Raw genomic sequence first — 144,179 nt, forward strand, 5'->3', positions numbered from 1 at the left:
TAAGAGACAGTGACTGTAACAGATGGTTGTTGAAGAGGGAAGTTACATAGCTTTATTAAATGTATTTGCCAGCTCAGTTATGCTTGAGATATTGTATGAGTTTCTAAGAGCCGCACATATTTCTTTTTTAAATATACAGAAGGCCTCCTCGAACTTTGTAAAAGCCAATTGCCTCATGCTGTAGATATTTTAGAAATTACTACTTTTTTAAAACTACCAAACACATAACCTTCATCGTAATCAGTGTGCAAGATTTAGTAGAATACTTAGGACTTAAAATGGTTGGAAACACACTTCCATCCATTTTCTAACCACTTCTTCCAATTTAGGGTTGTGTGGGAGCTAGAGTCTATCTTAGCAAGCAACAGGCGCAATGCAGGGTACACTCTGGATAGTACGCTAGTCCATAGCAGGGCAGATACACAGACACAGACATACACTAACGCACACCAGGGCCATTTTCCCAGAAGCCAATGGAAGTTCCAGTATGTTTTTGGACTGTGGGAGGAAACTGGAGAACATGCAAACATGGGGAGATCATACAAACTCCACCCAGATAGATTCAGGCCTACTTTTTTCATGTACGTTTTCCAGTTTATGAATATTCCTGGCATATTTTTGTTTTCAAAACAATTTGATGCCTAATACTAACAGAAACTTCTAAAATAAAAAAAAGTTTTTTCTAAAATACAATAAAAAATATATTCAAGTTTAATCACTAATTCAAATTTAACAGTTCTAATGCTTTTTGAATAGCTTTGTTGTAATCACCTCCAGTTTAGTTGCGTTTTATGCAAATAGCCTATGAAATGAAACATTAGGAAACTGGAGGAGCACTAGTATTGTGGAAAACTGCAAAACAAAAGTATTCTTAATATTTCATAACGTATCACATAATTTATCACAGCAAGTCATTTCATCTATTCACGCAGATCCTGCTACAAAAATTGGACATTACCAGCAGTGAGAAGCAGAGACAGTGTTACACTGGTCAGAGCTTAGACAAACATTTGTCCGTAAAATAACAAACAGAATCCCGAAGTTTCACACCCGCCAGAATCAGAACAGCTGTCAATCCTGACGGGGAAGTGGGGCAAAAAATAGAGCTGGAAGCTCATTATGTGTTTTCCCGTCTCTGTTCTGGAGGAGAGAGTGAGCATCCCAATAATACTGTTATTGTTCCAATTGTAAATGTGTCAGAAAAAACAACTGTTTGAAAATTGGCAACACTGTCATTCACAAGACATGCCAATAAAGCTCTTTAAAATTGAATTTGACCTTACAAATTAGTGTGGGGTTCCATCTTGTGGTAATAGATAGAATTACACCTGTTTATTTCCAACCGTCAGTCCTTCAGTACAAATAGCACAGCACCTATATATACAAGCATCCATGTAGTAGGCTTAGTAGTGGCTATTGCCGTATTTTTGCAGAATTAGACAATAGCATTAACACCTTCTATACTGATCTTGCCAGATCCAATGAGGTGTGGTCCTCGTTAGTATTGGGATAGGAGATTACCAGGGAGATTTAAGTATCTGTTGAAAATGGTGTTAGTGGACCAGTAGGTGGTACAGTTTTCTCTGGAATAGAATTTCCAAACCAATTCCACAGTATGGTAACCAGATACACTGTGCTGTAAGATGCGCCATCCTTTGGATAAGACATTAAACCAAGATTCTTGGCTAATTCCCACAAAAGTGGAAAAAAAGATTATGACAGACATCATCAATAAGCAAGGTTATGCAACAGCCATTTGTCACAAGAGCTAAGTGCTAATGTCTTCTAGGCGGGTTGTGGGCCTTGGAGAAAATGCAGTCCAGTCCTGCTCAACCCTGTGATGCTGGGTTTAAGTCCCCAGGTCCCACAAAGGACAGTAAGTACCCCAATTTCCCCCCAAACTAGCAGAGCTCATTGAACTCTGTTTGGGCTTCTCCCTGTAATTGCATCTGCAGCTATTGCCTCCTAAGAGAGTCTCTGATCCTCAGACATCATTCAGAGTCTCTGCTTACCATTCCTGAACAGCAGCTTGTCTCAATAAGGGTAAGAATGCAAAAGAGAGTTAGAATAATGAAGAGGGATGAGCCTTACCTTTGTCACATCAAAACTTTAAATGCATACCACTTAATGAAGGCATAGTTAAAATGTCAAGACCAGCATCATTTCTGATTGTGGTTTATGGTCCTAGCTGTGTACTCCAGCACTTTGCTTATTGTGGGTAAAATATCAACAGTGCAGACAATGGTCGAATTGAAATCGTCAAGGTAATCAAAACCTGAAGGAATGCCTGGAATCAAAAGGCATTTGTTCTATTAAGAATATGGCTACCAAAGAGTGGACTGGGCAGGACATATTTTCTTTTTGATTTCAGGATCTTATCTGAAGATCCTATGAACAAGCTTAGTGATTTAATTATGATTATTATTATGATTATTATTATGATTATTATTATTATTATTATTATTATTATTGTTGTTGTTGTTGTTGTTGTTGTTGTTATTATTATTGGAACTAATCAATGTGAAAACATAAAACTGGTAATAAACGGAACTAAAAAAGGAAATTTGATGCTTAATGTGTAAAGGATCAATGCTACAGTAATGGAAACACCACAGGAGGTAAATATTTTTATTTAACAATAAAGATACATATTATCTTAGCTGTAGGGCAGAAAAGGTCAATAATAGACATCACATGTTAAAATGTTATACTGTTAAATCAGGAAAAAATCTAATAAAAAATCCAATTGTCAGTAAAACTTATAAACTAATAAACCAATAAAATTGAAAGCGTTTCCTAAATTGTCCTGACAGGAGACCTGCTAGTACAAATCTTAATGAATTTATTTTCTTCACTCATTGACCCAACACATTTTTCATTAAATGATTATTTTTAATCTCTGTCTCACATAATGACCATAAACTGTTGCTGGTCAGTCTTTGTTCTCATTTGTGCAGAATTTCTATACATTTGTGAAGAATTTCTTACTTACAGTCTCTCCGTATGATTACCTATTTTTTGCAACTTTAAATACAACTTTGTTGTTCTATTTTCACTATGGTTAAACTGAAGGCAAAGTCTGGGCTAACTGTCCATTCAATTCAATTAGCTATGGAGCAGGAGTTTTTCAATCATTATCATAATCAAAGTTATTGAATTGATTCATTTGGGAGTATTATAATTAATAATTAAACAGAAAAAATATTTTAGAAACTCAAGCACTTCTGATCAAGCACATCAATCCAGTAGCTAAGAAGAAGACCATTTCTCTGTATGCACAATAATCATAATTAAAATGATACTTTTCCTGAAAACACCAACAGATAAAGCACATAGAAATAAAATAATGTGTTTTACTGATTAATTAGCTTAAAAATAAATTGTATTGTACTAACAAAGTTCAGTCCAACTTCCAATTGTGAAATCTGCTTCAGTAACTTTGTGCAAACATTTGACAAACATAGTAGTACATGCTATGAAATTGTGTAATCCCAGTCTGTTGAACCATTCTCTCCTTCATTCTATTATCAATGGCTTTTTTTTTCTCTTTGCTGATGTTCTGTGATTTGTAAAGTAAAAACAGTGTTTAACCTTTGTTCTGAACTTTGTTCTAGCAAAGATACTGGTTCATCCACTTTGATAAAATAGGAATACAAAGGAGTTCATTATGTATGAAAGCTTTCTGTTTTATAAAATGCTGCCAAACATTGTTAGGCCTGAAAGTTATTTCCATAAAGGTATGGTTTATGTTGTTTGAAAATAATGATCCACAAAGGTTTTGTGAAGTGATCTGGTTGATCTTGGCTTTTCTAAGTACTCCTGGGGAAAAAAGCAACCCCTAGTGGCCATCCTTGGGTTTATAATACTTAAAGGGGAACTTCCAGGGTAAGAAAGAATCAGCATTAATGTGTGCATTTTAAACCACAATAAAAGTAAATGTGCACAGAAACCTTCTATTTACATCACAAAATATACTAAATTTCCAGGTATGTGCAGCACCATGTTCTGCGATTCAGAACATGGCAAACAAAACTTCCAGTGATGTGTTGCAGCTTTATTACATTGTAAATAAACAGGATTGTGAATTAATCTCTTTTAATACAATCAAAATGTTGCTCTTGACTTCAAGACGGTTTTGCCAACAAATACTACGTGTTAACTCTGCATGCAGATCAAATTGGAACATTTCTAAGGTGAAACGTCAGCTGCACAACCTGTACTTATTTCCTCATACATTGAATTAGATTAGTTATTACGGAGACTAGTGAGCAAGAAGGGCCACATCACTTTGCAATTCGTAGGAACTCGAATGCGATTTTTTGACAAACACTTTCACAAAGTTCACAATTTTGTGCTTACTTCGAAATTGGTAAAATTGTTCTATAATGTCAATGATTTTGTTTTTTGTTAATGAGATTTAATTACCAGTCAGAGAAATTGGGACTGCAGCTCCCCTTTAATACCACGGCCAATGAAGGCAACCTGCAGCAGCCTGATCAGTGGACCTGTAGGAAGAGAATGTTAAGCATGTGTACCTGTGTGGTCTGTTACTGTGGGCAGCAGAAGATCTATAGAAAAACAGTCTTACTGAATAGGTGCAGCAGTAGCATCATTGGAGGAGAAGTGATAGAGCTTTGGTTAAGAGTGACTGCAAGGAATCACGTAACCAATATAGCATCTGAAGCTTTGCTGTAAGCTGACAGTGAGCACAGTTGTCACTTCTTCTCCTCAGAGCTAAGGAGCAGAAATCTCTGCAGCTGGCTGCTACGCTTGGGGTAAGTCAGCATGCTGAAATGGCAATGCCCGTGTACCAGCGTCATTCGGCATGAGGCTGTTACAGTGACATAACTCACTGGAACTTCTAAGCCTGTTGGATCACATGACGAGTCTTTGGCCCAATGGATTTGTTTACTTGCCTGTGCTGTGCAGCTTTGGGGGCTCAGAGGTGTGAGAAAGACCACAGATAAAATCTCAACCTGGGAAAAACTGCAAATACCACATTGGTGCCATGACTCAGGACACCGAGAACAATGTGTCTCGTTTCTTGTGGTTGCTCCAGAATTTGGAGAAGGAGATTTTTTACCCAGAATAAGGGTAAAAGATTCACGCTCGCAATACATTAATTTTATAGCCATTGATAAACCATTCAAAAACGATTAAGAAGTTTTCCATGTTTATTGCAAGGTTTTGGTCAGTGACTTCAGTCATTCAGTTGAACTGAATAAGGCAGTGGTGAACAGTCCTAGCAGAACTTCAGTCCTTTATGGTTCATATGTGACTTAGGTTCTACAATAAATCTCACTAAGCCAGTAGCAACTAAGCAAGATGATCTGTAGATCCACAGACCTGCATTAGAAAATCATTCAATATGGCCCGAGAGCTGCAACACTGCAAACATAAATCTACAACCAAAATTCCATTGGTATTCATATTTTGGGAAATTCTAGGCTAAAACAGAGGAATGTTTTGTCTTTTTGGTGGTATTTTAAGAGCAAATGTGTAAAACATTAATATATAAAGACACCTTGTATACATCATTAAGTCTATAATTATACTGAAACAATTTTATCATTTAAAAATAAATTAACTTATTGAAAATTAAAGTATTAAACTTATACACTGTGTTACAACTGCAATTGAGCGGGGTTTACAAGAAGTTGTATTATCGACGTCTTTTCTCTTTTCTCTAACTTTATGAGACTCTGATACAATTAGTCATTAATTTAGGTTATGTTAGGATAGGTTATTTTTAGATGAAAACGCTTTGGGAAAAATGTAATTTTAATTCTTAAGCGGTTTAACTTAAACTTTAAGTAGCTGTACAAGTGTTGGGTAGCAAACACACATTTTCCGATAAGAAAGAGTTAAGATTAAGGCAATGTTTTACTGTTTAATTCAGTCACTGATCGTTCCGCCTCTGTGTTTTTCAGTCAGTCAGAAAGAAGACCGCATCACTGAACTTTGCCCCTAATGATTTTGCAAAACCAGATGTTTGTTTCTGACACTCCTCCCCGGTGCTACGACGTCACTTCGGATTGGTTGAACTAATCGCACACCCCATTTTCTTTCAAAAGTTCCTTGTTGTAAACCTTTTTAAAGTTTGAGAGAACGTAGGTCTCACACCTTTTCCCAACTGAAACAGCATACTGCAGGCAGGATCTCCTTTGGCTTTCAAGATGTCAGACAAAGCTGCTTTCGATACAAATGTCATCACCCTGACAAGATTCGTGCTGGAGGAAGGGAGGAAAGCCAAAGGAACAGGAGAACTGACAACGCTGCTCAATTCGATGTGTACTGCCATCAAGGCTATTTCAACTGCGGTCAGGAAAGCGGGCATTGCTAACCTGTAGGTATTACGTGGCGGCGTGTTTTTACGTCATTAAGTTGTTTTTGAGCTGCTATATCGAAAAGCTATATCGAAAGCTTTGCAGTTTTTGAAGTGCTTCAACTTGATTTTCAGAAAACAGTTTGTCAACTAACACGATAAAAAACTGAATATAAAAACCATCAACATGAATTGCAGACACAGGTGTGCGTACTTCTGCAATTGAGTGCATTGATTGTAGCTGACTTTATGCTTGTAACAATGTTTAAAATCAATTTTTTGTTTTTGCATCGCCACCTTTCTTGAAAGAAAAAGCTTAATAAATCATGCACTCCACAACACCCTACAAATATATGATGAAATGTTATTTTTAGCTTGTAGTTTTCACTTGGGGGAAAAAAATCCTTGAAACGTTTAATTAGACATTACACACTAAAGACATCTCTTCTCTTCTTACTCGTCTATGAAAGGGAAGATTGAGCGTGCTAATGTAGCCATGGCGTGTTAAATATTTACCCAGAGGTAACTCAAGAGAGTAAAGTGCAAGCCCTTCACATCTTCTGCATATTTAACGTTGTTAACCACAAATGTAAAAAGTAATGTTTACAGTTAACAATTATTAATCATTAAGAGGAAGAACAGAAAGCTCTCTGAAGAAGTCTTGGACAGACCCTGAAGAAACCTTTGAAGATTTTGGCTTCCATATTCTTTCAAGCTTTATGTATTAAAAGATCGGGATTTATTTATCTTTTATCTGATCGACAAGTAACACGATTGTGCTTAAATTCATCTGCGATAATCTTAAAATTATATAAAGATACTGTATATTGTTTGTATTACACAACCTGAAATACGAGATTTCCTTTTTCATTAGCACAATGTAGTACGACGGTGTGTGTCAAAGTAATTTAATGTTTGGCTAGGGTAAATGAGGATCAATAAACACTGCAACACAAATAGCTGCATCGTGGAAACGTACTTCTAATCGAAGAACTGCAGTGTCATGCTTAAACAGCTGGACAGAACAAGACTCTTATTGTTTACTGTTAAATGGTTTCTATAGTTTTAGAGATTCCAGACCATGTAGGTTGATATTTTGTATTCAATTGTATGTGCAATGATAATATTTAAACTACTGCCTCAGTATTATCACTTCTATTGAAACTGAAAAAGATGTGGTTAGCCTGTCAGTATGTCTTTGGAGGAAACCAGAGCACTCAAACAAATCCCTTGTGAACACGGGGGGAACATACAAACTCCACAAGGATAGCACCCCAAGTCCAGAATTGAATCGGGGGCCCCAGCACTGTGAGGCAGCAATGCTATACACTGCACCACTGTGCCACCCCTTATTATGTATTTTATTATTAATTAGGACAATGTATTACCTGGAGCTCTGATGGAAAGAAACAGGTGCTGCAGGAGCTGAGTTTGAAGCCACTGCTCTGTTTGCTCAAGAGGCGATAACAGTCACTTGTTATTGTCCAGGAGTATCTCAGTCTCTTCTGTTTTTTTATTCTAGCTGAGCTTTGGTCATTAAGCTTATTGAGATTTTAACTGAGCATTTCTTAAATAGTTTTAGCGCTTCTACAGTATGGCAGGACAGGGTCAGAAGGGTTAAATTGAACAGATCGTATGTACACTAAAGAGTCTGCACTTCACTAAGAAGGCTTATTATGGGTGTGTCGTGTTGTTATTCCCATTTCTCTTTGTAGGTCATGAACTGATAACTAATTAGCTGTTGGTTAAAAAGTAATGTGAATAACAAGTTTAAACTGTGTTTCCTGGAAATATTGTGCATTGTGCAAAAAGACTTCAGTGCAGCAACAACTTAATAAAACCAAGCTATTGGTTACATTACGATTTCAGTTATGTTAGCTAATCATTAAGAACTAAAAAAAAAAAACAGAAGGAACAGCTGTCCCCAAGGACCAGGACTGGGAAGTGTTTTTCTAGATGAATTTCTGCTTGTTTGTGCTAATGTCAATGTGTCAGGAGGGGGCAGTAGTTTTAAGGGACGTGATACAGTACTTCACCTCACACAGGCCTTCCAACACAAAAATAGAAGATGAGTCATAGCAGCACAGTTAAGAAAAGGTGTGGCCAGTCTATTAATAAAACAGCCTAATATAAAAAAAAGCTATTTTTAGATTTAAATGATTCTAGGTTCACTGAGAAAAAGAGATAAAATGATGATGATTAGTAATGACACAATCACTGCACCCTTTTAAGGACAGAACAGTGGTGTGGTGGTGAGCACAGCTGCTTCAAAACTCCAGGCTCCTGGGTTCAGTTCTGTCAATGGGTCTGTGCAGACTTTGCATTCTCCCAGTGTTCACATGGGATTTATTCAGGTATTCTTGATTCTTGTCTCTGAAAACCATGCTAGGTAGGTTGCTTGACTGACTTGTTTCATCCATAAAGAAGATGTCTTTCTGCCTTCCTCTTGAATTTGTGTATGACATATTCTTATATAAAATTAACATATTACAATATAAGTAATTTGCACAAATTACAAGAGAACAATGCCAGTTTTTCATTTTTCAACAATTTAAAGGCTATTCATTAATGACCATTTTAATGCCCCCTTCTCTGTCAAACTCTGTTCTCTGCTTTGCTGCTTTATCAGTAGAATTTGATGGACTTACCAGGACTTATTCAAACAATGATTACTGTATTTTTTTAATGAGATGTTTAAGAGCGAATTAATAATGAAAAATACAAGAACTCTGCTCTCAACCTATAATTCAACTTCTCAACTTCCACTCTAGTGCAAGTGATCACATTACTCCTATCCTGGAGTCCTTGCACTGGCTTCCTGTCAAATTCCGTGCGGACTTTAAAATCCTCATGCTCACCTATAAGGCTCTGCATGACTTGGCAACTCGGTACCTGTCTGAACTATTATCACCCTACTCCCCACTTCCCAACCTTTGCTCTTCTAATTCTGGTCTCCTAACTGTCCCCCAAGCCTGTCTACATTGTATGGGTGACAGGGCCTTCTCCTGTTATGCCCCCAAGCTCTGGAACTCTCTGCCCAAGCGTATCAGAGAGTCACCTTCTCTAAACTCCTTCAAATCCAGACTCAAAACTTTCTTCTTTAGAAGACCGTTTACTTAACTGGTTCCATTCTTCACCCTTCTGCTTTTCCTAGTACCACAATCCAAGGTCTCCTCTGTATATTGTAATTATGTTTTATCTTGTGTATTCTTTTTATTTATTGTTGTTCTCATTTTTTAAAGCACTTTGAGAAGCCGCCTTTAAAGGCGCTATATAAAATAGTTTATTATTATTATTATTATTATTATTATTATTATTATTATTATTATTATTATTATTGAATCTGTAATGTTCTTCCTTTCCCAGCTATGGCATTGCTGGAAGCACCAATGTAACAGGAGACCAGGTGAAGAAGCTGGACGTGCTCTCCAATGACCTGGTCATCAACATGATCAAATCCTCCTTCACCTCCTGCGTGCTGGTGTCCGAGGAGGATGAGAACGCCATCATCGTGGAGCCAGAAAAGAGGGTCAATTGAAATGCTCTTCACATTTGTAGTAAAATAATGTGAGATTTTTTTGGGATGCAAACTGGAATGTGTAAAAAAACTGCAAGTTATGGTTTTATTCTGCTAGTGCTTTTAGAAGTTGCTATCAGAATCCTTTATATTGAGTAGAACTAACTTTAATGTTTTTTTTTTGTCCTGTTTAGGGTAAATACATTGTCTGCTTTGACCCTCTGGATGGTTCTTCAAATATTGACTGCCTTGCATCAATTGGAACTATTTTTGCAATTTACAGAAAGGTTTGGCATTTATATTATTTGTAGTAATCGGTTTTGGAAAGTCAGTTGTCTTAACAGTGAGAAAATTATACTTTTGTCTTGAAATAAATTTTGTTTAAATTGTTTTTTTCATTGTGCCTTAGGAAACCTCATTTTTATTAAAAAAGAAACTGCCAGGAAAGGTGGACCATTCTGATATTTATCTTGTCATTGTATCTTTTAACAGTCTGCAAATGCAAAATATTTCATTTTAATGTGTGCATTTAATACTTGTGGCTTGTCCTCTTCAGAAAAGCAAGAATTTTAAAACTTTTTTTTTTATGTTCAGACAACTGACGGTGAACCCTGTGAGAAGGATGCTTTACAGCCGGGACGTAACATTGTGGCTGCAGGCTATGCTTTGTATGGAAGTGCCACAATGCTGGTGCTCTCCGCTGGACAAGGAGTCAATTGCTTTATGCTTGATCCAGTAAGTCTTTTCTCTGTGATGTACAGTATTTCAGAGCACTACTTACTTTATTGTCCCCAATGGGAAATTGTTTTTTACTGCCTGCTATCCATACATTACATTTAACACAACATTTTTTAAGAGAATAGAAAATAAATTAAGAGAAAGAAATGAAAAGTGAAATAAGAAGCTTTAAGTAATCTTCACAGTTTAGAAGAAAACAAACAAAGTGGGTCATCAGTGTCTGAGATGCACACATGTATGACGAAAAACTAAAATATACAATCAGTTGTCCAAATTAAGCAGGCTAAAATAAATATAGGAATAAGGGATAACCTAGTTCAATTACAAGGATTCTATTGCAACTTAAATATTGAGTTATCCTTTAGGAAAGTAACACACTGCTGTTCTATTATTGTTTCTACTCGTGGATATGTTTTTAAGTACAGCTGTATTTCTGAAAGGTGATTCCATCCTTGGGCAAATAAAGATCTAAGAGTATGATACCTTTTACCATGCTTCACTGTTCTTCTGCTTGGCTTTTTACCTGCACTGACTCCACAATCTGAGGGGAAGTACTGCTTTCACTGTTACATCCTTTAATTTACATAGGTCTTTTCTTTCCAAAGGATTATTAAGTATTGACATGTACTGTAGGAAGGGATCCAATTCACCCACAATTGAAATGCAGCACCTACCTGTGTGATTCAGTGGTTCACGATATGCTGTCAAATAAATTCTCATTGCAGGGTATCACTTTTGAAATTGCCAGCTGTTAATTAAAACAAGCTTACAGTATATTAAACCTATACTAACACATTGTGAATTCTTTCAGGCTATTGGAGAGTTTATTCTGGTGGACAGAGATGTGAAAATAAAGAAGAAAGGAAAAATCTACAGTCTTAATGAAGGCTATGCCCTGTATTTTGACTCGGCAGTGACTGAGTATTTGAAGAAGAAGAAATTCCCTGAGGTAATGCTGCCGCCGATGTAGAGGCATTTACACAACATTAGCAAAAGCAGATCCTAAATATTGAATGTTGTTTTCTTTCAAGTATTCTCTAATGATTTACCAGTCACTATCAAATGTGTTCTCTCATGTGGTAATAGTAATGTAATAGTAGTCTGAAACAACCTTTTAAAGTTGTTACTGGCAGTTGGAAAAACCTTTCAACAGGCTTGAAATATCTGGATTTCACGTGATGAAATTACAATTTCTTGCTTCTAAAAATTATTACTGTCTTCTAGTTACTAAGATTTATTGTTGGCAACCCAGTTACACCCAGCTTCCAGTGTTGTTTCATAGGAGTACTTCAGATTAATCTATAAAACATCATAATCATAGTCTCTTTCCTTGTTTACACATGAGCAAGTTGTCTTTTGGGGCTAATGACGTCTAGGTAGATTGCAACCAGTGATGTGATTACACTCTATAAGCTTTATGCAGAGACCCTGCCTCTTTTTAAAAAATCTGTAGATGCTTTAACTTTCCTACAAATAAAAAATTCTAAATTTGTTTTCTAGGATGGCAGTGCACCCTATGGTGGAAGATATGTGGGTTCGATGGTGGCTGATGTACATCGAACTTTGGTGTACGGGGGCATATTTCTGTACCCTGCCAATTCCAAGAGCCCTAAGGGAAAGGTAACAGTTTATTTTCTGCAAGATTTAACTATATAATAATAATTCATTGCTTACACTTATATAGCGCTTTTCAGGACACTCCACTCTAAGTGCTTTACAGGTAATGGGGACTCCCCTCCACCACCACCAATGTACAGCCCCACCTGGATGATGCGACGGCAGTCATAGTGCGCCAGAATACTCACCACACATCAGCTATTAGTGGGGAGGAGAGCAGAGTAATGAAGCCAATTCATAGATGGGGATTATTAGGAGGCCATGATTGGTAAGGGCCAATGGGAAATTTGGCCAGGACCCCAGGGTTACACCCCTACTCTTTTCGCGAAACGCCCTGGGATTTTTAATGACCACAGACAGTAAGGACCTCGGTTTTACGTCTCATCCGAAGGACAGCGCCTATTAACAGTATAGTGTCCCCGTCACTATACTGGGGCATTAGGACCCACATGGACTGCAGGGTGAGCGCCTCCTGCTGGCCCCACTAACACCTCTTCCTGCAGCAACCTTAGTTTTTCCCCAGGAGGTTCAGGCTTACACCTGCTTAGCTTCAGTGGGTTGCCAGTTGTGAGTTGCAGGGTTATGTGGCTGCTGGCTTATAGTATTATTTTCATAGTATATATGAGAAAAATGTCTTATTAAAAAGGAAATAAAAGGAACATGTGAGCATGTTGGAAACACCCAAAAGCCATTTCTTCTTGTAAACAATATGGAAACCTGGAGGTATATCCTACACCTGGAGAGAAAATATTCCAGATTTTATGGAATCTGGAACATTTCCTGGAGACGCAGCATGCAAGGTGGGACTACACTGTTAGCAGGACACCATTCCATTGGGGTGTACACACACAAGCACACAATTTTGAGACGGAAATTAAGCTAGCCAGCATCTGTCTGTGGAATTTGGGAGGAATCTAGAGCACCTAGAGAAAAGTCATGTAGACGCAGGCAGAACATACAAACAACACGGAAGCTGGCCCAGTGCAGATTGAAACCCAGGGCCCAAGATCTGTAAGGCAGCAGCACTGATCACCATGGCCCATTTAGAGCATTTCAAAACAATTTTCCATTGTCTCTTTTTTTCCCACCCCATTTTAGAAACCCTCCCCATTTCTTTTAGAATTGTCTTGTGACTGCACTCCTACATTGACTGAGATGTTTGGACAGCTAATTCAGATGTTTGGATGTTTGCACTTTATTCCATTCTGTCTCAGCAGTGCTAGGAGCTGTAAAACAAATCCAGTATGAGCCATAGAGTGAAAAGCTTTATATTGAATCTATTAATAGACCATTCATTTCAAACACTGAAGGTAGAGTGTTTGAAAAATAACTTGCAGTTGCAAAAAGGCAAAAATGACAGTGTAGTTCACTACTCCGTATAGATGTCATGCGGTCTTTCCAAATGAAAAAGTAGCATTTTCATTAAACCAGACATACAACTTACTTACCTGCATCATACAACTTCTGTGCGTTTCCCAATCTAAAATTAGCAGGATATGAGATCTAAACACTTGTGCTCCAGATATCTTCCTGAATAATTAATATTAGTGTGGTCACTTTAATAATTGTTTTTGATAGTTAAGTTAAGTGTGGCATTTAGAAGATAAAAAAGCATTTTACTTTTGTCATGAAATTAATTTTTTTAGCTTAGAGAACGGAAATATTTTCAAATAAAGCAGGTAGTAATTAAATGCAGCAGAGTGTGGCAAATATTTAATATGATATTTTTAGAATTCCATATGAATAAAAGATGAGAGCTTGTTATTGTCTGCTTTTGCACCGCATTAAGTGAAGCAAAATAGATTCTGGCTGAGTGGAAAATGCTGACAAAGCACAGTTGGTGTACTCTGTACTTTAACCTGAAACAGTTAAATGCTGGAAACCTTGTCTGTGTTCACTGAAGTTCTAGTGCATTTGAATAGGTATTTTCTGCAGGAACAGGTATTTTCATAACCTCCTGCTATGTTTTAAAAGAATCTAGAATGAGTTAGCCATTTTCAAATGTGTGGTGTGAATTTAGAAACATGTCTATAGTTGATGAGATCAGATCTTGTTTTTGTCCAACTTGCCAGGTGAAGCTTAAAAAAAATTAAATGCACTTCACTTTCTCGATGAAGCTTGGAAGTGTATGAATGCTGTACTATCTCATTCTCATGCAGACGTTCTGTATAGCCATGCAGTCCTGTTGGGTGTTTTGCAATGTCCTGAACATACAGTAGTGTGGGTCACTAAGGGTCTTTTAAACAGCCAAACACCTTCCATCAATGTGGGACTGGTGTGAAATTAATTCCAGTAGAATTGAGTGACGTAACCATGCTGTTTAGCAGAAGAAGTGCCAAGGCTAGCAGTCTAGCATGGGGATATCATAACAATTTCCTTCTTATCTTTTATTTTAAAGCTGAGGCTCCTGTACGAATGCAACCCTATGGCTTTCATCATGGAGCAGGCTGGTGGAATGGCCACAACTGGCAGTATGAATGTGCTGGACATCAAACCCGACTCCATTCACCAACGGGTCCCTGTAGTACTGGGCTCCCCAGACGATGTGCAAGAGTACATCAGCATTTTCAAGAAACATGCCAATAAGTGAGACCTGCAGGTACATCTGGCTGACACTAAACTTCACCAAGTAACAAGTGGACCAAAGACCAAAGAACAGAAATCCTTCTTTTAAACCTGTTAACTAGCACTGTAGTCCAAGAGCTATGCAATTTATATTGTGTTATTATTATTGGAAGGATAATAGTATACATAAAAATGTATTGTCGGGCAATTGTAATTATTATAGGTTAAGACCTAGCTTTGAATTCCTCAGAACTTTAAAAGACTGTGAACAGAACAGTCCAAGAAGGCCAAACTCAAAATAATTACCTCTGTTTGTCGATAACGGTTATCCCGACCTTGAAACATTGTGTTTTTGGATTTTGTTGTCCTCGAAAAAAAATTCTTAATAAAGAAAGATACACTGTGGATGTGTTCCAACTTTATTTCAGTTGGAGAAAATTTGTGATGTTGCCGAGCGGATTTCGTGTCAGCTGTGACCTTTCCAGAGAGCAGTGTCCTATTACTTTTCAACCTTTTTTATTGGTTCTTGGCACAATACAGTTGAATCTTTAAAATGGGGGTAACATTCAGAGTTGGCAAGATAAGAAATAGATAAACCATAGATTCTGAAAACAGCATAGAATTAAAATAAAATCATAATCCTTGTGTTTTCAAACCACATTGCTGCTAACGACATCTTTTATGATCTTATTTAAACTTTTGTTTCTCCTTGCACTACTTGTTGCCATAAAATTATATGCTTATAATATAATTTGAAACATTTTCCCTAATATTGGTTAGAACATTGCATTTCAATTTTAATAGCATAGACCTGATCTGAACTTTAACTGTTTAACACTGAACATGTTGACATTGAGAACATCAACACTGCCAAATCTGGTGAATGAGACCTTTATATAAAGGTCAAGTTGGGGAATGGAAGTGGATTTTTTCAACTTCAGAAAAGAGCGCAAAGCTCATGACGTGCTGGTTGTACTTTTCTAAAAAAAAAAAACAGTTGGGTGATTGACGTTTGAAGAATGCATATTGAAAAACAATTAAAATAGGAGTTTATTAGTTGTAAAATTCAGAATGAAACCTGAAACTGCACAGTACTACAGCAGGCCTGTTTAAGTGCCTTTAAATGTAGCCTATGGAGTAGAAGCTAGACACCAGAGGCATCTTGGTCACATGATATTGCCAGCATTCATAATATAAATATATCCTTGGCCATGTGCCTTGAACCTGCTCTTAAAAAGGGTAACTTGGTTGCAGATATTACAGTGTCTGCAATTGCCTGAGCTTTACCTTGTAGTAGTGGAGAAAGGAATAGCTTAGCAAAATGTCGGATCGATCCCCGTTTGATGTGGATGTAATAACCCTGACCCGGTTCGTCATGGAGCAGGGCAGGAAAGCGAAAGGCACTGGAGAGCTGACCCAGCTACTCAACTCCATGCTTACTGCCATCAAGGCCATCTCCTCAGCTGTGAGGAAGGCAGGCCTGGCACATATGTAAGTCCTTGGGTTTGGAACGGGACTTGGGAAAGAAAGGGATTTTGCTCTCCTGGGTATAGCAGAATTACTGCATTTAGTTCAGGGGTAAAACTCATAAAATACTATGTGAAATTAGAAACTGTACATTGTGCACTTATTTGCAAAAGCAAAACAAACTAAATATTTCTGACTTTTTTATGAAGATCATTTTGGCCACAGGTTAAGTGATTTCAGAGCAGCAGCAATGCAGTTAATGCAGTAGGTGGCATCTGTTTTACATGCAGCTCTGTATGAAGTGAACTTAACGTAAGCAAATGGTAAACTTGTAAACATTACAAGTTTGAAATGGATTCATTTTCATCTTATTGCTGTTGAAGACCAGTACCTCTTTAAAAACAGTATTTCTCCCATTTTGGATTTTTATTCTTCTGTCTGATCTGCTAATTGACTACACTGGCAAGACTACTAGCTATTTTTGTACTTCTTGTGAAGTTTACGTTTATTTTGGTGGATTTTAAGAATGCTTCTTCATGCATGCATTTTTAGAGTAATCTGGTGTGTAAAAGAACCGGCTGGCTGAAAATCCTCGCAAATTGCTGTCTCTCAAATTAATGAAGAAGTATATTTACTGATTAATGAAATTTCCATTACATGGTAGAATATTTATATTTTTCTAGGTGAGTGGAATAGAGTGAACCTAGCAAAGTTTTCCTCTTCAGTGTAAAACTCTCAACAGACCAATTAAAATCTGAGAATTTGCACATCTTGTCTTACTAATCATGTACATTCTAGTTACATGTTTGTAATTTACATATTGTTATCAGTTACTGATGAGTCAGAGCAGCAGATTGCCCTCCAGTTACTGCCTCTTGTTCTGTGTGTGATTCACTTATCTAGGAATTTGTGTGCTACTCTACAAATCTGAAAAATCATGTTTGGTACTTAAAGGATTCTGGGCTTTTTTAATGCTGTGTTTATTAGTTTAGGATATATACCTTTGGAGGAAAACGTCACTCAATTATCACCTTTGGTGCTATAAGGCAGAATGCAGATTTGCTTTTTGGCTTAATTAATTTCTCTGATTAGGATTTGTCAGCCTCCCAGGAAACATAGAGTAACTGTCATTATGGCATCTGCTCTGACTGGATCCCCTTTTTCATTATCTGTGTTAATCACCGATTTCCTACTTATGATTCCATTCCCGATTTTCTATTTAAGGCCGGGGTGCCGCTTTGACAGTGGTTCATCATTTTTCACTCCACCCTGGGTTTTCCTCACTCACATTACTGCTTTCACTCTCCACATTTCTCTGCTGAGCAAGACAGCACTTCACTCTGTGCAGAAGTTGCAGCATCAAGCCTGCCCTGCACACCTGTTTTTGTCCACTTTCTCAGGAGGCTCACCATTTGGTTTCTCCCATACTGTACCTGCGGATCCCTGTTTCCGGCTGGTGGACTGTGTTTGGCAGCAATTTTGACTTCAAGATAGCGTTTTGCTCTGCTCAGACATTTTGGCTTTAAGCCCACTCTTCACCCTGCGCAGCAGTTTTCAAACTGAAGCCTATCCTGCAAACCCGTTTGGTCCTCTTTCTCGGGAGGCTCACCTTTCAGTTTCATCTGTACCTGAGCCTCCCTGTTCCGACTGGTGGACCGTGTTTGGCAGCAATTCAGCTTCAAGACAGCACTGCACTCTGCAGAGCAGTCTCAGCGGCCTCCAGCCTGCACTGTGCTCAAGCCTGCCTTTCAAATCTGTCTGACTTCTTCTCAGGAGGCTCACCATTCAGTTTCTCCTGTACCAGCCAGCAGTTTTCAACCAGCAGTTTTTGGCAGCAATTTCGGCTTCAAGACATGCTTCGCTCTTGCAGCATTCTCAGCTCTCAGTGTTGCCCAGTGCAGCGGCTTCAGCTCCAAGCCAGCTCTCTGCGTCGACCGGGGCAGAAGTCTTAGCTCTTTGCCTGCTCTCTGCATCTCCTGACCCAACAGCCTCAGATTCTAACCAGCACTTAATCTTTACACTGGTCACCACATCGACCCTCGTGTTTGCAATCCTGCACCCCTGGCATTTCTGAGAGCAGCCCTTCAGAACCCGTTCGGTATTCTGTTCAGGGGTCTCACTATTCGGTTCCTTTCTGTACCCATGACTCCCTTTTTCCGACCAACGGGCTGTATTTAGCAGCCTGTTTCCACCAGGGATACAGTTAGCTAGCTTCTCCTGCGATCATCATGCCTCCCAATTTACTTTCTTCCCCATTACTGACCAACCTGGGCTGATTAAGCCCCGCCATCCAGTAATTCATTATTTAATCTATTTCATCTTTCACTTTTCACTCTCCGGTCTCTTGCACCTGGGTTCTGATAAATCATCACCTGGACAGCTATTCAGCCACAACATTCCAGTAACAGGATAACAATATTACATATGTTAATTATTTAGTTCAGGTGGGTAGCTTCGTCAGCATGCGTAGTCAGCAAAGGAACAAGTAATAGGTTTATTCCATGCTGAAAAGAGTAGAGAGAAAACAACGTTTCGGCTGTGAAGCCTTCTTCAGGTATGTTAATTATGTATTCCTTGTTTGCACATGCACCACCTATTACAAATAGATTCCTATCTACATTTCTATACATCTGGTGTAGACAAAAGATAAAGACTAGAAAATAAAAGAAAAAATGACACTTGTTATGCACTTAGCAATATCTACTGTATAATGACATCCGTCATCATTGCGGATTACCTGGGATCTTTCAAGAAACAGCAAGATGAAGTCATTCATTAACTGGCGTCTGGCAACCAAACAAGCAAGTTGGAATAAGTGGCCTTCACTTTTTCACCTTTTGCATGTTCCAACATGATACCTTGGTAATGGACAGATTGTCTGCTCCTTTCCCCCTATAATTATATTTATATGTATAATTTATATACAGTACATGGATTTCTAAACATCTTTTGGCCTCCTCATCAGGAGTGCAGATATGTGATCTCAAGCTCAATCTGATTTATTCTCATTTCCTTGCTCTTTCACTATCTATACTGGCCTGTCTTTGTTCTCCCTGATTCTATTACTGTAACTCCTTGTATTGTACCTTTGCCAGGTAACTTGGCACAACAGTCTCTGATATGCTACTCTTCCTTCTTTCACAACAAACTGTAATGCTCCATTCTTAGTTTTGGCCCTTGTTCTTTCTAGATTGTGATTATCATTGCGGCTCTTGCAGGCCTCTATGTTTCAGCATTCAACCCACTTCAGCTAATTTAAAACCCCACAACTTTAATGTGCCTCTCTGCTTCATTTCACTCGTATAACCCCTCTGCTTCTGATACCTTATTGGTGTCCTGTCTCCACACACAGTTCAAGATTCTCCTTTTTACTGCTCCCTATCTCCTTTATTCTACAATCTTTTGTCTTTCCTTATTATTTACTTCTTTCTGGCACTATTATCTATCTAGTGATACCCTTCCCACATCCTTACATTCTTCTTGTCTGCCCTTTATTTCTTCAGCTCCATTATGGTCAGCCACGTTACATACAGACATCTGGACTGCTTGTTCCCTGATCATTCTTCACTACTTACTTTTTTGAACATTTTTATTAAGTTTCAAACAGAAATAAAATGGGACAAAAAAACAGACTCACCCTCTTCACACTTGATCATACCCTCCTATTTGTCTCCCCTTGTGGATGCCTAAAATAAAGTTAAACAGCAGCAGCAGAAACTGTCAGAGTCTCCACGCAACCACGCACTTGCCGCCACATTCTAATGCGCACTGTTAACCACAATGAATCTATTATCCAGCCACTTTTCCCCTTTCTCTCTACTTAAACCTTTCTTTCGCACCTCTCCAGGCTCACTATTGAGTTCTACTCACTGGAGCTAAACCTTTCTCGCCGCTTGTTTGTCTCGCCTCATTGGATTACGGATTTTGCCTTCCCACTGACTACGGACCTGCCTTACGGATCGGATTTTGGTTACTGGATTCAACTCTTTGGTTTAGGGATCTGTGCCCTCCTACCAACTACGGACCTGCCTTACAGATTGGATCTTAGTTACTGGATACGATTCTTTGGATTACAGATGTTGGCCCTCCTACTGACCACGGACCTGCTTAACAATTTGGACTTTGGTTACGGGACTCTCTCTCTCTCTCTCTCTCTCTCTCTCTCTCTCTCTCTCTCTCTCTCTCCCCCCCCCCCACCAGGTTGCTCCTATCCATGGCCTGAGGGCATAGGTTTCATCGTCTGACCCCCAGAGCCTGGGCTAACCCCCGTGTTGCCCCTTTTACCCCCATGCATAGGGTCTATTGCTCTCTTTGTCATTCCACAGCTTGCCCTTCCGACATCCGTGACACTAATTTTCCACCTATAGATCTGAGCTGTAGAGAGTTACAAATCCATGATACCAAGATAATGTAGGAACCAGTGAAGCAGGAGGAGGGAATAGAGAAGCTCTCAACATAGAACCAACATCTTTTATTCTGCAGTCACTGCAGCCACCCAGGACTATTTCTCCTACTGCAAGAAATCAAGACCAGTGTCATCATCCAGCAAGACTACCAAGTGAAAAAAGAGAATATCCCTAATTTAGAATCATAGATGAAGAAAATGAAACTTACAGAACTTTTCCTCCTAAGGAAACTCCTAAAGCACATGTCCCCAACATAACCAGTGCCCAGGAAAGAAGGACTTAGCTTCATTTGATTCCATTTATGTGGAGTCAAACATATTCTGTGTATGCTCTGCCAGCAGCCATAACACTCTGCAACTCACAACTAGCAACCCACTGAAGCTAAGCAGGAGTGATGCTGTTCAGTACCTGTATAAGAGACCTCCTGGGAAAAACTAAGGTTGCTGCTGGAAGTGGTGATAGTGGGGCTAATAGGGGACACTCACCTTGCGGTCTGCGTGGGTCGTTATGCCTCAATATAGTGATGGGGAAGCTGTGCTGTAAAAAGGCGCTGTCCATCGGATGAGACGTAAAACAGAGGTCCTGACTCTCTGTGCTCATTAAAAATCCCAGGGCGTTTCTCCAAAAGAGTAGTGGTGTTTCCCTACCAAAATTTCTGGCCAAAATTCCCCCAGGCCTTTACCAATCCCCATCTATGAATTTGCTTCATCACTCTATTCTCCCCCCCACTGATAGCCAAAAAATGTGGTGAGCATACTGGTGCACTATGGCTGCCGTCACATCATCCAGGTGGATGCTGCACATTTGTGGTGGTGGAGGGGAGTCCCAATTACCTGTAAAGCTCCATTACTTCCAGAAAAGTGCTATTATGACATGTCTCTATTCTAGATAACAACCATTGATAAAGCTTTATAAAAATTCTGTATTAGACAGACATTAACAAAGAAAGGCAATCCCTTTGTGTTGCCTCTGAGATTAAATTTATGCATTAGGTGCTAACTTGCCCCCCAGGTGGCACTATAGGCATGTATAGTACTGAGATTTCAATATATAAATCAGGTCTTGAAGCAAGACCTGACTTTTTCCGAATACTTGCTTAAGCTGACCCTGATGTAAAGTGACTTACATTTGAACTTATTTATCCAGGTATTATTCTGGAACCACTTTTATCATTACTCAACCATACAATAGCTTTGTCTGATATGGGATTTGAACCAACAACCCTTATGTTATGAGTCTAGAACCCTCCACACTGCAGATACGGTGCGTGCTAAGATACAGTTAGGTTAACTCCAATAGATTTTGAACACAAAACAATGGATTAGAAATAACATAAAAAATGTAGTAAAGCCAACCTGCAGATGTGTTGTAGAATGAAGAATTTAATCCATTTAATATTACTAATATTGGTAGCACACATAAGCTGTATTGTTCAAGGGTACAGAATTGTACTGTATGTAACTAGATGGACTTTGTGTGTGTGTAGGTATGGGATTGCAGGCACAGTGAATGTCACGGGTGACGAGGTGAAGAAGTTGGACGTTCTTTCTAATGATCTGGTCATCAATATGCTGCAGTCATCTTACAGCACCTGTGTCCTGGTCACTGAAGAAAACAAAGAAGCCATTGTAATCCCGCCTGAGAAAAGGGTAGGCTTATTCTTTCACAAAATGCCACTAGGTGGCACTCAAACACAACTTGAATATGACTAAAGAATTGTTTCATTCTGTAGAAAAGTGGTGGAGTCCAACCAAAGATACTGATTTGTACAAATGCAGATTAAAATGAACAAATTATACATTTGTACTGAGCTAATGAATTTTATGATTTTGTTCCACTGTACATTGAAATATTAATGTTTGTTTCAGTATTTATCCAGGCTTGACAGTATGTATTCAAATTTATGAGTCCTACAGTACCTTATACCTTATACATTTCCTCTCATGCAGGGTAAATATATTGTGTGTTTTGACCCACTTGATGGCTCCTCCAATATAGACTGCTTGGCACCTATAGGCACAATTTTTGCAATCTATAGAAAGGTAAGTGTACTTTCAAGACAATGGGCTTTATTTCATATTCTGATAATAATAATAATAATAATAATAATAATAATAATAATAATAATAATAATAATAATAATAATAATGTAATTAATAATGTATAATCATTCTTTTTTGCATGATTATACTACAGGCCAAAATAACTAAATGGTTCTTCTTATTATTAACAACAATAAGCATATTTATTTGTGCATCAGAGGATTAGGTGGGAAATACTATTGTTGTCTTTATATAATGTCTTTATATGGTATATATCATTAGGAATGTGAAGAGTTTATAGGAAGCTGTACCCATGGTTCACTGCGATAAGGGACCATGAAGAAAAATAAAATAAAACAAACTCTTTATAAACCTTAGGAAACTATATAAAAAGGCAATGACACAAAAATACATGAAAATGTACCATTGTGAAGGAATTGGAGGCACCAAAGAACATAATAACATGCCACTGCTCCTGTGTTAAAATCTCTTTTTGGGGGATTTATACTGTATAAATATTATCTGTGCTGACTAAATGAAGTCCATGACTCTATGTACTGTAATGCCATCAACAATGCAGTTTTCTAAGTTAATAATAATTATTAAAAACTTAATTAACACTTAATTAAATACTTAAATACTTATTTAATACTTAATTAAATACTTAATTCAAAACTTGCATTAATAATAATTAGAACAATGTTTATCAAGTCAGTGCACTGCTGAATGATGAAAGTGAAGCTCACAGGTGTGTAGGTTTGGACAGAGCAGCAACATACAAGAAATAAAGTTTTTGATTAAATAATTTTAGATGTTAACACTTTTTCTACAATAAAGAGAAAATAACCTTTTCTCTTTATTGGCTGTGGTTTGAGGGAAATAATGGAAACCAAATTTGTAATGCTATTTATTCATGCAAACCAACAAACTAAAAAAGAAAATGTCATAGTTTATAATTAATTAATTAATTAATTAATTGTATTGTCTCATAATCTACTTCATATTTGGAAGTGAAAGAGATGGATATTACAACTCTAATCCGTTGTGTGCTCCACATACTGTTTAAGTAACAGTAATATTACTGTATTTTGTGTAGGTAAATCTCACACATTCAAAAACACTCAGTACTATATGTGGGCACAATGACTTAAATGGCAATGTTACTTCCTCACAGGAAGATCAGATCAATAAAGCGTTCGTATGTGCAACTGCATTGAACATCCCTCTGTTTTTAGTGTCCATTTATTAGTACAAGAATACTTTGTTGTGATAATCCTTATCACTCAGGATTCAATATTTATATATTTATGTATAGAGCAATATTATAAGTGATATATTATTATGTATAGATTATATATAAGATATGTAATATAAATGTATGTTATTACTGTAGTGTTATAATACTGTATTATTGTACTGTAAGTTATTATACTGTACTATCAACTGTATATTATGGATAAATAATTTGCATTCACGTATTTATCACATTGCACACTGCAATGTGACTTACTTGGCACTCGGGCTCTCTTCTTAGACCACAGAAGACGAGCCATCTGAGAAAGATGCCCTCCAGCCGGGCAGCAATATTGTGTCTGCGGGTTATGCCCTCTATGGCAGCGCCACTCTGGTTGCCCTCACCACTGGACAAGGGTTGAACTGCTTCATGCTGGATCCGGTGAGTACTTCCCTTCAACAGCTCAGGACAGGCTTACCGAGAATCACCCAATAATTACTGCTGCTCTTGCATTCCTGGTAAATGGTCTATATGTGAAAAGTAAAACATGTTTGTGTGATGAGCTATTGCAATACCTATTATATACTTAATATATATATAAATTATTTCAATTTAAGTGCTTAACAAATAACACAGAAATAGTCCTCAATGAATTGTAAGTATCAAATCTCTGACTTGATGAAAGAACCATGCAATCAATTATTAGTAAGGGTCATGTATTAACAACTTCTTTTCATGTATTACAGATTATTAGGGCTTTATACTTTAATTTTGTACCCCTGTCCAATATTTATTAAAATAGGCCAACTAATATCTAATTATTTAGTAAAAAAATACAACAATTTAATGGTTAAAGCTGAATAATGTTTTAAAACATATTTAAATACATCAAAGGGAGTTTTGAAAATAATCCACTGGTATATCCTGATTAACACCCTGTGTCTTGACTTGCTAGGATGAATGAATGTTCAATAATCCTATAAAACATATTGCCAAATAAGTATAATTTAATAAAAGAATGTTTATTACACCAAATAAATGAGTGGAAGACATCATTTGAGATGTGCCAATTTGGATGTCTGCAGCTGCAGTTTCATTAAACTAGAACACACCATTCATTCATTTTCATTTAACAGAAGGTATACACTATAAAGCCAATTGTCATAGAAATAGCAGGGCTAGAATGGCTATCTATTTGTAGATCTTTGGAAAAGAAACTGACAAATTGGCATAGGTTTCATGTTAGACAATTAAACACTCACATTCCAATAGCACCCATAAGGCTTTTCCATTAGCTATTTTTATGGGCAGTAGTGTTTGCCTCACAAATTTAAAACATTCAGAATGTAATCTTGTGTTTTTCTAAATGGCACAATTAGCTTTATTATAACTTATTTCATTTATTTAAAAAGGTTGATTACAATTTTATATTTTGCAAACACAAACTAAATTTTATGAGACTATTAAAGGTTTAAAGGTAAAGGTCAAAGGTAAAGGTAAAAATCCAGTTAAACTGGATAGAATTGTCATGACCTTTTTTGCCTCTATGATCTGAATTTTTAATTACTTCAATGATACATTATTAACTGTATTTTCTCTCCTTGAACTGTGCAACTGTGTATAATTGTGCAAAGATGATTACATTTGGACTGTTTTCAGGCAGTGGGAGAATTTATTCTGGTGGAGAAAGATATGAAAATAAAGAAGAAAGGAAAGATTTACAGTCTCAATGAAGGCTATGCCATGTATTTTGACTCAGCAGTGACTGAATATTTGAAGAAAAAGAAATTTCCTGAGGTACAGTATGTCTTTACAAAAAAATAAGTTTTTCAAATTCAAGCTTCATGTGAATTAACTGTTTATCTATTAATCATATTCAAAGTCTTTTTAACTTTTTTTTCTGGGCACCAATGTGACTTGTTACAAAACGTATTATTTTATTTATTGAAGTGGTTTTGGACTTTACATTGATAGATCAATGTGTGAAATAGCAACTAATTGGGCAAATCAATGTAAACTTTCAAATAATCAAAACAATTATGCAATTATTATACACAAAAACGTATATTGGACTTTGCAGTTGTTATGTTCAGTTTTTAACCTACTGAAACTGTCATTTTCTCTATCTATTTTAATGTTCTTTACGTAACCCAAATGTGTTTTAATGATAACTTTGCTGTAAAAAAAAGAATGATAATAGGAAGATACTTACTAAGAACAAGCTGAGTAAACCCCTGATCTGGACACACCAACAAAACAGCTGATTGTTGTGGGATGCAGTGACCAAGCCAAATCCATGATCTAGTCATTTAACAATTTGCTAACTTTGTTGCACAAGTCTTTTCCTGTCTCAATACACTTCTGACACCTGACTCACAATGCAAACAAGCGATAGCATCCATCACCTCTCTGCTGTATACTGCAGTGTCAGCTTCCCTTTGAGCTTTGAGGTTTGAGCTGAATTAATCTATCTTCATGGTGTAATGCAAACATGAAGCTCAGGTGATAGCATGCGACTGCCAAGTGTCAGCCTTGTTTCTTTATGCCTTGGGAAAGCTCACACAAATGAGGTACACAGAAGGAGAGAAACTTCTGCTGATTGACTTATATAAGTATGAGAGGCTGGGGTAAATAAGGTAAAATTGATCAAATTGATAATGATAAAATACTAGTCAAGTTAACAAGTAAGCAACAAAGCATACAAACTTACAAATATAGACTTTAAGGAGTAAACAAGATTTATAGAGAGCTTGGCTTGGGAAGCTCTTTTCAAAGAAAGGCTTTTCTTTGAAAATAAGCCTTTAAGCCTTTCATTCAAATGACCTTTCTGCTTTTTTTCCCCTGCACTTTGGTTGAAACTTTTCTGTCTGCAAGTTTTTGATATTCTTTCCTTGGTTTTCATTTTTTCGAATGACACACATATGCTCTGCATCTCCTGTGGCACATGAAACTCCCCTGACTCCTCTGTTAAATGTCAATGAGCTTTTAATTCATGCAAAACATTTAGTTGAAGTTAAAACCCAGCAAACTCACCATTAGAAAAAGACTTAATGGTAAATGATAGGGAAAAGCAATCACAGGACACAAATGAAATCTATGAAAAAGCGTGTTTAAAACTGAGAACAGGAAGCACTTCTTTACCCAAAGGGTTGTGGGAGTGTGGATCAAGAAATGTTGTTGATGTGAATACCCTGGCTTCTTTCAAGAAACAAATAGATGAGATTCTTCTATCAATTATTATCTACCATTTGGCTATGTGGGCCAAATGGCCTCCTCTTGTTCCTTACTGTACATATCCTTTTCCCTGCGTGTAGCTCTGTGTACCTCTCTTTCCAGTGATATCTCACATGATCAGAGGACTTCTGCTATTAATGCAACACTGAAAATAAACACACCTACAGATTTCTCAAACTTAATTGACTTATATTAGCTGTTCATCTAAAATGGACAGTCTGTTTGGCTTTGCACTGTGTCATTTTTACTGTATGTGTGCTGTTACAAAATTGGAGACACATGACCCCTCTTTCTGAGTCAGGAAAAAAAGCTCATGACTTCATGGTCTTGCCTGTTGTGATTTTAGTTTTCCTCATTTCACCCTTTAACAAAAGCCATTTTGTATCCTTAGTGATTTTAAACTAATTTGACAAAATCAGCTTGTCTACAAAACATTATAGCACTGTCTGAAGAAAATAAACAAGGAGTTATCCATGTGTTAAAATGTTATTAGATATTAACCAACACTAGTCAGGTTTTAAAACTTTGCTCTCTGTGTATTTTTCAATTTCAGTGTGGGAACTTTGAACTGATTAATGTTGTATCACGTATGTTGGCTGTTCAGCAATAACTTATCAGGACTTTGTTTGATATAACAGCGTTGGTATTGAAACAACCATCACACCATCAGCAATATTGATGAAAGGACAAATGCATGAATACATGAATTGATTTTTTATGAGGCCAACTTTTAATATCCTAATAGTTATCCATAGTGAAATCAATGCCACTTAACTTACTCTCATATTTCTTACTTCACTCAAGGGCGTTGACCTGAGAACACCCTCATAGTTGTAACAGAATATTTAATCATTCAAGTTTTGGTTACTTGATAATTACAAAAAACTAATAATGCTAATAACACTAGACAGATAAATAAATTAGTCAACTCAGTATGACAGGCTTTTCTGAATTATCTGGTGATTTTCAATATTACAGTGAGAAAGAGAAATATGAAGGGGACCTAGAAGCAATCGTGGAAGTACTGTATATGATACCTATAAAAATAGAAGCAACATTAATCAATACTAACATGCCTAAACACCAGGAATGCTGAATATGAGTAATATAAAAAATAATGGATTCATGTATATTCTTTTGTTGAACTGCAGGATGGAAGTGCACCCTATAGTTCTAGGTATGTGGGGTCTATGGTAGCTGATATTCATCGCACTCTTCTTCATGGGGGTATCTTTTTGTATCCAGCCAATGAGAAGAGTCCTAAAGGAAAGGTACAATACTTTATTATTTGCATATTATTGCATATTACATTTTAGATAATACCTAACTGTATAATTCTATATATAACTGTATACTTTCATTTTGTGAAAAAAGCCCTTGATTTTAATAACATTCTGTACAAAATCAGAGCAGTATATGTCTTTTCAATATAATGTTATCTTTGCATTACTGTTTCTTCCTTTAAGTCAAGGATTTTGTCATTTAAGTTTATCTATGGTCTATTACCATGGTTCCGTTCACCATACTGCTCTTTTTCCTTTGGATCAGCCTTATTCTCATAATAGAGTGTTACACAACAGCAACAGTTTCCTTTTACAACATGTTTGTGAAACACCTTTCTGTAAAAAAACATTTAGATAAATCTGACCCTTTTTATCTGAAATACCATTAAATAATTTTAGGTGAAATATCTTCCAAAATTACCTAGGATTAAAGCACAGAAATGCCATCCTAATTCCTACCACATTTACATTCTGCAACACTCAGCAGAAACTCATGATCCTGGCAGTGTTGCAATCAGAATTAACATCACGTCTTATGGGTAGTTAGACATTCATAAAGCATCACAGTGTTTCCTCTTGAAAACAGAACAGCCGGTTCGACTGGAATTTCAGTAACTGCCTGGGGTTCCACAAAGACAGAAATTTGTATTGTGTGATTTACACAGAGCCAGTATTTCAACGTTCTCTTATTTTTGCTACGGCTGATAGATGTAAAATCAGACTCTTAACAAAGACAAAAGCTACAATATAGATTTCACCAGTTCAGTTTGACCTTTATGCAGCTGTCAAAGGTGAACTTGCACTATCAAGCAAGCTTAGCGGTTTAGCTCTAGTGGAAAGACTAGTAAACCCCCCCCCAAAGCACCTGTAGGCTCTCCTTTGGCACTAATTTGCACCCCCCTACCCTGGAAATAAATTATGACAATTAAATGATTAATGATTACAAATGATAAAGATAAGCTTTACCCGAGCAAACTACATCGTAATGAGTAAAAATCAAAGTGAAAATCTAATTCAAAACTGAAATAAACTGAATAAATGTTTAGGTGCCCTGTGGTCCTGGTGTTGTTGCTAAGTTATTGCTGTACTTTGGCTGTATAGTATAGAGGACATTAATGATAAACTGAGATAAACAGCAGAGAAGAAGGGGAGTAAACAGAAAATATAAACAATAAAAGGTTAATTCCCAGCAGAAAAAGTAGAAAGAAGAACCATTTTGGGTGTTGAGCTTTCTTCAGATGTGAGAAAGATTCAGATTCTTCCTCAGATGTGAGGAAGGTAGCAGAGATATAAAGTATTGGAGAAAAAGGACAGAGCAAGTGTTTATGAGCACAGAGTGGGTGAGAAACAGTACCCAAACGATGGGGGGATTTCGAACAAAAAGTCGTCTCAACTTCTACTTTGAGAAGATCTCTTGTGCTCAGATTTAAAAACTTGGAAGGAAAGCAGGCAAAACACATAGAGCTGTCACAAAGTGAGGAAATGCTTTGGAAAGGTTGAGTGGAGATGGGATCAAAGGCAGATTCAATAGATTTATATGATCCTTGACCAAAGAGTGAAGTTTAGAGTTATCTAGGAGGCTAGAAACAAAGAAGAGGGCAGAAGGAGCAGTCGGGTGAAGGGTGAAGTGGCAGTCGGGAGCTGTGAGGAGGGTTCGTATAAGAGTGGGATGGGAAGATGGAGAGAGTGATGAAAACAGATCGCCAATGTCAGAAGCAGGAGGTAAACTCATGATAAGGAAGTTACTAGGGATGGCACTGAAGGATTGAGAAGGCTATGGCAAGTTGGAAAGGATAAGATCACTTTATTGGCCATATACAATTTCTTGCAATAGGAATTTGTCTTTTGGCATCCTTCAGCTTACTCTCCATGAGACACACAGGCACACAGACAGGGAGAGAGAAGCTTGGGGTCGGAGCACAGGGTCAGCCATTTATACGGCACCCTTGGAGCAGTTGGGGTTAAGGGCCTTGCTCAGGGGCCCAACAGAGTAGGATTCCTCTTTCGGCTGCAGGATTTGAACCGGCAACCTTCCAGCCACAGGCGCAGATCCTTAGCCACAGTGCCACCGCTCTGCCCAAAAGGATGGCAAGAGAGAGTGCGACTGGGAGTTGAATTGCTTATGAAGATGGGAGCTCACAAGGGAAAGATGGGAGGAGAGGATGGTACACATTCGTTGTAGAGGTCTGCTTTTGACTTTTTTCACATTCTCGTGGCAGAATGCTGATTTTCTGTAGGCTAAGAGTAGAGTTGACAAAAGTCTGCTGAGCATAAAACATAAAAGGATGGAAACAGGTTAGAGTTCAGACATGGGAAGAAATCAGGCAGCTGAGTCAACTGAAAGAGCAGACAATTTCATAATAGAGCGGAGAACTGAAAGTGGGGGCAAGGATAAGGACAGAAGAATTGAGTAGAGAATCGGAAGGGCACAGAACACGAAGTGGTTTAGGGAGACACGAGAGAAAGAAAAAAGAGAACAAGGCACAATGGCATGCAATATCTTTGGGGAAGATGAAGACAAGTTGTCAGCTGTGCTCTTGTGATTAGCTAATAACATTGACTTGTCTGACTGTTTTTTTTCCTCTTGCTCCATTTTTTTTGTTGTGCACAGCTGAGGCTACTGTATGAATGCAACCCTATCGCCTTCATCATAGAGCAGGCAGGTGGAGTAGCCACCACAGGGACGCAGAGGGTACTAGATGTGCAGCCAGAGTCCATCCACCAGCGTGTGCCCTTCATTGTTGGATCTCCAGAGGACGTGCAGGAGTACCTGACATGTGTACAGAAGCACCAAAAGAGCAGCTGATCCCTCCTGTCTCTGTTTACACAGAACACACTGTCCTTGTCCATGTGGTGCCTGAGGAGTGTGCATTCAGGGGCCACAAAAATGTTTCTCCTCAGAAGGAAGTATGTTTCTGGTGATTACCCCCTCCTTTTTGCCCAATCTCTTCCAATTATAAGAAAAAGCAAATAAAGGTGAATCTAACCATCATTACCTTGATTTAATTCTTAAAAAAATGTCAAAATAATTTAAATGTCTACATTTAAGCAAAATGTTATCTGCTTAGAATGGCCAGTTCATTTTCTTCTAAATAAAATACAGAATAATTTGTATTCTGAGGAAGACTGCATTTGTCACTTTTTTTTTCATTAATTAAAATCTGTACACCACACCAACAAGTGTCTTTCTTTCATTTTGTATTCGTTTTTGTGAGTTTTGTTTTAGATACTCATACCGTTGTTTGTATGTTGAATTATAATAAATACCAAAGCTTGTAATCAGACTGTTTAAGAATTTAGAGCAAAAAGGTTGCTTTTATGTCACTGCAATCCACATGTAAAATGTCCCCTGATCCTAGATTTAAATATTTTAAATGTGTCTATAAACAGACAAATGGTAGAAAGCACACAAAGGCAGTCATCTTCTTTTTCTTGCCACTGCTTTGGTTCAGTTTGAGTTAAGTCTCTTCTGGGCTCAGATGAACAAACAGCTTAGATTCTCACACAGCAGTTGCCGCTCTGAAAATGTGTCAGTGTTTTCACCTTTCAGAGGGCAGATCTGTTTTTTTTTCTTTCCTCTATGTAGTAAACCCCTCCTGTGCTGGACAATAAATTGCTGTGGCAGCATGGAGCTGCTAGCAGTAGATAGGAAGCTTGTAGTAAGCACAGCCCCCTCTCCCCTCTGCTACATTCCTGTCCCTCTTGGAATGCCATCACCTCTTTCACTTCAACCAGACCCTGCTTCCCGACCCCTCGGCCTTCATTTAAATATTCTAGCTCGTAAATATATCTACCCCCTCCCCCGGGCTCCAAGGACATTTCTCTCAAGTCATGATCAATTCATATTGACTGAAACTGCTACTGGAATGTGATTTGGGGCTAGGACGTGCCTGTCATTGCACTTTGAACTATTTTGTGAGAATAACCTTTGCAATGCTCCGTGAAAACTAAAAATGTTGAACAAAAACATCTACCACCCCTACTGCAATCAATTTTTGAACTGATACTTGATATCCTTGGTTCAAACTTTAAATGTGTATTACAATAACTCACATGGTTCATGAACAAAAGACGTGACAGTAATAAGAAACTGACAAACAGTTAATTATTCCAACATACCTAAACACGAATAACAAGCACCAAAATGCTTGTGAAGATTGGGGTTAATAGGTATGCTAGAACAGGGGTTCCCAGTTCTGGTCCTGGATGGCCACATACCTGTAGGTTTTCTGTTCCAGTTCAGCTCTCGGTTACATAATTGAACCTTATTGTGACCTGTATAAAAGGATTTATTTTAACACTTAAACATGTTGGGGATTGCCTTTAACCTATTGCATTTCTAAAGTAAAGTACCAAATGTGTACAGAAAGAATAAAATGCAGATATTCTAAACAGACAACTTAGTGTTAAATTAAGGCATCAATTATGCAATGAAATTCAACTGGAATGAAAACCAGCCACTGGCCAAGAGTCTCTTTATCCACGGAGATCTATCGAGTTGTTCACTTGTATACTTTACATTATTGTCAGTAATGGATGGTGCGAAAGAACTATTGGGATCAAGTAAAGGTTTACAACATTGTATTTCTTTTCTTCTCTTTTCAGCATGGAATAAACCTTTACTTGTTCCATATTGAGAAACTTGTGTTGATAGAAAAAGATGAAGAAATATGTTGACCAAGTCCAGACCATACCAGATCAAAGGAATAGTACATGAGATGAGATTTAAAATATCATAACTATTGCATATTGAACACTAAAAGACAGAGTGAGAGTCCCAAACAGCATCAGAGCATGAAACCAAACTATTAGTAGTTACTATTATCTTCCAGTAAAGGCTTTAAAGGTAAGAGTCAATTCTTGCTATGATACTGCACTAAAAAGTACATTTTAAAAAGCATGTTATCTGTAACTCTGGTCATGGAGAATTAATTTAATAGGGCATAGAACCCAAAACACATAACTGTGTTTGACTGTATTGTTTAAAAAGACAGGAATATGTTAAATAAAATTAAACAATTGAACAATAGAAGGACATGAAAAAATTAAATTGTAATGTGCTTATTGTAACATGACTACTTAAAACCTATTTAAGCCGAAATTAACTGTCCGTTAAATAATAAAATCTGGCCCCAGTGCAGTAAAGCTATGCTTTTGTAACCGAGATCCAGTAAATTATTCAATAGAAAAAATCTGATTACAAGAACTCTGGGCAAAGCATTTTCTTGCTTCAGCGTAATGCCTCTGAAACATAAACAACCAGCGTTGTCACAGAGTGGAATTTGATCTTGTGCCTAAAACAAGCAAAACGCTACAGCAACAACATTAACCAGAATATTACGGAAATCTCACCCCCACTCAAACATGTTTAGCAACGTCTTCAGCTCTGGCAAAAAATGGAGTTTCATTCTGCAAAACTGTTTAATTTTACAAGACAACACAGTACTATAAAAGAACTACCTAGTATGTTACTCACTTGCTTCTTTCCTGTTCTACATACAGTGGTTCACGGCACAAAACATGGGCTCCTATTTACTTTGTCACCTATTAACAAACAGAAAATGATATATCTAAATATTATCAGAATACTCAATAAATTAACAACAGTTGGTTTAAGTATTAGGTATTGTGAAATTATTATCTGGCTTACCATTAAGAGAAAAAACAATTTACTATAGCATTAGGAAGCTGTTACTTGTAATGTAGTGGGACCTGGATATTTTAAGGATCCATGGCTGCTTAATTATGGCTTTTCCTTCCCTTACCAAAGAAATCAAGCAGCTTAAAATGAATACTCATACTATGGTGCAAAATCACATTAGTGTTCATCACAGCCTTTTCGATCTAAGTTTCTGAAATAAAGATTGATCATAATGTGGAAGTGGCAAAGTGATTAACAACACTTAAGAAATGATTAAATCTTGCTATACATTTGCTGATTAGGTGTTGGCTTTATTTACACACAGGAGAGGCTGTTAACACCAAATACAAAACTTTAAAAATAAGATAACGAGGAAACATTTCTTGTTGGCACTTAACAGCATCACTAGAATGTTAAACTCATCATTGAAGGTTTTTATTTTGGTCTATTTCTAGCCCTGCGATTATATTTTTAGTAAATGGGCACATTGTCTGCACCTTTTGTGACTGAGCATACAACTATTTGTCAATGACTGTGTTTCACTGTATCTGAAAAAGAAAAGAAAGCATTTGTAAGTTTTAAGAGGTGAATTTATTTTAAAGAGGTTTAATATCTCCACAGTTAACAATACAACTAACACAAAAATACAAATTCCACATGTATCTGACCCTCAGTCTTACCTAATTGAAAGGCCAACACAAAACTCTGATGAAAAGAAAAAAATATGTTAATATATTTCAAATAGTTCACAGTTTTTATCCCTCCCAGCCATTACAGTGATCCTTCTCCCTGCATTCTTTCACAGGGATTTAAAGATTCCTACTCCAGAAAGACATCAGAAATGCAAATTATCCTTAAAAACTACCTTAACACCTCCCCACTGCTCTCAATAGTCGACTAAACACTTGCAAAATCTCTCCATTGACTTGGAGATTTCTGCTCTCCACACTTTCCCAAGGAGTTTGTTTTCGGAATTTCCATATCTTTGGTGGCTCGTTCTCACTCCCTTCTATTCATTCTCTGTGTTTTGCTCTCTTTACCTTTAAGTTTCTATTTTTCTTCTTTTTGTAGAATGAAATTAACCTCTGCTTTTTACCTTGAATCAATACACTGTTTCATTAAAACAAACTGTACACATTGCATAGATCCTAATATTATCATTTCAAAAGAAATGCCTAAAATTGGTTAATGTTAATCAAATGTTTAATATTTAATGTTTAAAAGGAATTTAATTTATTAATCACTTGCTGTTTGAGTCTTATTGCCTAGAGAAGGTTAAGGAAAGGAATTCGCAAGTTTCATACCAGGAATTTCCACCTCTTGCAATGAGCTAACCAGTTTCAATTAGACCCTCAGAAAATTACAGTTCACCTTCACATCTTGCTCAGATTCTGGTAGTTCATGGGGCTGAATAATACAAACTTGTAATTAGATCAAAAAAGGCTTGCCCACCAAATTTAAAGATGGCTATATCTGGGAGAAAGACATGCTCATTACACATTGACAAAAATGGATTACTGTTTCCCACAGATGTCTCTACACGGTACTACACACAATAATCCTAAAATGTCCAAGAAATCGTTCTGCTATTCACTAGTTGAAGTGACTGCGTAAACATGTCTGATGAGACACTCAGCGAAAATGTCTCATTGGACTTCCAAGTGTTCTTTGTGAAAATAACAACCACCCGTAATTATAAAGGCAGTATTTTAAGCCGGTGAGATTCATGAACTCTCACTATGATCTTTTCCAGTCATTTTTGAACTAATACATTAATCAGCAGCATTTATTATATTATTTTGGTTATATTATTTGAGATAACTCTTTTTTATATAAAGTTGGACAGCTTGGTGCTTTAGGTGTTTTTTGATTGGGAGGTGAATGGATATTTTACATTATGTGCACAACAACAATAAAATGAATAATGATTTCCTGTTTGGTAACTGAAGAATTATTTTAGTGCTGGGAAGTGACAAAATGCTGTTTTTAGATGGCACCAATTAATCAATGTCTTATTTTTTTTAGCTATATTACAACTAATTTAACTACTGCTTTAATTCTTAACTAGTACCTAAAACACTCTTTTCATAGTTAAAACAGCTTTAGAATAACTGAATTTCTTTTTTTTCTTTTATACACTGGGAAAAAAAAGTTGGTTACTAAGGGACTTATATACATTACCTGCTGTTAGATTTCCATATTCTTTAAGATAAAGAGCTGGTGCTATAAGCCTTTTCCTTCCTATCTACAGTAAAAACCCAACTGTTCTCTTGTCACGACTTAAACCAGTTCATTAAATAAGAACTTTACTGCTTCTGAACACCTCAAATTTAACTGTTCAGGAAAATCAGTTGTGTTTTTTCTTGCAATATTAGTGCAACTGAAAATTACCTTTGCAAATAAGAATTGCTTGACTTCCAGTGCTTTCTGATTCCAATTTTCCTTACTCTTACTGCTTTAACAATAGTATTAGAATGTTTCCTATGATATGGTAAAAAACATGCATTCTCACAGCACCATAGCTGTTGCAACAGGAAATTCCATGTAGCATCATGAACAATTCTAAACATGTTCTATTAATCATTTTTTTCTTCTTTTTCGCCTCAGACATTTACAAGAGTGGGCAGGTATTTCAAAGAAAAAGAAACCCAACTAAGTACCCTAGTCTAGAATTGTACCTTTTATTTATTCACAAGATTTTAAATGAAAACATTTTGATGTTAATACAAGGTTCTTAAACTTTAAAGTTGGAAGAAAGTTAAGTCAATCAACACTTGGTAAAAAACCATTTAATCTCAGAATCAATATTTCTCAGGTAACATTTACTAGATTTAAAACTTAAATTAACAGAAAAAATGGTACTTGAGAAGTTGATTTTCTTCCAAGTTCGAAATATAAGTTACCAAAGCAAGCCAGTTATTAATTGACTAGCAGTTTAATAGTCTCCAAATGTATTCAACTGGAGTTTAACAAAGTTAGTTACTAAGTAGGTAACTGCATCAGCACACACAAGATGCAAACGAACAAGTAAAGGTTTATACAATGCATAAAGATCTGAAATTAAAGGAGTCTGTCCTCAGAAGCAGAGACGGCTAAAAAAAATAAAATAAAGACACTCTAGCTTGAATGTGGTGTTCATCATTACATTCAATGCAGAGCAAACAGCTGTTACCAGGAAAAGGACAATTTACACTAGCAGGTTTTGAAAGCTAACCCACTCCCATAGATACTTGTGGGGCATACAATCTCCAGACTGCATTTAAGGCTGATCTCAATGGAGTATCTTCAGCCTGTTCCATAGCAACACAAAAGGTAAAATTGGTAAAGCAAGTAACTACTTGGCTTTGTATTCAAAATGGCACCAGGTGATGTAGGTGGACAACAATTCCAGGACCTATTTTGCATTAGGGTGCCTTTGCCCCTTCAGCTCCACTAAAGAGAGCTCAGCAGTGAACAGATTCCAAACTCCACAAATTCATGGCCCAAAACTTATTTCTTCTCTCATACACTCACATGGTGGCATACGCTTATTGTGTGGTCCAACATTTATCACAGGCTTAACACCTGCAACTATACAGGGTTAGGAATAGGACATACAATCTCTAGAGGTGCTGTATGCTCACTGAACTAAAGACCAATTTCCAGGGGATCACATTTGAACCCTAACTTTTTGGCAGATATTATGGTTAGACATGGAGTACTAAAGATCATGAAGGTCTTTAGTTGCAAAATAGACACCAGGCAATGGCAAGTCAGGTTGTGTCCGTTTTTCGGTCTTCAGTATAACGGAATTGAGGGAAGCCTGCATCAGGAAATAATTGCCAAAGTACGTATCCAAAGGGTCTCTGCAGCTGCTGTAGCACAATAATCCCTTTTCACTTCTAGCATGCAACAGGAAATACACTTAAACCTTGTGAATTTGTAAAACTGAATGAAGAACAAAAAGATACCACCAAGCAATTCATGGTAAAACTTTATTGGAACACACAAGTACAAAACATTCATTCTGTACACTGCACAGAATGGAAAAAAAAACTGACAAAAGATCTGTGCACTGTGAAAGAGACCGCCGTCATCTCCACTAGGACCTCTATAATTTACAAGACAAAAAACTGAAAGAATCAAGTTTAAAAAAAAAAAATCACTAAAACAAGCAGCATTGCAACAATGCCCTGGGATAATTTGTAAAATCACCAGAAGGTAAGATATGGTTTGTGGTTTGTCCAAGCCTCATTAAGGCTGTAAATAACACCATGATCCTTTGAATCTTGCAAAGATTGTTTAAAACTCAGCTTGCCTCACATAGATCACACCAGTGGGTAACTTGCAGCTGTAGCAATTCCACAGTGATTGTTTCGGTCTTTAGCCATGTAGATGTAGCCTTTGTTGCCCCATTTATCACTCCAGCTGTGAACAAAAAGGAAGCAGGTTAGCACTGTGCTCAATCATGTATAGGAACCAAAAAAAAAAAAACAAACAAACAACGTTTTGGCCATGGAGCCTTCTTCAGGTGCGAGGGCTTACACTTGAAGAAGGCTCCACGGCCAAAATGTTTTTTCTTCTTTTTTCAGCATGAAATAAACCTATTACTTCTTTTGCAGCCTACACATGCTGACGCAGCTACCCACCTGAACTACTCAATCATGTATATATGTCAACTGCCATTGCTTGGGGAGCTCAGGACCCTCTATTATTTTAGTTAGCATTGAAAAACACTGAAGGATTCCAATTTTGTCTGCCCTCAATGCTAAATGCAACCCCCCCCTCCAAGTAGACATACAATCTGCCATAAAGCAATGTGAAAGAATGAATCAATCAGCTCTTAACCACTGAAACAAGCCAGGTAATAGTGAAGGATACTTTCCACAGTGCTATTCACATGCAGCCAATTCCAATCCATACTTGGCTTCAGAAATACTCAACTGGGTTAAGGGGTTTGGAGTGCATCATTTACCTGTTCTTCACAATCCAGTATTTCTTTCCATCTTCATCTTTTCCTTCAAATCCATAGCCTACAGCCAGAACACCATGGTCCAGATCTTGACTGCTGCATTCTTTTTCATAATAGATACCTGAAAAGAACAATTAGGACATATTGGATGAAAAAGTACTAAGCACTCGACCAGCATAAGCTCTGTAGCATATATATATATATCTATCTATCTTTGATTTATGTTACAAAATGTGGTTCAGCCGCATTAAATATTACACTTGTGGGGGGGGGGGGGGGGGGGGGGGACGTTTCACATACTCATGCTTACTTTAATTGGATCTAATTTAGACATCGGTGACTTTTCTTACCAGACTGATAGAACTGGAAGGATTGATGGCCAGCATCAATAGCAACAGAAACTGGCCCAAAAGCAGCCACTGCCTTCATTAGAGCATGCTCTTTACCACTGGGAATGTCCACAAAGCCAGTGTCATTGACAGCGCTGTTCTGTGGATCATAACGACAGGGCTGGTCATCCTATGGAAAAAAAAGAAGTGAAGATCATGCATCATGAAGGCTGAGAATATCATTAGCACTGCATCTGCAACCTTTATTCAACAAGAGAAAATTTACAAATGTGAGCCGAGTTCCAGTGTCATAAAGCAAGAGTAAAGGTGATCAAACCTCACAAACATATCGAGAGTAAACATTTTTTCAGTAAAGCAGTAAGGTGGCCTGAACTTTACCGTTTGTAAGAATCTTTTATAAACTGCCCCTGTAACAAACCATAGTTTTACAGAAATAGGGTGATGCAAAGACTGTAGATATAATATAGTCACACTTGATGGCTTACATATTTTATGAAAGAAGGTTACAAGAACACTTACAGTTCCAATGTATGGGTAGGATTCCTCAGAATCCAAGCCACTGTTGTCCTTGACATACCGAAAGGCCTGATCCATGAGACCACCATTGCAGCCCTCGTTGCCCTCTGGACGAGAGCAGTCCACAAGGTTCTGCTCACTCAGAGAGACCAGCTTTCCAGTCTTCCTGAACTGCTGGCCTTCCAAGGCACCTGTAGCACTGAATGCCCAACAGGAACCACACTGACCCTGGAAGAAAATACATGGGGCATTTTAAAGACTACAGCTGCAACACAAACCAAATTTTTGATACGTAGGCATATGGGTCCCATCTTTACAGATCACACTCCTAAACTGATTTCCATTTCTGCTTCTTAACACAAGGATCGAGAAAATGCACAAAAGATGTGGAATTGTAACCATTAAGAAAAGACCTTGGGTATTTTCTAAATACAATTAAGTACCCTTATCTTTAGGCCATTGCATCTGGTTTTGTATACGTTTCAGATTTTAAAAAAAAGCATTGATACTGTAACCATATTACAGCAGCATTTCAAGTCTGCTTTAATAGTAAAACGGTAGCTACAGTATTTGGTCTTTAAGGAGGAAAGACATGCAAGCTCCTTACCTGATCCTTCACTGGAGTGACATACCCTTTCTCTCTCCAGTCAACCTGGCGGGGGGCTTCCAGGAAGTTGGGTTCAAGGAACATGGAGCCCTTCAGCTTTCTCTCCACAGATGGCTTGCGTTTGTATCCATTCATCAGCTGTCTGAACTCCTCAGTTGTCTGTAGAGCAACCAGAAAGATCTCTTTCAGGGTTTACCATACGAGGCGGACAAAACGTCTACATGGGCAGAAATTCAGATGTACAAGAAATATACATTCACAAAATGTTAAATACCAGCAAAACACAGAGATCCACACACACAAAATTCAAATTCCTTACCATATCACCAAAGTGGTTCATCCCCAGCCTAAACGAGTGTTTGCCCAGCGAATGTTCAAGATTATGCAACTCAATCTTTTTCAAGTTCTTTTCCCAGACCACTCGCCTCCAACCTTCTTCTTTCTATGAAAAGACAGAAAACAGTGAGGTTTAGTAGTTATTAATGCCTAACTGGGAATCATGTGAATTGTGGAGACCCAGTAAGTTCAGTAGAATACCCATTTTACACATTTGAAGTAATTCATTGTTTTGCAGCATTATTTTACACCAAGCCTGCAAATAACATCACAAGTCTAAGCAGCAGAATGAAAAGTACACACTGCAATACTGATCTGCTTAACTAAATCCTTCTCTAGGAAGGAATTAAATATTCAGATTGTAATTTAAGTTCAGGACCACTTCACCAGATTCTCCAACAGTGTGAAATGTAAGCGCTTAGCAGGAAAGATTTAACCACACTACTGAGAATAGCATAATTCACAAGCAAAATGGCTATAAAAATACTGGAGTCTACCCTAAAGAAAATGGAGCAATAAGAAGAATAATGAAAATCTGTGCTAGTGCTGTAAAAACTAGTTAGACCAAATCCCACCTTGAGAATTTAAACAAGTCTGTTTTACAAATCATATCCAATCATTGGAATTGGAACTGTAATGGAACCGAGATGGGGACAATGTAAAGCTAGGCAGAATAAAAGTTACTAAAAAAATTGAATAAAGAGTTTTTATCGCCACATTTGCAATTCCTTCACATTTCCATGCCTGAAAAATCTTACCTCATGATATTTTTTACTGTGCCAGTTCTTCCAAAGTTCCCAGTGCTCATCCAACTGAGGGTCTAGACTTGGAGCGGCAGAGACCGCGCTAAAGCACAGCAAAAGGAGACTCAGATCTAGATGCATGGTGAAATATCTGGGGAAGAGGGAGAAAAACAAATTAGCTTTCGCATAAAACGAACACGTTGGTCTTTTGAAAGACCAACCTTAAGTTACCTGAATGTTAACGATGTATTAGTGTATGCATTATGAGGCCGAAATATACGGCAGAAGTATACAGGATTTTATTTAAAAAATAATCGTGCGTTCCAGGCAAAGTTTAACTGAAGTGATCCATTTAACACGCACGCAGAATGAGAACTGGTCCCAATTGATAAACCTATCTGTAACAAACAGGAATCTACAAAGCACCTTGGGGGGGGGGGGGGGGGGGGGAATTTGGGAGGCACTCAAATAGGACGGCTTCAGGCCGAAGCAAAAATGCAACAGAACAAAATGCCAAATTTAACCAGTAAGAAATGCGCAATACCTAGGTTTGTATTTTTGTGCGTTTACTGTAAAACCACGTCGCGAGCCCATCTATTAGATGACTCAGACAGAGGCCTCTTTCCTAGGAACAGCTTGTTTTTGTTCAGCCACAGATCACGAGATCGGGCGTTCCCAAGCAGCTGGCTGAATCATTTCCCAGGGAACAAAACCTGAAGTCACTTCCAAACGCAACCCGAAAAGGAAACCGATACGAACTATCAGCTTCAATACACAACAGCGCGTGTAGCCGGTAGTTGTGAATCGTCTAAAGTCACGTATTAATTTTAATTAATGACAATGCATTGCCTTCAAGATTACAGCCACCAACGAACTGGCGTCCGAAACAACTGCATACCCAACAAAGCCATCCCGACATATACAATAAAGGAATACGTACACATTAAGAGTCCGATTCATTATCTCAGAGTAATGAATTGAACATTCTACAATACTATGTACGTGACCAAATTGTAATTATGCTTTAGCACGTTGTATAGAATCCACTGATCTAGTAATTATAAATGTTAATTCGGCTCAAGTCATTTGAAAACACCTAAACGCAACCTGAAAAAAAAACGTTTAGGCCAAATTCATACAAGGAATTACAAAAAAATAAAATAAAGCTTATTTAAAATTTGAACCACTCACCTCTCCTTTACAACGTTGAGAATGTCCTGGTTTGTACACACTGCAACTTTATACAACGAGTTTGCACACAGCTCAGCTGCTGGATTCTCTCATTGGCTGGAAGATCCTTATCCTCCAGCAGGATCCACCCCCGACCCCCTTCCCCGCACGTGATTTCACTTCACGTGACGAACTGTGTCCCACACTAAAGCTGCTATCTTTTGGGAATGTTTGATTTGGGGGGGGAGAGAGACAGGAAAAATATAACACGGGAAACGAAAACGCTTCCTCGTTTATATTATAATTGAAATAACCTCTGATTATAATTTAATGGAGGTTTCAAGTCTGTATATATACAATATGCAAATATTATTTATAATAATTAACACGATTTAAAGTAATTATAATGTATTGTTTCAAATCTTATTTTTAAAACTGTCATCGCAAGTGAAGGAAAAATGCTATCACTCCTGCAGGGTTTTCTTTTTAATACGCTGTGTGATTCAGTGAAGAAAATGTGTTCATGTATTAGTTAATAGGAAAACAATCACTTCATCCTCCATGTAATAACACCTTAAGTTTTGGGTGCGATCTCCATGTGACGACCATCACATGGTTTAGGTTGAGAAATGTAGCCACGTCGTTGATTCGGTTCAGAAAACCAAACGCCAGCAAGAACATTTTCTTCAAATCACTCTATCGTGTTATAATTACATTACTACATTTAGAAATGCAGTTAGTGGAATAACCCTTAGCTAACTATTCAGTGACTGAAAGCTGTTTAGGATTAAGTTGCTTTGAGAGTTAATCTTTGACAGGCATATTTCAAAGTTTTCTCAAAGCTACACCCTTATTTGCCCTTCTTTTTCTGAAAACTGGTGAAAATGTTCAGTAACATTCCTATGGAAGCAGTGTGGTAGACCTATAAAAAAAGATTTTGAGAAATACATCAGCCTTTCATTTTACATATCACTGTAATAAAACCTTATTTCTTCTGGATATTCTGGTAATTGAACACATATTTTAATGTTTTACATTCATAACACAATTAATAGTGGGCTTCTACTATTCGTTTATGCACAGATATTTGGACTCTCACAGACATTTAACTAAATCTCACAAATATATTTAAAAGGAGAATTTTGTGCCATACTGTACAGCACCTATTCTGATGACATGTTCTTAGATTTTGATGAAGTGGCAACAAGAACATGTTACATGTGTTGCTTTATTAGTGATTCTAGAAATAACAGAATTTTAAAGATATACACAACAGAAAACCAACTAGTCATTTTTATTATGTTTCTTTAAACTTCCAGCTATTAGGATCCTGAAACTGCTGTTTGAGAGGCATCACGTTGGCATTCCTTGCAACAAAAGCTGTTTTGCATTAAGCTAAAGTGTTTATACTGAAAGATTAACTTTTAGATGAGATACAGTACAGTATTAATGGATTGAATAGTAACATTTTCTATTTCACATTGTTAAAAAACATTAAGCAAAATCTTTATAGATCCCCTCACACAAGGTGGCATAATTTCTTGATAAATCGTTTTCATTTTGAAGAAAAACTACAGCTTTGCATTTGGTTCCCAGATGTTTGAGAATTCTGTTGGCAATGCAACTGGAAATGTGCTCATGCAACTTCTTGAGCAACTTCTGACAAGGAAATGACTTCTGTTCTTTTTAGGTCAATACCTAACAGTTCAGCATCTCCTGTAGTGTGATTATGAGTAATGGTAACACACTGTACATTACTAATACCAACACTCCTGCAAATACAATTTACATTCCCAAAAGAATGTAAGCCAAGGTTTTCAATTTAACTTGTAAAATGCCCAGACTTCATTTTCAAGTGATGTAAGCAGATGTGACAGGTACTGTATATGATTGCTCTGGTTTTCTGCACATTTAAGGTCTGCAGCCTGGTAAACAGTAAGGCTTGTCTAGGCTCATCTGCATTGTTAAACTGACACCCGTGCAAGAAGCCTTCTTGTTGGATCAACAAAATCAGTGTTTAGTAAGTAAATACATTAGGAATTGGGATACATAGTTTGAATTGAGCTTAAACCTTCAGTGGTCAGAGGGATAGCAACATTTCCTGTTCCACAACAAGATGAAATAAAGATCCAGCTTGTTATAAAATGCAAAGCGTTTTTAATCTTTTTTTATCTGTAGGCAGTGAGGCACACTGGAAGTCAACATTATAAATATAGACATTGATCTCACTAATTTCAGTGCAGTAAAATCAACACACAAGTAATATTACACAATATTTCTCATTGCACTCTAATGTGCATATCAGCCTTAAACTATTGTTAAAGAAGAACATTTGCAAATGTAATTGATGTGCACATACAGTCCCTTCAGTAGCTCAGTTTTTAGTAGCTAATTAGCTAGAACTCGTCCAGCAGGTATCTTGAAAGAACTGATGACATTGACAACAGGGATGGCCGGCTTGATCCAGACTTCCATAAATGTTTGTGTAAAAAGTGCTTCTGGTTCTTAGTTTTAAATGCATTTCCTTGACTTCATCACTGCCTTTAAGGATTCTAAATGCTTGCATCAACCATTTTTGTCTCTTCCATTTAAGAATACAAAAGTTCTTTAGTCAGTGGCTGGGCATTCCTCTTAGCTTGAAAATGTACTTTGTTTTTTGTAACATTATCAAAACTCTACAAAATATTATATATGAAGTCTTACTGGTGGTTTTTACAATTTTGACATTCCTTGATATAGAACCTATAAGTAAACTATATACTGACTTTCTGTTGACCTTTTTCATTCTTTCCTTACATTATCTGGCCATTTTCATATAGTAGGTAGCTTCTTCATGCTCAAGAGTTCCCATTTTATATTTAAAGTTAATTATTTTGCTACAATACTTTGCACTTGTCTATATTAAATGTCATTTGTCTTACGTTTACCAAGTCTTAGATTTTGTCAAACGTCTTTTAGAATTTCCTTTGCAGGTGCTACACTATTTGATAAAACACGTATTTTGGCATCATCCTAAATTTTCATAGTGTATTAACTTTACAAAATCACCGATCTAAATCAAGAAGAGCTGTGGTGATAATCCTAATGCTGATTCCTGTGCTAATTACGCTAATTTTGAGCATTCGTCCCAATTCTAATCAATTCTTAATCTACTACCTGCAATTTGTAAATTAATCGTGATACATGACACAAACCGCCTTCCTTTTAAAGAGGATGTAGGAGTTCAGTTAAATTGCAAATAAACTTACAGGTGCCCTTAACAACACTTTTTAAAAGAGAATATTGTCTCTAAAGATCAAATTAAGTGCACTTTCTTCCTCACTACGTTACTTTTGCGACTAACACCAAATGCACACCAGAAGCATCACGTCAGCGCAGTGTAAGCGACCATGCGTCCAATCCACACCAACTCCGACAGAAAACTTCCGATTTCGGGAAAACAGCCGAAGTTGGACGACCTGTAATTGCAACGCAGTGTAGTTGATTAAAACCCGACACGAGCGGTTGTACAAACGACACATCTCTGTTTATTGTGGCTAAACAACCACAATACTTTATCCGTGTCAGTGTCATCAGCTAGTTATTGTGCTTGTGACAACAAAATGAAAGGTTGCACTGTATCAACGTACTCTGTGCCAGCATGCTCATATTATTGTTGTAGATTGTGCTTATATACTTCACAGGGACGTATAGAACGTGTGAGTGTTGTTTGATTTGAATGGATTTTGGGGTTTTTGCTTGACTCACGCGCGTAATTGGGGGAAAAAATATACTCGGAGCGTAAAAAAATGCTGGAAGACGGAGGGAGAGGACGTGAGACGCACGTCTGGCGGAGCTGGTGTGGATCGAAACATTGGTTAAAATGGAAGCTTATCTGTTCCGCGAGACAGACGACTAAAAACGCTTCAGAAACGCTTTCGGTGTGAATTTGCCTTAATGGTATTGTTGAGAATCACCAACTTTTAAATAGAGCTAAAGTATGATACAAATCTTTGACAAGGCATCTGAATGTTGTGTAAAGTAAAACCTAAAAGGCAAGAGTGCCTATTATTTTAATTGAACATCTAGACGAACTCAACATTGAAAAGTAAAAAGTTTCAGCTGTGCAGTCTTCATGTTTTCTTAGCAGGACTCCACAGCCAAAACAGTCAGTGAGTTCTTGCCTTGATGCAGCCAATGCACATAAAATGCAATATATTTGAAAATGTGAAAACAAACAAGGGTTATCTCATGATGGTTTGGATTAAAAAAAGGTGGTCATTTGCTAGTCAAATTTCCAACTCAATACCCGATGAGAAGTTTCCACTGTGTTAAGTACAAAGCCTGTAGCACACAGAAAGCTGCCATTAAGCATAAGGTGTGTATATTGGGATTTCTGTGCAAATTAAAGTCTGCGCTAATCAGAGCCTGCATTTTGTATCTTTAAGATATTTTTGACTAACAGTACAAAGTCTAGGATGATATGTATATGCTAAATGGGAGGGGTTGCTGCCAACATTTAACTTTAAAACAACATAATTCTAGTTTCATAACCTTCATTGAATTTCCTTCAAGAATTTAAAAGGAGATTTTCTGTGTATCCCGTGTTTAATTGAACATTGCTAAATCAATCATGATTTCACATGACTAAAAAATATCAGCAAATGTTAAGCACAGAGATGGTTGCTTATAAGCTTCAGACTACAATCTTGAAAATTCAATGACTGTGATGTGGAACCGTGGTTTTTGTATCATCTTGGACTGAAGGTGAGGCATTCTTCTCCCATGTTGTTCACAGCAGAGCTGTAAAATGACACTTCCTCTGAAAGATGAGAACTGTAAGAGTCCACTTGATCACATGGAACATCTTTGGATGGCATCCAGAAGAACAGGAAACTACAATAGGGATTTATGAGCTATAAACATGCTTGTTATCTGAGAAATGCATGAAAAGCTATAATCAAAAACAACACACCTTTCAAATTTAGTCATCATCTGGCCAATACAGAACACCATCCAGCACAAAGAAACAAGGAACAGAATCTATGTCAGGGTAATAAGAGATTGTGATGAACTTGTAATAACTGATAAAGGATTTGAGTAGTGGTATGTCATGGTTATGATATCCATTTGATTTATCAGACAAGATCATTATACTAACATTGTTCTTAACCTGGTTTTGCAAACAATTCGAAGGAGTAAGCTGATTTCTATCTGTACACATTATAAGGCCCAGTAAATAGACGGCCACAAACTGTCCAAGAGGAATTACAATAATTACATTCTTGTTAATGGATGTAGAACTTTAACAAATGACTCGTAGATGAAGGCATCAGAGACTTTGGACTGTAAATGGTCACAACCAATTGATACACCTGGTACAAAGCCAATAAATACATTGGCATACAACAAATACTTTGTATATTGATACAAAGCCAATAAATTCAGATTTTACTCTTATCACAAATCCATACTGGCATACTTGTTTAGATTGTGACTTCAACTCATGCTTCTGCAATGGTTCTTATATTTAATAATTTTCCATTCCTATGGGAACCGTTTATTTCTGGTGGGTGATCAGTTTCTAGTTTGTCCCAATTTGAGACATTAGTAATGTTTAACCAGACTTGAGCATATATTGACTGTGCTATTATAGATATCTGTCCACCATCTTTAATTATCAATCCACCAGTAAGAGCAACTCTGTGTTAAGCACTTCTAATGTCTATCTACAATATTTGTGTAATGTTTTTACTTTGATTTTAAGCTTAGCAATATACTTTATTCAGTTTTATCATATTTTACATAGGTATAATATTTTCAGGTTGAGTTTCCAAAAGTATTTTCCAAAAGGTTTTGTAAATGATCTAAATCTGAGTTGATTCTGCACAATGAGGAAGCCAACTGTCTTTTTTTTTTACTAGCCAGATCAGCTTGTTTTTAACCTTATGAAACTATTCAGTACAGTACAAGTTCACAACATATTCAGTCCTTGAAGGATGACTGGTATCATCTCAAGCAAATTCCTCCTTACTGGGGCCCTGGATATAATTCCAGACTTGGGGTGTTCACGTGTTTGCGTGGGTTCCCTTCCACAATTCAAAGACATGCTGCTAGGTTAACTGGCTTCTGGGTAAATTGGCCCTGGTGTGAGTGTGTTCGTATAAGTGTCCGTGTCTGTGTGTACCCTGCAATGGACTGGCATCCCGCCTTGCGTGAGTTGCTTCCTGGGATTGGCTCCGGCTTTACCCTGTTGGATAAAATGGTTAGAAAATAGGAGGAAATTCCATTTATCCATCCATCCATGGGTTCAGTGAGCCCTTCACTCTGCTGGTGAAACAGATTTGACTTAAGTGCTCCCAATCTAAGAGTTGTATAACAGAGAAAGAGAGCTAGAATCAACAGTTCTTCAAACACATGACTCTGATCTGATGAATCATTACAATTTTTATGAAACATAGGCCTAACTAAATTTGCCTTCTGCACAATATAATATTCCTCATAAACACAAAACTGATTGGAATTGTAGGAGAATAATCAGGAACAAACACATTAGGTAAACAATTTATTATAAAAAGGTTTCTACGCTATAAAGTTTAAGAAAGCTTTAAGAACATGGCATTCCAAGACATGCTTAAAGAACTTAACATATAAATAGAACAAAAGTCTTGTGCAAAGAGACCACTGTACAAAGTTTTAAATAAACCTGTTCCCTTTTCTTTCAGATATACCCTCTCACTGTGTCTAAAAAAAGAGTGCAGTGAAACTTAAAAAAAAGAAACAAACTTCCATAGTGATTTTTTTTACATTGGGAAAAAGTCTTCCTCAAGCAAGTGAATTAAAGGTCTAGGGCTCCCCTAACAGGGGATGTTACCTTGTTGCAGGTTAGCCTATTGCAATAGTGGTACCCATATGAAGAACAAATGGTGGACAGAAGCACCATGCTGGAAGACACAACATTGGTGTCTGCATCAGGGATATAGAAACCTCTTTTAATGGGACCAGGGCCCTAAACACAATTCCACACTGCCCTGTTTGTTTTTCTTTATAAGGGTAAAATTGCTGTCAATTTTATTTTAAAACATGTTAAAAGGGTAATCGACCAGTACATAAAAAGGTACCATCTCCAAATAAAAGAGTAGAAACAGAGCCATCTGTTGTCTAGAGAAAAGAGTTTGGTAAGCACCCCTTTTATGATAGGCCTGTGAACATTAGACTAATAGGGAGGTAGAGGGCTTTGACTTAAAAAGATGATCAGCTATAAATAGTAAACCATCCTGTGAAAAGGCACTCAAATATTTTTAAACATGATATAGCAATAAGCGCTGCCAGGTATTTATATATAATTAATTTCATACTGCTTTTAGCATGTAATTTATTTTACATATAAAAAACATTAATACCCAATGATAAAAGATACCTCACTATAGGGTGCACACATTTCATTTTCATGGAATGGTCATATCAAAATGGCAGTATTATGCATGTGCTTTTAAGAATACAAACGATTGTTAAATTATTTTTCTACTGTTCTGGCTTGGCAAAAAAAAAACCTTTAGAATCGTTTAATAAAAAAGGAGGGTAACAATGTAGAAAAACACTAGTTTCACAAATCTGAATTACCTTTCTTTGTTGTGACTGTTTTCAAAGGTATAAATCATCTGCTTAATATTAGAAAACTGGTTATGGTAGGGCTCTGTTCAGATTGCACTTAATTTCCCAAACCCTTCTTTATTTCATCGGGATATGACTGAGCTAATCGAGTTGTAGGATGTCCCCCCATTGCAAGTTGTTCCATATGTCTCTTGACCATTAACATCCAGGTTAACTTTGAACACGGTGGATGATTTTAAGAGAAAGTCTGCTGCGTCCCTGCGCCCCAGTTCCCTCAGCTTTGCCATGAAAATCCCCACTGTGCTTTCAGGGTTGGTGCTCCACTCCTGTATGAGAACAGCTGTGGGACTGGAATGAAACACGTCCTCCTCCTGAGTCCCATTTTGTGTGCTATATTTTGCAACCAGGTCCGTCAGACCAAGGTTCATGGCTAAGAGACACCAGTCTTTGCCCATTGAGTCTGGTGGATCCAAAAGTCGACTAAGCTTCCTTCTTACCAGTAGACTTGTGTCAGACATATGTATATCCATTCCCAGGCTTCCCTGATGGTATACCTCAGCACATCCAAAACTCAGGATGCTGCTGAAACTCTCTTTGTAGCCTCCCATGGTGTTGGCAAGGGAAGCCTCCTTCTGTGTTTGTGCCCTTAAAAAGTCTCTAGGCTGATAGACCATGATAGGCTCATGATGTTCTCTAAGTTGCTGTGGACTCAGGTAGTATTTCACAGTTAGGAGTCCTGGCACTGTAGTGGCCATTAAGTTATCAATAATGCTACATATCAAATCGAGTAGCATGTAACACTTTATCTTCTCAGGATCCATTCCTCTCACCTGGACTTCAATTCCTTGCCCATGGTTCACCAGCAACACCATGACCTCAGCCCCGCCGTGTGCTATTTTGACTCCATTTGTCCACAATCGGATGTCGTCTCCTTCGGGCTTTTGCTGGTGGCTCCACCTGCACAGGTTCACCTGCAGTTTGTGGAAGATGCCACAAGGGAAAGGGGTAAGGTGCTCAACAGGAACTATCCGCACGCCTCCATAGACCAGCACTTCATCCTCCTCGTCCTCCTCTGTCCAAGACCTGTGCATGCCGTTTGTTTTAATGAGAGCGGGGATATCCACCATCGTTGGGTTAGTAAGATCCCTGGCGCAGATATCCATAGCATCGAGAATCTGGATCAGCTCGTCTACGTCGTTCTCGGACACCAGGCTCTGGACCTCCTCTATTCTGTAGCGCCCCCGGTAGTGGTGTATGGCTTTAGGAGTCTCGACAGACAGGATCTTCCCTATCACGCAGGTACACAGCCACCGTGGATCCAGGAGAACCACGTCCTGGATGGTTTCACTCTGCATGATGTTGAGCTGTTTATAATAGAAGGACAACAAAACACACAAAATAAAGTCAGCTCTGGCACGCTTAGACACTGTAGCCAAACAATCTGCAAAGGACACTCCTGAACACGACATTTTTCTGGTACAGTATAAAGAACTATATTTTTAATCCTGTTCCTTACCCACTCCTAATTGTTCCTGCAATTTCTCAATTGTGTAAGATTTTCTCTCATTTTTCTCTCTCACACAACTGAACCTCAAATACTGCATTTGTTCAAGAGAGACATTTTTCCATTCCTTATCATTGCTACCGATAAACATTTCCAGTTAACAGAATATGTAAATAAATTGAATTAAATGGGATTCCTAATGCTATAGGAATATTAATCTTATTTATATCTGACTCAAATAGTCAATATAGTCTTTCTATATTCTATAGTATTGCTTAAACTAAAATATAAACTCCTGTTGTGTGTATTACTTGCAATGTCAAGCTGAAGCTGAGATTTATATTAGTCTGAGGAACAAGCTGAATAAATCTTGTGAAATATTTAAAATATAAACTAAGGAAAATATTTCTTTTAAACAGGAGTAACTCAACAAATCAATATCTGATTTTTGTTATAACATGAAATGCACAAGAGAAATCAGCCATTTTACATCAGGGCTAGTAGAAAACAGATTTTGTAAATTCTAGTCTTCTACGACTACAATTGACATCATTATGGTCTCTACGATAAACCATGTCATTTAAATTTGTAAAAAAAATGTCTCAATGGTTTAATGATTTGTGTAACGTGTGAGAAATGTGTTTTAACTGTGTTTCAGTGTTTTGGAGTTCTGAAGATATCTAGTATCTTACTGAAAAGTGTTGCAATTTTTGGAGACCCACAAAAACAGAATTTCCATAAAAGTAGGATTGTCAGGAAAACAAATATCTGAAAAAATTCTGCATTAAGAATGTATAGTTAGTCAATAAACCCATCTGAAGAGAGAAAATGTTAACTATGTAACTAAGAGCTATGTGGTAGATTATATGAGCATCCAGTGACATCTAGTGGCCAAATGTAACCTATTCTTTAGACTTGCCTGCTATCTTTATACTTTGTTCCATAAGAAATTAAAGCAACTTGCATTTTTAACTTTAACACTGTGCCTGAATCTATAGCTCTACATATCTTATATATGTCTTATATATGTACACACAGAAAACTTCACCTAGACAGTGCACATTTACAGTGATTACAGTTTACAGATGACACAGATCTGCCAATCGCTTGTCACACTTAGCCTGAAAAAGAAAAAGTGTGTATTGGACCCCAATGTTCCTGCTACAGACTGGTCCTGTAAGCACATGACCAGCAGCTGGGGTTCAGAAACCACTAAATGACTGTACTAGAGCCCTCCAGTGACGACATGGTTGTTCCATGGTTACTGCCTGAGCCAAAGATCAATCATGGATCAATACAACACACAAGTGTGTCTGCTAAGCAAATAATAAAGAATGTATATCTAATTATACATAAATCAGTCTTGTTAATTTTGTTACATTATGTATGAGTAATAGAGAAAGTGCAATGTGCAGAGGTCTTTTTAGTTACATACACCAGTTGTGGCTTCTTCATTGCATAACTGGGCTATACTTACTTCTCCCATGCTGTGTAACTGGAGAGCCAAATCCCTCAAGTCATCCTCACTAATTAAGGGGTTAATTTGTTCTTGAATGTCAAAAACAAACTGTTGCCAGGACATCAGCTGGTTTGGCCCATTCATCTTTCTCCACGCAGGCAACGTAGAAATGATTTTCTCACAAAGTAATGTCATAGGTGGACATGACTAGTGAAGAAAAATACAGTTTTTGTAAATGTTAAATCATGGAACTGTCACTTAAATTGATATTGAAAATCTTTTCCCCTAACAATTGTGGTGAAAAAAACTTTCAAATATAAAGCATATACAAAAACACTTACTGACTAGTCTCCAATAACTTCACATGCATAATTTAATTTTATAGACAGTTTGTCTACCAACACATTCATTATATGGTCAAGTCATCTAGTGGAATATAATTGGAAAGATGCAAAGTTACAGGTTCACTGACATTCTGAAGCAGCTCTTACTTTAAGGATAACAAAATGTTCTTATTCTCCTTTAAAACTTTAAAAAACTAAGCACAAACCACAGTGTTCCTTTTTCAACATACCCCACAAATTCATGATGCTGTTATTATCTCATCTACTAAGTATTAACCATTAATTATTAAAACTAGTTATTAGTGATGAGATTTCAATAATTTATTTTAACTGTGCCCTTAATTCATAACTCATTATTTCCAATTATAGATACAAAAAAATTGTAATAGTAAAATGGATGAAATCTTCTGCTTCCTCAAAATCCGGTACCACCTAGATTTGGGAAGGGTGTGTTCAGCAGTTTGTGAAACAATGTCCTTGCTATTCTCTGTCAACCCAAATATTTCTGTCTGCTTTTTATAGCCCTTGTGAATTCGTTCTCAATAAGTATAACATTAGACAGGTTAGTTCTAAGTAGCTTCAGGTCCACTTCAAACTTTCCATTGTTTAATCAAAGTCTTTACAAAATGATTTTCTTCCATGGTAATACTGACTTGAAGAAATACGACTTGATTTTATCATAGCGAGTTGCAGAGAGTTGTAGGGGCTATTAAGAGTGCTATGACTGACTTGCTGGGGGTGTTACACTACACAACTGATGGTAACAGGTGTGCGCTGTGACTCTCTACAACTCACTGTGATTTTCTTACAATTATGTAAATGAAGGCTACAACTGAAATCCTAGGAAAAGTCATGTAGTGTGATGCGGGCATTAGGTGAGGAATCTGGCAGAAACATTTTATTTTAAACAATGCTTTGAACTATACATTAAACACATTATTAAATGCCCAATTGTCTGCATAGTGTTGCTAATATTGGCACAAAGAAATACTTATGATACTGAGAAAATAATACACATTTATTACATTTAGTTTGTGAAGAAAACAGCTGCATACAAAAAAAAGAACATTCGTTACTACTTTGGTGGTATCACGCTATTGGCTACCAGTGAGTTATAGAATTGATTTTAAAATGTTCACTTGTTCCGAAATCCCTGAATGATTTGGCACCTGATTGTTCAATTCACGTTTTACATTACTCACTTATCACCCAGAGTGATATCTGCTAATGCTGGCTTGCTTTGTACTTTGTACTGGAAAGAAAGATCTTCCCTTTTGTTGCAATGCCCCAAGACTATGAAACTCCTGAAGCTTTTTCATTAACCACTCATTCTCCCACAAATGGAATTTTAAATATCTTTAAGCATACAATACTATTTTTACTGGGAATCATACCTCAAGTACAGTTTTAATTACATTTTTAAGAATTGTAAATGAATCAAATAATTTGCGGTTATTCTAGTTGACAGCCACATTATTATACAACTCAAAGGACTTGTATAATAAGTGAAAGTGTTGTGTTACACTCTGATACTATAAAAAATTAATTGTTTGGCATTGAGGCAGGATTCTCGTCCTCATTTCATATTACTGTTACTTCCTCTAAACCCTATCAAATAAAACAAGGTAACTTACAGAAATTATAACATTTCTTAGCTCCTGCAGGTGATTTCTAAGAAGCTTCATGTCTTTAGAGTTCGATGCACCAGCATCTAGAACAAAGAGCCTTTCAGAAATCTGCAGATCATTCCCAAACCTACAAGAAATCAGATGTAAACATTCAAATAAAATCCAAAGTGCGTGTAAATAAGTTCTCATCTATACCGTACCACCTATATGTACCCTTGGAAAATTTAAGTGCACTGCAAATATGGAGAGAGCCAATCCCCCCATGGATAACAGGCATTGTACACCTGTGTTAAAAAAGGAAGTGCTTTTTCATTTTTAACACAAATGATCAATGTATCAATGATGTCGGCAACCATATTATAAGATCTTTTCTTTTACAGAGTTGCAAAACAACCTTTGAGGTTAGAAACAAGATACTGGAACAGGTTTATTTTTACTGTTAAAAAAGATCAACAAAGATTTTCAATAGTGTTTTGGGTTAAATTAAATGAAGACAGGAAAGACAGGTTACCTAGTTCTGACTTCTTTGAGCAAAGACAATTCCTTGTCATACCCAAACTCCCCTCCAAAGGCCCGAGGTAAATTCACAATATCAGCATGTGTGGCTACAAGCACAACTCGCAGTGGGTTCTTTATCCTTCCACCAAATGCTAAAAAATAAGTCAACGTAGAATGAACAAGAAATAAGCAATTGAAAACCAACTTAATGAATTACCAAGAATATTTCAACCTGTAAGATTGCAATTATGGAAAAATCACAAGTTTAAATTTTTATAAGCTGTATGGTAGACAGTTAACAATAAGTAAAAGTCAGACACTCTAAAGGTCACAAACCTAAAAGAATGCACTGAAGTCATTATAAGAGTAGCTGTGGTACTTACTGATAGTATTCTAATAAATACGTTTGTATCATTCATACATGCTATACAAAAGTATGAATGCATTTTATGCTACACTATACTTACACAATAATGAGCCACCATCTAACTGAAAGTTATGGAAGCTTGGCTGAAATTATGAAAGTACATTAGAAAGAGAATGAGAGAGAAAATGGAAAACAGTGTAAATAATAAACAATAATAAGAAAGCAGCATTTTAACTTTTGCAGTTGCCACCTGGTGGTTTTAAACCGAGATCTGAAGATCCCATGGAAGGTTTTTGAAATCCTACAGTTGTTAACTCAGTTATGCATGATAAATTCTCCTCTGCTCTTGTGCAATCTGAGCTCCCTAAATATTCTGCCTTAATTCAACTGAAATTGTATTTCCCTGCTTCTTTACCTGATCCGTTATATTCTAGGCCTGTTGGGTGAACATGGTGAAAATACGTAACGCACTCAAAGTGTAATGTATATGTAGGCTATATTCAGAATGAAAATCCAAGCAAAGGGGTTTCTAGTGTCAGCTCAGCCAAAGCAAAAGAAAATGTAAAAGTCGATTCTGTGTTTTTAAAAGGGGGAAGTCGAAGGAGCTGCTTGTGTGACCAGTCAAACCGGAATATTGTGCCTGATTCCGGAGAGCTCCTCCAGGCACTGCAGCTGATGGCATGAGGATGCAAGACAAGGAAAGGAAGTCAAAGGCTACTGATGGTGATGAAGATAAATAGGCTAAGCTGCACTGCTGTGTGCTCACAATGGGCAACTGCTGCAGAATAACATACCTATGGGTTCTTCTGGCAGGATTAAGGACTTGAGAAAGTTAAGCCAGAAAGTCACTTGATTGAGCTGGGTCTCGTAGGGTTCCTCCAAACTGAAAAGTATAACGTGAACTGCCGTGGTGTCATTTGCAGCAAAGTAATCATAGGAGCAGTAATATACAGGATTGCCAGAGAACTCCCACACGTTGAAATCACCCACACCTAAAAGACAAAGAAAATCCCAAAATACATTTTAACAAAACTATACATAGCATAAACATGTATTTTTGTATCTTTTCCACAGTCAATCTTTCCAATTCTCTTGAGCTGCAATTTTCAATTTGGCTGCAACATTAAATTCACTGAGCAGCAACCACATGTACTAATACAAATAGTTTAATTAAAAAAAGGGACTGAGCAAGCAGTTAAAAACGTTTACCTCTACTGAGAATCAGAGATATCTGGCTTTAAAATACTAAGCATGTTATCAGATTTGACCAGTTCTGTTTTACAAAGCACTGCTAGAAAAGATCTTTCTCAATATCCATTTTAACCCTAATGCAGTATAACATACATACCATTAATGTTGGCATTCTGTATTTCAATTGCTTTGGTGGACTGGTCATCTGCAGCAGAGGAATTGTGCATTGGGGAAAAGACCTCCAGGACTCCCTTGGTCAGGCTGGGCTCAAACATCATACTGCGGCTTCTCACACTTACGTTTTCACAGCCAGGGTAGAGGTTTGAAATGCTCACTGAAACTGTGCACAACCACAGTGACTCATTGGTCAACAGAAATGTACAGTGTAAAATGTCCAAGAACCTTATCTCACTAGAATTTGTTTTCTTTCAAAGGTTAAGATGCAGCATTGAGAAGGTGTAAACCATTTAACTTTGTGACCATCGAAATCACAATATGGATTAACAGGTGTTTTTAAGAATTTGTAAACAGCACAGAAATGTAATACTCTTGCATTAATACTCTTGCAATGTAATACTCTTGTATTACACAGTTTCACACAGCAGATGGCACTCTCTCTTTGAAAACAAACCACCTCTTATAGCCTTGAATTCAGCTTAATGGAACACTTGTCTTAGTGATTTAACAAAATAAAAATATACTGAATCATGCCTCATGTTTCATTTTTATTTGAATAAGCTTTTTGTAAAATCATTGGACAAAAGGCCCCACAAGGATTTTTTTTTCTGCTTCAGTGTATTATGCTGTATCTGTTGTGTCAATTCTCATGTTTTCAAAATACCCATTTAAAGTTATCACTGTAAACTACAGAAAAAGCTGAATGTTCATTAGACTACACCTGTATTTGACAAGATTTTTTTTCAGAATTTTAAAACAAATTCTGTAAGAATAATTTATTTTAAAAATCTGCACCTGAAAATATATGATACTGTACCTGGACTTAACCTTTACTTGTTCCTCAACTGAATTATTATTGTTTTACAAATGCGGCCAGTCTTGAAACACTCAGGAGACTACCACGACAGACATGCTAATCATTATAGCCTGGGAATTCAAACAGGAATTTGAAGGACAACTCCAGGCATTCTGTTGCAATGAGATTTTCAATTCACAGGTGTTGTTTGCACAATTTACACAGTTATATGATAATGACTAGCATTAGAATTGACTGCTGGTATCATGAACAAAGAAGAAAAAGAAAACAAATTTGCCTCAAACTATGGTAATTGAAATGACTAAATTGCAAACAAATTTACATACACATGTAAGTAGGATAAATGTAAGGTAAATGTCTTAAAATTTCACTTTGGACAACTGATTGAGAATGATAATTAAAATCAGCCTGATAATTGGTATATGGACCAATTCAAACAGATAGCAGGTGTGTTCTTTCTGTGGTATTTTGGGACTATATTACTCCAGTGCACCTCACAAAAAGTCATTTAGTGTTTATTTATTTTGTTGACATTCATCAATGAAATGAGAAATCAGTGCAGATGTGCAATTTTAGAGATTTGGAGATAAATAGAGGTTGCTAACTATTTCCATGTCACAATTGAAATAAATTGTCACAATAAATTGCCCCAATTGTTTCAAATTCTTTAAACAAGCCTGCATTGTTTCCTTCATAATTGACAACCTTAACAAATTGAATTTCTAAGTTGATTAAATGACAGATACTGGTACAGGTACAAAACAAGAAAGTGGTGGGAACATTTAAAGCAATCTGTGAATCTACATGGATTTTTCATCATTCGATTCCTTAAAATATGACAGAAAAAATAAACGGGTAAAGCATTTCTAGGTGGGATAATTAAGGAGGTCACGCAACTATGAGCGGTACTTCACTCATAGGGAGCTGTAGCATACCTGTTGGCTTTGAGGACATGGGGGAAGGAGGAAACCTGCTGGAATTGGTGGAGGACAACCTGGGTCTGCGTCTCCTGAAGAAGCTTCTTAAAATCCCGCACCTGAGGGACTCGAGCAGGGTGGTCTTTCCTGAGCCAGAATGCCCAAAGAGTTTGAGCTTGATTCGGGGTTGTGGATTCTGTGTTGGTCTGAGCTGCTGGATGAAGCTTCCTTTGTGTGCATCCTGCAATAACCAGTTGCAGTGTGGAATTATTAAAGTAGGCGTTCAACTAAATACAAACTTATCATATATTAATTATGACAATTCAAAACCTTTTTTAATCTATGCATTAGGTTAACCTGCAAAAGTTGCTTCTCTAAGGATTTAGCCTGACAGAAAAATACATTTGAAGTGAAAAAGTTCATCTTGAGCTTGATTAATGGTAGTAAAAGAGCAAGAGTCTTTTGCAGTCTGACAAAACAGCTTATAATAATCACTTAATTACCTTTTTAAGCCTCCCCAGCAAGACTGCAATATGTTCATGCTGTTCATTTCTTGCAAGATCCTCTGCTGTCTTTCCATCCTATTAAAAAGACAATTGATCTATTTAGAAACGTATCACATGTCAATTATTGTTCTGGGCCTTTTGATGTAAATGTATAAAGCTATCAAGCTTGGAGACGGTATGACAGGAGGATAAGCTATAACAATAGGTATCACTTGTTTTCATGGAGGTGTTTAAAGCTTAAAAAGTGAAAAGAGCCTACATAATAACAAAATAAAGCCCTCTGTTTGATCATAATCATCATCACATAGAAGATGTATTAACTGTCACAAGGGCTCTTGCTGTGTTGTAACAGCCCACTACATACAGTGCAGTCAGAACAGTGTAACAACAGTGCTATTTTTTGCTAAATGTCTAGGGCACTTTGACTGAATTAATAAATTAGTGTTATTAGCATCTGCAATACTGATTAACTAATGATTACAGCCTTTCAAAGGCAACTTCTAGGCAGTTAGCCGGAAGACCACTTTATTTGTGATTTCCATTTTTATCCGTTACTGTGGATCCTGTCTCTACCTCTTTAAATAAAAAAATAATATTGTTGCATCTTTAAAACCCTTATTCACTGCTGTCTCTTCTCCTAGAAAGTGACTTGCCCTATCAGGCACCAGTGTGTCTGAATTGGCTAGATAAAACGAGTATTGAGGTGTTTGCATAGCTGCAGTGGTATCTAACTAGTTATCAGCCCAATTTGAATACTGACACAATGGTTGGATCACTTACCAAGCTCAAGCTGGGAGGTACACAAAAAGGAAAAAAAACAGATGTAATAAAAGAAGAAGAGAGTAAACTGCAGCCTACAACCAATGTTCACCTCTGGATTCCTCCTTAATGAACAAAAGTCTATCAACGATTAATTACTGAAGGGGCACAAGACTAAATTCAAGGAATAGTGATTTCACATTTCCTTTCGAAAATCCACCAAGCAGAGGTTGTCATTCTTGCCTGATTATTTGGATGCATTTTTGCTTCGGAACAAACTTTTTTTTGCATTTGTGTAGAGGGAAGGCTCACCTGTGGAAGATTAGTTTGTAAAAGTAGTCTGCCCTACCCTTCTAAAAACGTGTTTATTTCTGAGTGCTTTACGGTAGTCAAACCAAGTTAAATGTGATGAGCTCTAAGCAATCTTTCTTACTGTGAATAGTAGTTTGTACAGTATATATTACTTTGTGTTTTTTTCCCATAAATATCTTATAATATTTTTTTTTACTGTAAATGTTGTGCTAAATGTTTTCTGCTTTTCTCATTCATTGGTCACACCAATAAAGCCCTTTGAAATTGAATTCAATCAATCTTTGTCTTAAGGCATTCCATGTAAGGCATTCCTTTTTTATCTTATACCACCAAAGTACAGTATTCACAAAAGACTGAAAGAAACCATGTGACCTTGCTTTGTGTTTCTTGACTACTGTGAGAGTGTTATTAGTTAACTTTTATAAATAACTCAAACTGGTCTCAGGATTGACATCTTTTTTGAATAACTTCTACCAGCCACATTACATTAAAAAAAGCTGCCTCAAAAATTGTTATTTCATGTTATATCATCTATAAGTGTTACAGTACATTTATAGTTTGGGAAAAGAAAAATGAGAACATACAGCAACATATGATACCTTTATATGAAGAAATGCATACTTGAAAAATAATCAGGAAATCAATAAAAGAGAAAACCAAAGCAGGCTCAACTTGACTGTAATGACTCCTCATTTCAATATGCAATCACTTTACTTAGGGCTTTCTGTAGTCAATTAATGGGTACTGAAGCATGGAAGAAGCAGCAGCAGCATTAAAAAATATTCTGACAACTTACTGCTTAGGTCCTCCTCTTCTGTGCTCAAAGTAGCAAAGTGCTTTCTAATTGCAAATATTTTTTAGCAGCCCTAAAATATCAAATTGCTTATGGACTAAAGAAATATTAAAGCATCTAACAAAACAAATTGGTTCAGGTAAAATTCAGGATTAGTCAGTAATAAGTTTGTCAATGAGGGAAGCAATATCTACAACATATGGGTACTTACAGAATATGTGACCACGTAGCTTAAATTACAGCACTCACAAATTAGTAGATGGCATAACAAATGTTTCTCAAACAGTATGTTACAGAAATTAAAGCACAGTGGGTGTAACTACTCGATACTCTATCTACGGTCTTTATACTCTATGTTCTAAATGAACAAACAAGGTTTGTACTCACATTAAGAGCATTAACTACCTGTGTTGCACCTATGTCTTGTATTTATTTAATTTTATGTTAAGGACATGGGGACAGCGGGTATTCTTCTTTTTAATCAGTAATGAAAAAAAGAACATCTGCTCATATTGAGTAGCCACGGCATACAGTAGTAGTGGATACTGCTTGGAGATGGACTGACTTGCTCCTAGAATTAATCTTCTTTACTTAGCAAATACTTCCACAACAAACTACAAAACAGGAGACTGACTTTATGAGGAAAAAAAACACGTTTGCAATGTTAGTATACAAAACGTTCTGGTCTTAACATCTTTTTGACCCATGCACACCACTTACAGTATTATTTGAAATACATAGTATATTGGAAAAAAAAACTGCCACCTATCCCCTGTGGTGTTACTATATGTGCTCAGTTTCTCAATTTTGACAAGTACACTGCTACTTTCATTTCGATGGATATGAGATGGCTAATTCCCTCTGTGTCACATGGACATTACTTTATTATTGATAGCACTCATCCAGAAGGCACTGGATTTGAGGTAATCAGTGAAAGAATCCTCAGGTTTATTGTTCATTCAGTGAAAATCAACCATAATCCAAGTCCCTGAATGATACTCCTGATTTTCCAAGCGCTATCACAGAGTGCAGTTTGTCCAATTGAAGTCCTTGTTGAAAAGGACTAGAACAATCTTTTGTAAGCTTACTTGTGTCCTTCAGCTGTATCAAGAAGGGCATCGATTTACAGTCTGAAATTCTGCCTTTTTGTACTTCTTCAAGGTAAATAAAGAAATACAGAACATACAATAGGAAACAATGAAACTTTCATAAAATAAATTACAAAAATATACTATTTATACAATTGAAAAATAGCTGCATCGTTCCAGAAATATCAATGATCAATACCTTAGATTTTCTAATACTTAAGAGTTATCTGCATTTTCCTATATACACTACACCTTTCTTGAGAAATTCTGTTTGATTCTCTACTGATGACCTGTACAATCTTTTGTCTAATTTAAAGATTTAAATTTAAAACAATCTCAAAACTAAATTCTGATAAGTAAAAGTAAGTTTTGATCACAATTTTAGAAGAGGGAACTAAACTACTGCATGTTAGTACACTACTGTTTAAACTATTACTGTAGGTCTTAATTATTACCTATCCTACATAAAATAAAAATCTTAGTTTAAGCAGGTGGTCAGATTAAGAAGGAAAGACTTAAAAACAAACGATTATATGAAATAAAAAGGAGGTTGAGAAGGTTAAATTTATTTTTTTTTAAATTACATATTCCATTAAAATGGATTAATTTTTGTTTCTGTTTTTAGCTAACACTTACATTGGTGACAGCATCTATGTTAGCACCAGCAACACAGAGGTAGCGAACAGCATCAAGGCATCCATTGTTAGCTGCTAAATGCAGTGGGGTTCTTCCATACTGTAAGAATTAAATACAGATTAATATTGTGAAACAGACTAATTAATCAGAATAAAATAATTATAAAAAGCATAGGAGATATTAATACTTTACATTCTTTCATCTTTTACCATACCAGGTTGAAGCTGTCGCTATAATAGCTAATCATTTGGGAAATTATGCAATCATAAAGGATAAATGTCATCACAGAAAAGTATTTTTCTTTAAAAGATACTAATTCCAGATGTGCCTAAGATTCTTTACTTGCAGAAGTAGACTCATTTCTCAAAAGATCAGCTTAGGTTCACACAGCCCTCTGGCATAATGGAATCTGTGTTTTAAAGAGCATGAAGAGCTGTTCCTCTCAGCCATTAAATTCAAGAACACAAAATAGAAAGAGAGGTTATAGTGGAAATACTAACGGTAGACTACTACTGTACATGTATGCAAAATAATCTTTTCTCTACTTACTTTATTTGGAATATCCAGGCTACACTTTGCATCACAAAGAGACAGCAGAATGGGGACATTGCCGTCCTTGCAGGCAATATGCAGTGGAGTGTTTCCATGGCGGTCCTGTACATCCACATAGCAGCCATGACTGATGAGGCACTTCACCACGTCAATCTGACACCTTCGCACTGCTAGGTGCAGCGCTATATGCCCATCCTAAAACAAAACCAAGCATGAGCTTTATTATCAATGCCAAAATATGCCGCAAATTGAATGGAATTTATCGCTTAGAACTGCGACAAATGCAGTTACTATTAGTAACTAATAAAAGTTACTATCAGGAAGATGCAGCGTTAATTTAGTCACCAGTTTTTGATTTACTTGGTCTTAGCCATGTTGATTAAAATGTTTAATAGTCATAGTCACATTTTAGTCACACATTTTATCTAGTTGAATACATTTTTAATATAATTATTTTTAGTTGACTAAAAGTCAAACCTATTAAAAATAAAAATGAGTTTTAACATTTAAGCAGTTTAATTTGAATATATATAATAAAATGCATAAAGGTTTCAGTTTGATTCATTTTTAGATTAAAATGAATGAATTCTTTAGTTTCTTTTTAATCTTTGAATATTAAGGACATTTTGTTTAGCCTTTCTTTAATTTACAATGATGACTGTTATTTTGTCTGGCATATAATTGTGTAGCAACTTTTCAATTACCACGCTGAGCAAGGAACAAGTGCGTAAAACCGATTAGGAACCTTAACTGATACTCTAAGAAAATATTTCACACATCTGATAAGATTCTATAAAAAATTACAAGTCTTTGTTTTATATTCTGAAGTATATTGATCCCCAGAGAGGTTAAATATCAAATACAAAAAAATATTTGTGCAATTATAGGATAAATAATAAATACTCATATACAGCACATACAATGTGTATGACCAACTCTCACATTTTAAAAGAGTAACGTACTTCTTACAAATTAATCAGTAGCCAAGACATAAAACAGGTAATTTTCTAACACACAAGTTGCAAAATATATTAGAATGAATAATGTTTAATTATTCTTGCTTAGTTTTCTACTTACTTTCATGACTAGCTGTAATGTAAAACAAAACGTTTTTATTAGTGCCATCGTGTCAAGGATCTGTTTATTCATATGGAGCTACAAATTTATTGCCTTTTTTAACTCATAATGCAGGCACATTCTTTTTCTTTATGTTCAATAATGTTTTACAATAGCTCTTCCTGTTGTTTATTGTATTTGAAGTACTGCCAAACTCCAGATCTTTTTTGTTCCAGCTGAAAGCATGGAATAAGGTAAGAAAGTATTTCTTGGGTCTCTGCGCCTTTTCTTTTTCTAATAAAGGTGCTCTAGTTTTCTTAATCAAATTAATACAGCGTATAAATCACATTATCTGGGTACACATCAATTAACACACTATAAGTGTTATGATATGAGGTGTGGATAATACAAAACAAAAGAGATGAGGAAAGAAAGGACACACCCCAATACTTGAAACTGTCACACAGCAGTAGCCCTGAGGCACTGTGTCACAGCCCTAGGATTATACCCATGAGAGTCAGCACTTTGTTTGCCACACAGAAAGTTTGCCAGACAGAAGGTAAACGCTCAAACGGTGAACCTCATGTAATGAAATGAATTTTCATATGAGTTTCAATCATTTATGTGGCAGGTGCAATTTGTATTGAATGTGTAGGTCTATGGAGAAAATTCAGAATTCAGTATGCCGATGAACATTTGTGAACAACAGGGTTGGTCCACAGGCGATCTAGCATGAAAGTCACCAGCCAGAAGCATGTGTGACCGCCACTGAAAAAAATACCAGCTGTACATCAGTGCTGGATGCTTCACATCCGGTTGCAGGTGGTGCCATGAGGGATTCTGTCCCATTCAGCTCATAGAGCCCTAGATCTATATCATATGTGCCTGTTTACCGGTCTCTGAGCTCTAGATGCTACAGTATATCATCCTAGCTCATCCAATAAATGGTCAGTGGGTTATCTTCCCTACTAAGAATAATGTTCTTATAGGAGCAGACTGAAAATGTGTGCTATTCTCTTGGAATGTTTGCGCACAAGGATAAACCCGCAAGAAGGGAAGGAACTGAAGACCTAGGTATCAACCAATATAGTGCTATGCAGTACTATTTTCCTATAAGTAGCTACAAGTAGAGTTCTATAGTGATTCCACTTGTATGGCACTCCAGCCCAGACTATCTCACTTGGAGCTGTTAAATTAGCATATCATTCTGCACATCTGTACCATACATTCTGATATCCATCAGTGTGTTTTACCAGAACCTTGATTCATTCATACTAGGACTTGACTCCATAGCTAGCAGGTGCTCATGCAGTTTTAAAGAAATTGATGCCATGACGCACTGTTTTCATGATACGCTGGACATAACTGGCTTCTTTCTATGATAATAATACTGAATTCACTTTTTTCATTGCTTTTAATATAGCAAGAGGTTCATGAGTTCAAAATCTATAGTAGAAATCTTACATTTCACAAAACAAAAAAATTAATTACAGTGAAGTGGTTAAGTATTTGTACAACTGGACAATAAATTGCACATTAGCAGGTATACTACATTGCCATCTGTGACACGAATATTTTAAGGAAAGACAAGGCTAAACTGCTTTTCATTTTCAAGTAGCTTTCATTCGTGAAAAAAAAATTTAACCACATGCCTAAGTGGCCTTAAATTGTATTAATTAATGTCTTTCTACATAACGATCGGAACTGTTAAAGTTGTGTTTGACTCAAGAAGTCTCTGCTAAGAGTATATAAAAAAGGTTTCTCTGGCAAACATTAATGACATCATCTCAGTGCTATCTCACCTTGTCTGTGGAATCCAGATCAGCACCATGCTCCAGCAGGCACTCAACAATATCTCGGTATCCTCTGGATGAGGCAGTCAGAAGAGGAGTCTCCCCTTCTTTATTCTTAACATTGACATCGCAACCAGCTTCACAGAGAACTTTGGCAACGGGATAATAACCATGCCAGGCTGCACAATGTAAGGGAGTTTCCTGCTCCTGTAGAAAAAGTCCATTTTAGGTTTAACTAAACGATAAAGTGAATAGAAACCTGCTGTCTTTTATGACTTAAGATATTAACACAGTTGAAGCACTGCTTCACACTGTTTAATTGAATCTGGAAAATACCAATCAAGTACATTTCTAGTGACTCGACAGTTAACATTTCAAAAGCAGAAAAGAAAGCCGACACTAGAGCATGCACAGCATTATATTCTCAGGGACGGTGTGAAAGCCAAGATGGTGTTAAAATCAAGTCACACAAACCTTGTCTCGCACATTTGGATTGGCTTGAATACTGCAGAGGTACTGGACCACATCTACATTCCCATACCTGGCAGCAACATGAAGAGCGGTTTCTCCAGACTGCCAAGGAAAAACACATTTTCAAGTATTATCATCTTTTTATTATTGTTCTTGCTGCGTTATCAATTTTGTTACACAATCATCAAACTAATGTACAATGGTCTTCAACTTTAGGGGAATAATGTGCTGCACATTATTGATAAGTGATAATACATAGTCAATGACTAATAACAGCAGCGTTAATTTAAAAGAAATATTCTTTATCTTTTCATGCAATAATGTCAGATGATCAGACACCCCAGTAAGTAATAGAGAAGCTTAACATGCCTGATGAGTATATGAAGAGCAGACATACAGCAATCCTTGCACTGAAATTTTACAAAGAAACCACCTTCCTAATGACTTCCCTTAAATACAAACTAAGAAATAGAACTTGAAAACCTGCCTGTGCAGTTCAAAGTGTAGGCAGTTCAGACCCTGTATCAAAATAATAAATGATATTTGAAAGACCAAATTCTCGGAATTAAATTGTGCAGAACTCACAGTGAAAGTAAAAAACTAAGAGGTGTTACAGGGTACACTTCACAGCCAGATCTGTATCCATGGTAACGACAAGTAATATTCTGAAAAGTACATTAATAGGCGACCATGCACATTTTTTTTAATTAGCCGCTTCATAATTATATGAATGTTAAAGCCTAATTTTATGGCAGTACATTTTAGCATTCTGTTGCTGCACATGAGCCTCTCAGAAAGCAGATGTACAACGGTGCGGTGGTGGTGTATTTACCTTATCCTGGACATCCAGGGGGCACTTTCTTTCATTGAGGAATTTTAAGGTTTCTACATGACTATTTCGAGCTGCATAATAGATGGCATTTGCTCCAGACTGTGGAGTAGAAACAGGTTAGCCATTAGAACAGGTAATATAATGACAAGAAAGATTAACAGGACCTTGGCTATTGCCTGTGATTTCTCCTTTTGAAAACCATATATATTTAGCAATACAGACATTTCACAGGTGACTGTTTTATCATAGTATAGCTAAAGGAAAATTAAGAAATACACTGTATTAGTAAGCCATGGTACTCATTAAAAATAATTAAGAGTATTATTACCCACATATACATTTTGAAATGTATTAAATATATTTAATACATTTTGCATTTATGAAATATCCACTATAAATTTACTGAGACCAGAACTATGCAGGAAACAGGGTGGTGTCTTTATTGACTCATTAATGCATTTTGTAATTAAGAGGTTGCCCATAACCACATGTATCCTGCATGATTCCTACCTTGTCTTGTGCCTGAATCTCTGCTCCCTTTTTCATCAGCAGATCAAGTATCTGAATGTTTCCACATGCTGCTGCTATGAGAAGGGGAGGTGTTCCATGCTAAAGCATGAAAAACGATTAATCTACAATTAACACCTGCAAATATGCAACTTAATTTCACACGTCATTTCTTATTCATAGCATATTTATACTGAGGGAATATCATAAATATCATAAATATGTCTATATATGTTGCAATAGTTTGATAAGTTTTAAGCAGTACTTCAAACGTTTTCTGTTATCATCCAAGGTTAAAAAATGTACACAGTGTAAGGGAAAACTTTGTATTAATAAAGCATGCAAGTTAACTAAAAAGATGCAGAGCTGGATGCCTCCTGGTGATGCAATGGTCATTATTTTTTTGCTGTTTAAAACAATTTATCACAATCCTCCCCCATGAAGTTTCACTTAACAACACAAACATAATTGTCATTGCTTTCTTTAGCAATGTCTCAGAACTGAATAATATCCAGTGTTCTGTGATATGATCTGTATATAAAACCTGCATTTTGGGATGTCTTGAACTAGTTTGTACTGTGAGGCCTTACATTTTTTATCATATTTAACTGTTTTAGACCCTTTAAAAACATTATTTTTACCAAACCCCATTTAGACCCCTGAGAGAAAACTATTAAACATTTTTTATTCTTACATGAAATACTGCTATTTACACTTTTCAGTTGAGAAAACTGCCATCACTCTACTTGATTTTACACACAGCTTTTCATGTTAAACAGAAAATGGAAAAGTTGTCTAGTGCTTTTTTTACCTTCTGTTTTTTTTACCAAATGGCCTTCTTATTGAAAACAAACAGTACCTGCATGAGAGCTACAGAAAATGTATGGAGTTTCTTTATAAAGAAAGTCTTCAAAATTTACTGCTGAGAAACTGCTAAGAAAGGTCTGTATTTCTACCTTGTTAGGCTGGTTGATGTCATAACTTGTCAGAGATCCAAGAAGGTGTTGCAGCCCAGGGACATTGTCATCATTGATGGCATGAATAATTGCTTTCATCACAAAGGAGTCTTCATCATCCTTTAAAAAATACATTTATTTTAGTATTTTTTTTGTCTTATTAGGGAATAGGTGTTAAAACTTGCATGTGTTTTGAGGACATTACTTTATGACTTTCCTTATTAAGTTTTTTTTTAAATAAGTTAATTTTATTAACTTGAAGTCATTTTTAGGGTTTTAGATTAAACAAATAAAAAGGACTTTACTAAAAAGAAAAATAAAGTATTACTCAGTAACAGTGAATCACTATTTAAAGAAGCCTTTCATTTTGTGATAATCCCCTTAAATAAAGAAAGTATTGTCTTATTGGGTTGTAAATGCAGCTTGTGACCCATAATCTTCAGCATAATTTGACAATTCCAAAATATGACTCTTGTATATGAATGCTCAGCTGCACAGCTAGGATGTAACAGCTAAAGGGAAAAGACTAAACCCATTCAAGCATTCACAGATGCACTCAACCAGCAACGTGCAAGTCAGAACCTAAAGCTCCAGATATTGCTTTACTGGAACAGAATATATTAGGCTAAATCTAAGGCTCACATTATAATTGGGTCAAACAAAAGAGAATCTGGTTGAATGCAACGCAGCAGCTGGATTTGCAACTATTGTTATAAAATGCAGCAGTTAATTCAAAGTCCCAAACATTTTACAACACATAAACTACCTTTATATAAACATACATAGTGGACGTGCAATATGGGTCTAAATTTATAACTGCAGATAGGTAAAATATTGCATGTTAACTTCTTTCACTTTCATAATTTAAGTTTGATGAAAGTCAAAGTAAAAATTTGACTTTAAAGCTCTGTCCTAAGCTTCATCCAAAATGCAAGTTAATTCAGGCAGTACTCTATAGATAATAATAGTTAATTTTTGTGTACTCGTAGTGAAATGAATAAAACCGGATGATTTTTCATTCTGGTATTACTACACACATTTATCTGTCCCAGATTTGCTACTAGGGGCAGTGAAACATTCCACTTGGCTTTCATGAAGATGCAGATTTGTACATCATCACTGGCATTGGTGGAAACATGAAACCAGAAGTTAATTATGTTCAGCTCCTCAGGCAAGCCCTGCTGCTCAGGATTAAACAAACTCCGGTGAAGATGCTGTGTCAATTAGCCCTAGAACACAGTTTTCTGTATTCTCAGAGGACTACTTATATCCGTGTACTGTTTCTTACTTTCCCCATACCACATTCATCACTATCCCAACTGTGTTTTTTAAAATCAAATTACAATGTATTTTATATACTGATGGGAGTTGTCTCCCATTCTCAAGAATTCCCATCTGTGGACAACTACATAGATTTAAAAGCTCACTTTAACAGTGTGAAAATAACTCAATTTAGAACTTGCAAGATATCTGCAGATCTTTTTTCCTTAAAGGAGGAAGTATACTGTAAATCATACAATGACATTAACAGCACTAAGACAACTTTTGAAGACAATATAAGTTCATCTTCATTATGTTACTTACTAGAGTATCATCGCTCCGTGCAACACTGATATTGCTTCTAGACAGAAAAGATCTTGACAGCCGATTACACAAGGAGATGAGACGTACTGATTGCTGAACAAAACAAAAACACTTTTATAATGAAAAAGAAATGATACCAAGGATTCATTTATCACGTAACTTAACATTACCATAAAGTTACGCAACATCCAATAACCTGGAATTCTATCTTAAAATTCTTCTTATTTATGGAAGGAGCATTTAGGGGTATTTCAAAGTCAAAATATAATGTTTTATCTTTCTTAAACCTTTCTTGCTAGCACTTTAAAAACAAACTGATAGCAAATTGTATTATTGAGAATTCCATTAAATGTTTACAAAATTGGTACATTATATTTATATTATTGATTATTATATTATATTTCATTCTAAAGCATAACTATCTTCATAGTAAAATGAACAGGATTATAAATATGTTCAGTTCTAAATTGAAAGCCACAAATCTGAGATGTGTATACCGAGATGTATACCGAACTTATAAGGATTTGTATGAGTTTTACATACAAAACTTTATGTGGAATTTGAGCAGTAATGATCCCAATCAGATATGAAAGGTTATATAAATATTCTGTGCATTTTCATCAGTCTTTCAGCAGTAAAGAAAGATATTTACATTATGATTTACAAAGCTGTTTCTTTAATGGTAATACTGTTTTTGCTTACGAAGACTAATTGTTTAAGAAAAGCAACGTAAGTTTCTGTAGCAAAAAGTGAAAATGTTTATAAGTGGAAGCTTTTAACCATTCACCTCTTCAGAAAAAGTATATACCACAATAGATCAAAAAGAAGATATGAAATATATTTCATATCCCTCATTAGTTAAAAAACTTTTTAAAGCTGTAGAAAAATATTTTAAGTAATATACAGCATACAAAATACTTCTTTTCAAGCCATCAGGATCATTTCCATCAGAACAGGTCAAGAAATGAAAATGTCACACTCAAAGCAAAATCTAGACTTGATTAACCATTAACTGCTGAGCAAAAAGAAAATCAGTTTCTCAGCTCCTTAAAGATTTTTGTTAAAACTCAATTTAACAGGTTTGATTAGGCTAGAAGTGTAGATTTATTTGACTTTTGATAATTAACATTAAACAATTTTGATTTAAAATATCATTATATCACAAGTTATCCCATTCAGTGACAAGTGTCCTAGGCTGAATAAATATAGAACCAAACATACCTTCCATTTTCTTCGGGCTGCAAACTTTTTAAGTTTTTCCACATTTACTGCTGATTCTTTTCTACTGAGTGCTTGCTGTGTGTCCTTAGGCTAAAAGTAGAGAAAAAGACACAGTTAAAATGCATTTATTGTACAAAATAATGGCTGAAAAATGATTTACTATTGAACTTATATTCATAATTTCAGTCTACTTTACAATGACCCTACATTTATTTGTTAGAAAAGGGTATGTTTTGCATGAGCTCATTCAGCACAGCTGGACCAACCTTAATCCATGGATGGTGTAAACTGTCTTGAATTGTCATTCGTTTTCTGCCAGAAAACAAAAAAATAAGAGAATTCTTAGTCTGTGCAGTCTAGCACTGTACTGAGCTTAGGAATATTTTGAGAGCTTCATTGTCATGGAATATGTTTAATACCAGATTCATTTTCTCCCTCCTCTGTGTAGTAGATACCTTTTTAAGTTTACAGACTTAGAATGGTATTTATGATTATATAACTGCCACCTTTAAGTCTGCTTGATCTAGATATTGCATAAAAACTGTTAAGTCAATATAACCATTAGGTTTATATGTGGTAAAACACAGACAATAACTTCCATGTTTGTCAAGTTTTAGCTCTCTTTTAAAACTCTTGCATCACTAGATCAGAGAACAGCGGAGATTCAGTTAATGAGAAGTAGGGAAAATGCGGAACAGGAGTACAAAGGAGAAATGTATAATCTGCTAATGTTTGGTTAGAGAGTGAAACATGCATATAAACCAAAACAGGAAGCAAATAATGTTTCAGAAAGCAATGTCATAGGTCAGCTGTTTGTATCTTCCAGACGGCAGTGCTCTGTAAGAATACTGCAAGAAGCCAACAGGGATTTTTTTACCACAGCTGTGGTATCACTCAAACTGTTCTCTCTAATTTGTCAAACAGGTTGGATTTTTCTATAATCTCCGAGATTTTTCAGAGAGCAATTTTTCCTTTATGAGAAAATAGAACATTAGTTTGGATTTTACTACATCATTAAAATCCACAACTGATTTTTTGGGAGATAGTATAATACAATGTTTAAAAGTAACAACTCAAAGGAAATATTAAACAACATACTTTGGATCTTTTATCAAAAGCCTTCTAATAAAATCTTTAGCTAGATTGCTTGTATTACTGAAGAACTCTTCGTCAAACTCGTAGTTCACTGCAGATACATTTGCCAAAGTCTCTTGCTTGTTATCACCCAGGAAGGGAGAGGCTCCACTCAAGCTGTAAAATAAGAAAAACACAGGAAAAAAATGCTGTGGAGTTTCATAAAAGCCTGAACTAAGTGGAAAAAAATAAGGAACTGAAATTAAAACAAAACTGAAGCTTATTTCATAACTGATGAATCTTAAGCCTATTAACCTATTACCTCCAGAAACAGAACAAACTTATGTTCAGGACTGGAAAAAGGTCTAAAAAAGTAAAAGAGCACAACATTGAAAACCTGCCCATGAATAGAAGAGGCATTATTTGAATCCAAAGAATTGCAAGATTGTCAAGATCCCTGGATCTTATTATTTCTTATTAAGAAGATAAGAGAATTTAATGATTTCAAATTGAGACAATGTGACAATTTGAGCTTTGTTCCATTCTTAAATGCACTAATTTGAATGTTCCTCCAATATTTAATGTATACACAACTAAATTAAAAATATTTGAACACAAATCAATTTTTAAGCCATGGCACCATACAGTTTAACTGAAATATTTCGAATGGTAATGAAGTACAGGAGTAAATCTTTTGTTATGGTATTAGCTCAGGAAATGGCTTTCATATGCAAATGACCTGCAATAAGACAAGAAGCAGGTTTAAGAATGTGGCTCAACCAGTAAAGCCATTAGCCCAAGTGTCTGAGCTCTATGGGCATGGGGTCGAACCCGGGGTCATGTCACTAGCTGACCGTGACCAGGATTCTCCAGTCAATCATGCACGATTGACATTTAGCTCATCTGTGTCACAAAAACCCCTGCAACCTCCCAGCCAACTGTCATACTATCAGTGAGAGACATGTCTCTTCTCCAGGTCGGCAGTGTGGAGGCTGGGACCGTGTTAAATGATGATGGCTGAAAGGTAGGCAGGTTGGAGCTGTATGAGTCCCAAGATTAGCTATTCCAAATTTATGTAACAAATGGAACAAAAATATTTGGCAATTCTTTTTAAAAAAATAGTTTAGACTTAAAAAGTTGTCATGTACTGCGGAAGGGTTTTTTAGTTATATCCTGATATTAAACCAGAATAAATGTAGAGCTGTCGCTAGTTATTTACCGAGAGGGATTTCAAAGGTCACACACTGATTCTGTTTCTATAAGCATCAGATATTATACATTATGCCACTCTTAAGAAACAACTAACTTTTAAAACCAGAATAAGTTAGGAAATCAAATTTATCTACTGTATGTAATTTTAATAAAGGTGGTAATGTTTGTAAAAGAAAAATAAAAAGTTCCCCTTCTTTCAAGTCAAACTTGGTCTGAGTTTATAAGCATGTATTAAAATAGTTTTAGAGTGGAAAGAAATTACTACAGTTTAACAGTTCTGCCCATATTCAACATTTTTAATTAACATGAAATATTTATATATATGGATTTTCTGCCTTTTGTCATTGCTAAATAACAGGGTTTTAGATTCACACAGAGCTAAAATAACCTGTTATTCACTCATTTCTGGAGTCCAAAACCTACAGGAACATTTCTCTAAACAAAAAAAAAAACAAGAAACAAAATTTCCACAGCTAATACAATCTTTTTGCAATGACGCTCCCAAGAATTTTAATCAAAAAGCAATTCTGTTTTGTATGTTAAAAATAATACATCATGTGAAGTGAAGACCATGAAGAGACGATAAAACCTTCAGTCTATTTTAGAGAATCGGTGACCATGAAGTAGGTGGAGTGGGAGTAGAAATCTGACAAAGAATGAAGAAATGGATCTCCTGTCTTATGGGGATATGTTTTATTAAACAAAAAGGGGAAACAATTACTTCACTGCAGGTGGAGTGGAAGATGAAATGTGAAGCGGGGGGGTCACAAGCCACAAACCCAAGGTCTATAATGGGAAAGTCACTGCTTTTACAAGAGCTAACAGCTTGTCAGTGGAAATTCACATCTAACTCAGTGTGGAAAGAAGATCCCTTTTTGTCACTGTTGGGGGTCTTCATTTGCTGAAGTGGAAAAGATTCGCTTCTAGCTGAAACCAAAAAATCATAGTTCAATAGATCAAAAGCAGCTTTATTAATATTTTCTCTATTTAAAGAAGTTATAGGAAAATATTTGCTTTGCAAATGTACCTCAGTGGACAATGTCATATTAAAAATGAATAATGTTCTGTTTTTGTAGATTAGTTAGAATTAGTTACAATCTACACAATCTAAATCTACAAAGTCGATGAAGTTATAACTATATAGAAGCATGTTATTTCAAGCTTTTCAAGAAAATCACACAGTATCTTGATGTTTTTGTGAAATACAATGCACTCTTGAGTGGCCTTCTTGAAAACATAGTGTATTAAATAAAATAAAAACTAAATTATATGAGAAAAATAAAACACATGTATTTTGTGAATTACAATTAATATTTTTTTTTACTTACAGAATATATGTTATCACCCCAACACTCCTGAAAGTAAAAAGAAAAGAAAAAATGACCAAATAGAAATGCCAAGCTTATATAGATTTAAAATGATCTTAAGAATATATTCTTACCACATATCTGCTTCTAGGCCTAAAGGTTCATAATTGACTACTTCTGGAGCTAGAAAAAAGGAGAAACATATTCATAGTAAGCGATTCATGACTGCTGTGCAGCTTGCAATAAACATTAGTTTTAGTGTTGCTTTCTTTGGTGTAAGACATAGTAAAATTGAAGGTGAAAATCTCAGAGATTGCTTGCAATAATAAGGTTTCCCTGCAGCAAAAGAGAGGAGTGAAATAGCACTATAATTCTCTGGTGTGACCTGGAGGACCCGAAAACGTAACTGGCTAGATAACAACTGTAAAAGCAGAGGCACGACTATTGCAGACTGTTTATGACATTGCGGCCCCTGGCTCTTCTATTTAAGTGGTCATAGCCTCCTTTCGAAATTGTATTCTTTTGCTGTTACAGCTGTGTTTTTTTTGTTAAGGTGGAAAAGGCAAACATTATTTATGGTTCAAGCTCCTTTGTACCCTTTATCTTATCTCTTATCGTGCATCTTGGCCAGAGGGAAAAATAAATAAAAATAAAATGTCACAGATTTTGCAGAATATGCATTACCATTTCTTAGTTCATAATATTATCTTAAATTTGAATATTTAAAACAGCAAAGGATAAGATGATCATATTTACTTTAATATGAAGAAGAATGTTAAACCACATTAACATTTTAACCACTGCCAAACAATCATAAGAATAATACATTCTGCAAAAATATACACTAGATAACCCCTGTTCCTTTGATGCATAATAACTTCCATTTTACTAATGCTGTACCAGTGGATTTCAATTTTTCAGGCCCTTAACCCCAACTGCTCCAGGGGCACCGTATAAATGGCTGACCCTGTGCTCTGACCCCAAGCTTCTCTCCCTGTGTGTCTCATGGAGAGCAAGTTGTGGTATACGAAAAAAGACAAATTCCAAGATATTGTATATGGCCAATAAAGTGATCTTAGAATAATATCTTATCATTTTCAAATAGCATCCACGGAGGGTGGAGGCTTAAAGACAGAATGGAGGTTCTTTTTGAAAAAAGCATCCTCAGCAGCCGGTGGCCAGGCAGGCAATAGTTGCCACTTCCACTTCATCTATCACAAAAGTCAGTGTCAGTAAGGTAGGGTATTCGCAAGGATTTGGTGGAAGCAGCCAAATTCGCATATAATAAAGTCCACCCCCATACCGTTGCATTATGTACTACAATATAGGATGCATGATTAAAAGATAAGCATGTTTATAAGTTAATTATAGTACTAATCCATTGGCTTTAAGTTAATTCCATTGATAACTAGATGAAAACTAATCACACACTTATAGTTATCAGTGAAAATAAACAACATGATTCCCTCTACATCTAGTCCCTCTGTAATGAAAAGAACAATAAAACTGTCAGTGAGCCTGTAAAGTCATCTCTAGCCTGCTGTTCCCCACACTGCTGACACAGAACCAGGAGCGTTCAGTACAATATAAAAACAAGACCATGCTGAGGTGCACATTCGGGCAGTGGGGACCCGGGTAGGCAGCAGAGGGAGACTCACTCACTAGCTAGCTAGTTTCCTCTCGTCATCCTAGTCTGTTGCACTGCTCATTTGAACGTTGATCTTAACAAGCTTCAGCTCAACCCACTGTACTTTTCGTTTACACAAAATCTCTGTCGGCCAAAGCGAATCGCAAATAGGTGGATTTGCGAAAGTTAAATTCACAGATGCCAAAGCCTTACTGTACAATATAGTGAATTCAGCACAAACTGATAAAGACATTATTATGTACCATCAGAGGAAAATGTAACGTAGATACTAACCTACAAATTCTGGAGTACCAAAGATGTTTTTGAAATCATTGCCAAAATCAATTTTGTGAGCCAGCCCAAAGTCAATGAGTTTAATGCGGGGATGAGGCACATTTCTGTTTAGCAGCATGATGTTTTCAGGCTGTGGGAAATCAGGAAAACAAGAATTAGACATGTAAATCAGATGCAAAGGTATTGTATGTCCTTCCTGGAAAACAATTATGAGTTCATCTACAGTGCAACACTAAAAAGAGCGAAAACAACAAAAAAAAAATCAAAAATAGGAATGGACATTTAGTTTTGCTGTCTGCAACAATTAAACAAGTTTTCTAATGTTCTTCTAAGGTTCTATTACATTTGTTATAAAAAACTGAGTCTGGTGTACACTGTATTTTCTTGTGATCTCAAAATGACATTATTAAAAAGGTAAAATAATAAGTTATATATAAACTGATGGACAGATACACTAGAATGACTGTTTTTGTAATGATCTGTTGTCATCTAGATTTCTCAGTTGATGTTTATATAACAAAAAGCTTTTACATTCTACAATCATTGAAAAATTACACTTTTCTATATTATATTAATTTACAACATATACCATATATATTCTAAATGTATATCATACATTTAATAAAAATAAAACATGTCTATAAAACAAATATTTAAGATACGTCTACATCATGTCTCATCCACAATTTTGATACAATATTGTTAAACTCTTGCATGAAAAAGTTAATATCTATGTTACTGCTGAAAATACTGAAGATGCAAAAGGGAAAATGGGAATGTCAGCAGTGGGACATCACATGAGGGCATAAGTGCAATCTGAGGACAAATGTGAGAGGATAATAATGCTTAATAAAAAGACAACTGATGTCATGTGGATGGAAAGGGAGTTTATTCAACATTCAATATTCGCTGAAAACAGGAAGCTTCAAGATCACAATACAAAACAAAAAAATACCCCAGCAACAGGTTTTCATCCGAACTAGCTTCTTTCTAGTTTTCAGAATAAAATTACATGTACCTTCAGATCAAAGTGAGCGATTTGCTTGGAATGCAGATAGAAAACTCCATCAAGGATCTGCTTCAGAAACTCAGTGGCTTCTTCTTCTGAAAGGGATTCTTTCTCAGCCAGAAAATCAAAGAGCTCTCCCCCTGCCACACTGGAAGAAACATGATATCATTATTTAAAAAACAGTTAACAGATGGATGAAAACCTTTTGTTGCTCTTGGGGTAGCAGAAGATGAACACAATACTACAATGCAGTAAATACATTTTTATTACAACTGAACACTCTGTGTTAATATTAATAAAACCTACATTATAGAGTATGAAGTCTATTATTTAGAAGAAATTAAAAGATGTTAGACTTCCATAAAGTTTACAAGTTCCTTTAGTTAAAGTAATACAAGTCCACTGACAGTATACTTAATCTTTCCCCAACAAAATCTTATCACAACAATTTTGTCTAGTCAGAGGCTACTGTGATGCCCTGTCATTTTCTGGTATTAACGTTTTAAAATTAAAAAACAAATCGCATAATTATAGATGCTGGAATCCATCAAGACACTTTCAGTGAAAACAATGAAATGCAAATTCATAATTTCATAAGAGACTTTAAATATTTGAATGAATAGTCTGTATTATATAGGGTATTGCTGTGTCATGGTTTGTTGCATGCTGGTATAGAGATTACAGTGTTTAAGTGAAATCATCCTATCTGGATTAAAATACCAAAATGTATTGATATGTGTATTTCATGCTACTTGGAAGTACTCTGAATGACACATTAGAAATGGAAATGAAGTGGGAAAAACAACATTAACAATTCCCCACCAATAGTTTTAATTGTACCAGTTACATTTTATTGCAATTAAGTATTAGTTATCATTTACATAAATCTCAAGATCACAAATATCTGGATGGGAGACCTCCTGGGAAAAACTAAGGGTTGCTAACGGAAGAGGTGTAAGTAGGACCAGCAGGGGATGCTCACCCTGCGGTCTATGTGGGTCTTATTGCCCTAGTATAGTGACAGGGACATTATACTGTAATAAGGCGCCATCCTCTGGGTGAGACTTAAAACCGAGGTCCTGACTCTCTGTGGTCATTAAAACTCCCTGGCCGTTTCTCAAAAAGAGTAATGGTGTAACCCTGGTCAAATTTCTCCCTGGCCTTTACCAGTCATGACCTCCTAATAATCCCCATCTATGAATTGGCTTCATTACTCTGTTCTTCTGCCAACTGAGAGCTGATGTGTGGTGAGCGTTCTGGCGCACTATGGCTGCCATCGTATTATCCAGGTGGGGCTGTACATTGGTAGTGGTGGAGGGGAGTCCCCATTACCTGTAAAGTGCTTTGAGTGGAGTGTCCAGAAAAGCGCTATATAAGTGTAAGCAATTATTATTAATAATACAAACTGGTTAATTGTTAATCAAAAAAAGTTTGTATTTTTTTTTGTTCCTAAAATTTAAGGCATTGTTCATAGTAACGGTAATATTTTAACTAAAGATACCATGATCTGAGTCTAATGTGCAATTGGAAATATTTAACAGCAATATTCACATCTTAAAATATGTCCTAATTTAGTTAGAAAACAGTAAGACTGTTTAGTAAGTTTTAGTAAGATTTAACCTTATCCGACAATGAACCTTACAATACAGGTTTCCACTTTATGGGACCAGAGGAGTTAATAAAATACCTACCAAATGCTGAAACTTAAATTTTAGCATGTCTGTAAAATCCCAAAATTACTATTCAAAGTTATAGTGGATCATTTATGAAAATAACTGCCTGCAACGTTGTCATGACTACTAGATTCAATTTTATGCACAGATAACATGTGAAATAATCATTTTTTGCTCTGGAACTGACTACTTTTTTTGTCTTTATAATAGGCATCTTAGTGTCAACATTTTGTACGTTGCACGTGTGTAAAAAGGTGGTAAGATATCTCACTAAATAATTATGTTATTTTATAAGGCGGAGCACTATAACAGCCGCTGTATTTTGACAGGAAAATAGATGTGTGAATATGATGTGCTCCATTCTTAATGGTAATTATTGTTTTTGGAATGGAAGCAGTGTAAAATCTCTCAAATTCTGTAATATTAAATACAAAATTCTGACTGCTAACCATTGTCAGCATTAAATTCCATTAAAAACTTTCCACATGATTAAACAGAAGAATTGATCATCTACATCCTACAATTTCATTCCTCTGTGTTTCAGTTAGTTTTACACTTGTTCAGTTGATTCCTGTATTTTCTTATTAATATTATAATCTTGTATATCATCTGGGCCATACTGACCCAGATGATATACAACCACATATTGCAAAGTTTATTTCATAGGAAACAATCTTCCATTAGTTTTAAAGTGTATACTTTGCTGCACAGCAAAGTTTACATTTCCTTAAACAATGATAAAAGACAATACTGAAGATGCTTACATATATAAAGTTCTCCCACAAATATGATTAAGTACTATTAATTCATATCGCACTATTTCCCTGTTAATCAATAAAACACAAAATGACAACAAAGTATAAACCTGCTATACTCTATAGGTATTTCATGTAGTGATTCAGTCTTTGACCTGTGCTCACATAAGTATTTTTTTTAGAGAAAGATAAATATAAAAATGCCTTTATTCAAAAAATAATTATCTACCAAATAAAGCAAACAATACAAAAGGAGGCAGGTACTTGTTTTAAAACCAGAATCAACCTTATAATAACAAAAAATATATTCCTAAGTATTGTATTTGCAAAAGCCTCAAAGCACAGTGCAATGGAAAAAAAATTGGTCAAACACACAGTAACGGCAGCAACACCTACACCTGTATCCTCCAATTAATTGGCTTTAACACCTCTTAACCCAAAACCCAGAGGTCTGCAATTCTGGTCCTGGAGGGTGGTGCATCTACAAGTTTTCCAAGTTTCTTTAAAGAATCTGAATAACTGGGAAAAGCTCTTAAACGAGACCAATTCAGTCAACACTAAGCTGACTGACGTTGCGTAGAGCTCACCCTGACAGGAAACCCATAGACACCTTGGCCATCCAAGATCGGATCCCTGTCTTAACCAAACAACTGATGACTCTCAGTGAGTGTTTTTATGAAGTATTCTTAACGATTCATAGCTTTCCAGCATGCGTCTAATATGTTGTGTGATATTCTCAAAAACTGTTTAATGCACTGTGTTCACTATTTACAGTATATGCTAATACAACTGTTAAATGCCAGTGATTGAAAGTTAATGGCATATTTACAAAATTAATAACTGCATTAATAAAGCAAGACTTTTTAGTAATACATTACTGTTTTCAATATTGCAGGAAAAAAAATCCTCTTCAGTGACATTCACTGTATACAACTGAGCTATTTATATAACCGTATCATGGTTTACAGGAGTGACCAGAATAATTTTAATCTAGTGTCACTGATACTTTATATGCCATTCCTGTAGTACTGTCAGCATTGCTCCTTGAGATATTAAATATCTGATGCAATTCAAATCAACCAAGTCATTAGCTGAAATTAAAAATGGGTCAGACAATTTGAAAGGTCATGGCAATTAAACTCTTGGACTCTGAAGCATCATGAAGCGACAAAAGACTGAGCACCTCTACTTACAGCTCTAGAATTAAAATAACGTCCGTTTTGTTCTCGTACACGTCGTGCAGAGTGATCACATTCGGGTGCTGGATCTCTTTCAATATGCTGACTTCTCGCTCGATGTCTTCTTTGGTCACCCCTCTGCGGCTGGACTTGCTTCGACGCTTTTTGATGGATTTTGCTGCATATTCCACACCAGTGCTCTTCTCCCGACATTTTTTGACCACAGCAAATTGCCCACTGAGGAACAAAACAGAAACAACAATCCTTATTGTTTTGCTGGGGGAAAAAAAATCACCATCACTTAAACAATAAAAGGATTTAGGGTTTTCAAATAATCGCTTTTGGAGAAAATAAATTCTTATGTGCTGTAAAATAGGTTGCTGAATTTGGAAAAATTTGATGATTTTCAAAAACAGTGTGCTTTTGGTGCTTGTGGGAATACTTCATGATTAAGACCTCTGTATTTGAACACGAGTTTTAATAATGACGCAGTCTTGCAGAGAATGGAATGGACAGTTTAATCAATTACAGATGCCAATCTAGGTGCCAAAGTACAGAGTTTTAAAACTATGTAAAAAACAATTTCTCATTCCTTCTAGAATGTCAAGAACTCAGTCCTCACGAATCCCAGATTAAGCTATTCAATTCATGCTTGGAACAACATCCTACACAAAAATATTTTTTTCTGGGAAGGCTTAAATCGTGTCTCTGTTGAAAGTGGAAAAACACCAAATGTGTTTCATTTTGAAAGCTGTCATTCGGGGCTGTCTAAATGTCACAGGTTTTGTAGATAGTGCACAGATCAGAACCAATCTTGCTAAATGCTTTTCAAATTCAGAAATCCTTTAATCCTTTAATCCTTCTGTTTTTTATGAAAAGACTCAGGTTGGTGTAAAAATTCTCTTGGTTCTTGTTTCATGTGGATTTCCTTGCCAGTGCAGACAACTGAAAGCTGTTCTTAATGCAATTAAATTGTAAGGAAAAGCTGCTGTAGAAACAGACTTGTACCACTAATACTTCTTAGTGGTTGGTTCTTTAAACCATTTATACAATTTATGAGTATTCTTGGGTAAAAAGTGAAACTACACAAGATTAAAGACACATTACATACAAAATCTTGCCAATAAATAACTACCATGATTAAAAATCTTTTCCATTAAAATATTTGGACAGCAGATTAAATATCCAATAAAAACAGCCCTCAAATTTTACAGTACATAGTAAAGTTGGAGAAAGTAATTTGAAAGTTAACACTTGAATTGGAATGCAACCAACAAAAGTTGAAGTAGTTTTGATCACATTAATAACGATGATGGATCTTTGCTGTAAAGTTTAAGAGTTTGCAGACATAGTCCAAGACATTCTTCCTAATTTCCCCTACAACTTTATATATCAGTCACTTACAAGTACTGAATTTGCAATGTATGGACATTATAATGCATTATTGTAGCATGCACATAACTAAATTAGAAGTGCGATAAAATAAAGCAGTATGCATGCATTCAATAAATTCAACATAAGACATTTATTATAACTGATAAAATTGTAAATATGTATCTGTATAGTTTGCCACCATGAACAGATTATATCAGCAGAAAACTTACAGGGAAAAAATAAGATCAAATATTTCTTTTACAGCGCTTACAATTATGATTTATATTAAAAGTAAAATTTCAATTCTTGTACCCACAATCTTATTCCAGTGGTATTTCCTTTTCACCGTAACACCCTTTCTATTCTATGGATAGAATGTATATTCCATGGATCAAAGATAACTTCTCCTTTTTCCTGCATGACCCTGTGACTGGACCATTCTCCCTGACTCCTCTCTATCATCTCGTATCTCTGATCACAGATTCTGTACATCCTCTTCGTTCACAGTTCCGTCTGTGACCACCATCCACAGCAGGCACCTTTTCCAGGAACCGAAGCTGCTGTGTCAGTTGCAAATATGGATCTAGTATCACACATATATATGCCCCCTAGAGCCATTTCAAAATAATATCACCCAGAGAACATCTTGTGTAGTGAGTAATATCTTTTACTGCTTCTCCTGCAGATAATGCCCTGCCATTTACAGGAAGAAGACCGGCTAAGTGTTTCAGTAGAGATCAAAGATCTCTCTAAGGTGATAGTTGCCCATTTAACCTTTCCCATCTTGACCTTTAATAATAATAATAATAATAATACAATAAGAATAATAACAATAATAATAATAATAATAATAATAATAATAATAATAATAATAATAATTGCTTACACTTATATAGCGCTTTTCTGGACACTCCACTCAAAGTGCTTTACAGGTAATGGGGACTCCCCTCCACCACCACCAATGTGCAGCACCACCTGGATAATGCGACGGCAACCATAGTACGCCAGAACGCTCACCACATATCAGCTATCAGTGGGGAGGAGAACAGAGTAATGAAGCCAATTCAAAGATGGGGATTATTAGGAGGCCATGACTGATAAGGGCCAATAGGAAATTTGGCCAGGACGCCGGGGTTACACCCCTACTCTTTTCAAGAAACACCCTGGGATTTATAATGAGCACAGAGAGTCAGGACCTCGGTTTTACGTCTTATCCGAAGGACGATGCCTGTTTACAGTATGGTGTCCCCGTCACTATACTGGGGCATTAGGACCCACATGGACCGCAGGGTGAGCGGCCCTTGCTGGCCCTACTAACACCTTTTCCAGCAGCAACTGATGCAGATGCCTGCTCAAACAATAATGCCAGCAGCCATATCACCCTGCAGCTCACAACTGGCAGTCCACTGAAGCTAAGCAGGTGTGATCCTGGCCAGTACCTGGATGAGATACATCCTGGGAAAAGAGGTATCAGAGGGTTCCAGGAGGGGGCGCTCACCCTGCGACCTGTCTGGGTACTATTGCCCCAGTATAGGGGATAATATACTGTAAAAAGGCACCACCCTTCAAAAGAGACATAAAACTGAGATCCTGGCTCTCTCTGGAGTTTAGAAATCCCAAGGTGTTTCTCAAAAAGAGTATTGGTGTTACCCTGGCGTCCTGGCCAAATTTCCCATTGGCCTTTACCAATCATGGCCTCCTTATAATCCCTATCTATGAACTGGCTTCATCCCTCTGCTCTCCCCCCCACACTATGGCTGCCATCGCATCATCCAGGTGGATGCTGCACATTGGTGGTGGAGGGGAGACCCCATTACATGTAAAGCTCTTTGAGTGGAGTGTGTAGAAAAGCGCTATATAAATGTAAGCAATTATTATCAAACAACTTCACAAGACTTCTCCAATTTTCTTTTAAAGTTGAACAGAGTAGCTACGTGCCTTTTTTGTAAAGTTGTCTGTGCTGGTATACTAGTATGGCTGATCATGGTTATATTATGAAAACTAAAAAGCATTATGGTATGATTGGCCACATCTTATTTCCAGCATTCTGTTGCAGAAAATGAGAGAAAAAAATATCAAGGCATTTTCTATTTGTTTTTTTAATTTTAAATACAGAAAATTAACTGTAAAATAATAACATTGTCCAGGGTTAGCATAAATTTCATGCTTTTGTGGGTTAAACAACAAAAGCATGAAACAAAGAGAAATACTGCCTTTTTTCCTAAACAATCACTGGTAGAAACCTTGTACAGAAAACTATCATGCTAATTGTGAGAATAATGTTCTATTCATTCAGGTATTGTCTGTTCTCACCTATGTACTTAACCAGTGGAATTTTCATGTTATCGAGGCTGGAGTGTATCCAATGGCTTTCTATGATTCACAGTGTGGAAGCCTACATGTAAATTTGTCTAATCTCATTTGATATCCTGCTCAGGAAAAAGCATCTGCACCTAAGGGAATACTACAGTTACGGTGTGTGTAATATCAGACTCAAATAGCTTTATTAGCATGACTGGTAAATTGTTGCCAAAGCATATACTGTACCTGTGTAAACGTGAATATTCTAACAAGTGAGAGTACTGGCGTTTGTGACAACAGGTTATTCAGAAACAATGAAAGAGAGGACCACACAATGAGTGCACACATCTTACATAACCATGTGAAATTGACAACTTGCAAATTTGCAACTAAAGGTTACAACGTCTGCAACCTTCTGCATGTGGAAGGAGTAGTTTAGGCGCAAACAATTTTTCATGTGCATTTAATAAATGAAATAAAATATGAATTGGTCATGACAAAATATGACATGCTCTTTACATTTATGACAACAAAATACTACTGCAAATGTTTACTTTTCAAATATCTGAACACAGCCATAATTCTACAGAACTAAATCAATTTCACGAGCTGTAACGTATTTGTTGTCAAACACTTGAGACCTTTCCAAGTTGTGTGCTTTGTTATAGTAATATGTTTTTAACTCTAAGAAGAGCTAAACATCCCCTACCATGGACACATTTACCACTATTTGATTACCTTACAGATAACCTGACAAAGAAACACATACTGAAATATGGAACATAAATGGTATTTGCAACATGCACATTTCAAATTCCAATAAGAAAATATCATTACTGTATTATTGCAACCCAAAGTAACAACTTTATTTCAATTTCTATCAATCATTGTACCTGAATGAATGAATCAGGCATTAGTTATTTCAGTTTGAAACTCTGAAAAGCTAGGAAGCTTCTTAGACAAAGGTACCATTTTTTTTGTATATCTGGTTTCACATACCATGTGATTTTCATATGCTCATCTACATTTCTCCAACAAAGATTTCCCATACTTCTTTTGTTTAACCTTTAGCTTTTCACCTACTTTTGCCATCTAATTATATCTTGTCCCATGCCAAATACTAAGCATTGTAAATCATACAATTATGTTCTATATGACCTGTCTAGGTAGAAGGTTACCTACCATTTTGAGGGGTGAGACTCGTAAAATTCAAAATTTTATATTAAATGCATTTAATACTCCACTCTATATAGTAATTTCTATAAAAGACATAGTGCTCTGCTAAAAAAAAATAACGATATGGAAAAAAACAAACAAACTAGGATACTGGAATTAGTAAAATACAAGCCCTTCATGTTTAGGAACATTAACAAAAATGGAAAACTAAACAGATTTGTTAGTAACACAAATCAAATAAAAGGGTTTTAAAGGTCCACTGCTGGCTAAGTTGCCATGGCAGTGTTAAGTGGAAGCTTGACTTTTATTTTGCTTTATTGCAGTGCACACAGACTACGGTGCAATGCACTTTACATCAAATTCAAAACAGAATGCAGGTGAAAAAGCAGATGAAAAAACTTGCCAGTTTACATATAACACTTCAATTTTAAAATTATATATACGAGATGACTAGATCTCTTAAAAAGCCCTTTATTTCTTAATGTGCAGTGGAGACATTGGGTATCAAAATGTTGCAAAGTGTGGCAAGAATGGTTTTGCTCAGATATCAAAACTGCCAACATAATGAATGATGACAGTCATTACTTTGGCAATTTAATTATTTTCATTAATGCAGCACATATGAATTGGGCATGGTCCACAAAAACTTGTACAGGACAGAGCCAAGGTATTACAGAAAAGCAATGTGGTCAAGAGGTTGTTTTGAAGTAGATGTTAGTAGCAAACAAAATATGAATGAAAATTTAGTCTTCACTAATATGAACAGTATGACATGCCAACAAAAATCCCCATTATGTATTACAGCAGTAAAGCAATGTGGCAAGTTGGCAGGATAACACATGACAATTTCTAAATTAACCAATTACAGTAAGTTTGACCATGAACAGGTTTAATATTTACTATACAATAGCAAAAAGGTCTATTGTCTGGTTTATGCAAGAGCATTATTGTACAATATTACCGAACAATGTTTTGCAAAGGATTATACCAGCTGTGATCGGGTTCAAATGGCTAAACAGCTTTCAAATTTGAAGTTTATCTAGAAATGTAAGTGGTTTGAACAGGTGCAACACAGAGTATGTGCTGAACAGAGTGAAAAATTATTGCAATCAGGCAACATTTTAATTGTTTCATTGTGAGAGTGATACCAAGCATGTTTGGAGTTAACTGGCCAACTAGCTTCTGTACAGCAGCAGTATGGGACACGTTTCTACAAGAAGTTGTCGGGCCCAGTTGTGGGCAGGAAAATGCTTGAAGCAAGTTGAGAGGTACTGATATGAAGCACATCTGGGTGATGATGAAGTCTGCCAGGTTTCAATTAAATTGGTGCAGCATTTGCCAAGACACAGGCTGTTTGAATTTTAAAAAGGAAGTGCCCTTTGCATGTCCCGTTTCCTCCATTATACCAGAATAGCTGCAGCTAATGTCCACTTGCTTCATTACAATCCAAGTCCGATTCATAAAAGTATTGAATTTTACAACAGTTTGGCTCAATACTGGTTTTATCACTGCTGGATAGAGATTTGCTGTACAGTTTCAAGGCATTAACTGTAATCCTGGGTGAGTCTTGAAGACAAACTGAAAACAGTGGTACAAATGTATGGTTCCAGCTACTACTGCAACTGCCAGCTCTGTTTTCAATTTCAGCCTTTTAATTTGAGCACTTTAATCTGACACATCAATACAAAACAATGTTTTAATTTTGTTTTCAGCTACTATAGCATTTTTGGCTTTTAAATAAAAAGTACAAACAAGCTTTTGGTATTTTTTTTATGCAGTCATGGATACTGGACTTCATGAGGCAGATCACCTTACCCTTTAACCCTAGACAACTATGGAAGCCCAATAGTGCATATCAGAATTATTCGCATATTACTTTTTTTATAAAGTGAGAGTTTTTATGAAGACACTATACAGGATATTTATATTAAACTGACCTTGCTTGAAGTAAACATTTCCACCCTAACATAAGGGAAATATATATCACACAACAAACTCAAATATTTTTAAAAAGAAACAAATACATTTATTCATTGGATCTTTATTTGCTTCAGTACCATAGACATCACATCATATTTCTGACAAACGTTGAGTATTTTTTTAAACCTGAACACAACATATCATGTGAGGTTTAAAAACAACCCAATATCTTTCCTATACAAGGATGCGATGGCTATGACATATCACTTCTTGTACAAAAAGCACAAAACATTCTGCAATGTAATGACAGCTTCCCAAGGCATGGGAAACCAAAGACGACAGTGTAAACAAAACAGTACGAGCAAAAGGGACTGACAATCCCCGAGATTAAGGCTTAGTTCTTATTCCACTCCTCACACATGGAAGATAATGAGCTACACTGCCACCCACATGGGAGATGATGTGCTAAAATACCACTGATGTTCCTTTCCAAGTTTAGCAGACTGGTGTTGAGTAAGGATCTCAGAAAAGAGGGGTCTCTCCTCTGGTATCACAACACAAGCTAGAGACAGAAAAATACTGCAAAGATATCAGCCATTGAAACAGTCTTGAGGCTGAGGATTCCTTGTGTATTCTGCTTCCATGCCACACAAACAGACCCGCCAGAAGTCAGCACCTTTGACTTTCCTGTCTAATTAATTAGACAGTTTCCCTGTGAAAAGACACACCAGCTTATCATCACATACAAGAACACCCCCTTCTAATTAGATTCATGGGATCCTTCAGGGAAACAGCATGGGGATTGAAGTCTGAATAAACAGGAGAAAATATTTAAAATGTAACTTTTGAGCACATTTGAGAAAGTAAATGTTAGCTTTATAATAATAAAGCCTTAAACAGGCATGCTAATTATGCTGTACGATTGCTGTTGATGTATTGTTTTGGAATAAACAACTTAATTTCATAGAGACTTCAGGTTGAGCAAGCTGTCAGTTAGAAATTGCCATTTGCAGGACAGCCTTTTTAAGGGAAAAGTGCAATTACTTGAGTAGGTTTTTCATGCTGTAGTGCAGAAATTCTCTCAGTGCCTTCTCATCTTTTCACTGCCTTTGTTTTAAAAGCAAATCTGGAGGGAGCAAGCTCATTCATATGTGAAGGGCCAATGTTTCCTTCTCCTCACTGCTTTCTTTGTGCATGTTACAGACCCATTTAAGAGGTTCTCTGCGAGAAAACAGAATCTCGCATAAGAAAAAGGGTAGGAGTTTTTATCTGGGAAAACACATTCATGCAAAATGTTCATTTAAAATCTGTGCAAAAATAATTGGGGTCTTTTTTTTAGTTACATGAAATACTACAGTAAGTCTACCAAGCATTAATACAAGCATTTGGAACACGGCATTAATCAAAGCTATTAAGAATTCAATCTCCGACAAAGACAACCAGGTCTGATTTGCCTACAAACAAGAAAGAAAAATAATTTAATCAGTAGCAGGTGACAGCTCTTCTCTTTTAGGGATCATAGGGTTTGTTTCTGGAAAAGCTGGAGTGTGATATAGGTATATTGCTCAGAGCTGATTTTACAGGGAATTAATTTATCTCCCTGTTAATGAAGATTCTATGTAATGCTATGCATGTAATTCCTGTGGAAAATACATTTCTTCAACTACCGTTCCATTATGTTTACACACATCCTCATGCTACTTGTGTAACAAACTGCTTTCTTGCAAGTAAAGATAGATAGATACTTTATTAATCCCGTGAGGGAAATTGCAGTGCAACAGCAGCTTAACACAGACAACACAGCCACAGTGTAACGAATGATACAATAATAATAATAATACAATACATACAATCACTAAAGAAAGTGACAGCTATGTAATAGATGCTCTAATCATAAGGCCCGAGTCCCATTGAACATTTGTGGGGTGAACTGAGATGATGTGGCATCTAGGGCTCAATGACCAGAGAACTGACATGCTTGTCCAAGTTTTATTTATCAGAGGAATGGGACAGAATCCCAGAACACAGTGTCTGCAACAGAGTGCAAAGCATGTGTCATGTGTAGCTGATGTACAGCTTGTGCTGCTTCTAGTGATGCCCACACACGCTACTATTGCATGCGACTCCCCGACGATGACAAACATTAAACAGCCTAATGAATTTATTTTTGTCATATCTGTTCGATAAAATGTCCGCCACGGCTGGAACAAAAACAATTTGTTTTTCTAACAATCGCTTTGCAAATCTTGTTTCAGTTATAAGTGATGTTTATCCTGATGCACAATGTATTTATGAATGAAATTGATTTTGATGCAAAACTCACAGAGGCTCCCCTCTTTTGCTTATCCCTAAATTATACATAAACCAACAAAACAAGCACAAAGTATTTTCCACTGTTCCACAGAACTTGTCAAGTTTGACCATTACGGCCTTCTCTATTTTAAGCACGGTTACATCCCAGTGCGTTTGTTAATCGGACTAGGCAGTCTTGTTTTGGTTTGTGGGTGTTTTTTCCTGTGCAGAAGTGGTGACTGGTTGACATATCGCCACATTATTGTCCTATGACCTATTAGCGATTTGTCAATAAGGGAGCCCAGTTTAAAGGCCGCAGTGTGGCCAATTCCTGTGGCCAAATATTTCAGATGACACAATACCATGTGACTTAAAAATAAAATCTTCCTACATTAAATAGGTTTTTAAATTTTGTGGAGTGTTAAGTTGGTATTCCCTCGATAATTTAAAGTTGGTAATCACACTTAACCCAGTTCTCCTTTACAGAGAAATTCTGAATTTTCAGACTCATTCAGATTGAATTGCAGACAAACACATACAGACAATTTGACAATACAAATTGCAGACAATCAATATAAAAGCATTATTCAGGTAAACTGCCTGTTCTGTTCAGTAAGTACTTTCTTTTGCCATTTCTCATTATTAAAGATGATTATATATTTAGCTAGTTACAAGATACATTAATTAAATAACATTAGAACACATAACCTAATTTTTTGCATTTAAAATAAGTTCAAATATATTGTAAAAATAAATGATAATTGACAGGCCATGTGCATCTTAAAAGAAAAACAAATCATGCTGCTAAACTTGTTTTATCATCCGGGTTGTTGTCTTAACTAAAAAAACTGATTTTCTTTGACTTTACTGCAATGCTAGAGTTAAATTAGATTTTTTCATACTGAACGCTGCAGGGCCTGAGGTAATTGCAGGTTTCCAAACAAAGGGTTATGTCAAAAATGACTTCTGGGTCTGCTGAAAGCCCCAATTCTCTTCCTTTAAGTGACACATGAAAATTAAGAAGGAAGGTTAATGCACAGCTGAAAGCCTGCACTGTTATGTGAATTGGAGTTGCCTCAGTACTCTGATCAAGAAATGTTAGTGCTCCACATCAAATTCATAGGAGCGAAGGGATAAATATCTCATCATTAAAAATCCATATTTAATTGCTGCTAAATTCCTTAAATATAGAATATACGAAAGAGTAGAAACAAAAGGAGGCTTTTTTTGGCCAGTTTGGTTCCTAATGGCTGACTGATCTAAGAACCTCATCCCACCATTTCTTTATATAAACCAGGGAACCGTCTTAAAAACATGGTTGGTAGTTTGTTCGAGACCCCCACAAACCTTTGTGTAAAAAGTGCCTCCTGTTCTCGGTTTTAAATGAATTTTCTCATTGTCTTTATTCATGTCCTCTGACTCATACTTTACGAATCATTCTGATAAGAGTTCATTAGGTTAGGTCTGACAATACCACTGTGCAATTTGAATACTGGAAACAGATCCCTACTTTTAGTCTGTTCAAGAATAAAAGGGATCAGTTCTTTTAGCCTGTCAGTGTAGGATAATGCTTTAGAGTGTACTGTACATGGTTGCACTTTTTTAAACTGATTCCAGAACAGCAGTATGTTTTGGGGTAATCAAAATCATACAAAATGTTTTAAATGATGCCTTACTAATGAAGTTTATTAGTTTATCATTCCTTGAAATACGTTCTAAGCCATTACCTATATATCCTAACATTTTGTCTGCCTTTTTTTTAACTTAAATTAATTGTTTAGAAGATGCAAATGATACATCAACTTTTCAAATTATTTTCTTCAAGCACAGCATTTCCAATTTTGTATCTCGTTTGTGCTACCGCTATGTAATACTTGTCTATTTTACATGTTGAAGTAGTGCAGGTGGGTAGCTGACACCTGAAGAAGGCTCCACGGCCGAAACGTTGTGTTTTCTTTTCAAAATGGAATAAACCTATTACTTGTTATTTTACATGTTGTCTGCCAGGTATTTGCCTAGTACTGAGTTCTATTTAATCATTCTGAATTTTCTATGAAGCTTCTATAATGTTTATAAACTAAAAAGTTTAGTCCTAACACAAATCCCTGTAGTACTCCACTAATTAAATCACCCCATATGGTGTATTTACCCCTTTTGTGTACTTTGATTTTTATTATCCATTAACCAGTTCTCAATCGCTCATTACCAAGAATACATGTGAAAATTTATTTTTTATGATGCACTTTGTCAAAAGCTTTATAAAAGTCTAAATATACAATTTCATACGCTCTGTGTCCATGATTCTTTTTTTTTAAACAGCTGAAACAAATAAGTCCAGCGAAACCCACCTTTTCAAAAATGATGTTATCCCCTGAAATCCTATTGCCCCTATAATCCTCTATGATCTATGCAGACTGTCACCTATTTTAAATCTGAAACTGATAGTGTTGCTTAGGAACTGCTTGGCTAGCAAACTTGGAATATGACACATCTTATCACATTAAGTACACACACACACATGCACAGAAATAAACTACATTGATTCTAAGTCCCTAGGAACACATCCTGCAGGATTAGGATGACTTTTACAAGATAAATTCTCACTACTTATGCAAACATTTTAGTAAACAAGTAAATAATATAAAAAAAATACAATCAAGGGCAATAGTAGACATATAAACCAATCCAAAAAAACTAAAATAAAATATGAAAGTTGTAAAGTATAAAAACCAATAGTTATTTATATTGTACAATGGCTCAGCAATCATTTCTGTTGTTTAAAGCTCTCTTCTGTCCTAGCTTTTGGTTTGTGAATTACTTTCAGTGTAATATTTGCCAGTCAGTGGGCACGAGTTCGAGACCTGACGTTACCGGGTGGACATGATTGTGTCAAAGATTATTCATCAGACATTTCATTGCTTCCTGGACCCATTGACCCATGTGGAGAAGTATACTTACTACTTCACTACTGAAATAATACAAAACAGGACTACAATAATAGGACACCACAGAATAACCATTTCAAATAATTCTCTTTAACTACCCATCTAAATGATACATTTAGAAATCTTAGGTCCAACACAGAGGTCCTAAATAACACTCATTGCTAAAATGTCTCTGGAATTCTCTGAAATTTCCCCTGAATCTGAATTACACATTGATGGATCACAGGCTGAGAAAGCATCTTCCTGAGCATGGTATCGATATTTATACTAACCTTAGCTGGGCTTAGAATGTGTGATTTAAATGGAAGAGACACTCTCTATTTTAATTTCTCTGTGAACACTGCTGCAGAATTATATTCTGTTTACATATGATCGATAACAGATACAACAGAAAGATGATTCAAAAAGAGTACTATAAACATTAAATCTTTATTGGACAATGGAAAATTAAAACTCCAATCTGAGCATTCTAGAAAAGTGATTCTGAGAGACAAATGAAAGGTGTGTAATTACAAAAAAGTGCATTAAGTAACCATAAATGCACCCTTAGGAAATAGCTTAAATGGTAGAATTATGCTTATCTATTCATTATAAATGTACAAATCAATAGCTAAATTAACTTCAAATGTATTTACAGCATATATATTTTCCACACACAAGACCATGTATTACAATACACCTTCAACTGCTTACATTAAGACATACAAGGGAATGAGTTTAATTACCAAAGACAACGAATAAAACAAAAAGCCTTCATATCGCACCCAAGGACTTATACTGATTAAAGAAAAAACTATACACAGATTTTGCCATAATCCTCCCTTTGTTTCCTCCTTAAACAAAATACCTTCAATTATCTTTAATATATTTAAACTCAGTGCCATGTGAGCCAATTACAATTTACTGCATAAGAGAATCTACTGAAACAGAAAATGAGATTAAAAAGCACACAAAAATCTGTAATAAGGCAAAGGAGCTAGATTATGATTCTCTGTAAATTGAATAAAGAAAAGAAGATTAATAAAATGATTATAATCCCTCAAAGGGATCCTCCTTTGACCAGCACACATTTTACTGATATGGTGGTGCTTTTTAATGTTTCCCTAATTATTTGTATAGTGTGAACCAGACTCAATCATTGCACATTTTAGTATCATCATTACAAGTGTCACACATTTGTTTGAAAATAAAACCTATCCTGTCCTGTTCAGGTATTGGTGATAGGTTGTCAGGAGGCATAAAGATGTGTTTGACAGAACTTGTCAGGCATGCTCTGGTCTTGTCCCTGGAGTTCCCCAACGTTTTCATATAGTTTATACTCCAATAATTCACTCAGGCCTAAAATAATGCAGTCTAAAGGATAGTTAAGCATAACATCAAACATCAAGGGCTCTACTCCACTGATCTCTGTTGGTAACACTAATTACTCTGTTGGAAAGTAATTAATCCCTCTGCGACTATGAAATTGAAGTAATAGCTCTGAAGGACATCTCTCCATCATGTTGCCAAATAAGGTAATACATATAAAGTCCCACTCCAGTTTGTGTCTCTTTGTTATTTTATAGGTTTGGTCCAAAAGCCTTTATTCTTCTTCATCTTACACTTTCAAATCATTTAGCAAAAACTCCTAGTCACACTGATGGGATATGTGCATTGTGGGATGTTAAACAGTTCAGATTATACAGTGATCTCTTTTTGCTTTCTGACAAATTCATCACCCACTAAAGATACAAGATATGCACAACAAGCCATACTAAACTGAAGAAACCTCAATTACATCTTTACTAAAATGAGGAGGAAGAAGCACCTACAATAGCAATCCATAATTAGAATGCAGGAATCTACACTAGAACAAGATGAAATCATTTTTCCATCCCACTTATGTACTTTAGTACTGGTTTCAATAACTGATTTAATGTGGAATCATCTACTTTCTGTCTATGGGAAGATCTGAATAAAGGAAAGCATGTGGTTTAAAACTGTCCATCTGAGCTCTGACCTTAATCCAAAGAAATCTACTTGAAAGCACATCACAGATTAATCTAAAATCATAACAATGAATGCCCTTAAAAATGTCACTGTTTTACTAATCATAACAAGCATAACAAAGTAAAAATATAAAAGAACACATTTTAAAAAAAGGAACACCACTTACGTGTTACCCTACTTTAGTCTGGTGATGCACAGAATGATGTTTGTGTTTTTATATTTAAACAGTCATTTTCTAACATATTCAGTGTTGAGAAATACTCTTATACATACAGGACATTAAGCACAACAGGTGGATTTATAAAATGAATGGCAACAAAATGCAATATATGCTTAACATAAAAATGACATTTACAATGACCTTGACAATGAGATCTTAATTAGTCATGTTTCACTTCCAAATAAAATTATCTGAACAAGATTGCCAGATGGCAATATGCACCATCTGTATGTTTTTGGTATTTCCATTTGGAATATATAGTATATGTGCCCAACAGTCTGAAAAGGCCAACAGTGTTTAGCTTTACTACATAAGATTTAGAAACATTTGATGTTTGTTGGCTGTGCTGTATGTAACTGAACAAATAGAAAAAGTGAAACAGAATGTCTTTATTTTAAGTGTCACAATATTGATTTATTTTAGTTTTGGGGCCCTTTCCTGAAATTTTTCCCTTAATATTTACTAAAATAGTGCATCAGAAGAAATATGGAAATGTTAACATCTTTCTTCTAAACAGGGAATATGAAGCAGCACAGGCATGTTTTTAAAAGCAGTCATGGGCAGAAATCAAGCTGTATTAAACTTTTGTCCCAGCTTCATGGACAAAAATCATTCAGACATGAAATCCTTTAAACTGCTAACCCTGGCCTAAACTTTCTAAAACATTATCGACACCACACAGTTCCACTCACTATAATACTGTAATTAAAGACTGGCAGGGAATTAGTGGGTTAGAGCATTTCAACTCTAAATCACACTTCTCTAAAAAAAAGTCAAACTATGTGGTTTGCTTATGCCACATTAAAAGCTAGCTTTTTACTAAACCGACTTAAAGGGGAACTGCAGTCCCAATTCCTCAGATCGGGTCATAAATCTCAGTGGCAAAATAAATTAATTACCTTGTGAAAGCACTGTACAGTTGGCAAGTTGTTGCAAACTGACCCTTTCTGCTCACTGGTCACTGTAATAATTAACGCAATGCAATGTATGAGCGAGTAAGTACAGGTTGTGCAGCAGACATTTCAATGCAGAAATTTTCCAGTGTGATCTGCATGCAGAGTTAACAAGTAGTATTTCTGGGCGAAATCAAAGTCGAAAGCAATAATTCTTTTGGGTTAAAAGACATGTATTCACAAGTCTGATAGTTTACAATGTAATATGGTCTTTTCACCTCACTGGCATTTTGGTTGCCTTGTTCTGAGTCGCAGAATATGGCACTGTGCATACTGGAAATTCCATCTACTTTAATGTAAATTGGAGGTTTTACATGTTACTGTGTACAGATTACTTTCATTATGCTTTGAAATACACTCATCAATGCCTATTTTTCCTATCCCCAAAATAGGAAAATAGTGTTGCAGTTCCCTTTAATAATAATTATGCTGACACCAGTTAGAGAATTTCAGCAAAGAATGGGAAGAAATTCCCTCTCACTGAAAAGAATGTGTAGGCAATCTGATTTCTTATTTTAATTTACCACTTTTATACATCTTTGTTCTAAAACAACAACAAAAAACACCAATGAAGATATGATCATTGACTCTAGTAATTTTTCAATAGTAATTGCTTCATTTACATGGATATGTATTCATTATTCTAAAAAATAAAGAGGGTGATAAATAAAAACAAAGGGAAACTCATTTGGCTGACTGTAACATTAAATAATATCCAAGAGCATTTCACTCTTGCTGACATGACCCGTAGAAGTAAAACAAAGACAGGATCATGGGAAAGGAAAACTTACCAGCATTGCTGGCTGTGTGTATTAAACACAATAACCTCCAGGTGCCAAAACAGCCATTTCCCTGGTTTCGAGCTTTTTGCTCAAACGAGGTGATGTAATAAACACACAAACACAAAAGAACGTCCTTGAGAATTCAGTCACATTAGATTAAAGCAGTTCTTCAAAAACAGTAACTCTGTACCAAGGTATAAACACAATGCCGTCAGTAAAACAAAAGCAAAGATTCTTAATATGTATACAATGTTCATTCATTTAACATGTCTTGATCATCTCATACTCAGTTGCCCATATTGATTAGTTTCAACATTTTTTTTATTAAAGTGGCTGAAAAAAAAACTACTGAAGAGCTAATTGAGCTCACCACCAGGCAAAACTTAATATCAATAAGAAAATTCAGATAATAAGAGGATTAGAACTGTTAATGGAAGTTTTTGATTATGCATATAGTATTGAAACTAAAATGTGAACATAGAAATAACAGTCTCAAACAGATACAGGCAAAGATATCCAATACACATTAAAAGATTGAAATTTATGTTATGCTGTGCCAAATGTAATTTCAGAATAAGGATGCAAAATTAGTCCTAAATTTGTAACCCAAAAACCTAAAAATTTGTTCTACTTTTTTTTAAAAAGAGTCCTCTTTGCAAACTGTTCATCTAGTCCTACCTGAATCATTTTGGTTTCTTTATAATTGCGCCAAACCATGATGCTGCCACCCCCACATTTATCTGTAGGTGTAACTAAAAAAGCTGTCTTATGCACTCCAGCTTTTAGTGAACAAATGCTATGCACTGAAAGCCTACAGATTCTTTTTTAATCATCGATCCATACAGTTTTGCCCACTACATCCTACTAGCTTGTAATGTGGTGTTTTATTCACAACCTCAACACTATTTGCAACCTGCTATAATTGCAGAGCTTGTAACTCCCAAATTCTTAACTTCTTACATCCAACTCCAGAGTTAAATGTGACTTCCGTGTATCCTGTTTATTTTCCCATCAGTTTCTTCTCATTCACCTTTAGTTAATGTAACAACCTTTTTTTAGTTTCTGTGTAGACCCCTGCTTTTTAAGGTACATAGTAATAATAAATGGGGGCTTAGTGCAAGACTTCTTGAGTAAAGAATGCTGGGTGGAAAAGTCTGAAGCACCCATTTATACCATAGTGACAAGACAGACAATACTGCTAGCCCTGCCATTCTCCTTAATAGTTCTAATAAAAGTACTTCCAGATGTGCTTGTCCTTTTGGCTTTCCTGATGATAAAGCCCAGTTGTAAGCCAAAAGTTTGCATAAGGACTTTGAGAACTGAGACAATGCCACTTACATTATGCCATATGATATGTCTATTTATTATTCTTTCACATCATACAAACCAGTTTAAAGTCCATTATGCAAAGATGAGGCCTCATTTACATGCTAGAGGCTATTTTAATGAAAGCCAAGTTTGGAAAATGTTCAGATTTAAGATAGTCTAATGTCATCACATTCTCTGATCTAATATATTTCAAACATGCGATCACAGCCAGTACATAAAACACAATGTTCTTTATGTTGACAATTTTTATGGAAGCCTGGACAAAATCTTTATTTTTAATCAAGTCTTAAGTATTTTCTCGGACGCTGCAAAACCCTTGTGTATAATTTTTCTGCCAAGATGTTGTTCCGGCATTACCAACTTCTTGCTTAACAATTATCAGATATCATAAACAAGCTAACCTTGACATAGCCAGGTCTGAAACACAAATCAAATACAGTACTTGGTGCACATCCATAAAGTGAAATATTAATGATTCAGCTGTAGCGCTGTGAGAAACAGCTGCATAAATCAACATGTTTTTTTCTGCAACACTCCAATGTTTTCAGAAACTAAAAAACAGCCATCTCAGTGCATAAGTACTCCAATTTGGACTTTAAGAAACACCACAAAGAGCGCTATTATTTCAACTTTGAAATAAATTTAAAGTTAACTAAGCAACTGAAAGTGTTTGAAAAATTCAGTTACAACTACTGGTTATTATAGGAGTCAGAAGAGGTTCTGGATTTGGGATGTAATGTTACAGGTGTAGAAAAGTTCAGATTTTTACAGGATTTGCAGTTTTTTATTCCCTCTCATCTCCTACACTCATGGCAATATTCTATGCTATTAAGGCAAAATAGAATCTTGTCTACACTTAAATGAACTCAGATTTATTTTTAGCAAGCTTAGTAAGCAAAGCATGCTCACTCTACAGCCAGTTTATTATTTATTAATGGAATTCAATAAATTTATAGAAGGCTTTGGTGCTTGCTGTGATGAGGCGCCTTCCCATAAGAGATCAAACAGGTGTTTCTGTACAGCAGAGATGAAAGGCTGGCCAAGGATATAGCAACATCAATAAATCATTCTAGATCTCAAAGTCTCAGGCTGGAATGAGATTTGCTGTGCCACGTCATCAATCTATGATAACATCAGGACTTTTTTTTGCCATGTTAACAAACTTACAGTAATACAGCTTAGTTACAGGGAGCAGAATGATTGAACAGTAGTGTGAATTATATAATTGTTCTTGGCTGTTACAGTGCCATGCTTTTTGTCTCCTCAATGACAAAGGTAGATTTCAGGGAAAACTCAAGACTTCTGGATGAAATGAAGAAGTCCTCTTCCAAAGGAGTGAAAATGTAACAAGATAGACTCCAAAAATACTAGTTCTTCATATTTTTTAAATCAAATTCACTTGCATAGATCAATTTACACAGAACTCAAAACAATTTGCTTTCTGCTTACAGCACCATTTTTCTTAAAGGAATGTATGTGAAACAAATTCCCACTTGGACTGATATAACACATTTAAATATTCAAGGAGCTTTCAACATTGATTTAATCTGGAAGACAATTTGAGACCTAAGACTTCCAAAAACAAAAACATGGCTCTGTTATGGCAAAGCAATATTACAGAGATAATCTTTTACAATATTCTCTTCTCCTGTCACGAGAACACTTTGGCAATCGTTGTGTTTTTAGAGGAAGAACATTTTGTAGCTATCATGCAGACCAGATTTAACAAGGCTGATGTCAGAAGTGAGAAAAACAATTGCTCATCATTTGAAGGTTAGGAATAAAGAGCACCACAGCATTACTGGAGGCAAACTTCAAAAAGACAGCAGTTTAATATAAAAATGTAAAGATGACTACACACTCTTCTCAAGAGATATAAAAAGAGATATCTTTTAAAATCCTACATACTACATCAATGCATGTTAATGGAGTTCTGTAGGGGCTAGAGACCTAACCAGACCATCCCACTTGGACTTCCTCATAGATCTTGACATCGTCACTTATGGATTCCTGGGATGTCTTTTCACTCTTTTGGGTTGCAAAGTCTTGCTAGGTTAGAAATTGCTGATCGGGAACATCCGAGACAGTAAGCAGCTTTAAGGGCTGACTTAGTCCACCCTCCAATATGGCAGTTGGCATTTTCCAGTCTTTATTTTCACCAAGCTTTACATTCAACATGTTAAATCGCCTCCTTCCCTGTGCCCCACCAAATCTTTCACAAATGAAGTAATTTAGTATTAATGCAATAAAGTAATTTGAGTGCATCAAAGGTCAGTCATTAATGATCAATATATCAATATAACAACAAAGCATTTAATCAATATCCAGTATGCTGTATTTTTCTCAAAACAGAGTGATGAGATACAGTATGGTGTATGTACATACTCTTGCACATTTGCTTTAACAATTCAAAATCCATCCATCCATCCATTTTCTAACTGATTTATTCACTAAAGGGTCAGGGGGGAGCAGTGCCTATTCTTGTAGCAATGTGCATAAGGCACGATACATCCTGGACAGGACTCACACAATTAAAACTGTTTAAAAATTATCATAACAGTATCTATGTTTATCCTTTAAAATGTATAAGAGTTTTTTTTTAATTCATGTAGAAGGAACTTAAGAGTAATCGAACCCACTGACCTATGCTACCCAAACTGCATGAAGCAATCTAACTACATTCCAATTACACCAAAAACAGAGTAACCTAGGAAACCATATTAAACAGAAGGAAACACTGCACTTAGAGCCTTATACTGAGAATGCTAGCGTCTGGAAAAACAAACTGTGAAGCTGCCTTTCTGGCTCTTTGTACATCAAAAGGGCGAAACCACTAACCCCCTTAACAGAAGCAGCCAAAGCAGTTCCCAAATTCTCTCTTATTTTTTCCAGTTCACACATCCTAGCTTCCCTTTCCCTGTAAATGGACAAGATCTTTGTTTTTCTTCTGCGAAATAGTACCTCTGTAAAGTGTATGGTGAACGCAGACCTGCATTTTAGACTTTCAAGCCCTGATATCCCCCGTCAAGGATGAAGACTTGCACACCCTCATATCAAATGATTTTAGTTCATGTTGACATTACTGTGGTTATGCAGACATCAAAATGTAATTGTCATCATCTTCAGTTTTCATCGATGGCTGTACTCAACTTCCGTCTTCTGTTTTTTTTAATATTTGAAAAATAATAGAGAACTAGCTGGAATTGGACTTTTAAAGTCACATTTATGGGAAGAGGTATCTGAGCGGCATATACCCAAAATGTCATGAAATGTGTTAAAAATGTGTAAGACTGGTTCCCTCACACACACACCTGAAATACTACTGCATTGATGGATTCTTAACCCTCAGTATTTCTACATGACAAAGCAATCTTCATAAGCTTATGACACAGATGCAGAGAAGGTGTATCTCTATAAGATCTTTAGATTAAATGTATACCTGTCATTTAAAATCTAGAGCTTATTTTTTATATGATGCAACTAAATGGTGATATGTTCCTCCAAATCCAAGCTACAGAGACCTTAAGTCTTAAGGGAACAAGTAATAGGTTTATTCCATGCTGAAAAGAGAAGAAAGAAAACAACGTTTTCCTTCCGAAGAAGGCTCCACAGCCGAAACATTGTGTTTTCCCTCTTCTCTTTTCAGCATTGAATAAACCTGAAATGGAATATTACTTGTTCCTTTGCAACCTACGCATGACGCAGCTACCCACCTGAACTACTTAAATCTTAAAGTCCGACTTGCAGCCAGCATGTTTGTCTGATGCCATACCTGTAACCATGCACAACAACATTAAGTTTTCTGATTACAGGATGACGATAACCAAGACCCCAGCTATGAGTAAAGATACTATTGGCTTTAAACCTTAGCAATTGAGCTAGTGTTACCAGATATATTCAAAATACTTATTATATACAATGTAGAAAATAGGGAAAAAAGTTAAGTTTTAGCCAACAATTAGCAGCCAGTGTTTTTTCTTGCAATTTTAATTTTAATTCTATACCTAGAAATGGAACTAAATGTCACTGAAATGCTATCACCTTTTAATTAGCCATTTCCTAAGGACAGATGATAAACAGTGCAGCACTGTTTATGCTGCATACAAAGACCACTTTGTAGCATACATGTAATTATGAAAGAACTACAGTATCAGTTATCATACAGTGCTGGTACACATTTAACTGCTGTGCAATCGATCATAACATTCCAGCTAAGAAAAAAAATACACTAAAAAGAATTTAAGGCTTTAAATAATTACTTTGCAACTTATCAATGTATGAAAGTGCAATCTTTTATTCTTGCATGTGAATCACATTTCTTTTGTAAATGTGAAAAAAACACTAATTAAACTTTAACCCAGCTTACAATCAAATAAGGAAGAAATCGTTAAAGTCACAATAACCAGTAAACACTGTTATGCCATAAATAATAAAAGACCCTGGTTGTTGTTTAAACAGCTCCATACGAATTTTCCACCTGCATAAAAATGGCACTTCATTAATGAAATGGAGAAGTCCCTCACACAAACACACAGATTTGAGCTCCACGCCATGACTGGACTAATAAATAACAGATGGTTGACAAGGAAACAAAACAACTGGGCCTAGGAAGCCAATCGCTGGCATACTACAATCCCAGATGCTTACCCTATCTGTACAGAAACTGAATCACTCACCAGATATCGCTTGCTTTCAGTGAAAACAGGAAAGAAATGCACAAAGCCCAATTTTAAGTGAGCTTCAAATGAATATACATTGTTTTTTTACTTTTGGGGACTTTCAATATAAATGCAACACAAGAACTTAAACCCTGCAGCCTACACTCCCTACCCAAATGAACACTGTTCAAACAAATTATATGAAGTCACATAACGTTGTCAGTTATTACATCTTGTATCATTTTTCTGTTCTTCATTTTTTGCAGCTGATGACAGCTTAGTTTTATGTATCATATTCAAAGGAAGCCCTTAACTCACCGTCTACTTCTTTCTAAATCCACAGCTGTCAAATGTAAAGGATTCATTTTCCAAAGTTATAATATGGATAACAAATTAAAATAGCATGTATCTGAAATCATTTTTTTTGACAAACATTTAGTTATGCTTAACACCTCAGCATTAAAATAGGATAATGCATGCTTTGCACTAAGGAGAAATGTTTGACCAGAACAATAACCAAATACTACTTGAGAAACAAATCCAGAATTAGTAACTGGGGATAGGAATGCCAATAAATTATTTTAAATGATCTTGAAATTATAACAGTAGATTTACTAAGGCAGAGAAAAAATGCATCAAATGCCTATAGTGAAATTTCCAGCATTCATCATAGGCATTTTCAGACTGTCACCAAGCAACAGTAGCTGCTTTCCTGGTCTATTCTAGAAAGTTAAGTGGTAGAACACTTAATTATGCTGCTTAAATGCACTGAGAAGGGATTTAAAAGCAGAACCCTGTACTTCAGCACCCATTCATTTTACAGATGACTTATAATGAAAAGGTTTTACACTTTAAAGGTATTACGTTAGTTTAGTACATATTTCCTTTCAGTGGCATCCGTGTTTTTGCAAAACAAAAAGTTTTTATAAAGCACAATCATAGCAAACATTTGATCTTTGAAATATTATGCCTACAAAGTGCAGTACTTTAGTTCGATTATTTATATTCCAGATTCTTATACATTAGCTTTGCCATACATTACACTGAGCTTGATCATTCTGAAGTGAATTCTTCTGCTATATTAGTTCATTATAATATTCAAAACAAATAAAAAATAATGCATAAAAGGGATCAAACACAGAAATAAGGCATATCAAAATAAAACAAGATAAACGGCAGATCATAAAACAACTCCTTAACCCTTCGTTATACATGTTTGAAAACCAAATATTTATAGAATTAGTCAAGGAAACCATGAGACATCAAAGATGTTAATTAAAAAACAGTTGTATGACTCATTCTAATCTAGAGGGTATGTGAAGTCACACATACTGCAATGTTCAATATAGTCTCACTGCAAGGTACTGAATTCCTAACATACACTTAATAAGCAAAAGCCCTATGTTCCCATTCCCAGTAATTCATAATTTTTACCTGCTTGTACAAACTGAGAGCAATGCATTTTTGTCTACTACATTTTGAAATCCTACTGCACACATTTCAAAGAACAAATAACATACTGGCATAACCTCAGACTCCAAAACCACACAACATTATCAAGCATGTTTTAGCCTTTTATTTACATAAAAATAAGATTGATCAGAAAAATAAAAAAACATAATGTGGATGGATAAGATAAATGTCCAAAAAATGAATCTTGAGTGATTAGTAATTGATGAAGCAGACATTAATTAATATCCTAAAAGCTTGGGTTAAATACTATATGAAGAAGGTGTCAATGCAGCTGCAAATAGAGAGGCATGATATTTTTAAACTGATGTCTCTCAGAGCATGCACATTAAAGACATGTCCTCGATGGAAATCTAATAACCCCAATACTAGCTGATACAACACAGACCAAACCTGACATTTGAAGAGAAGCCAAAATCTTTACAGCAGAAATATTGGACTCTTTGGTCCAAATGTATTTGTCCAAGACAAAGTAATTCTTGATTTGCTTATTTCTAAGACGTGTTACCAACAGCACATATGGGAAGACCAAACTGATTGGGTAAATTCACCCCTCTTCTGATTAGCAAGGACATTTTGAAGAAAGAGGTGCATCAGGACTAGAAAATAGCCTGACATTTCATTCTTAATTCACACTGCTGCTGCTCACATTAACTGTGATAAGCATGCTCCATTGTCTAGAATTTACCCATCATTGCTTTACATTCACAAAATTCCTAATGTCTTCAAAGATGCATGCATAACACTTCAATTTGATTGGAATTTGATCTGGACCAGGAAAAGTACAAAGCATCCTGTTAAAAGAACAAAATCATTCACATTGGAATTTGATGTGAGGATTTCTTAGTAACCTCGATCCTTCTTAAATTACACCATTAAACGCCCTGCCATTTCTTTTTCAGAAACAACCTAACTTTTAAAAAAAGAGAATGAATGAATTATATATTAATTATTTTAAAATGTGTTACATGCAGTTTCAAGCTGAATTGCCAGATTTTAACCATAGATCATTAGATGATCATGTATTCTATGAGACACAGTAGACACTTTCAATAATTCAGCCAACCCTCATGATGACTGGAATGATAGATGTCATTTTTAAATTATTGGCTCAATGTGCTTGGTTGAAGGAATGACCAAGGGTTTACTAATGAGCCCTCTAAACCCCGTGAACGCACGTGAGACCCCATCAAATCAGTGCAGAATTCCTACTCATAAGATGAGGCTCAACCTGAAGTGTAGCCAGTAGATTTCAGAAGTCACTCATTCAAACAATTTGACCGTGGTCCGGAATTCCTTGTTGGCCAGGGAAAGCGGCTGCATGGATCCAAAACAAGCAACAAGAAACCTTAAGCAATGAAGCCTGCTTTAGACAGATATGAGAGGATCAATACAAAATACTATTTACTGGTCATTTTGTAAGGCTATTTGATTTAGATATAGATTATATGAGTAGAGAGGTTTGTAAAGGCCTGCTGATCTTTGACTTGTTTTATCTTAAGGCAGGGCTCTGCAAACGTTTTATAGCAAGGGCCACTAAAAAAGTTTTACTAACCTTGCTCAGCCACTTGAGTGAAATCCTCTAGGAACCATCAGGTAGATTTGTGTGCTTCCTTCTCAGCAACTAAGCAGCCAATATCTGGGCTTAATTTGGCACAGCAATGCGTAAACAAGCATGAAGTAGATCATCAGAGAGCCTGGATCCGATTCTTGACTTTGTATTCTTCATCCACGAGAATGTCTGTTCACATATATATGTGCTACCATACATGGTGATGAAGCCACGTGCCATTGTTGTCAGAGCTGAAAAACTGTCACTTGGAAGTTCCTTGTAAAATGTAACAAGATGACACTCTTTGTATTTGTCCTTCAGAGTACTGTTGCTCTGCAGATCAATGAGCTCCAGCTGAAGAGAAAGTGGTGCTGAACTGACACTGACACATTTTCAAGTTTGAGAAATTCTTTAAATTGCTCAAAAAACTCTTCTTGCAAAAGTTTAATCTTTTGCACAGCCATATCTGCTGGGAAATCTGTGTCAGGAGTGCTCTGCTGAAGTCCAGCACAGACTGTAAAATTCCCTTCAGCTAACTGTTCTTTAAATAAGCTGTAGCCGCATTTTAAACCCCTTCACACTGCTTGCCCTGTAATCTGGCATTTTATATATCGTGTGAGATCAGTCAAAAAAGCTAACTTCCAAATCCACATACAATCAGACATTTCCTTGACGGGTTTTCCCTTTTCTATAATGAACGCGTTGATTTCAGAGTGCAGGTCAAAAACTCTCTTCAGCACTCTGCCTCGACTGAGCCACCTGACCTCGCTATGGTAGAGTACATCACTATACTGTGCGTCAACTTTGTCCAAGAAACTTTGAAACTGCCTGTGGTTAGGTGCAAGTCAGAGGATAAAGTTTACAGTATATATGACAATTGCCATGACATCCTTGAGACCAAGTGTCTTTCCACACAGCGACTGCTGATGGATAATGCAGTGTAAACCAATGGGTTTCCAAATGCCCATTGACTTGACACAGTTTATTCTACCCATCAGTCCAGATTTTTTTCCCCATCATGTTCTGAGCACCATCAGTTGTAACACATTTCAGATTCATCCACTTTAAATCAAACAATTGGAGTGTTTTGGAGAAAACTAAAACAGTTCTTCTCCAGTAACAGTGCCTTTCAAACCATGAAGTGCAGCTTGCTCTTCAACGACGTTGAATGATTCTTCAATGCCCCGAATAAACACAAGCAACTACGCGGTATCCACTATATTCAGTACTTTTATCTAGAGCAGGGGTGGGGAACGTCTGGCCCGCGGGCCGTATAAGGCTCGCGAAATCATTTGGTCTGGCCCTGCCAAGGCAACCGCAGGCGTAGAGCTTGGCGCGATATAATTTTCCTAGATATAATTTTAACAAAAGTTTGATAAATGTTCATGCTTTGCGCATGATACGCGCATGCGCACAAAATACTGCGCGAGTGCGCGTGCGTGTTGCAGACCAGGCAGCTAACAGATTTGTTTAATGTTTCTGCTGTATGGCAAGTGTTGTGTTCTTAAAATAAAGAGTTGTTTAATTTACCAATTAACTGTCTGGTTTCTTCAACTTTCACTCAGGAGAAAAAATCTTCCTTTAAACTTGAAAGAAATAATGATTTGACATTTATCGTGATAATTATCGATATCGACTGATATGAAAACTTTTATCGTGATAATGTTTTTGGCCATATCGCACAGCCCTACGCAGGCAGGACTTGAAATTCAATAAATCAAGGAGCTTTTTTCATAGCAACATAAATTTACATTAAGTGAATCATAATAATAACGTTAATTTTGAGGGACAAGCAAGGAACGTCCATTACGGGATAGACAGGACACATACGAGTACATGACGGGACAGACACGCGTGTTTCTCGTCGGCTGCCCGCGGCCTGTCTGCCTGTATTGCGGTGACTCAGAGGACAGTCAGTGCCAGGCAGGCTGGGAGTGTACACGTTGCGAAAGTGTTAACACACTGCGTTTTACGAACTGCGGGATGAAGTCAAGCAGTTCATGCAGATGAAGGGAAAACCTGTTAGGGAACGCAATGATAGCAAGCGGCTTTTTGATTCACTGCGCTCCAGACTGACCGGCACAAACCTGGAAAAGCAGTTTTGAGTAGCAACATCATCAATACCAGCTAACATCACACGCCTCACCAAAGAGAAGCAGTTCCAGCCATCACATTAGGGGTGAGTTAATTAAATTTTTGACCAAATATAGCAGGCTAATTTTTAAATTGAGAATTTTGTATGGCCCGCGAATGATGTTATAAATATCCAAATGGACCTTGGCAGAAAAAAGGTTCCCCACCCCTGATCTATAGCGACAGAATAATAAATACATTTCTGGGCATTGCTTTTAAGCTGTTGCTTAAAATCACCAATTTCCTCCACTCATCTAGAAACTGTTCTAGCCGATAAACTCACCAACTGGAATAGGTTGCGCTTCTCTGGGCACATCTCCTCCGTGACCTCTTGCATACACTGCTTAATAATCTCACCGTCTGGAAAGGGTTTGCCAGCTGCTGCTAGAAGCTGTGATATTTGATAACTAGCTTGGATAGTCTCACCATTTTCTTCAATTTTTTTCTCTTGAACAATTTTTGCTGCCACTCAAGTGACTTTTTCAACTGTTCTAATTTTTATCTCCTTCCATCTCCTGTGTATTCCGAATGCTTAGCCTGATGTTTTGTCTCGTAATGTCTTTTTATGTTTCCTGACAGATAAGACACTACCTTCCCTTTAAAGGGACATAAAAGTATTCTCCTGATCTTTTGTCAATGAATTTTCGACCCTCTGCATCGATTTTCCTTTTATTTGACATGGCAGGAATTACAGTCAACCTTGTCAGTTATAACTTTTAGAACTAAAAGAACTTCTAAAGCATACACTAGACGTCATTTGTGTGACTGAGCCAATCACAGTAGGCAACAAAAATTCAAATGAATTTACAGTAAGAATCAGTTGTAGCACAGACAGGCTAAAACTGATGTTTGATAGGCTAAAAGTAAAATTGCAATAGGTGTTCTGCAATTGACCGTTAGTGTTGAGAGAGAGCACTGGCAGAAGATTTTCAATATCTGATGCAAAAAGTAACCCTCGAGATTCAAACAGTAGTGATCTGCGGGCCACTGAGAAATGTTCAGTGGGCCGAATTTTACCGATCCCTGTCTTAAGGTAAAACAAAGTTGTATTATTAGAGTATAATGAAACGTCTGGCGGGAATGGGTGAAAAGACAGCTGAAGTAAGCTTTGGATGCTCAGGTATGGAAAATTAATAAATCACTATCATCCCAGCAAAGGTTTTTGAATGTTTTGTCTACAAATGAGCTTTTATGGAAGTGAGAATGCAACAAGTAAGGCTGCTTGTGATGAGAGGAAGAAGCTCAATTAGGAGAAGACTTACAAGCTTTTGGAAGCCTTATGGGAGTAGGCTAAGTTGTAGGAGTGGATAAGGAGTGGGTTAGAGTTAGGAGTGGCTCTCAACAGAGAGACAGTATAGAGTACCAAATTCAAATAAATATATTTATAAGAAGTCTTTTGTCCCTTCTGCAATAACACTGCTCAATTAATGTAAATACTGTAGTCCCTCTCCTACTACTACTACTACCTATTTATTTTTGAATTAAGTACTGTTGTGATTTCATGTACCTCATGTGATTTTATGTAACTTTTATGTTTTGCACAGATTTCCACAGTGGTGGACAGTAAAGTATCTATCTATAGTCATGCAGGAGTTACGTTTTGGTAATTCTTATTTTCGGGTCTTATTTTCATTTTGGAGATATAATTAGTAATGGAAGTTTTCTGATTTTTTTAGATGATGATGGATAGATATTATATCTATCACCTTGTTTATGAATAACTTAATAAACACCCTTAAGAACACCCTCTGTTGATTAGTGAAGAGCAGACATGTTAAGAAAAATGGCAGGCTCCACGTACATTCCTATAAAATTAGATAGATAGAGGCTACCATAACACAGATGAGGTATCTTAATGCGGGAGTTGGGATATTTCTGCAAAAGAACCATATTTATTAGAGCAGCATTTTGAGAATGCAATGGTTCTTCAGGGGATGAAAGCAGTCATCGCAGAAAGGAATATGACTCTGCTGTTAATGAATAATTTGCACCTAATTTCCTGTTTGCAATTGGTGACTGAAGTGATGGGGCAGTGTAGGGAAGGCACAGAAGACGTGAATGTAATGAGAAACAAAGCAGCGTCCTTGACAAATTATGTGCATAGCATAAATAAGGCAGCCAAGAATGGACAAGAATTCACGTTTGCACTATAACTGGAATTGGAGTATCAGTTTGCAGTGAGAAACAAGGTCATTAATTGAGGTTTCTCCTGAGGTACAAAGGCACAGAAGAAGTGAAAGTTGAAAATACAGGTAGATACTTAATATATGGACAGTAAAGAGCAGAGACGTTGGCTTGTTGATACTGGATTAAGGAGAATAATTATGCAGAAAGATTAATAATAAACTGTTTCTGTCAAAATACTTGAGCTGTAGACCCAGTAGACCAAACTGGTTGCGAGTAAAAAGGAAAGCAGACAAGGAGATGATCAGACAACTACAGCTAGTGAGGTAGACAAACCAAAGAATGAAGGACAGGAACTATGCAAAGAGGATGGCAATGGAAATGGCTGCCACTAAGGCCATAAATGTGGGACCCGAACAGAGGGGGCCGTCTGTGGGGACACAATAATTGGAGTATCAGTTTGCAGTGAGAAACAAGGTCATTAATTGAGGTTTCTCCTGAGGTACAAAGGCACAGAGAAGTGAAAGTTGACAATACAGGTAGAAGAGGATTATGTAGGAGGGGAAGAAAGAGATTCAGGGGAACTGCTGTAGCCAGTGTGTAATCCCTAGAGTGAGAATAGGGTAGAGGCAGGAAATATAGAGAAGTAACTAGGCAAGGCTATGTTGTCTGGGTCATGGCTGGGAGGTAAAGTTAGATTTAATAGGTAAGAGCACATGAGGTCTATCCAAACTCTTCATTTACCTAATTTTTCTTATGAGGATGCAGATGTAATGGGGGTTTCTACAAATACGTCCCTATCTGAACCAAAAATACGGTTAATATCATACCATAGAATAAATGTCCTGGAATAGTTGGCATTCCTCATGGATATATTCTGTTTTTGGGCCCCATTAAGAGCATCTTTTGTTGATACATACTGCCAGTCTGAAATTGTCATTTCCATGAAATGGTAAAACAGTGCATACCGGCTGCCATCAGACCAGCTGGATTACTATACCATTATGGAAGGGTGTCTTCCATCTCAAAACATTCCCTGCTTTCTGCACATCAGACAAACAGCTTCAGACACGGTCATCCCTCTTACTAAACATCATGAAGAGTCATGAAGTCAAAATATCTATGGTTGGTTCATGATCATACAGATTTGGGATTTACTTTCCAGCAATGGTGTTAACAGGCAGCAGGTGCTCTTCCTAGTTTGCTAGGGTTACTGTGGATTATTTTAGTGTTAGGAATTAATTCATTGGTCCAGGTTCAAGTCCTTTACATTTTGCAATTTGTGCCACTGGACAACCACTTCCGCTATCTTGGCTTTAATATTTACTCTTTGTTACACATCCACACAATAAATATTAATATTTACCCATTTTCTTCAGGCTTGCTATGTATAATAATCCACATTCCTTTGACAGTGAATATCTATCTACACGAAAAACCTAAGTCTTTTGGGAAAATGTTATATTTATTGATAAAACAAACATATTGTAAGTCACAGATACAGGATTCACTCCTGGTCTCCCAGCAAACAAGCCTCTCTTCATACTCGCACATCACATTTCTTCGTTTGCTTGAATTTCACCCCAGGCAGTGTTATCAAACTCTACTTTACACATAACAACCAAGTACCTCTTTTTTTTGTAGGCTTACATGTCACTATCTGTTGTCTACTCTAATGGTACAATTCCCATGAAAAGTCATAACTCATAAACATAAATGACAAGGAGACGCCTCCCAATGAAGAAAACTATAGCACTTCAGCACGTTAGCACTATTATTTGATTGGAAATATTGTATATATTTATAGGCACATTGGTACACAGACATAACCCATGACAAAACTAATGCTAGCTTATCTTAGAATGGGACTACAGAGGAAAACCAAGTTCCTTACATTTTTATAGTCTGAACGCTAATCTGAGTGTAATGTGTTTGGAAGTTTGTATAAACTCAGAATTCAGCATTTTTCCCCATAATATCCAATTAGATTGCTGGAATGTCTCAAAAGCATTGTAAGTGAAATCTAGGTCACTCTGTGGGACATGCTTTCCTTTTCTGCATAACATTATAAGGGTGGGTGTGCTTTACCTCGTATAATGGAATTAAGAAGTGAAAATGTATTTCCTTTGCATTGCTCATTCTTTTTAAAGGGGAACATTCTAAGAATTATATTTAAACAAGTGTTTTCTTTTACAGGAACAAAAGTTCTCCATATTGGGGTTTGTAATACACGATAAAGTGTCACAAATTATCACAGTCATACAATACCCCCCACACACACTCATTTGCATAGGAACCCCCCACCCAAAAAGATACAAAAGCAATGAGAATGTCATTCTGTGATTAAGCTAGTGGCTATTTATCAATGTGAAATATGTAATAAAATATGAAACACAGGAACTTATCCAATATGAGAAACATATTTATACAAATGAATGTTAATATCAGAAAACTAAGTAAGTAAAAAGGGTTAGATTCTACATTTCTTGTATTTGGACAGCCATTTGAAAAGCAATGCTTTTTTATTACAAACACTGGTTTTAATGAACAGTTAGAATTCACTTCCTGTGTAATGTATTACTCACTCGGATACATTTGTGTTCACAATTTTCATGGAAAAGTTGATTTATATTTCATTCTAAAAAGCATTCATTTAAAAGAAATGTTAACTGTTTATCTATTAAATAAAACCTTATGTAGAAGTAAAGAGAGACAAACATCTGTTTGGACTGCAGTTCTTGGGAACATCCAGTAAAATTTTTAGCAGAGCAGTATCAATATAACAATAATGCTTAAGGTTACGCAACTTTACTCAACACAAATAACTTTATCACATATTTAACACCAAGAATTTCTACAACATGTGGGCACATTGCATAAGTCTCAGAGGATCTACTGTAGCAATCAGCCACATTTTGCAACTATTAAGTCAGTATTTTTTTAAAAGCAAGAATATTCATGCAACATTAACTTTCGTCAGTTATAAGGGGACATATTGCAGGTATTAATTGTACTTTAAGGAAAAGATAACACAATAGCAACATTCATAAAGCAGACATTTCTGAACAAATGTTCAGAAATTGCAGCCTACAGCCTTTTTTGAACAAAGGAAAAAAACACAAACCAACTACACATCTTAATCAACAGTGAAATTATTTTTTTAATCTTGAACCACCAGTGAAATGAAACCACTTCATACAGATGGTATGAAAATTACAGCTTAAAGGGGAACTATGATCTTCCTCTTTCCACATTTAACAAAACTGCATAAAAATATGCATCTATAATACTATATTAAAATGATGGGTGGAGGCTTAGAAATTACTGATGTATGTATTGATGTGTTAATGCAGTTCTTTATCTACTACATAATTGGTTTACATATGCAATTTGCAACTCATCAACTGTCTTTGGCAATACTTCATGTGATCATGCCAATAAAGAGCACTTCAATTTGAATCTGAAATTTGAAGACCAAGTTTATGTACTTATTGTATTAACAAAACAAGTGACCTTCAGTGCAATCTTCCAAAATTTTAATTAGAACCTTCCTGATCACCTGAAAACAACCACTGGATTCTATCATCTGACAAAACTCCCAAACCTTAGCCTTATTTTCATTCAAAATAATTACAGGTCACACAGAAAAATGTGGAGAAATCATAGTTTATTGTCTAGTACAGGCCTAATTGGTATTCTGATGTGGATGTAAGCGCAAATAGAGTTGGGAGAATTCTACAAAGGTCTATGAATGCAAAGTAAGTAAAAGCTCAGAGACTCATTCAAGAGACCAAGTCCATTATAGAACCCTTGGCAAGAGGCTTTTTGAATAATTTCTGTGGTCAAATACCCCAGCAGCAAGATCAAGAGGGGATATAAATTTAATTCTAAATTAAGTGACACAGTGTCAACACAATTACAAAAATAATCAGAAACCTGAAAATTCGGATTCTCTAGGAAGAAGAAAAACAAGAGCACCTTTAGGGTTATAGTAAAATTAACAGAAGTACCTTATTAATTGCCCCAACAATTGAAAGTAAAAATAATTTTGCATGGAAAAGTTATCATACAAAAATGTTTTTTGGAATAAAAGCATACCAAGTGCTGTTTAAATCCTAAAACCTAGCTCTATTACCTTGGCTGTCACATCAAAATGAAAAGTCTTCCCAACTCAGACACTAGGGGCTCGCAGTTCACATTTTACTCATATGTTCATATTCCCCTCAGACCTGCAGAAGTGTTAATCAAAATTCACTTTAATCAAGTAAACTGCTCAAAGCCTTATAATGAGAAAATATTAAAATGTATTTAGAGAATAATACTTTAAATATTCCATAAAGAAAGCACTTTATTAACCAGGAAGAGAACACGATTCCCTCTAAAACTTTACATTTCCCTGTGCAGTTCACATCTAGCTTTCAGTGCCAAAGTGGAGGGAGGTTCCAGTACTTTAAATTTTAAACTCTTTCCTCTCAAGCCTTGGGTTGCACTTGTTCTGACAGGCTATAAGGAAGCATTTAATATACCAGTTCTTCTACAATTTTCTCCAGTTAATCAATAACACCTGCAGAAAAAAATGTACCCGATATACAAGATACTGAATAACAAAGGAACCCTAAACTTAACCTTTTTACCTATTTGACAAATATTTTTCATGTTGTAAAAGAAATTGCTAATTTGCTTTAAAAATGTGAATATAACTTTTCTGTAACTGGTGCACATGTAGTCTTTAAACTCTTGTCTTTCACGGAATCAGGAGCGTGTTTAATTCAATTATCTACATATCACTGGGAACAGTCTCTTTGACAACTTCTGATCTCCTAGTTTGAATTGCTATATGCAACCAGATGTACAATGCACATCATTCTACTGTCTATTTAGTTATTTGTAAGGTGGCTTAATCTGTCATTATCTCGGTCTTTGTAACCTTCTTTTTCAAAGTCTCAACTCGAGATGAGCCGTTTTTCTTTTCAGCAAAACCTAAAGGCACAACAGTTCACTCCAGAGTATTGTGAAATGCCAACAAGCTTCAGAGGGTTTGTTGCAGAAATATTTGTGCTAAGTCACACAACAGATATCCTTGCCATTCATGTTGTATATAAAAGTTAGGTTTACAAAACTTTACCACTATTACCACTGTTTTGTGGGTTTAAAGCCCTTTTTCAAGAACACAAATTCCATTTATCATTGTGAAGGACGTTTTTGTTAATTATTAAGCTGATGCACCAACCAAACATGCAATGGCCAGGGTAAGCACTTATATTTTACTTTCAGGGGTAATGACCAAATATTTTCACTACAGACCAAGACCTAAGTGAAAGGAACAGAGCCAAAATTGCTCTCAATTTACCACACGATCAAAGTACTTATTCTTAAGGCTTCAGCGGTCTCTGAAATGTATTGAGAATGTCACTTTGAAACATATCACTGGCCACTCAAAACAGCAGGCAACAGGGGTATGCCACATAACCATCTAGCACTGGTATAAATTACAAGAAATAAAAAAAACATTAGCCAGGACCAAAAGTAGAGTGGACTGCACAAATAACAGTAAGAAGAAAAGAAAAGCATTACTACTTACTGTGTAAGGTACTGCATGCTGTTCAATGTTAAATGGACAGATTATGTGAGTAATAATGATAATTTACTTGTTTCTTTCTACAGCAGCCTATATCACAAGACAAATTGAATGTAATCTTTGGAATCTTCCATGAACAGGCTAGGTCAAGTTCTGGAATCGTTAGCTTCCAAAAATCCAGATGAGCAACAATCAGTTCCAATACTTCTCAATAGGAACCACCATGGACCAGCAGACTGAAAAAAAAAATGCCTTTGCTATCACGACCTTTATCGCCCATAGCTGAACCTTTCTAATATTTATTAAAAAATGCTGGTACTGAATGAAGCCAAACAAAACTGAGAGGTAAGAAGAAAGATTTCTTCTTGGAATAACTGAATCTTAACATTTCAGCTGCTGCAGATGCTCTTCTTTAATGTAAACTCCATTAAGCAGTACACCTACACACATTTTAAAAATAGCAATGAAAGAATGGGAAGACAGGTGGTGAAATAACATGGACTGTCTGTAACCATGACCTGAAAAGTAATAATATGTCAGTCACAAATTTATAAGTGAACCCACAGTTAAACTATAAGCTGCTGCACTTGCATTCAACACAAATAGCCTCTTTTAGCTCTGTTCTTTTCAATCCGTAATCTGATACTGCTTTAGACAAACTGTGTTCCCTTTGCATAGTGGTCAATGGAGTAGATGAGAAGAGCCCATAAAAATTGTCAAATAACATTGGTATTTACCCTAGTACACTGAAATTTTAACTGGTTTCATAAGGGTTGTTGTATAAATAAGATTTGTTTCCCTTTAGCATTCTACCTTTGATGCAACACAGCAGGTGAATATGCTGGAGGTGTTACGTTTTTCCCTTTTAAAGGAAAAAAAACAAAAACACATTTTCACAAAGCAACCATTTTGTAATAATACTGATTAGTCAATTTGTTTAACAATAAAAGTGCTATGGGGAGTTTTGATACATACTAAGCAGCATAGAAACATATTTTTACAATCTAAAATTAATAACAATCCATCCATATTGGCGCACAGATATAGTGAAACAAACTGTAGTGAACAGTATAAGCAATTTGAAATCTGCTTATACTCCTGAACAAATAACATATTAAATGTGCAGGATCTATTATTTTCACCAACATAAAAGTTCAGTACGCACGTTGCCAGATTTTTTTACTACTGAAAAAGTTCATTTGCACAAATCCAGAATAAAAAAAACTCTTACATATGTATACCACAGTCATTCAAATGGTTCCCCATAACAGAAAAAAATGAAGGTAATGTATTAAACACCTCTTTATGACAGCAACATTAATCCTTTGATTACCAGTCCTTTTAATATCCATTTATTTAAAGAAAGTTCAACTGTTTTGATAATCTAACAAAGAATAACCAACATTTTACATTATGCACAAGTAGCACTAGCTGGCCAGTGGAGTTTTTTAGAGTCACGAACTCCATCTTATGTTTCAATGTTTATTAACGCATGTACATAGTATACGGAGTAAAAACAGGAACCTGAATATACATGGCACATATATCTAGATTTTAACACAGAAGGATTGTAAATTCACATTCATCTCTTATTTCATTTCCAATTAATATACTTAGATGATTTAATAAATGAAGATCAAGATGTCACTGAGTGGGGAAAATACAGTATTTCCTTCAAGCTTTCTCAAAAAGAGGAACTACTGAACTTGCAGCGCCTGTGAGGCAGTTATTAAATCCCTTTTTTACAGAGTCTTCTCTAAAGGCAACTGAACTGAAAAGGCAAATCAATATCTAAACACAAACTGTCTCTTTACTTTCAGTCTTTTTGTTCAGCGTCATTGCCTACTATCCGTGCAATGCAACAGGCCATTTGTAAAGCATTTATCCCCGGAAATAAAATCAATTTACATTTAATTTTCTATGCAGTACATGTCAGAGTAAACCTTACAATTTTCATCTGCTTTAAGGTTTATCTAAACTGGTGAAATATGTATTTATAACAGCATATGCCATGCCACAATGATTCTTCATTACTTCAGTTAAACTTGCCAAAGGATAAAATAGCAAATAAATTAAGCCACACTATTTTTACTTACCTTCCAAGCTCTTCTCCGATTTCATAATAATCTTCAACATTTTCCTGCTTAAAGGTGGTCATGGTGGTAGCCGCTTCTGCTCCTGGGATTCCCAAATCAGCACCCAGCGATTTCAGCAGCCCATCTCTTATCAGCCTCTTGACATTTCAAACCGACCCCCACTCATACTGGGTCTAGGAGAATAAGAATCGGTTTACAATATTTCAACCTCTGCTCACAGGTGGTACAGCGAATTTGTTCAAACGGAAGACAGACGTGATTTTTAATGAACTACTCGAGCAACTTAATACATTCTATTAGAAGCGGGTTTTATTTTCTAAAACAGCAGTTTCTGCAGCCCACTAAAAACTGTGAAGGTAGACTCAATCGCCTTTTACACTTCTACTCCCCCCGTTGTTAGCTCACAACGATGACAAAGATTTTTTTTCTGAATTATATTTACTCTTTCTCATCCAGTACCGATGTCTCAAACGTCCACCTTTCGGAAAGACATCGTGTAACCCCGACCAGGAAGCTACATAAATTCCTCATTAAAAGCTTTGCGGTTGCTTGGAGAGCAGACCTTGGAGAGGAGCAGGGTACTCACATCCCTAGCGAAACACAAACGAATTGTTCGTTCTCTACAAAATCTCCCGAATACACAAGGGGGAACCAGGTGATTAAACCTCATACACAATCATCGGAAACATCGGTAACGTCATGAAAATGTATATGCATTTGTGTGTACACACCTCGTGCATTCAGCAATTTCAATTGAAGAACTCGGCTACGGCCTTATTTCTTCTCTTTATGTCCAGGAACTGCGGACAAATACATCTGAAAATCCAGCACCGGATAAAGACAAAAAAGAAGTACCTTTGAATCCAAACTGCCGTCAATTTCCAGGTAGCTGGTGTTCCCCGGAAACAAGGGTTGCAAAATGAGCGTTTTCCTAAGAAGACATTAAAAAGGAATGTTGCAGGAAATGGGAGGACTGTAACAATGTCTGTATTAATACTGTGGCGTTCGCTGCGTGTGTTCTATGTGTTACACACAGTACTGGTGTGTTTCGGTCTCAAGGAGGCAGCATAGTGCGGTAACCCAGGAGAAATACACACTCGCCTAACCAATGAGAGAGCTGTAGTATTAACGCCAAGAAACGACCCTGACTTTTTATTAAAGCCCTCTGTCAAATTTTGAGACCTAAAGTGCGATAAGCCAGTGCATGAAAGGGAAAGATGAGTTTATTATATGTCCAGACACCCGAGGGATTCATCTTTCCCTTTCATGCAATGTCTTATCGCACTTTAGGTCTCAAAATTTGACAGAGGGCTTTAATAAAATGTTTGGATATGAATTTGAATTTCCGTATTCATTAACTTGTTACATTCTATATTTCAACATTCATATTTTGTGTGAATAATGAGATTAACACAGTTCCTCTTAGAAATGCTGGAGGTTTTTGTAAAGGTCGGTGATTTTGTTCCTAGTTTCCTTTAGGCACTGCATTAACAGGTTAAAAAAGGAGAAAGACATACCGACCAGTTTATGTAAGTCATTCGTGTGTGACGTATCTTCAGCAAAACCAAACCTGAAAAACATGTTTTTTGTTGTTATTGAATTTTTGTGTTGACTGAGTTCCCTGATGTGTGTTACAGCATATTGCTGATTTGACATACTGTAACATTATAATTAAAGTTTTCTACAATTTATTTTAAGATCTTATTACTTATCAGTTACTTATGAATTTTTATAAACGAAATAAAATCTCTGATATTTCCAGAACTGAAACTCAAATTAAATGAAGAGGCAAGAACTGTCCAGGCATATTAACTTCCAAAGCTGACCACCAGAAATTGCTAATAATATCTTCATCAAAATAACCTACAACAAATTAGTATGATAAGTGGCTTTGATTTTTTTAAACTCAAAAGTCCTTTTCCTACTTTTGAATCTGCAGGGAAAAGACAAAAGATAAATACCAATACTTCACCTTGTACTGTAGGCAAGGAAGAATAGAAAGTAAAAACCAGTTCTCTAGGAAAATAAAGTAATGCAAACAGAATCTTGTCCAAAAATAAGTCAACAAGAAAGATAAGAAAATAATTCTTACAGTTAGAGAGGAACTAAAACAGGTCTGACAAGATTTTTTTTCTGAAAACAGAACTAAAACTTTATATTGCAGGCGTCACAGGACAAGAGAGGATGTCAGTTTTATACCTGGTGTACTGACCTTTTTATAACAGACATGACAAAAGTAAAGGAACTAGTAAAGGTTTATTCCATTGCTGAAAATAAACATTGAGTCTCTTTTCTTTTCAGCGTGTAATAAATCCTTTGCAGCCTACACATGCTGATGCAGTTACCTACTTGAACTTAATGACACAGCTAAATACATTATACTGTACTTATTATCATTTGTCATCAGTAGGAGATCTGCTGTCTACTAGGCTAGTTTACAAAGTAGTCGTGTGTGGCCTACAACTGGAAACAATACAAGTTGTACATCTGTGACAAATCCTTTGCAACTGGTTGCAGATGCTGTCTTGAGGGATTCTGTTCCTTTCCTCTCATTGAACCTAGACAAGTATGTGCCCATTCAGTGCTCTATAATCTCTAGGTACCACATGTAATCCCAGCTCATCTCACTGCTCATGTTCAATGGGGGTGAAGTCTGTAGTCTCAACTTTCAAGAAAGCTGTGTAACACAAGCATCATGGGAATGTGCTCTATGCTGTTGGAATGTTGCCATGTGAGGATGAGACTGTAGGAAGGACAACAAGTGAGACTTGATCAATGTAGGGATGTGTGGTCAGGTTGCCACCAATCACTGTAAAAGGAGTTCAACTAGACAGTCCTGCCCAGACCTTCACACTTGGACTTCATAGGTAATAACTATTGATGAGGTGGCATGACTCGTGGTCCCCCCGATTGTGGCCTGTCATTCATAGACTTCATCTGGAGGTTGGAAAATGCTGGCCCCAGCAAGTGACTGCCCAATCCAAGCTGTACACATCGATTCAGTCCAGCCACCAGCATATCATCCAGCATTTGTCTTGATAAGAAAGGGAAACGGGTTCCAGTGCCCAATCAAATCTCTCACTAATAAAATGATTTAGGTCTTATGCAACAGTCAAAGATACTCAGTTGTATCACAGTTAGCCATGAATTATCTATTTATCAAACTAAACCAAAACATTTGATTGATAGCATAAATCTGCGTGCTTAATGTTTCCTACAAATATGTATACATTCATAAATATAGTATGTTATATTTTGATGGTCAGCTGATGTTCTACTTCCATGAACATACTGTACTGCTTTTGAATTCATTAACGTTTCTATGGGACACTTCTTATAATAAAATAGAGTTCTTAAATTTAGCAACTAGTTCAAAAACATTTAATTAATGAAATACAGTATCTTTTGTTTAGAGTTCATTGTGAGATGTATATGTATTTACTATATTAAATATAAAATCTCCTAAAGCTGTCCTATGTAGATGTTATGGTAATACTGTGTATTAGTTTATTTGGTCTTTTTGGAAGATACACCCAAGAATTCATTTGTTATACTATCACCATAATATTATGGACAGAGTTTAGTAAACACTTCCTGATTTGATATTTCAGTTTTTTTGTATGACTGGGTTTTATTTCATATGATCATGGTCGTTCATTTCATTTGGTCGTTCTGCATAGTATTTTTAAAAATACTTCAAAAATATTTTTTAAAGCATTTGCAATCTTTTTTTTCTGGGCTATAGGATGATGATGATTGATGTTTTACTTAATGCTGCGGATTCTGCCATTCACATTTATTATGAATCTGTATATCATGTATCTCTAATTTCACATTTTTAATCTTCCTAAATAGTTGTTTTGCATGACTCCATTAGCCCTAGTTTGTATTCTGAAATGGAAGGGTTGTCCAGCTATGCACAAGTTATGGGAAACCAAAGGTAGCTAGAAAGCACCAGTAAAAAGCTTGTTTAAAAGGACATATCAATTTATTTAAATTTGCAGTAGCTGATACATTCACTAATATTCTCAAATAATGTTTCAAGCAAAAGCTATATACCATAACAATGCAAGAACTACGAATAAACTATTTTTCTCTTTTTTTTTTACTTGGCATTTGGCATTGGGTTTTTCTTAAGGTTGTTTTATTCAAACCATAAAAAAGAATTAAATTAAATGTGACCCAAAAATAAAGAATTCCATTTTTAGATCTTAGAAATAAAGGTGTTTTCCCCCAATTAAGTACTGTTTGCCACATTCTGATGTGGTGCATATTTTAACTACTACTGTGAGAAGGGTTCGTAATATTCTCAGTAAGCTCACATGATAATGATACATTTTTTTATTTTGTGTGCTGAAGAGCTGGTCTATGAGAATGTGCAGGGAAATTTAAACCGCTGTCAAAAGTAATATTTCCAGATTACGCTGGTAAATATTACATCACTGTCTTGTAAAGGGGTTCAAACTCATGTAATATCCATGTCATTACATCATTACTCTGAAAGGCTGTAGTTGTTAGTGTAGTTCTTCTTAGTTCAGTTCATTTTCTTCTTGTTATTTCTGTCCAGTCAAACTGCTTCCTGAATTTGTATCCCAGCATAACCTGCATTCTTGATTTGCTATTTATTTTTCTGCTGGCACACTGTAGTTCTTTGTTTGCTCTTGTCATGTCAGCTGTGCACAAGGCTAATGTTGATAAAGATGATTCCAAAGTGTTTTTTTTTTGTCTCTGTGACTATTTTAGTTATAGTCAATTCACAAAACATGGGTATTTTAATGTGATTTGTATTCTTAATTAAATCCTTAATCAAATGAAGCTTAATTTATACAAGTTAAATAGCATTAATCAGATACAGTATGTGGGCACTAAATCAGGGTTTGAGAAGGTGGTCAGAGGAGGATTTTGTAAATCATTTACCCATCTGATCAAACAGATCAGAATTTTAATGTATTCTCCAATTAACAGAAGGGCTTTAGATATTTAGCATAGTAATGCACTTCATACAACATTTTAAAATCAAAAGCATTTTGTATTTTTATCACAGTTACCTCAATTATTCTACAGCCTGTATTAGCAACAGTATAAACTAAAGAAATGTTGAGTTCTTTTCTTTTGCCATGTGCGTTTTGTAGAAATGTTTTTCTATGAACAAACAGAAAGCAGGACAAGGTTAATACAAGTGTCACGACTATAGTCCCCCCTCCTTAAGGGTGCTCCAGCCCTTTCACTAAAGACTTCATTCTCTGCACCTGTTTCCCATTCCCTGCCCACCTTAAAAGCCAGGCGCTGACGCTCTTCCGGGCTCTGCTCTGATTTCCGTATCGTGCGAGTCCGGGACCAGGAAGCGCCTGGTCCCGTTAAGGTTTTAATCTCGGTTCCCGTTCCTGTTCCCCGTCTGCCGGTTCCGACCCGGCCTTCGTGGTTTTTAATTCCTTCGTCGGATGGATCTCCTGGTTTTGGATTTACCCTTGCGTTTTGGATACTCTATGGATTACTCTTGGATCGTTCGCCTCGGCCACACCTCCCCCGTGCACCAGCGCACCTTGGACACGCCCCCTGTCTTCTGCCCCGTTTTCCTGCATGACATTTCCCCAATGTTTCCCCACTCCGTCGGACTGTGTCGTCCGCATAGGGTCCGGAAAGAACTGTTCGTTACAGAATGCAGAGCCAACACCTGGACCCCGCGGACGGCACCCTGGCAGCCTGGATTCCATCGGTTTTTTTTTTCTCCCTTTTTTTTCTTAGGGCTTCGGAGCCGCCCTGAAAAGGAGGGGCGTACTGTCACGACTATAGTCCCCCCTCCTTAAGGGTGCTCCAGCCCTTTCACTAAAGACTTCATTCTCTGCACCTGTTTCCCATTCCCTGCCCACCTTAAAAGCCAGGCGCTGACGCTCTTCCGGGCTCTGCTCTGATTTCCGTATCGTGCGAGTCCGGGACCAGGAAGCGCCTGGTCCCGTTAAGGTTTTAATCTCGGTTCCCGTTCCTGTTCCCCGTCTGCCGGTTCCGACCCGGCCTTCGTGGTTTTTAATTCCTTCGTCGGATGGATCTCCTGGTTTTGGATTTACCCTTGCGTTTTGGATACTCTATGGATTACTCTTGGATCGTTCGCCTCGGCCACACCTCCCCCGTGCACCAGCGCACCTTGGACACGCCCCCTGTCTTCTGCCCCGTTTTCCTGCATGACATTTCCCCAATGTTTCCCCACTCCGTCGGACTGTGTCGTCCGCATAGGGTCCGGAAAGAACTGTTCGTTACAACAAGGAAATCAGTAACTTTAATATAAGGAAGTAACTTCAACCTGAGTTTACTGTGGAATGTATCAAGAAGGTAATCATGTTACTAAACATTTTCACCCTTCGAAAACAATGCATAAGAAGAATGCTCATAAAATTGTAAGGTTTTGATAACAATTCAAACTTTCAGTTCTACCCTCAAACACAGTTTTGTGAAAATTAAAAGTCATCCATGTTTGTTTGTTTTTTCAAATAGATAGTTGTGTGATTGCAGGTAAGACTCAGTTGAGGACAATTTATTTCAACTAGGGAACTATGGGAAGGAATCTTTAGAACAGGCCAAATTTGGTAGAATCATATAAACTCAGGGTTGTTTTTTGTTTTTAAAAAATCTCAAAACCAATAAGACATCAAGTAATTCATTAATCTTTTGTATTTCATATATAAATGCTTATATCACATGCATAAGGAATAAAATGCAAGATCATTATCTTACAGCATTAGTTGTGATATTAAAGAAATAACTACAAAATGGCTAGGGAGGAGAATGACAGGGATAATTAAAAAATAATGGATATCAAGCATTTTTTAAAGGGCATGGTAGATAAAAGGGGTGACAGGCAGTGGGGGTGTGGGGTGGGGGGTCTACTGTATATATCAAGAACTAAACCAATGCTAGTATAAAGAGATAAAACTTCAGTCACAAACAATAATGCATCACATTAATCCAATGTTTCAAAATGTGTATGACAAACTTACAGAAGGAAATTTAAATAAGAAATAAGAAAAGAAGACATTTCCCTAAATGTTGTAGAAGTCTCTTCAAAGCTCCTTATACCTTGGGGTTCAGTTATTCAAGGAGAAACTGATTGGTAACGGCGGATGGTTGCTTACTCTTGTCTTCTGTTCTCTGCTTTTCTCTTTCTTACCAACTCATTCTCAAATCCTCACTTTCCTTATATTCTGTCTGCTTAAGTGAAACACATGGTTAAATTAGCTACTGTTTACCTCTGGGGATTTCTAATTTACAGTTAAGCAAATAAGTAGCACTTGACCAGACCAGGGCCAGTTGCCTAGCTAGCCTCTACTGGCGGCAATGTCAGTACCTTTTATACAGACTGCACACTGAAGAATCAGACTGGGAGGAAGCTTCATATGTGACTTCAGTATGTGACACTCATGACTTACAGCAATATATTTTAAGATACATTAAAATGGCAACAGATGCTATTTGTTGTGTTGTAATGCCTCAATATACATACAAACAGATATACATGCAGTTATAGAAAAAAATATTGCCTTTAAACCTCTAATGGGAGGCTGGCCATTGTGTAAAATGGATTTATTTGCTTTCTGAAATAGATCTGGGAGGTCCTTGAGAGAGAGAGTTCAAATCCTGGCAGGAGACAAACTATGTACATACAGAACATAAATACATACAGTATGTTTGAATCCCCAGTAAAATAAGGAAACTTTCTGTTTTACTATAACAGATGCTTACCTTTGTAATTTCAGTATAGTAGCATACATACAATATAGAATTATCTTTGTTTTACTACACCAATTTCCAATTATGTTTTATTCCCACCCAGTTTGGTGGGATAGTTGTGTACTTTTCATGATTCAACTCACAGCTACAAATCCCACGGATGCACACAGAGGAGAATGAGGAAGTACAGGCAGTCTCTGGCCCTGACTGACTAATCCCACCCATCCCTCGATGGCACTGTTCCTCAAATGGGTTGGGGAATCCCAGCCATAGCTGACTAGTGATGTGATCCTTGTTCAAACCCATAATCACAGATTTCAAGCTGAATGCTTCTGCCTTCTTATATATAAGAAAATGTTTAAGGTTTTTAAAAATGATTATTATGGCTGATGCAATGCAACTTTATGTTCTCATAATATTAAAGGGTCAGTTTAGTATATTTTATTAATTGCTCATGCATTTCTGATATTTAATTGACATGGTTAATTTTGTTTTAAATTTAGTGCATCATTTGGATAATTATACAATTTTGTTGTTTTTTATGACTAAAGAATAGTTGAGATCCTCTAGTGATTTACAATATACTGTATACTTTCCCCCTTGTTGTTCTATGGCCCTCTCTTGCTGTTTCACATAAACGTAAGCAAAACCTGTCACGCTCTCGGTTGCCTCGGAAACCAGGTGCATTCCCCCAAGGTACTGCAATCAGGACTCATTTGGGCCATTTAACTCAGCCCCTCTCATCCAATTAACTTGTACTTCAGCAATCAATCCTCCTTATTTATGCCACTGGTAAGGTGCTCTGTCATTGAGCTGCTTTCAGACATACAGCAGTGCACTCTCAGTACTGACCTATGTCTTCAAATGTTATTCCCTGTCTGAAGACTTCCACTCCAGTCCTGAATCTGATCTGCCTGGCTACATCAGCCTGTTGTTCAGCACTGGACCAGTGGCTCCGATTCCACAACCAGCTTCCCTCACAGCAGTGAGGTCTTGCAGCCACCTCCAGCCCTGAAGACTACATCCGCCATTACCCTTCAACATTTCTGACCATTTCTGATGGTCTCCAAGCTCCACCTCTTTGTCAGTCTCTGCCAACCTCCAAAGATGTCTGAGCTCTTGGATTTGGATCGCTAGCCTGTTGGTAAGACTTGGCTGTCAGTTTCTGCTAGCCGCATCATAACAACACCTTCATACATCCCACTATAAAAATTATGTGTTTCCTTGACCTAATAATTGCAACAGCTGCTTCATACGCTGCATGGTTGGATGAGTCTAAATTGTGAATTAGTTGACTATGCAAATGATACCAAATAAAGTGGAATATAATGTGGTATTATCGGAATTAAAATTGGTGTTATTTGTTCTTTAAAAAATTCTGATTTTGTCATTTAATAATAATAATTGCTTACACTTATATAGCGCTTTTCTGGACACTCCACTCAAAGCGCTTTACGGGTAATGGGCACTCCCCTCCACCACCACTGTGCAGCATCCACCTGGATGATGTGACGGCAGCCATAGTGCGCCAGAACACTCACCATACATCAGCTATCAGTTGGGAGGAGAGCAGAGTAATGAAGCCAATTCATAGATGGGGATTTTTAGGAGGCCATGATTGGTAAGGGCCAATGGGAAATTTCGAGAAACGCCCTGGGATTTTTAATGACCACAGAGAGTCAGGACCTCGGTTTTACATCTCATCTGAAGGACGGCGCCTGTTTACAGTATAGTGTTCCCATCACTATACTGGGGCATTAGGACCCACATGGAGCACAGGGTGAGTGCCCCCCTGCTGGCCCCACTAACACCTCTTCCAGCAGCAACCTTCGTTTTTCCCAGGAGGTCTCCCATCCAGGTACTGACCAGGCTCACACCTGCTTAGCTTCAGTGGGTTGCCAGTTGTGAGTTGCAGGGTGATATGGCTGCTGCGTTTATTTTGGAATTTAGACATGATAATGGGGTTAATCTCTTAATCCCTCCAGAATGGATCATCATCTTGAAAAGGTGTTTTAGATTCAGTGTTAAATTGGAGAAAGAAGGGAATTCAGGCTAAACCTGAAATGCTGTAATGCTACAATAATATTTATTCTTTAATGATTTGTCTACTGTACTGTAAGACTATATTTGAAGTTACTGTTATACATTTACTTTTTATATGCTATCTGAAGGAGAGGTACTCATTGAACTCTTTGATTTTAGAAGTGTATCTAATAAAATAATATTTTTAGACCTTTCACCAGTTTGCTGTTGCAAAGGATTTAGTGTTGAGTTGAACTTCAACCCAGCTAAAATCACATAACAAAAGATAAGTTGCAACTGTAGGTGGGGAATACTGAGCAAATTTGGAACTGGAGAGACATGCTTTGAATATCTTAAATTTTTTATCCCTGAAGACCTGAAATTTACATGTTCTTATAATTCTAGTATAAAGAAAATGTAATTTGAAAAGAACCACCCCCATTTATGTCCTAGTTATAAAATAGAGCACTGCAGTCTGTTTAAGGAATAACATGGGTAATATTTTAGACTAGAGGTTACAGATGTCCATTATAAGCATTTTAGAAATGGAATATATAAATAATTAATTTGCATTAATGTGATGCATAATGCTACAGCTGATGGATAATTGCATATTAGTAAAAAAGCCCTAATTCTGACCATAGCCTAACTATATCCCTAATCTTATGGTATTTTTGTAAAGGTACTTTTATTAATTTATTAACAGCTGGCATACTAGCCAATAAAATGTGTGATTGTGCAAACTCTAAACTAAAGTGTGACCTTAAATTATACTGTATGTATCGTTTTATGTTCCCCTTCTTTAAAATTTCTCTTCCCTTTTCTTGAAAGACAATTGAAATTGTGAGAAAAGAAAATACAGAATTTGATTGTCACTGAGTGTCTATTGTCTTTAGATCAATCAGTACAGTAACTTCCCTTCCGGTTCAAAGCACAAAACCTGTACTTTATCAGAGAGTGTGACTGTGACCAAGGTTTTATTAGGTGACAGGTAATGGTGAAAATACACAGAGGGGATTATTGATAGAATAATATATGCTGAAAACAGCACCTGTTGTCTAATCCACTGTGTCAGCATAATACTACAATAGTTGAGTCTCCTTGCTGAGAGTGGTGAAGCACTTAAATAACCTCCTATTTATTGTTACAAGGAAGCTTTTAGCCACCTGCTAGTTGTGCCCAAAAAATAAATAACATATAACAATACCCCACTCTTAAGACAAGAGAGGTCAAGGGACCACTGTCACATATGACCTTCAGCTAAAGACATAGATCTTTAGAACTTTTTTACACTGAGAGTGCAGTTACCAGACAATTAATTTTGTAAACTAAATGCAGGGAAGTTTAAATTACCTCACCAAAAATTCTATCTAACTTGATCTTTTGAAAGGTGACTGTTTTCATGGACAGAAAGTGTTTTGTACAGGCTGCATTTTCTTTGTAGTCATGTTGATGGAAAATCCACTAATTCCAGAATCATCTCGTTCTTATGGCCATTGTAAGCAATGGGATATTAATGGATAATGTGACATAATTGATGAGTTGTTTGTTATTGTATCAGCTTTTCATGCTGCTTTGCCACAGGAGGACTATTCTCATTGGTTATGGGTCTGTATGTCTGTTCTGCAGGATTTACAGGGTAGCGATAAGCGATCAACGAGAAAAGATTAGAAAAGTCTCCTTTAGCAAATGATTGATCCAATTAAGCCATTCAGAGCTCTGATGGAATTTAGACCCAAAGACACTAAGCTAATAAATCCAGAAACCTTTGTTAAACTGTTGGTGAGACTGGTTATGCTCTCTTTTTATAAAAATGGGACCTAATGCAGTTAATCTATATCATGTCAGCAGAAATGTGTTGATTATCAGATGTGTGTTTGCTTGTGATGCTACATTAATATTTTACTAGGAATGACAACACCTAAGACGAAAGCGTCATGGAGCAAAATTGTGGCTTAACCTGTTTGGCCGAGGGCTGGCCTCCTGACCAGGACCGCCATGCAGGGCGACCAAGGGGTAGCTGCAGAGGTGGAGATGGGGTGGGGGTGGGATGCAAGAGACATGCAAGAGAGAGAGGTAGGGATCTTGTAGGTATTCATAATGTTTGGGAGAGGAATAAATCATCCCTCCTGAACTTTTGTTATAAACTCCATTTTGCCATCACCAGGGCATTGTAGCAATGGCTGTGGGCAGTTAAAAATAATATAAGCCTATGTAAATGAAATTGCTTTCAGTCAAGTACTTCACATTTCTGTTAACCTCAACATTCAGGCATTAAAGAATGTTTTAATAGCCTGCTTAGAACACATGAAGTGTATCAAGAAAGTTTCTCTTAAATACTAGTTATCTGGACAAAGGGAGACCATTGGAAGAGATTTAGATGAAGCCTAATAATTTGCAAGTAAATAAGGAGCTGAAAGGTAAAGAATTGATTAACAGGGTGATTCTGGCACAAGCTGAGTGTTGAAGTTTATAATAATAATAATAATAATAATAATAATAATAATAATAATAATAATAATAATAATTGCTTACACTTATATAGCACTTTTCTGGACACTCCACTCTAAGTGCTTTACAGGTAATGGGGACTCCCCTCTACCGCCACCAATGTGCAGCCCCACCTGGATGATGCGATGGCAGCCATAGTGCGCCAGAACGCTCACCACACATCAGCTATCAGTGGGGAGGAGAGCATAGTAATGAAGCCAATTCATAGAGGGGGATTATCAGGAGGCCATAATTGGTAAGGGCCAATGGGAAATTTGGCCAGGACGCCGGGGATACACCCCTACTCTTTTCAAGAAACGCGGAATTTTTAATGACCACAGAGAGTCAGGACCTCGGTTTTACGTCTCATCCGAAAGATGGCGCCTGTTTACAGTATAGTGTCCCCGTCACTATACTGGGGCATTAGGACCCACATGGACCACAGTGTGAGCGCCCCCTGCTGGCCCCACTAACACCTCTTCCAGCAGCAACCATAGTTTTTTATATACTAATGTATTTGCTTTTGGTTGAGCTGGGTTTAGTATTGCCAAGAGACTTTTGTTTAGTGAAATACAAAATAAATTGCAAATAAATTGATTTCCCAAAGCATGCCAGTAAATTCTACTTTGAAATATTTATTTGATTAATAATAGACTGTACATCTGACTTTCAAATGGATGGATAACACTAATAAAATATTCAACAAGCAAAATTCTACAATACAACTAAAAGCCTTTCCAACAGAATAATGCATTAAACACTGTGCTGATGAAGACAGTTCTTTTAACAGAAATAAACAGAACTTGACATGGCATGAGAACAAACAGGTTAAGGGTGGATAGCAACCAGAATACATTCATAACATTCAAAGCAGGTTTCAGGCTTCCCTTATTAGGTTGGAGAATTTGTCAAATCTAGAGAGCTATGGAACTGTCGAGGAATGACAAAGCGAAACTTAGAAATGTGAAACTAAGATTTAATATTTCTTTTTTTTAAAGCATTACAGTTTTAATACTGGTTGGTCTAAGAATTAATCAGAATTGCCTCTTTCAGAGCCTGTAGCTAGAACCAATTGGAGTAAAATGTGATAGCTGACAACACTGAAAGCTCACAGGTGCCTTACAAATGAGGAAAACCCTGATCTACCTTGGTGGCACTCAGTTATGTGTCATTGCTTAGGAAATTATGGTCACAATTGAGTAACCATAAAGCTGTTGATGTCTGGACTTCAGTGATAAAAATGCATTTTGATAAATTGTCTTTATGGGTGAATGCTCAGGAGCCCCTTAAAGACAGTTTTCATACATCTTGTGAGTGGGATATCTTCAGGCACATCTAGACAGGTTTGTGCATAAAGTATACATTTCATACAAGGATTATGTAAAGGATTAATAAGTAGATTACAAAGTTAACATATCTGAAGCACTTGTGAAACAAATTCAGGTAGAAGATCTATAATGTTTAAAAACACCTTAATTTATCATGTAAAAGCTCTTGTTGGGCTTTAGATGTTTTAGAGTTCATTTTCATAAATTAATTTTTTGGGTAGAGCTCAGTAATTACATTACTGCTATGAATACCTTAAAATAGACAAAGGTGTCTTGGAAGCCTTAGAGATAAAACTTATTTAACATGGATTAACCAAAAACATGTGTAAATCCAGACTCAATTGTGCCATCTGTCAGCTATCCTCTGGTATTGCAGGCACATGAAAGTAGTTTCAAAATTATTTTCCTCACATATCAGTAAGTACTTATTGTTAATAGACAACACTGGGCTTAATTTTTTTTGCAACTAGAATTAAACTGTTCATTTAAGAGGAGCTAAAAAATTATGTCAAAGACTATCAATAAAAATACAGTACTACAAACAAACTGGAAAACATCAGAGGCTCGTACAACTCATTTGCATCACACACTTCACTACTGCTTTATTTCATTTTTATGAATATTAACCTTCACCATCAAATATAAAGCTTTGTGTGTATTCCTTATTTTACTATAAACTGGTGGCTAACATATTTTACACACATTAATGACAATGAATTCTCTAGATTCTACAGTGATATTGTACTGCCTTCATTGCACTCATCTAATTGAAGAATCATTCTTAGTTAAGAAGAAGACAGTTGTAATATTATTTTTAATTCCACACAGAAATCTATCATTACCACCAAAACAGATTCTTAGACAATTATTGGTACAATTTCAGAATAGAATAGAATTCTAGTAACTTCTATTTACACCTAAACTAATTATGCCAACTCTTAAATCCTAAAAGATTTATGCAACACTTTCCAACTTCTTGTCAATTCAACTGGTATACTAATGCTTTCTTTAAAACCTTCTAAGAGAGAAATAAACACTTCAAAGTAAACAAGAAGACCAGTGTTTGTCATACTGTACCGTAAGAAAACACCATCTATCTTAGGGAAATAGGATGTAAATAGGATTTGTAAAAAGTAAAATTAAAGCACAATGAAGTGATTTTCCATTTGGTTGAAAGCACTGACTTCATCCCAGGACTCATGTATTTGTGTATCTTTCCAATAAGCTTCTGTAAACTATGGCATACCAAAGAGAGGATAAAATCTAATGAATACAATATGTCATCCAAAATTAAATTCTATTGAATGTGTCCACAGCTGTTTGTTATCAATCCAAGAGTAGTTTTTAGCTTTCAAGTTTAGACTTACTGCTAGAATCTCAAAACAATATTACAAAACCCAATTGTACATACTGTTTGTCAAAATCAAAAGAAATAGAGGCTTGCACAAAAGGTACTTGAGGCAAGCACCACAACAAATGTTTGGAATCTAATTAGATCGCATTTAAGTGCTTGAAAGTTAAATAGATATTTAACAGATGTAACTGAACATGTTCATGTTTTCTATAACCACAACACCATTAGGTCCAAAAGTTTACTGGCCAATGTAGTGCTCCAAGGGAAAGCATTCATATTTAGACTGTTTTATGTAACAATCACCAAGACCACATGATGGCAGTACTAAGTAAATAAAGCTGTATTAAATACAGCTGTCCTTAAACCAGCAAATTCTAAATCCACTGAAGCATCTGTAAACAAGTAACTAAAATACTCAGTAAAAATCTCAGCTTTTGCCCAGCTTCCCACATGCTGAGAATTTTGAGGTTTTCCATAGTTACAGTAAATGTTGTGTGAACTGTGTTCAAGCGAACAAGCAAACTTTGTTGAGTATGGGTGTTTTGTAAATCCATTCTAAAATGTTTTATTAAGGCAGTATGCATATATGCATGACATACATTTAAAATAAATGTGTTGTACCAGATTATATTTGCCATATATGATGAAGACAACTTAAAATTTCAAAGATGTGTTCTCAAACTGAGGCAGCTGTTATTAATTCTGATACCTTTAAAGCTGCCAGACTCATTAATATATTTCTTTATCTGTGTGCAGAGAAGAGAAGAAAACTATGCAGGCGAGAAGTTCTCTGGTTACAGGACATTCTACAAACTGACTGTGAGCAAGTATCTCAACACAAAAACTAAAACAAGAAACTGATGCTTTTAGCTGACCCTCTGAAAGCTGACATGGTTCACTGACTTCTGAAAGGGCTATTTCAAGTTTTGTTCCTTTTCTTGATGTTTATATGTTATTTATGTCTTGCTTATTAACTAGGTAAGATTTTTGTTTCTTCACTTAGATGCTTTTCACTATTTTCAAAAGTAATCAGTGTGTTCAATTTTTAAAGCCCACACAAAAGGAATCTTAGAAGAAGTAAAATCAATATCTTGAGTGATATCAGCAAGATCAAGTAAATAATGTTTCATCAAATTACGGTTTCAATAATTTGAAAACATACATTTCATTTCAGTGACTTAATGTTTTATAAGATTTAACATTTGGAAATAAAGCAGATTACAGTATCTCATGTACATATTCTGTGTACAACTCTGGGCCATTTTCCTTCAAGTATTATATTTTTTGTTTTAATTATTTTATTATAGATACAAGAATACAGAGCAGTCAAACAAAATAGTTAAATGGTCAAACAAAATACCAGCATTTGTCATAACCTGATAAAGATTTTTTTGTATGTAAATAAAGGTCTTGAGGTGAGGGTTTCACCTATGAGTCATCAGTGTCTGTAGAGTGATAGTAGATGCAGGCATTCTTATCAGCACTATAAATAATCCTGCTAATTAAAACTATAAATTAAATCTCACCAGATTTCAGTTCGGCAAACAAACATGGAAACATGGCTTGAAACTCATTATCCACAGATAATTGGTTTTATTGTTTACCATTGTACTTGCAGATTCTCATAGAGAAGATTTAGCCTCCTTAAAGACAAATATTTAAGGAAAAACATATTTGTAAAATAAAAAAACAATTGTAATAAAAATATTGACATACATTTCATGACTGAAAGACTGAATACTTAAAAATATAAAAAATGAAAACTATGAAAAAATAATTAGGATTATTATACTTGTGTTTCATATTTTTTGTGTATTGCTGTGTCAGACCCCTCACATAGTCAGGTATACGTGAATTGGTTTCATTTATATGCATTAAAAGCAATGCAAAGCTACTTGCAATAGGTTTGTATTATCTCTAGCAAATTTTAAATAAATGTACCACACAGACAAAATTAAATTTCAGGTGGATTAGGGAATCACATACAATAGAGTACTGAACACATAGTGTAATTCTTTCCACAGACAACTGGGCTTGCAATACTTATGTTTCCGTAGGCTAATTAAGTCTCATGTATTCATTTTAAAAGTAGGTACTTAAGCTTTAGAGTCCAGACTGTGAGAAAGAAACTGATTTTGCAGGTTACTGTAAGCCAAAACTGTAGGAAAGGCATCTCCATGGACAAAGACCACATTGTCTGACTATAAACTATTCATCTGTTTTCAGTACATTGCAGACAAAGACATGTAGGTAGACATTTGTGTATGGGGTTGGGGGTTGTAGGATAGGATTAGCACAACATGAGACATCATGAAGTTGTTGTAGTGAGTAAATTCTAGAAGAATGTAAAATGTTCATTTTACATTTAGAAAGGCAATGTAAAATGTTATAGACATTTTCAGCTGTTTTGGTGCCTGCTAATTGTCCAGTTTCAGGGAACATAAAGGGTCTGGGATTAGGTAACTAATCATATTTATCTCTAATTATTATGAAGCAAATATATTTTCTCTATATATGAGAGAAGTGGTTTCTTTTGAATTTGGTTATTCTGGGGACCTTGTTAGAGGTGCACATTGTGCAGAATAAATGAGCAGGAGCACCTTAAAGTTCCATTTTCCTCCTTTGCTGTGCACCTGTCTTATGATATGGTTTGTGCACCTGTTATCTTGCCTTTATGTCACCGATCAATAAAAGGGTAAATATTTATGGCAATGTCAAATTGCAAAAACTGATATGCAGTAGAAAGTAGGATTTAATATATCACTGATAACATAAAAATATGGATTTTTTTGTAGAACATGGACTCTAGAAAAAATTGGCACCCAATCTCTTTTCTCATAAGACTGGCATTTTAACTAAACCACTTTTTTCCCCTCAAGGTTGTTGGCTTCTATCTGTACTGACTGGCAGAACATGATGTTTCAGAACCTGCCCCATGGGTTTCCTTTCACTATTTTAAGAACACATCCCTTAGCACTTACCATCCTCTGGTATCTCTGTTGCCAGACTTTGTGTGTGGTCTCCCTGAGTTTGTCATTGCTGTATTTATTTAATTACCCCTGAAGGTATAACATTAACACCTGTTCATGCTTTCTTCCTATTAAACTAGGCTTTCCTGGAGCTAACACTGCAGGTCACCGTGTTTTGTGGGGTTTCTTGATGAAGGAGTGTGTGTTTGCTAGGAGCTCGAAGCAGCTGATGTTTTGCACTGATTCTTTCAAGGTCATACAATTAGTCAGTTTTCCAGTTAAAATATTAATATTGGGTAATGGAATATTTTCTCAAACACAATATAGAAATAAAAATAGCCATTTCCCAGATCAGTTGAAGGTTTCCAGAACCTCCTGAAATATGCTCAGGTTTAAGATAATCTAAATATCCAGTCTTGTTCTTTATCAAACAAAGTTTGTTGAGTTGCGTATGTATAAGAGAAAGCTGGGTTGTATATGTACACGGAGATATTTTCCATATCCTTAAAATGTATCGATTACTCATTCATACAATACATTAATCAAATAACAAAATGTAATATGCAGATACACAATGAAATCAAGATAGTCTAATCTTATGGGACACATAAATAATGTTACTAAAATTTTAAATGGCGACTAGATAGGTCACCGATTGCTATAGTGCTATGATTGCATGGAATAACAATACAGGGCTCAAATAATTCGATGTAGAATCTGGATTTTGGTTGTCAAAATGAAGGTACCAGCTCATACACAGATTCACACAGATTTTAGGAAAGATAAGAAATTGGTCAAAAAAGCTAGATATGAACAATTCTTATCAAATGAAAGCATGATTTGAATGAGAGATCTACAGTAGTAAGCTTGCAAAACAAATGCTTTTGGGCTGTTTTCTTTATTGGTAGCCTGTCTGTGTGTTGCCCACAGAATGAGATGCACTGCTTCACCATCAGCAGTCTAGTCTAGAGAAATCAGGAAACCATCTCTGTGACTAACAGGCCATCTTCCAGAAGGCAAAAGGCCACCACACTGACCCAGGACTATTATATCCATCGGATTCCTCTGCATAGTTGTAATTGTATTACAGTGACTAAAATACTGGAAGAAATCTGTATGAAAATGACCTATATTTTCAGAAGCTGTTTAGAAATTACACTTTGGCTGCTGAGTGATGTAAATGTCAAAAGCATTTTGGTGTTGCGCAGGGTGAATCTGTATATCCTTACAGTGTAATGCACTTTTAAACTCAAGTTGTGGGTCTTCTCCTGTGGAGTAAACCATTTCAGGGAGAAGATTAAGCAGGTTATTTCTACACTCACATCAGTTTGTACTACACAATCTATGATTTCAGCTCGGAGCACTTTGATTCTTTTTGCATTAACACTTCTCCTTAATAACACAAATATGATACCCATGCAAAATAATGATCGTAATTGCTTCTTAATTGACAATATTAAGTCATGCTTACAGTTTCTAGATCTTTACAACACTGGATTCATAGTACTGATTTTGGACCACACTAAGTTGGGGACAGACTGTGTACCTTTACTTTAACATATTATATCTTATCACTCAAACAGGGGACAATGTGGGATACTGGGGAGGACTAAACAAAACTGCCGGTAGTACAGTTAATGTGTAAATCTACTAGCACTACAGCTGGAGCTTTAGTAAAGAACTGCATACTGCAGTACTGTATGCCATGAAGTAAACTAATGTTGACAGTGTAGAAAGTATCATTACAGTGACCTCTGTTGGGATGAAACTGTGGTGCAGGGAAACACAAAAATCCCAAAAATATACTTAGCTCATGACACCAGCACTTTTCATTTTTTAAATTTCAATAAAAACAGTTTGGGAGGTAACAAATTTATTTTATTTTTGATGCACAATAACCTGATTTTTATTTAAATCGTGTACATAACTTTAGATGTTTAGCTGTAGACAAGCAACCAAAGCTATAAATGTTACTATTGGTATATTAGAGCCAATGAAAAGACAAGAAAAAAAACACAAACGTTTGGTCTTCTTTGGGTGTGCTACCTACTTGAACTATTAGAACTATTAAAAAGTGTTTATTTTTAAATCTCGATTGTATTTACCAATGACAATGACTTCATGTTACATTCATTTTAATTTTCAGCTTTGGTATAAAAGAATACAGTCTGTGCAGTTATCTGTAACGTCATGATAAAGGAGATGCCACATCAATGTTAAAGAAAGTCCTTTTGCTTAACTGACCCTTTTGTAAAAATATGTATCTATGAAAAAAAGAAAAATCATAACCTTGGTATTTCTTGTTCACATTTTTAACATGATTAATTTACTGTCTTTAAAAAGAAAACAAGAACATTAGATTTTCTTTCTGAACTATTGCAAGTCTTAATACTGGTAACAAGTGGTCTTCAGTTGTAGTTTTATTTATGTGTGTTTTACTCCATGCTACTGGAAGGTATAACAAGTCATAAACACATGACAATGGTAAATGTGAATACCATATTATACAGTATACAGTACCTGCCTTGAGAGGGGTGTCATTGGGGACCTGAATGTGTGTGATCTTTCTGGTAGCAAATATTTAACAACGACAACTGGGATTCAACTCTCCTTTGTGTTACATTGCTCTGTTATCATTCCAAGCAAGTCAGTGTGAGAACAACAAGATCAAGTCTTGAATAATAAAGACATGCTGTAATAAAGAACATCAGTCCGAACTAGAACACCCTTGTACTCTGCATCCTATTTAAAGGACACAGGTGCATCAATAAATCGAGGCTGTTTGTGCAGCTGCACATTACCAGAAATAACCCCCACTACATGTGGCCTCTGTACTAAAATAAGTCTTCTTTTTTCATATAAATGTCTCAGAACGAATGCATTTAATGTTCTAGGCCACTTGCATTTCATTTTTAGAGGAGGTTTAAAACTATTACATTGGTCTGTGTCCCTGAGGAAATATTCACCTGTATAATTATATGCCATCATATTATTTTTCACTCAGAATCAATGAGTATTCACCTGCACTTGGAGGTAAGAAAATCTTTCGAGAGAAACGTTTATTAATATGCAGAAAACATACGTATATCATAAAAGTGCATAAATATAAATATAGAGAGAGACTTTCAGTATACTACTATTGTGAATTTCTTAACACTCAAATGTTTGCATTTCTGTCTGTATGAGTTTGTCTTCACTTTAATTATAAACGCAAAATTCTGTAATGGGATTTGTACCTCAGTGCCTTGTTGGTAGACCACTGTTGGGGGCTTCAGTAGTTTAAGGATATCTAACATGGAATAGACAAGGGCACTATGTATGCATCGTGTGAACTCTGCACAGTTCTTCTCTCACTGCGGGCCCATGAATCTCACAGTACACTGAATACTCTGCAAGCTAAAGTGTTTGATCAGTTGCAGTTGATTCCATTGGTACTGTACCATGAGATGAAGAATTCCTGACTGACCTCTGGCATACCCAGACTTGGTGGCATGTGATTTGTTTTCCATTCTGTTGCTTCTCCTGGTCACAGTCAGTTAATGAGATACATCAGATTCAAATGACTAATCTCTGTCTCTAAGGCCAACCTGAGTTCCATATAGAAGTCTTTAAAATTATTGAATCACATCTGTTTTAAAAAAGCCATAATAATCTCCAGGACCTAGTTCAGTGCTTTAAAAATACATTTTTATACATCTTTGGAGCAGAAGTACAAGCTTTTCAAGTACTCCATCCCTCCAGAAATTTCAGTTTAAGAACTCTGTTAGTATAAAAATAGTTGATTATCATTAAGTGCAAAAGCATGGTATTTTTTCAGATCAGGTTTCAGCAATAAGCTTATTCCAGGGGACTAAATTTAGTTGTAGGAGGTGTGAGCCAATTGTGATCTCATTGCTATTTAGGCTAGAACGTTTTAAGAATCCCGTAGAAAGGCAGAAAAACACCTTCAGTATAAGCAATTTACATTGGCTTGGAATGCTATATGTTTAAAAGATACAGGATAAAGTATTTTCAGAAGTAATGGTTTATATGAAGAAATCCTTCACACTTGATTTTTCTATCTTCACCATTTTATTGCATTCAGAAGAACAGCTAAAATGATCAAAATTGCATTTGTCTTAAACACTGTGGATGTGTCTATTTTCATTTCACAGTCTGAGCCTGACATAATTACTGTACATTGCTCAATTTCTAATTTTGACACTGAGTTATATTTTTCTTAGTGAATAAAATCAACTTTTCCATTGGAGTTAAACAACTTTTCTGGAAAAGTTAAACAATCTGTTATGAAAATGTAGGAACCTTTTCAAAAGAAAACAGAACAGCGTAATTGCTATAATTTCACGGCTGTCTTTTCCCATCAAATTTGACTGTCACACTCGCACATACTTTGTGCATTCTGTCACTACAGTTGAAGTCTGTCATTTTTAACTTATTTAGTTTTATTTATCCCCCAAGACATATTTTTGTGTTTCCATCTTCTCACTCTCTTTCCTGTCACATTAATCATTTTAGATTTGAAAGGCTAAGAACAAGGGACTGTTAAAACTGATTAATTGATTTTAAAGCTTGTTTCTGCTTAAGTCTCTTGTCTGGCTGTGTATTGAGAGTCATTATTATTTTGAAGAACAATTTTCTGAGGATTTTACAAAATGTTAATATTGTTGAATGCGCATATATATATATATTTGTGTGTTTATGCAAATATATTAATATTGCTACTGTTTGATTAAATTTGATCAAATACGTTCACAATGATAGTATTATCACAATTTTTGCATACCTTTCCCCCTGGAGTCCCTTCAAGATATGTTTTTATGGAAAGGTGACTAGAAACGTATTAATAACATTTAAATAGTCTCTCGCCACCTTGGAAAAAAACACAAATGGAAAAATGACGAGATATCAACAGCTCTTGCCTAATCTGCTGCTAGACTGACAGCAAATTTAGATTCAGGTTCCCTTTCACAGAACCTGTGTTCTAATGAAGTATACTTCATTAGTATTGCAGAATAAATAGCATTTGATTACTGGAACATTTTGAAGAGGACTCTTGAAGAAAGAAATAACAGATTGTTAGGGAACATTAATAAATCAATGGGATGAGGTTTTGCTGTCAAATTCAAGGAACTTACAGAAAAAAGAGACAGCTTTGAAGACACCTATTTATGTCAAGGCTTGTTTTCCACCAGGCTGATTGAGATGGAACTCTGTTGGTTGAGTAATATGAGCAGTCAGTGATCAAGAGATCTCCTTTCTCTGACTCTGCAGGATTTCTGTCATGAGACATTGTCCATCGGCAAATCCAACAAACCATCCAACAAATCATCAGCCTATTTTAAAATATTTTGGTAGGCCGGGGTAGTGGGATGGAAAGTCTTTGATGTAAGCAATAAAGAAAAACATTTGTATGTACAGTATATGTAAAGAGACCATGTCATTTTATTCATTACTACATATTTATATGTAAGTGGACAAGTCACTGCTAGGCTATTATTTTTTTATTCTCTCAAGTATTAAAATGAAGTTCTTGGGAGCAGATTGGTTTTGGGTATATTGTAGCTCAGTTAAAATAAAAATACGAGCCCATTATCTTAGGAATGCAAGGTTGAGAAGCAGCATGGTATTGAGACAGGTACTGTAACAGACAGCTTTCATGTTTCACAAGCCATGGGAGAAGATACTGTAGAAAGTTTTGTAGCTTTATTTTATATGGGTTACATAGCAAGAGTGACATACTGTAATAGTAAGGATAAAACAGTTGCATTTTCTAGCTTTCTTAATTGTTCCCTGTTTCCTTGAAAACAAAAGTGAGAAAATGAAGGAGGTACAGTACCTCCAAAAGGTACCTAAAAAGACTTGGAATTCTGTGTGTCATGTCATGTCAAAAGTCATGATTTTATCAGTTTGAAACTATACAGAATACATATATATCTCTGAACTCTTACTCAGCCTTCAGTGTCTTTATTCTTTACCCCCGTCTGACAAGGGAGAGACTCCTGCAATACTCATACTTTACATACTGTACTGTCATACATATTTCTCTTTTCAAGGAAAGACCATTGCACTTTATTTAAAAGTGCAACATGTGGGATTGAATTAGTCTTTTAAAGACTTTTTGAGTTTCTAAAATAGAAATGAAACATTGCATAAACATTATTATTATATGGTCATACTGTACCTCATCTGGTGTAACACAACACATTATTTTATAACTACTAGTTATGTATTTCCTCTTCATTCCATATGTGAAGATGTTAAAAAGCAAATTGCTTATCAAGTTAATGAACATGGTTCACTCTGTAAAGTCATGGGCTCATGTTTACAGCCTTTAGCTTGAGATCAGAGGGATTGGTTTAGAAAGGCATTTGCCCAATAAGCTATAGTTCACTGGGTATTCTGTTGAAATTCTCTTCTCTCTAATTAACGTCATCTGTCATTCTATCACCGTCAGTGATTCCAATCTGAGGAATGGAATGGAATGGAATGGAATGTTTTATTGTACTAATGCACTTGGATATTACCACTTACCACCTATTATATAAAACTGCAGTTATATGTCAAAAGGAATGATGTTAGCCAACTTAAAATTGTAAACTTGGTTGAAAAGATTTTTGTCTTATTGGTACATATTTGAAATGGCAAATAGTTTAGACCATTCAACATTTTCAAAAATAAGCATCATTTCACCTGGTCTGGAGATATAATCTTAAGTAGTTTATAAAAATGATAAAATAATAAATTATAAAATTATTTTATTATTTAAAAATTATTTTCACATCAAAACTGAAGAGATTAGATAGGGGATCTCCTGTATGGGATTTTCCTGTAGAGTATGAGTCTATGGGTTGCATGATAATAGTGGTTAATTTCACACTGTTTGGTGGTTCCACAGCTCCAGAACATTTCACTGTATTTTACTCTTTTTAACTTTTATGTGTCCACATAAACAGTGTCCACCGTTCTATTC

General features: G+C 36.2%; 4 protein-coding genes across 7 annotated transcripts; 2 read left to right on the forward strand and 2 right to left on the reverse strand.

Moving 5' to 3' along the window:
* The first annotated feature begins 6,075 nt into the window (after positions 1-6,075).
* On the forward strand, positions 6,076-15,167 carry LOC148672963 (fructose-1,6-bisphosphatase 1-like). The gene is made up of 7 exons (XM_088629052.1): positions 6,076-6,346; positions 9,692-9,854; positions 10,037-10,129; positions 10,437-10,577; positions 11,392-11,529; positions 12,081-12,200; positions 14,596-15,167. The coding sequence occupies exons 1-7, from the start codon at positions 6,177-6,179 to the stop codon at positions 14,785-14,787; spliced, it is 1,017 nt and encodes a 338-aa protein (XP_088485178.1). The 5' UTR covers positions 6,076-6,176; the 3' UTR covers positions 14,788-15,167.
* Positions 15,168-15,985: 818 nt separating this feature from the next.
* On the forward strand, positions 15,986-31,608 carry LOC148672964 (fructose-1,6-bisphosphatase isozyme 2). The gene is made up of 7 exons (XM_088629051.1): positions 15,986-16,253; positions 22,122-22,284; positions 22,585-22,677; positions 24,212-24,352; positions 25,571-25,708; positions 28,297-28,416; positions 31,040-31,608. The coding sequence occupies exons 1-7, from the start codon at positions 16,084-16,086 to the stop codon at positions 31,232-31,234; spliced, it is 1,020 nt and encodes a 339-aa protein (XP_088485177.1). The 5' UTR covers positions 15,986-16,083; the 3' UTR covers positions 31,235-31,608.
* A 6,421-nt stretch (positions 31,609-38,029) lies between these two features.
* Positions 38,030-42,181, reverse strand: ctsla (cathepsin La). Its single transcript, XM_088629053.1, has 8 exons — positions 42,117-42,181; positions 41,588-41,723; positions 40,813-40,935; positions 40,494-40,652; positions 39,890-40,114; positions 39,371-39,539; positions 39,024-39,141; positions 38,030-38,476 (listed from the first exon to the last, which is right to left on the reverse strand). The coding sequence occupies exons 1-8, from the start codon at positions 42,164-42,166 to the stop codon at positions 38,377-38,379; spliced, it is 1,080 nt and encodes a 359-aa protein (XP_088485179.1). The 5' UTR covers positions 42,167-42,181; the 3' UTR covers positions 38,030-38,376.
* A 7,092-nt stretch (positions 42,182-49,273) lies between these two features.
* dapk1 (death-associated protein kinase 1) lies at positions 49,274-120,535 on the reverse strand. Of its 4 annotated transcripts, none has more exons than XM_088629054.1 (26): positions 120,180-120,535; positions 119,325-119,497; positions 82,448-82,669; positions 78,836-78,974; positions 77,818-77,947; positions 76,031-76,079; positions 75,918-75,944; positions 73,402-73,554; positions 72,570-72,615; positions 72,304-72,393; positions 71,083-71,175; positions 69,499-69,618; positions 68,546-68,644; positions 68,036-68,134; positions 67,207-67,305; positions 66,742-66,939; positions 63,881-64,078; positions 63,332-63,430; positions 59,741-59,818; positions 59,256-59,478; positions 57,484-57,666; positions 56,930-57,127; positions 55,782-55,920; positions 55,277-55,397; positions 53,317-53,505; positions 49,274-51,699 (listed from the first exon to the last, which is right to left on the reverse strand). In XM_088629054.1, exons 2-26 carry the CDS (start codon positions 119,384-119,386, stop codon positions 50,458-50,460), a joined length of 4,296 nt encoding a protein of 1,431 aa, XP_088485180.1. In that variant the 5' UTR covers positions 119,387-119,497; positions 120,180-120,535; the 3' UTR covers positions 49,274-50,457. The 4 variants fall into 4 exon arrangements, with proteins under 4 accessions (XP_088485180.1, XP_088485182.1, XP_088485184.1 ...); XM_088629056.1 differs by having other exon boundaries at positions 120,056-120,198; XM_088629058.1 differs by lacking the exon at positions 120,180-120,535 and adding an exon at positions 119,784-119,908.
* Between the last annotated feature and the right edge of the window lie 23,644 nt (positions 120,536-144,179).

Source organism: Lepisosteus platostomus, chromosome 4 (assembly GCF_059453375.1).
Source record: "Lepisosteus platostomus isolate fLepPlt1 chromosome 4, fLepPlt1.hap1, whole genome shotgun sequence".
NCBI classification, from domain to species: Eukaryota; Metazoa; Chordata; class Actinopteri; order Semionotiformes; family Lepisosteidae; genus Lepisosteus; species Lepisosteus platostomus.

What these genes read in the sequence shown, in the direction of transcription:
- LOC148672963 (XM_088629052.1), top strand. Translation starts at nt 6,177, where the DNA reads ATGTCAGACAAAGCTGCTTTCGATACAAATGTCATCACCCTGACAAGA. An exon ending in TTTTTGCAATTTACAGAAAG is followed by an intron (nt 10,130 to 10,436) that starts GTTTGGCATTTA and finishes TTTTATGTTCAG; the next exon opens with ACAACTGACGGTGAACCCTG. An exon ending in AGAAGAAGAAATTCCCTGAG is followed by an intron (nt 11,530 to 12,080) that starts GTAATGCTGCCG and finishes TTTGTTTTCTAG; the next exon opens with GATGGCAGTGCACCCTATGG.
- LOC148672964 (XM_088629051.1), top strand. Translation starts at nt 16,084, where the DNA reads ATGTCGGATCGATCCCCGTTTGATGTGGATGTAATAACCCTGACCCGG. An exon ending in AAGGCAGGCCTGGCACATAT is followed by an intron (nt 16,254 to 22,121) that starts GTAAGTCCTTGG and finishes GTGTGTGTGTAG; the next exon opens with GTATGGGATTGCAGGCACAG. An exon ending in TAATCCCGCCTGAGAAAAGG is followed by an intron (nt 22,285 to 22,584) that starts GTAGGCTTATTC and finishes CCTCTCATGCAG; the next exon opens with GGTAAATATATTGTGTGTTT.
- ctsla (XM_088629053.1), bottom strand. Translation starts at nt 42,166, where the DNA reads ATGGGCTCGCGACGTGGTTTTACAGTAAACGCACAAAAATACAAACCT. An exon ending in GCACAAAAATACAAACCTAG is followed by an intron (nt 41,724 to 42,116) that starts GTATTGCGCATT and finishes CCTCTTCCCCAG; the next exon opens with ATATTTCACCATGCATCTAG. An exon ending in TCACTCCAGTGAAGGATCAG is followed by an intron (nt 40,115 to 40,493) that starts GTAAGGAGCTTG and finishes ATTTTCTTCCAG; the next exon opens with GGTCAGTGTGGTTCCTGTTG.
- dapk1 (XM_088629054.1), bottom strand. Translation starts at nt 119,386, where the DNA reads ATGACCACCTTTAAGCAGGAAAATGTTGAAGATTATTATGAAATCGGA. An exon ending in TCGCTCACTTTGATCTGAAG is followed by an intron (nt 77,948 to 78,835) that starts GTACATGTAATT and finishes GATTTCCCACAG; the next exon opens with CCTGAAAACATCATGCTGCT. An exon ending in CAGCCCGAAGAAAATGGAAG is followed by an intron (nt 71,176 to 72,303) that starts GTATGTTTGGTT and finishes TGTTTTGTTCAG; the next exon opens with CAATCAGTACGTCTCATCTC.